The 144,179-nt window shown below is 36.2% G+C and overlaps 4 protein-coding genes, 4 long non-coding RNA genes and 1 pseudogene across 30 annotated transcripts; 3 read left to right on the top strand and 6 right to left on the bottom strand.

Moving 5' to 3' along the window:
* Positions 1-5,990: 5,990 nt before the first annotated feature.
* LOC147410606 (uncharacterized) lies at positions 5,991-9,476 on the top strand. Its single transcript, XR_015177103.1, has 3 exons — positions 5,991-6,222; positions 7,123-7,244; positions 8,489-9,476. It is a non-coding gene; the product is annotated as an uncharacterized LOC147410606 (long non-coding RNA).
* A 23,827-nt stretch (positions 9,477-33,303) lies between these two features.
* Positions 33,304-73,384, bottom strand: LOC147410605 (lysine--tRNA ligase-like; annotated as a pseudogene). The gene is made up of 9 exons (XR_015177098.1): positions 72,983-73,384; positions 37,323-37,448; positions 36,950-37,238; positions 36,771-36,867; positions 36,497-36,653; positions 35,074-35,216; positions 34,931-34,999; positions 34,696-34,839; positions 33,304-34,567 (listed from the first exon to the last, which is right to left on the bottom strand). The product of XR_015177098.1 is annotated as a lysine--tRNA ligase-like (transcript).
* Positions 73,385-79,837: 6,453 nt separating this feature from the next.
* On the bottom strand, positions 79,838-81,305 carry LOC147410604 (cysteine-rich receptor-like protein kinase 2). Its single transcript, XM_086437464.1, has 3 exons — positions 81,294-81,305; positions 80,812-80,962; positions 79,838-80,329 (listed from the first exon to the last, which is right to left on the bottom strand). The coding sequence occupies exons 2-3, from the start codon at positions 80,953-80,955 to the stop codon at positions 80,222-80,224; spliced, it is 252 nt and encodes an 83-aa protein (XP_086293590.1). The 5' UTR covers positions 80,956-80,962; positions 81,294-81,305; the 3' UTR covers positions 79,838-80,221.
* Positions 81,306-81,704: 399 nt separating this feature from the next.
* Positions 81,705-94,371, bottom strand: LOC147410602 (uncharacterized). 11 transcript variants are annotated; one of them, XM_086437413.1, is made up of 7 exons: positions 91,974-94,371; positions 91,630-91,797; positions 90,304-91,555; positions 90,127-90,224; positions 89,984-90,042; positions 82,948-83,070; positions 81,705-82,179 (listed from the first exon to the last, which is right to left on the bottom strand). In XM_086437413.1, the coding sequence occupies exons 4-7, from the start codon at positions 90,185-90,187 to the stop codon at positions 82,105-82,107; spliced, it is 318 nt and encodes a 105-aa protein (XP_086293539.1). In that variant the 5' UTR covers positions 90,188-90,224; positions 90,304-91,555; positions 91,630-91,797; positions 91,974-94,371; the 3' UTR covers positions 81,705-82,104. The 11 variants fall into 11 exon arrangements, with proteins under 11 accessions (XP_086293539.1, XP_086293557.1, XP_086293573.1 ...); XM_086437431.1 differs by adding an exon at positions 82,569-82,645 and having other exon boundaries at positions 81,705-82,463; positions 90,127-91,555; positions 91,974-94,365; XM_086437447.1 differs by adding an exon at positions 82,569-82,618 and having other exon boundaries at positions 81,705-82,463; positions 90,127-91,555; positions 91,974-94,365.
* Positions 83,088-89,968, bottom strand: LOC147410603 (cytochrome b561 and DOMON domain-containing protein At4g17280-like). 8 transcript variants are annotated; one of them, XM_086437352.1, is made up of 7 exons: positions 89,377-89,968; positions 85,454-85,595; positions 84,877-84,911; positions 84,727-84,786; positions 84,067-84,246; positions 83,713-83,841; positions 83,088-83,616 (listed from the first exon to the last, which is right to left on the bottom strand). In XM_086437352.1, the coding sequence occupies exons 5-7, from the start codon at positions 84,127-84,129 to the stop codon at positions 83,491-83,493; spliced, it is 318 nt and encodes a 105-aa protein (XP_086293478.1). In that variant the 5' UTR covers positions 84,130-84,246; positions 84,727-84,786; positions 84,877-84,911; positions 85,454-85,595; positions 89,377-89,968; the 3' UTR covers positions 83,088-83,490. The 8 variants fall into 8 exon arrangements, 6 of the variants coding, with proteins under 6 accessions (XP_086293478.1, XP_086293469.1, XP_086293460.1 ...); XM_086437343.1 differs by lacking the exon at positions 89,377-89,968 and having other exon boundaries at positions 83,405-83,616; positions 84,877-86,294; XM_086437334.1 differs by lacking the exon at positions 89,377-89,968 and having other exon boundaries at positions 83,406-83,616; positions 84,658-84,786; positions 84,877-86,291.
* Positions 94,372-95,921: 1,550 nt separating the features above from the next.
* Positions 95,922-107,133, bottom strand: LOC147410601 (uncharacterized). Of its 2 annotated transcripts, none has more exons than XR_015177067.1 (4): positions 106,630-107,133; positions 97,404-97,464; positions 96,603-96,730; positions 95,922-96,251 (listed from the first exon to the last, which is right to left on the bottom strand). It is a non-coding gene; the product is annotated as an uncharacterized LOC147410601 (long non-coding RNA). The 2 variants fall into 2 exon arrangements; XR_015177070.1 differs by lacking the exons at positions 95,922-96,251; positions 96,603-96,730; positions 97,404-97,464 and adding exons at positions 99,101-99,321; positions 99,407-99,576; positions 99,664-99,720.
* Positions 107,134-110,314: 3,181 nt separating this feature from the next.
* Positions 110,315-116,292, top strand: LOC147410600 (uncharacterized). Of its 2 annotated transcripts, XR_015177063.1 has the most exons (7): positions 110,315-110,982; positions 112,785-112,952; positions 113,655-113,772; positions 115,388-115,479; positions 115,572-115,659; positions 115,744-115,887; positions 116,064-116,292. It is a non-coding gene; the product is annotated as an uncharacterized LOC147410600 (long non-coding RNA). The 2 variants fall into 2 exon arrangements; XR_015177062.1 differs by having other exon boundaries at positions 115,388-115,659.
* A 6,166-nt stretch (positions 116,293-122,458) lies between these two features.
* Positions 122,459-124,830, bottom strand: LOC147410599 (uncharacterized). Of its 3 annotated transcripts, none has more exons than XM_086437264.1 (4): positions 124,673-124,830; positions 123,683-124,129; positions 122,866-123,036; positions 122,459-122,749 (listed from the first exon to the last, which is right to left on the bottom strand). In XM_086437264.1, exons 2-4 carry the CDS (start codon positions 123,911-123,913, stop codon positions 122,717-122,719), a joined length of 435 nt encoding a protein of 144 aa, XP_086293390.1. In that variant the 5' UTR covers positions 123,914-124,129; positions 124,673-124,830; the 3' UTR covers positions 122,459-122,716. The 3 variants fall into 3 exon arrangements, with proteins under 3 accessions (XP_086293390.1, XP_086293406.1, XP_086293397.1); XM_086437280.1 differs by having other exon boundaries at positions 123,683-124,051; XM_086437271.1 differs by lacking the exon at positions 124,673-124,830 and having other exon boundaries at positions 123,683-124,632.
* Positions 124,831-134,436: 9,606 nt separating this feature from the next.
* LOC147410598 (uncharacterized) lies at positions 134,437-141,631 on the top strand. The gene is made up of 3 exons (XR_015177052.1): positions 134,437-134,598; positions 136,261-136,346; positions 137,470-141,631. It is a non-coding gene; the product is annotated as an uncharacterized LOC147410598 (long non-coding RNA).
* Positions 141,632-144,179: the final 2,548 nt, after the last annotated feature.

Genomic DNA, 144,179 nt, shown 5'->3' with positions numbered 1-144,179 from the left:
GTTTGAGCTTAGGATAAGATAGTGGTTTTGGGTTAGGGGTTGGGTTGGATTTGATTAGGTTAAGGTATATATAGGATTGGGTTGAGTTGAGAGGTAAGATGGTGATGGCTAAAGGGGGAGGAGGGGGGGGGGGGGGGAGTTCTTAGCCTATGTGCCAAGCAAAAGGGGCCTTAGGCTATTTATTGAAATAAAATAAGCTATTTTTGAGGATTTGGGCTTTTAAGCCCATTCTGATTTTTTAATTTACTTTTGGATACTTTGCATGGGGTCCATTTAAATTGGGGTGTCTACACATCCATCTATCAATCAATCATATCTGTCATTGCTTAGCCATTGAGAATGCTAGAGTCATTGGCCCATCTAATAATGGAGAACATATGTTATCTTTATCCATCCATCTATCAATCAATCAATCAATTATTTATTTTTCTAGGTATTTATTAATGTATATCTTTTTAGAAATATTTGTGATTTTATATTATTAGCCAAATCCATATGGTGGTCATGGTTGAGTAGAAAAAACTTAAAAAGTACAAGAAAAAAATAGTTTAAGTTGTGAAAATTTGGCTAAGTGTAAAAAATGTGATTTTTCAAAGTTTTTCAAACATAAAACGAATTTATGGAAATGAAAGTCTTAATTATGATATTTGACATCATATAAATTTTTTAACGTAATTCGAAGGGAGGTCAGAGATAGTGGGGATTGAAAATCTGACTAAAATGTTGAAGTCCGCATTTTGTTTTTAAACCTAAAAATTTGATTTTGATTTATTTAGATTTTGATTTTTAAACCATTTCTATTATTTCCAAATAGGGGGCACTCTTTTATTTTGTTAGATGTACCTGACACAATGTTAAATTTGTTGACATTGTACTGAAAATGTGTCTGACACAAAAACACTAGCGATTTTGGCACAAAAACAAATAAAGATTTTTGACAAAAAATAGTGATTCTAAATTCACAAGTATATAGTTTTTTAGATCGTTATAATAGGGCTGAAACATGCACTCTTCGGGTTCTTGAGTCTTTTCCAAAAACTTTAACGAAACTTATTTTATCTTATTTTCTTCTCCAAAACTTCTTAGGTAATGTAAAAAATAATTCATTTAATTTGAATATAAGCAATTTTATGGAATCAAACATCTAAACATGCATGACTTAAAGTGAATGAATCCTAAATAAGAAACCATAACAAAATACCTTTGATAAATCTACATTTCTTAAAAAGTTAACAACTAAAAGATAGAATGAAAGGTTTCCTACTTGTTTTTCGTATTTTACAATGTAACTTCGCTAAGAATGGATCCCAAAAATATTTTTTGCTTGAAACCCTAACTTTGCTCTTCGTCCCAACACAAACTCTTCAGCTTAGAGTGAAGAACTCAACAAGGCACAATTTTTTCTCTTCTTCATGGACTCTCGGTTCTTGCTCTAAGATGTTTGAATCGTTGGTTGGAGGTTCAAGATTCGGGTGTTCTTCACTAGAGAAGTAAGATAGAGAAAAAAGAGAAATTTGACCATCTCTCTTAAGTTTGGTATTTATATAATATTAGGGACGTGATGATAATTTATGTAATTTTTTTTAATAACTTAATACTTAAGATTCTAATTTACATAAAGTTATAGTCAATTTTGGATAATTTTTCAATGCGAATCTAATGGTGTACATAAATTTTTTTGAAATCTCTTTTATCAAAAGCTCATATTTTGATTGACTACTTGTGCACTCTTATCGAGATATGTGCTAATTTTTCTTCTCTCTCCTCTATAAATATTTTTATAAAATCGATTCTAAATATTTTCCTAGAGATACACATATTATAACAATCAACGACCTTGAGATATGAAATAAATTTCTAAGACATTACACTATACCACAACCCTTTGTGAGCCAAACCATGATGGAAGGTAAGCGTACTTGTTCTCAAGTCATGGTTTCACGGATTGTAAGCAGAGATATCTTTGAAATCTGTGCTCTACATATTTGAAAATGTGTTTTCACTAGACAGTTTTAACTCAACCACTGTTTACACGTCTACCTATGTACCCTGTAGATTTATCTAGTGGGTTTTCTTTTTTTCTTTTTTTAAATAAAAAAACTAGAACATTGCCTCATCAAATTTGCTACTCAACAAACCTTAATGTCCCAACGTGTTGTAGTATGTGGGTCATATTGACTGGAACACGTATATAAAGAAAGATGGTAGATGCCGGAGTGCTCGGAATGCAACACTCCCCTCTTTCCACTCTGGCATCTATTTTTGAGATTGTTGGGGACAAGTAATAGGTTGGGGGTGTGGGGGCAACGCCCACACAGTACGGTACAGGGGTATTATTAGAATTTTCTAATACCTATTATACGGCTAGAGTTTATTATAAATACATGTGTGTTTTTATTTCTTTTTTGTTTTTCTCTTCCGTATTATTCATCATAATTGCCGTAGCACAACACAACGACATTTCAATAAATTAAATACCTGCAATCCCATCTATTCCTAAACTAATACCTATTATATCCCCCCTCTTGTTTCAAACATCAATTCTTTCTCCAATACCATTGGTGGCCCCATATAGCCAAACTGGCAATGAAACACCACAATTTTCATGCTTTAATGGTAAAACTCAGATTTGAAGGAAAAAAAAAAACAAAAAATTATTTTGTTATTATCCCTCAAGCTTTTTGTTCCTCATTGTCAATAATAATAACAATAATCAAGTTGATTAATTATCTAATCCATCCATTTCTTCTATAATTACTCAATGAGATGGCCTGCATTTGAAAGTTCTCTTAAGTGGAAGAAAATTAGTGAAGTTCTAATTAGAATTAATATCACAAACATAAATTTTTTATACACGCATTTTAATAAACTTTATATATATAACATGCTTTCAAGATGCTCCCGACTGAGGATATTTATGAATTGGACGTCTCACTTCAATAAGGTACCCATTCCTAGTGGAAAAATACTGACCCCAAAGGTTAACATTACAGACCTTGAAGGCTAGGGTAATATAGTGGATTCCAAACGACAACATAGTGAATCACAAAAGGTTATTGTCGACAATAAATTTCAACGGATCTACTCGAGATTCGTGAAATATAATCACAAATGATTTTATTAATTTTTGATGAAAAGGAGATAGAGATCTCAGTATTTTCTCTGATTAATAGTCAAATACAAAATAGTGACGATGCATGTAGCTTTTCTTCTCTCCGAGTTTTGCGTTTTATCGACTGAGAATGATGCTTTGACGTTGGCTTTGCTTTATGCTTGATCTTCTGTAGAGGCTTCTGTAGATCTTCTTCTCTCCGGGCTTCGCGCTTTATCGGTTGAGAAGGTTTTCTTGGCTTCCGGAGAAGAGCTTTACGCTTGATCTTCTCTTTAGTCGGAGTCCGAATCTTTGAAGAACTTTTGCTTTATCTCTGAAGGAGAGTTTGAGAGCTTCTTCTTCTCTAGAGGGAGAGTTTTTGTCTTCTGAGAGAAAGTGATCCAGATCCCCTTCTCAATGAGATAGGCTCTTGTATTTATAGACTTAAGGTAATTTAGCTTTTTAATTATACCCCAACTTAAAGAGGTTTAATTGATTTATTTAAAAGGTGAAATTTGTCCAAATCAAATTTTAAGGATTTAATGGATCATTATTGAGGCGAACTTATTTGTTTGGGTGTAAGGCCCAATATTTAATGTGCAGATCACTTAATTTTTATTTAGATCATGGGCTTTATCTACGAAAGCCCAAATCCAAACCATATGTGGCCTGTCCCAATCAATGGCCCTAATTTGGACCTATGGGTCCCATTTTGATTTAAGGGCCTTTTTATTAACTTAAAATGCTATGGGGGTCCGTTTAAATTTTGCTGCCTACAAATGCCCCCTCAAGGATGAGTTGATAGCAACGTAGTTGAAGGTGATGTATCCTTGATCTTGTTTGTAAGCAGATGAATGCTTGAATTTAGAGACATTGGCCACGTGATTTCACCTTGCGAACCCTTCAATTATCTACAAACAAACATCAAATTTTTTTAAGAACTTATTTGGCAGATTGTAAGAACGTGAGTTTGGGATAGTTAACTACAACGCAAACTACAGCCTACGTCACTTCTCCAAAATAGAGGTCGATAAATTTTAACAATTCAAGAAAATATTTTCTTGAATTTGCAAATATTTTCCAAAAGCTTTTTCTAGAAAATATCTTAAGAGAAATCAAACCCATAAAAAAAAAATCTTTGAGGCCAATTACATCAACACAAAGTTGGATGTGCATGGAATCAAAACTAGCCAAATATCCTAACTTATATTTAACTGTACCTAATGTATAATATCAAGTTCCAAAACATCCCAACTCAAAACTAATTGTACTTGAGATGCATGGGATAAAGACCTCATTTCTATGCTTTGTCATTCATGCAATTGGCAGGAAGCTTTTGACTTTAGAAAAATTGAAGTTATCCATCAGATTTCCGGTTTAGATGTTAGAAAAACATTTGTTTCAATTAGCTACTATAATCTTGTACAGTGGATGCTTTAACAATGATGATGTGGCCTCATATCTTCTCTCATTATTTCATGGACTTGGGCTTTAAATGTAATGGGTCATTAGGTGAACCCAATGACTTAAGTAAGATTTGATTCTTACTAAGGTAGTAAGCTTAGCTTACTACCCCTTTTCTTTTTGTTTTTACCCATTTTTTTTAATGGTTTTGTGCAAAACTTTTGAAGTTTAACAATTAATAATTGGGGTGTCAATAGAAGTTTTAACAAAACTAAAATCCAAATCCCTCTTTCTCACTATTTTCTTCAAATTGTTCTTGAGAGTTTGATGAAGAACCGACTCTCTCTCTCTTACTCTTGGCTGAACAACTTAAATCGCAGCACTGCGATCTACTCTTTTACCATCTTCGTCGATTTCGGCGATCCTTAGGGGCTGTTTGTTAAACTGAAAAAAATAAGTGCTGAATAGCATTAAGCCCTGAAACTTATAAGCGCTGAATTTAAGTGCTGAAAAAGTTGTTTGTTTAGATGCTGAATCATATTTGTTACACATTACTGAAATTGATAAATTGTCTTTGTTACCCTTACAATCATATTATACATTGTTTACATGTTTCAAATGCTTATTTATTATCAAACACAATAAAATATATTATTTCTTATAAAATTAAAATACAATTTATTTTTAAATAATAAATAATACTCAAATCTTCAATTTATAAATAATAATTTCTATTTATAAAAACCCACAAATTTCAAATTAAAAATAATAATGTCATACAAGTCACCAAAATTTGAAATCAACTTTAAAAGAACTTAATTTTGGATGAATAATTTTCAATGGAAATGAAGGATATGTAATTATAAAAGCACCCTATGAATTAATAAGGGCAACCCACACTATAGCCATTTTTTATTTTGTTTTATATTGGTTAAAGTTTTTGGAATGAACAAATTTTTAGTGAGGATAATCTATATGGTCTAGAGATCATCCTCACCAAAAATCAGTCTATTTTGAAACTTCTAACTCATTAAAAATAGTTTTCAAAAAAAAAAAAATGGACAATTTACGGTTCTTGAACTTGTTTTGATAGGGTTAGAAGTTTCAAGATGTGCTGATTTTTTGTGAGGATGATCTCCTCATTGTAGAGATCATCCTCACCAAAAATCAACTCATTCCAAAACTTTTAACCCATATACGATAAAATAATTTAGCTATGGTGTGGGTTTATTAATTTGTGGAGTGTTTATATACTTATCCATGAGATATAAGAGGTAATATCCTTTTAAGAATAAGGGCATACTTGTCCGTGTTGAAAAAAGCGAAGTACTTACCGCTTCAGCACTTTTTTTCAGCATCAAAATAGTGCTGAATTTTTTCACTTATTTTCAGCAATAAGCACGAGTAAACAAACGCGTTATTTTGACAAAAGTGCTAAATTTAATTTTTTTCAGCAATAAGCACTGAAAAATAGCGCAAACAAACACCGCCTTAGTCGTCTATTTCATTTCAACTTTCTTTTCTTCTCTTTTTCTTCACGTTTCTACCCCCAAAATCGTGTCCAAGAAGAACTTTTTATTCTACAAATAGATCCAACGAGATTTGCTGATTTCAAGAAGGATTCCTCTCCTATAAGTAGAGCATACGTCTGCTACCGGCGATGGTTGATTCTTGAAGAGATTTGCAGCGACTTGGAGTGTTGATTCTTGAACGCTACATGCTTATAGGTGACCTCTCTTCCTTCTCCCTTCTTCTTTCACATCTATTTAATCAACACCCCATGAAGCTGTGAAGAATTTACTTCCTGAATCGATGAAGCTTTGGAAACTTAGATACGATGTCGTTAAAGCGATCAAGAAGAGAGCCCATAAAAACATAGTGCTTGTATAAGCGAAACATACGTAAAATTGGCGATTTAACATGTTTGTTATCTCAATTTTTAACTTTTCCGGGTGTTGATGGGAAGAGGTCATCTTCAAGAAATCTCATACTGTTAGGGGTTTTATTTGATTTTGATTTTGACTAAAAGAATAAGAACACTCCTCTCTCTGTTGAGAATATTCTTCAAAAAGGAAGAAAGAAAAACTCGTCTTCTTTATTTTGAAAAAAAAAAAAATTCAGAAATTTAACCGTTCTTTACGATTTTAGAACCATGCGATTTCTTCTTCGACATCTTTAAAACTCGGTCGGGCTGCGATTGTTTTCAAAAGAACCATCTCAACTTATCAATTTCAGGCGATTTAGAGGTAAGAATTTAAAAGTAAATTGGATTTTATTGCTGGATATGTGCAGCCTCGTCCTATTTAAATCGAATCTGTTCATCTGATAAACAAACGATTGAACGCCTACTTCCCTTCACTTTTTATTAAAAGCTCCAATAGGTCAAACAACATCATCTTTTGATGATTGCGATGATTCGAGATTTTACCCAAATCATTGATCGAAGAAGATGAGTGAAATTTGTAAATTCTTCGACGTAGGTTTTTTTAGAAGTTATGTTAACACACCAACCTTTATTTGTAACATACCAAAAGGGATGTTTATTTGCACACCGACTTTTGCTTGCAACAAACCAAAGAATTTTGTTTTTCAAAATTCTTCATTGAATTTTTTTTTGCTTGATTCAGGTTCTCTATTGATTTTCGGAACGTGGGAGGCAATTAAGAGTTTTGGTCTTTGTTATTGCTTCTCAGTCACTTAGAGTTTTTCGACAACTTAAAGTTTCAGTCTCTATCATTACCAAAACAGAGTAATCTTCCCAACTTGAAATTTTTAATACCTCTTGTTCTTTTATACAATGATTTGCAACAGGGTGCATTGATCAAGATATTATGAACTATTCTTGTCTGCTAAATTTTATGATGACTATATTTGTTGATCATGCTTGGGACGAATACCTTTGACTTGTCAAAAGAATTTCATAATGAGATACGTACTCGTAGAAGAACCATGCGATGAGAAATTTGTCCAGCTAGTTGGCCAATCTCTAAAGCAACTGTTCATCAGTAATGCTTAGGAGTGGACAATGTCAACTGGCTGATAAACGTCAATTGGCTTGCAGAATCATGAGACTCAAGATTTGTATATGCAGAAGATCCATGCGATGACCTATTTGTCCAGCTAGTTGGCCAATCTCTAAAATAGCTGTTCATCAGTAGTGCTTAAGAATGGACAACATCAACTGGTTGACAAACATCAATTGACTAGAATAATCACTTGACGTAAGATTTGTTCACACAAAATAACCATGCGAGAGCCATTTTTCTAGTTGGTTGGTCAATCTCTAAAGCAACTGTTTATCAGTAATGTTTAGGAGTGGACAATGTCAACTGACTGACAAACGTTAATTGGCTTACAGAATCACAAGACTCAAGATTTGTATGCGTAGAAGATCTATGCGACGATCTATTTGTCTAGCTAGTTGGCTAATCTCTAAAGCAGCTGTTCATCAGTAGTGCTTAAGAATGGACAACGTCAACTGGCTGACAAACGCCAATTGACTAGAATAATCACTTGATGTAAGATTTGTTCACATAAAATAACCATACAACGAGTCATTTGTCCAATTTGTTGGCCAATCTCTAAAGTAACTGTTTATCAGTAATGCTTAGGAGTGGACAACGTCAACTGATTAACAAACGTTAATTGGCTTACAAAATCACGAGACTCAAGATTTGTATACGCAGAACAACTATGCGATGATTTATTTGTCTAGCTAGTTGACCAATCTCTAAAGCAACTATTCATCAGTAATGCTTAGGAGTGGACGACGTCAACTAGTTGACAAACATCAATTGGCTAGAAGAATTACTTGACACAAAATTTGTTCATGCAGAAGTACCATGCGAGGAACCATTTGTACATGCCAGTTAGCTAATCTCTAGCACCATAACATTATTGAACATGATGGATCTTTTATTCATACTCTTATATACTTTTAGTCAATGTGACACTGGTACTTAGTGAGACATTTGTTTTATTGAAATTTTGTAGAGATGGCTAGGGACACTCTTTCCAAAGGTTCAAGGAATAAAAATCATTTCAAGCGAAGTTTACCGTGTGAAGGTTGGGTAGATGACCATGCAGATCTTTCTCAGAAGGGAAAATGACTTTGTTTTCCCCATATTATGATATCTAGTTATTCAAGAGGAGGAAACATTTCATCTGTGGAGCTGAAGCTTGCAATGCACACACTGATGATTGGTTCTTTGAAGGCACATGATATATAAAGGGACACATCACTTGATTTGACAGCTTTGAGTGAATATCCTTCAACGGTTGACCTATTCCCTGGAGATGAGATTGATACGGAGTGTCAACCATCTTTATGTCATTCTTCACATCATGATTAAACTCACAATTGTCCATAGGCTGTTTTGACGTAGAAAATCATGCAACGTTTCACTCGATGGGATTCGAATAGTGAACCTCGAGGCGACATTCGATATCTCAATAGTTTTTGGGATTGGAGCTTGGACATGAGCCATAAACTACAAAGTAGAAAGTCGACAGTTTCCCTTGGTAAAGCTATATTTACAGCTAGTGAGGGGTATAGTCGTCCTAATGGTATGTACCGAGCTTTGTGTGAGTTTCGGTGTCCCGAGACCAATACTTTTGTGATAGGTCATGGGGAAGTTGGCATTTATTTATGGGAAATGCAGAAGATTTCTGGGCTTTCTATCATAGGTGAGTATTATGAAGAAGTGGTTGATCGATTGTAAAAACTTGCTGTGTACATTGCAAAAAGAGATTAAAATATAAACTTTAGGTAAGTCGAATTCGTTCCATAGGGACAGTTGGGATTCAAAAGTTCATTCGGATAAAAACAAAAATAGAGTTTAAAAACAAAAACATATTGGTTTTAAAAACAAAACAAAGTTGTAATAGAAACTAAAATGGAAATCAACTTGTAATTTGAAATCAAAACAGAAAATAGAGATTGAAAATCTGAGAGAAAGGGCTTAGAGAAATCAATCAAACCTTTGCAAATAATTCATAATGTAAATTAATTCCAAAAATAACTCAATCCATGGAGCAAGTCATTGCTCATGGATTAGAAGGTGGAGCAATTAAATCATCGAAAGTAATCGAAAGTTATTCATGAAAATCCTAATTTGATTGAGATTACCTAACTTATATTCTGATTCTTCACAGAGCATAGTCGTTCTTGAACTTATCTAAGTAATGGCTATCAAAGTTGAATCAGAAATATAAGCTAGATTACCTTAATCAAAGGAGAGTTTTTAGAATAATTAACATGTAAGCAAAGTAAGAAATTAAAACTACATTAGAGGGATGAATCTGCTCTTGCATTCTTGAGCTCTCTAAGAAGAGTCTAGCCACTCATTCCAGGGTTCATAGTTGTAGTAATAAGAAAATACAGAAAATGACAGATGAAGAAGATGATGTAAAATAGAGATGTAACTTGATTCCTTTTTGAATGGTTCTCCAAAAGAGTTACAATAAGAACTAAATGATGAAATCACTCTTGTTGTTCTCACTACAATCAAAAGTTCTCTCAAAGAAGAAGACTACAGAGAGAAAATGAAAAATTACAGATCAAGAGAAGGATATCTTTATTTGAAATCAACCCTCCAATTTATAACATTCGTATTCGAGTTATCGGGTTGATTTGGCGGATGATTTGATTCGAGAGAAGTAGTTAGTTACAACAGCTGAAGCATTTGGAAACTGTTGTACAAATCTCGGGGAAAAATTCCTCGAGATCACCACGGTGCACGAAGGCCTAGCCGTGATGCGGTGACGTGGTAGCTTTTTCAGCTAAGCTTTGGTTGGTTGCTTCATTTTTGCTCACAAGCTGTAACTATAGTTGTTACAAATTTTGTTGGCTTTCGAATGTACCATTTTTCACCTGAAATTAGTAACAAATTTTTATTAGCTACATTATTTAAGATTTTAATATAATTCACTATTATTTAAAGGAACTAACATTTATACGATGATAATCTTAGTGTCATTACGATTTCAAAACCGACTTGTTGGGACCTTATCACACCCCCAAGCCTAAATTTTTTGTTAGTCCCGTGCAAAACTTAAATCTAAATAATTTCTCTTTCGTGAGGTTCCCGACTGCATTTAACTTATGTCGTAAGCTTTTAAACCCCTAGGTTACCCATAGTGGACGAGTTTGACTTGTGAAGGTTTATAGTAAAAGAATATACTCACAAAATTCTAACATTTTTAAAAGATATCAACTTCAAAATTATTGCATATAATGCCATCACACCAATTTTCAAAAATCCAATCATAGGTCTATTTGAGTAGAAATTCTTTTTATTCCTTATTTTCAGAAATATCTTGAGTGTGTGCACAAATTTTTCTAACTGTAAAATAGATTTTTCGGAACAAGGTTTCCTTTCTTAACTGCTAATATGGTTGGGTCTGCCTAAATTCTAACTCGAAACTAAGCCTCCTATCTGGGATTGTGAGAAGTATGGATGTTCACTTTAATACCTCTAAGGGACTTTATCTATGATATTCCAGTGTACTCACGTTTTTACCATTGATGACTTTCACCCTACTGAATTATTTGGTCCAATTGGACTTTTTTCACTTTTGTATTTTTTTCAGCTCTAACCTTTTTGTTTTGATTTGATCTTATTCACATCTTTCTGCTTTTCTTTTCAACTTTTTCATACTTCATCATTTTTTCGATATTTTTTTTCAAAAAGTAGGTAGTCCTTTTCAAGGTACCCAGTCTAATCGTATGGTTGTTGTCCCAAAGATATCAACTTCAGTTCTATTTTTATTCTATCCAGCCAACCAAAGGACAAGGAGGTCAAAGTTCAGTATTTTCAAGCTTTCCCTCTCATTCTAGACAGCGAAGAAGACAACTCTTAATCCAAAGTAACTTTTTCATTACAATAAGAAGTGACGTGAATTTTATTTTTCAAAATATCTTATTTTTGAGGAATAAGAATTTATAAACAAATTGGACATGAGCCTGGTTTTAAAAATTCGTATGATGATAGTACATATAAAAATTTTGATAAAGGTATTTTTTTCTAAAATGTACCCACAAAAATTGAAATATGTTATCCCCTACCCCAAAACCTAAATTTAGCATTGTCCTCAATGATTAAAGAATATGAGTTTAGAGTACACCTGAAAACAGATTTCATTATGTCGCAACAGTTGGGGTACAACTAAAATAAGTGGTCCGCACAGGATGTAAAAGCTAAAAGCACACCACATAGAGTTTAAGTATAGAAAATATGACAACCAACATACTGAAATAACCAAAACACACCAACACACATGGTCCTGCTTAACACACACCAGCACACACAACCTAACACCAAACAGTCTACTTGGAATAAGAACTAGGTGTAGCCCTAGCTCGAGCACGTGCATGCTTCTCCTCGTTATATGCCAATATCTGACTCTACTGCTCAATGATGATATGCTGATCATCCTTAATGGCCTTCTTGAATTTCCTTGTAACGTGAGTTGACCTTTTTCAAACCTTTGAAAATTTTAGAAAAAGTCATACGATGGCCTTTTTGAGGTACTTGAATAAGCCAAGTGTCATCATCAAAGTCTGGACTTGGAGTACGAGTCTCCTCGTTTGCATGCTCCTCGAATTCTTCTACTGCTCTTCCATACCCATGTAGAGTGTCATGTTCTTGTTCCTGTAGAATGTCTGGGTTCCACAAACCTTGGACACAAGTTTTGAATGCTCGACCTCCCAAAAATTCTTTGATACAGATGAGGCGCCCTTATGGTGCTAAATCAGTAAGAGAAACGCCTAGATGGTGTTGGAGGAGGCGGTAAATTAGGTGAGGAAGGATTAAGGATCGGTGTTTGTTAGACAAGGTATTGATGAGAGATTCCAAAAGAAGACGGTACATGCAAAACGTGGGATCTCTTGTTTGGATGGCATGAAGGAAGTAAATGTGTTTGTTATACAATAAAGTAGAGTTCTGAGTGCCAAGGATATTATTGGTGAGCTAATGCTGACAGAGATATTGGTCTTCAAAAATGCTACTCGACTTAAGTGCACCATTTTCGATACGAATACTACTGAATGGAAGGCTTAAATGTGTAAAATAATAATCGAAAATGTAGAGTGGCATGCACGTACCCGACTCAACTAGAGGAATCCCAAGAACTACTTCAATGTCAGATCCGTCAATGGTAAATTTGATATCATTAAACTTGACTTTGATGGAAGGAATTGAAGGAGAGGTGGAGATGAAGGAACGGTAGAAGATCCGAATGGCCTCCTTGTTAAATTGTTCATTACCATTATAAAGGAGAGGGCTCCATCCACGCCGAACAATTTCATCACCGAACCAAGTTTTGGGAACACCTTCGTTAACATGGGCTATAGCAAGTGATAAGGTCCAAAATTTCCTAAGAAAATAAATTTTCCTCATGGAAAATTCTTTGAAAATAAAATTTCCAAGAAAATTTTAGAAAGAAAATAAATTTTCTAGGAAAATTTCTTGCAAGAAAGTTTAAACTTTTTACACTTTGTAAATCCTTTAAAAGTAAGAAAAATGGAGGGAAAGAAGGTGAGTGAAGAATTTACAAAATATTTACAAAAATCAAGGGTTGCCTCCCGACGTAGTGTTAAGTTTAATGTCTTCAGCCAGACATGGAACTGGAGCTAATCCTAGTACACAGGATTACTCAAAAATGAATATTTCTTTGGAGAATGTGGGAGATGCTGAAATTTTCTGTCTTTGGCTATAGACACCTCATTTTTGCACTCGCCTGATTAATCAACTCGTTAACCCGATCGCAACGGTTCCCTATGATGGATGTTTATTCCAATGCTTTATTTTGTTACCAGATATGTTTCAGAAATCTGGATGAGGTATCTCGAATTGACAAAACCTTAGAAACCATGCTGCGCTAGGAAAATATGACCCCAGAAACATATAAATCATCATCTTACAAACAAAAAGAAGCTTCACGATAAAAATCACTAAAAATGACCAAATTACCAAAATACCCCAAACATCAAAACAACCCTAAAGCCTACGTTACGCTTAGGAAAACTCATTCAAACACATAAAATAACAAATCGAAATCAAATAAATCATTTAGCAAATTTTCACAAAATTTGACAAAATTACGAAAATGCCCCTCATAAAGTTCACAACCATTTCATATAAAAAGCTTCATAAATGACAAAAATCAACATTCCCATTGAATTTCTTATGAAAAACTGATTCCAAAACATCCTGGAACATTGAAAAATGACTTAAAACCTAAAAAATCCTCTCCGAGGGCAAAACAGTAATTTTATAATTTTAATAATTAAAAATTTTGAAATTAATAAATAAACCATTAAATAATGTAAAGTGAAACATTAATAAAATTAATTTAAAATTTTGAACTAAAAAATCGATCAATTAGGCTTTCAGGCAAAATTGTTGATGGTTGCTAAGATATTTATTCAAGGACCCTTCCATCTGGGGGGCCAAAGAATTAAAGATATAATAAAAGGGGGTTCTCCAAAAATTAAAGTCAATCATGTAAGACTAAAGTCAATCAATTAAGACTAAAGTCAAGATATTAAAAGTCAACAAAGAAAGACTAAAGTCAAAGTATTAAAGTCAATCTCATAAGACTAAAGTCAAAACCCTAATTTAAACTAATCAAGTCAATCTCATAAAACTAAAGTCAAAATCCTAAAATTAAAACCCTAAATACTAAGTCAATCTCATAAGACTAAAGTCAAAATCCTAATTAAAACCCTAAAAGGAACCCTAATCAAACCCTAATTCTTCTAAAAAACTTTATAAATAGGAGCCTCCACACCTTATTTTCGTATCAAAGAAAAAATCCTACAAAAAGTAGGTCAAGAAGCCTCCACAACCTTCCCAAAACCCTAATTTTGAAGTCCCAACTCCTTACCTAACACCCATACTTCAATTTTATCTTAAAAAACACCCCAAAATCCATAATAAATTCGAAGAATCCAGATCTAAGAAGGAGATACCTTGCTTCGGAGATCAAAAATCAGATCCGGAAACAGAACGAAACAAGGAGTACGGTACAAGGAGCAGTTTCATTAGATCTGAGGGAATAGAACCTTTACGTATCGAAGGTAAAATTTTTATTATTTTTTATCTAGATTTTATCATTAGCGATGTAGTCTTATTTGAGATTAGTAGAGACCGACATTGGTCGGGCGGGGTTGGTGCCTAAAACCTTCCAACCCCGTAATGTGATCCCCGAATTCAGTTTTTCTACAGTAGATTAGTTTTTTATCCATTTAGAGTCAGTATTCGGTTCCTAGACCGTAATAACTAAGTGGCGACTCCCAAACCTCAAGGGTGAAAAACGGATCCACACACCCCGTGGATCGAGGGCTCTTTCATTGGCCATTTACTTGGAAAATATTTTCATTGATTGGATTGAGCAACTCAATGTTTCCATGAGGGTGAATATTGTGGACCAAAAAGGGTCCTGTCTAGCGAGACTTCAATTTCCCTGGGAATAAATGAAGGTGAGAGTTATAAAGTAGCACTCTCTGCCCTACGTGGAAAGATTTTCTCTGGATGTGCTTATCATGCCAGACTTTCGTTCGATCTTTGTATAGCTTTGCACTATCGTAAACATCATTCCGTAATTCTTCCAACTCAGTGAGTTGAAGCTTTCTGAGCTCTCCTACTTTCACTAGATCAAAATTCAAATGTTTGATTGCCCAATAAGCTCGATGCTCAAGCTTGACTGGCAAATGACAGGCTCTACCGAATATTAACCGATAATGGGACATTCCTATAGGGGTTTTGAAAGCCGTTTTGTAGGTCCACAAGGCATCAGATAATCGTAAAGACCAATCTTTTCGAGTAAGATTAACAGTTTTTTCAAGAATGGTTTTGATTTCACGATTAGAAATTTCGACTTGTCCACTGGCTTGTGGGCGATATGGAGTAGCTACCTTATGAGTGATAGAATACTTACGCATCAAACTTTCAAAAACTCGGTTATAGAAATATTTTCCTCCATCACTGATGATGGCACGAGAAGTTCCGAATCGGGCAAACATGGTATGTTTAAGGAATTGAACAACAACCTTATGATCATTGGTTTGACAAACTGTGGCTTCAACCCATTTTGACACGTAGTTGACTATGACTAAAATGTATTGGAATCCGTGTGAAATGGGGAAGGGACCCATGAAGTCAATGCCCCAAACATCGAAGATTTTGATGATTATAATTGGTTGTTGGGACATTTCATTTCTTCGACTGATTTTCCTTAGACGTTGACATCTATCATAAGATTTAGCAAAGAGATGGGCGTCACGAAAGCTTGTGGGCCAATAAAAATCACATTGTAAGATTTTGGCTACTGTTTTCTTCCCTCCAAAATGCCCACCACAGGCATGATTGTGGCAGAACTCGAGAATATCACTCTGTTCTCTCTCAGCAACATACTGACGAATTATCTGGTCTGAACAGTATTTAAATAAATATGGATCATCCCAGAAGAACCATTTGGCTTGGGCAAGGAAGCACATGCAATTTTGTTTACTCCAAGAAATGGGAGTTTGACTTGTCACTAGGTAGTTGACAATGTCAACATACCAAGGTGTGTCAGAATTAAAAATTGTCATGATTTGCTCATCAGGAAAATTTTCAGAAATTGGGACAGAGTCAGAGAGAGTTTCAATTACTATCCTAGATAGGTGGTCTGCAACCATATTCTCGCATCCCTTTTTGTCTCGAATTTTGAGATTAAACTCTTGAAGAAGAAGAATCCATCGTATCAACCTAGCTTTTGCATCCTTCTTAGCAAGAAGATATTTCACTGCTTCATGGTCAATGAAAATGACTACTTTGGACCCTATGAGGTAGGAGCAAAATTTATCTAAAGTAAAAACTACTGCTAGTAGTTCCTTCTCAATGGTGGAATAATTGAGCTGGGCATCATTTAGCGTCTTGCTGACATACTGGATGACATAAGAGAGTTTTTCAATTCGCTGCCCCAAGACAACACCTATAACATAATCGGATGCATTACACATCACCTCAAATGGGAGATCCCAATTGGGTGGTTGGATAATAGGTGCTGAGGTCAACTCAGTTTTCAACTTCTCAAAGACTGATAAGCAGGCGGTAGAAAATTCGAAAATAGTGTCTTTGGCTAACAGATCACACAAGGGTTTTGAAAAATTTTCAAAGTTTTTGATGAACCTTCTGTAAAACCCTGCTTGCCCTAGGAATGAACGAACTTCCTTCAGAGTTCTAGGCGGAGGTAAATTTGCGATAAGATCAACTTTGGCTTTATCTACCTCAATTCCTTTATGGGAAATAATATGCCCTAGAACTATCCCAATGGTAACCATGAAGTGACACTTCTCCCAATTTAGCATGAGGTGCCTCTCTCGACATCTTTTTAATACTAACTTCAAATGATTTAAGCAGTCGTCAAAACTCGACCCAAATATAGAAAAATTATCAATGAAGACTTCAAGAAAGCCTTCGACCATATTAGAGAATATATTCAACATGCACCTTTGAAAGGTGGCAGGAGCATTACATAGCCCAAACGGCATGTGTCGATAGGTGAAGGTCCTAAATGGATAGGTAAACGTAGTCTTTTCCTAGTCTTCAGGAGTAATTGGGACCTGATTGTATCCCGAATATCCATCAAGAAAATAATAATAAGTATGACCGACTAAAAATTTGAGTATCTGATTGATGAATGAGAGAGGGAAGTGATCCTTACGTGTCATCGTATTCAGTTTCTAGTAGTCTATACAAACTCTCTATCCAGTTTGGACATGAGTAGGTATAAGTTCATTATCTTGATTGGTCACAATTGTGACACCCGACTTCTTAGGGACAACTTGAACTAGACTAACCCATTTACTGTTAGAGATGGGATATATAATATCCGCATCTAAAAGTTTGATGACTTCTCCTCGGACTACTTCTTGTAACACCGGATTGAGTCGCCTTTGTGGTTCTCTCGATGGTTTGAAATTTTCCTCGAGATGGATTTGATGCATGACCACAGAAGGACTGATGCCTTTAATATCAGCTATGGTCCAACCAATAGCTTCTCGATTTTCGCACAGATTGTCAAGTAACCGATTTTCTTGTGATTTTTTCGGAATAAGGGAGATAATGACAGGGAAGGTCTCAATATTACTCAGAAATACGTATTTCAACGTATTAGGCAATTGCTTCAACTCTAGCTTTGGAATTTCTTTCACTATTGGGGATGATGAGAGAGTGGAAAGATTTTGGATTTTTGGTTGCCAATCCATCATAGGGACGGATTCAAGAAGAGAGTTCACCTCCCTAATATATTTCTCAGTATCGAACTCAAGGCCGAATTGGCCAGAATACTCTTCTAGTGGATCCTAATTTTCCGTTTCCTCAAAAGTGCTACTAATTAGGGTGTCGATCATGTTGACTTCTTCCAAATCATCCATGTCAGTAGATTGAAACTTATTTTGGAAGACATTCATTTTGACCTTCATGTCCCCAAATGCTAGGGTCATGATACCATTACGACACTTGATGACTACATCGGAAGTGGCTAAGAAAGGTCTTCCTAAGATGACTGGAATATGAGAATTTGGGTTAATAACAGGTTCAATGTCAAGAACTACGAAGTCAGCAGGAAAGTAGAAATCCTTCACTTTAATGATCACATCTTCTACTATCCCCTTGGGAATCTTCACCGATCTATCTGCTAGACTTAGAGTGATATCTGTAAGTTTAAGTTCACCTAAACCTAATTGCTGGTAGATTGAGAAAGGAAGAAGATTCACACTAGTCCCAAGATCTAATAGACATTTTTCAATAATCGTATCTCCGATATGCACAGAAATTGTAGGATAGCCTAGGTCCTTGAATTTTGGAACAATTGTTTGCTGAACTAGACAGGAAGACTTGACTGTCATCATAGCTTCTCTTGGCACAGGAGTCTTTCGCTTCACTATGGTAAGATCTTTGATAAATTTGGCATATGAGGGAATTTGACGAATTGCGTTAAGGAAGGGAATATTGATTTGAACATTTTTTAACACTTCTAGAATTCCTTCCAATTATTTTCCTTTTTTGTTGTCTATAAGTCTATGAGGGAACGGGACTTTGGGAATGATTACTTGACTCTCGAGAGGAGGAGGTGTTTCCTTGGATCGGTCTTCTTTTTTTGTGGAAGGTGCACTAGAGGTTGTTTTTTTGGTTAAAACATCCTCAGGCATTTCAACTTTATTGTCCACCAATTTACCAAATTGTAAGGTGTGGACGGCTTGATCAGAATTAGAGGGACCTGCCTAACTATTGATTTCATACTGTCCTCTTGTAACAGTTCTTGTTGGATTAGGCAATGTTTGAATGGAAAACTGGCCTTTATTTTTTTCTTCTATGGATGAAGCTAACTGACCTATTTGAACCTCTAAATTTTTAATTGCCTGGATAGTGACCTGGTTAGTCTGAGACTGGCTCTGGGTGGTCTGGATTTGTTGTTGTATGAGTTGCTGTTGTTACTTTAATATCTCAGCCATCATTAATTCTAATGCTGAGTTTCTTTGAGCAACAGGAGGAGAGTAATTGGTCATAGGGTCGACAACGATCGCCTGTTAATCAAAATTTTGAGGTGAAGAGTAGGATGGTTGCGGATCCAAAAATAGGTTCACACTGGCATGAGTTTGACGATTGAAATTTTTCTGAAATCCTGGAGGACCTCCCGGTTGGATAAGTTCACTCTGTCGATATGAAAAATTGGGGTGAAACCTATTATCGGGATGGTACGTATGATTATAGGAGTTAGGAGTATGTTTCCTATACGTGCTGTAATTTCCAACAGCATTGGCTTGCTCTGACTACGAAGTAGTCAATGTGGGATAATTCTCTGTAGAATGACTAAAGTTCTTATATAACTGACATGATGAAAATGTCTCTGTTACGACTTGTAAAATTGGAGTGGTTTCTTGGAAGTTGGATTTGACACTGAAAGCGTCGAACTTTTTATTGAGACTCTGTAAGTTACTCATAAGGCTAGTCATAACACTCTTGAAATCAGGATCGGACTTAACCTCATACATGCCCGACTTCTTGATTCCTAAATCTCCTCTATCGAAATCCCCTATGTTTGTGTTACAATTTCGAGCATTCTCAGCTAGTTCGACTAAGAATTCATATGCTTGATTAGGAGTCTGATTCATGAATTTATCCTAATACATAGACTCGAAAAGAATACGTTGGACTGTTGGGAGACTACGATAAAAGAAATTAACTAATTGGGCTTTTATCTATCCCATGATGTGGACACTTGACAAGAAGGTCATTGAACCTTTCCCAAGCTTGGGAGAACTCTTCATCCGGTCTTCCCTTGAAGTTCCATATGGCATTTTTGAATTGTTCCGTTTTCCCCATTGGGAAGAATTTGGCCATGAATTTTCTCGACAACTCATCCCACGTAGTGATAGAGTTGGAGGCCAAGGAGTTTAACCATACAGTAACATAGTCTTTGAGAGAGAGAGGGAATAAACTAAGCTTGACATTCTCATAATCGAGGTGACCATTTTTAAATGTCTGGCATAAGGTCAAGAATTTATTGAGGTGATTGTACGGTTGTTCACTCTCGAAATCGTTGAATTTGGACAACATATTGATGGTGGCTGCTCGTATTTCAAATTGTGCCACATTTGCTGTAGGTAAAGTTATGCATGAAGGAGGGTTGGCAGTAATAGGTGCGAACAACTCATTGAGCGTTCGTTGATCCTCATAGATGTGATGGGGTGGAAGTGGATATGGATCAATTTCTGGGACTGGTGGAGTGAGAACGGTATTGATTTCTCGTCTAACATTAGGTAGTGGGTGAGACCTTGTGATCTCCTACCTAACATACACTACAGAATTGCACACAATAAGGGGGAGAAATTCAGACGTGAGAACTGGGTGCCTATGACTAGACAACTCCTAATTGGTTCAAAGGATTAATCAAAGCCTCCAACCCAAATCTCTGAAATCGGAACATCCAATTTAATCCCCAAGGGAGAAGTGGCGCACAATGCTGAGCAAGGGCACTCTTAAGTCACCTCTTATCTAGAATAGACGTGTGTCTATCCCCCGAATACACGTAGTACTGCGGGGCAGGATTGCGCTTAGGCACTGTTCATGATCAAGAAGTGCAGTTGGTACAACTTTTGATTAGCTTTGCTTAATGAGCTCGATGGAACCTAGAGTCAAATCTAACCAAATTTTAATTAATTAAATGGCTGTGAATTCAATTTTCCTAGAAGGACAAGATATCGGTGATGAAATCTGATTCTTATCTTATGGTGTCATCCTCGTAAGGGTGCCCTTATTATTATGTGCGATCCAAGGTGTACAGATTAGCCACTCAAAATCAATACAGAAACTCACTAGTAAGAGATGCGTGAGTGTTTTGAAATTTTACCTCCCGTTCTAGATGAGGGATGATCGAGCTGAGTCGACTCGGGTCACCAACACCAAATTTGGTGTATGAACCCGATGGACTGAGATAGTTTTGTCCCACTATCGTCCGTCCCTAAATCTATAACAATCCAAGCCCTCTCGGATACAATTAAAAATTTAATACAAATTCAAGTTCCTAATACAAATTATTTTCTAAGAAAAATAAAATGCAAAGAAAATTCGAAGTTGCTGATCTTCTTGGTGAGGGAATCAATTTGGTGGATAAAAGTTTCATGTGTCACCTTTCGTTGAAATCCGTCGAGTCCTTCACCAGAAAATAATAAAACTATACAAATCAGAATGCTAAGGAAAAAAAACCAATATGTCTATTACAATGTTCATGATGTCAAAAACTTGCTCAACAAAAATCAACAAAAAATATTATCACGTCACCATGAAATAGTAGGAGGCTACCGCTGGGTAGTGAAATTTTGATGAAAATTAATTTTTCAAATTGGAATAGGTTTCTGATATCCTGAGGATTGTAATGAAAATATTTTGAATTTTTTTTTCTGTTCGTTTAGCTTCTGCTTCAAACAAAACAAGTTCGGTTCTATTTCGAAAACTATTTCGGACTCTTTTCGAATTGGAAAATGAATCAACTAGCTATCCCCGGCAGCAATGCCATTTTAATCGATTGTAAAAACTTGCTGTGTAGATTACAAAAAGAGATTAAAATATAGACTTTGGGTAAGTCGAATTCGTTCCACAGGGACAGTTGGGATTCAAAAGTTCATTCGGATTAAAACCAAAACAGAGTTTAAAAACAAAAATAGATTGATTTTAAAAACAAAATAGAGTTGTAACAGAAACTAAAATGAAAATCAACTTGTAATTTGAAATCAAAATAGAAAATAAAGATTAAAAATCTGAGAGAGAGGGCTTAGAGATGTCAATCAAACCTTTGCAAATCATCCATAATGTAGATTAATTCCAAAAATAACTCAATCCATGGAGCAAGTCATTGCTCATGAATCGGAAGGCGGAGCAATTAAATCATCAAAAGTAACCAAAAGTTATTCATGAAAATCCTAATTTGATTGAGATTACCTAACTTATATTCTGATTCTTCACAGAGCATAGCCGTTCTTGAACTTATCTAAGTAATGGCTATCAAAGTTGAATCAGAAATATAAGCTAGATTACCTTAATCAGAGGAGAGTTTTCAGAATAATTAACATGTAAACAAAGTAAGAAATTAAAACTACATTAGAGGGATGAATCTGCTCTGGCATTCTTGAGCTCTTTAAGGAAAGTATAGCCACTCATTGCAGGGTTCATAGTTGCAGCAATAAGAAAATACAAAAAATGACAGATGAAGAAGATGATGTACAATAGAGATGCAACTTGATTTCTTCTTGAATGGTTCTCCAAAGGAGTTACAATAAGAACTAAAGGATGAAATCATTCTTGTTGTTCTCACTACAATCAAAAGTTCTCTAAAAAAAGAAGACTATAGAGAATTACAGAGAGAAAATGAAAAATTACAGATTTAGAGAAGGACCCCTTTTTTTGAAATCAACCCTCCAATTTATAACATTCGTATTTGGGTTGATTTGACGGATGATTTGATTTAAGAAAACCAATTAGTTACAATGGTCGAAGCATTTGAAAACTTCTGTACAATTCTCGAGGAAAAATTCCTCAAGATCACTGCGGAACACCAAGGCCTAGTCGCGACGCGGTGACGTGGCAGCTTTTGAGCTAAGTTGTGGTTGGTTATTTCATTTTTGCTCGCACGTTGTAACAATAGTATTTACAAATTTTGTTGGCTTCCGAATGTACCTTTTTCACCTGAAATTAGTAATAAATTTTTATTAGCTACAGTAATTTGGGATTTTAATATAATTCACTATTATTTAAAGGACCTAACATTTATATGATGATAATCTTAGTGTAATTACGTTCCCAAAATTGACTTATTGGGACCTTATCAGTGGTGCCCAGTTTCGATGAACTCATGGGTTGCCACGGTGTTTCAGGACTTCCTATTTCTTGTCAGTATCTATTCAAGGCATATGCTTTACTGATTCTTGAAAAGGGGAGTGATTGTATTAGCCACAGTGAGTGACTTGATTTTTGGTACACTAAAGCTGAACGAATTTTTAATCTTCGTCTAATAGTAGGGTATAAAGAAAGGGCAAAATCATTCTACATTAATCATAATGGCCGTCAATATTTTAGAACAAAATTACAAAGACCCTTTTTTTTTCGAGTTACTTTGGCTAAGGGGGGTCGTAAAGAGGGAGAGAATCCATTTATTAGACTTAGTATTCCTACGAATTAGAATGTCGAAGATGAAGTTATGATATTTGCGTATATCTCATTGTGGTTGTGTCGTTTTGTTTTTCATTGTGAGGATGGTAATGTTGTTCGTCCATGCACTTTTAAGGTAGCAACATTGATGGCCCGAGGTACTATATTCAGCTTGGTACCTATACTTCTGTGTTGTTTATACAAAGGTTTAACTCAGACTTATTGGGGTATGAAAACACAGAAAGTTGTAGGTGCTTCCACGAGTTATTGCCCCCTTCATTATTTATTTGGGTGGGTTGGACTTCATTTTCCTCGAGAAGTATTTAGTAATCTTGATACTGACTTTGGACCTCCGTATTTGATTCGCACAGCTAGTGTTTCCAACTCATACTTTTGTTAGGAAGATAGTGCCAATGATGCAAGGGATCTAATCATCACCATGAATTCTAATGATTTTAAATTGCATCCTAATGAGGTTTGGCAGCCAAAAGGTCATAGAAGGCTACGGACTGATAATGGTGATGACCTTTCTGAGGTTCAAGCTTTGATGATAAGTTGTTATCCTGGATTTGTCGTGTTTCAGTATGGTAATGTTTGCGAGGTGGAAATTTATAGTCCTCACAGGTTTGCTCATCAACAAGGCTTTCGTCAACATATACCTGGAACTCCGATTCCTTTTACAAGATTCGTGGATGTGATAGAGTTACACAGTTTGTGGTTATCTTTGACCAAGACTAAGAGTCAAGTTAACTTTTTTATTCCTCCAAAAGTGTAAGACATGAGTCGACAATTTGATTAGAGTTATAGGGATTGGTGGGTTCAAGACATAGTGCCTTACTTGGATGCCCTTGATTTTGGTCTTCGTGAGGATAGCGTCTCCGATCCGAACTTTAATTTTGATGAAAGAAAAAGAGTTGAAGATCGTGAGGCACGTCGTACTTTTCTTGCCACAAAAAATCTTCTCGAAAAAGAAGAATATAACACACACGAATTGATGATACGCAGAATGTCATTACGGAGTCTAAATCAAAAAAATACTGTCGACTCCAACGACTACTCAAACAGAGTAGGCCAACATTGTTGGGGTAAATGTAGAGCAAGCTGTTCATAGATCAAGTCCTGTGGATTCTTCGAAGCCTGTTGCTCAGATTGAGCCTAAAGATACGAGTGTGACTCTAGATGGACAAGAAGCTGAAGCTGAGAATGATGTGTCTCATAGGAGAGGTAATTTTATACACTTTTTTTTTTCTTAGAAATTTTACATTTTTTATGTATATATATGTATATACATAATCCTTTATGATTTAATTATTCTCGTAGAATCATTAACCAATATACACTTCATTGCTTATTTGTTCGCCTCAGAGGATTTTGTAGTCCTCCCTGGCTTCTTGGGTATGGGAGATGTTTGGAATGTTAGTCATCAGTTAGGGGGAGGCTCTACTTACTGTTGAAGTGGAGTGCACTCACCTATCTAATGCTCTAATCATTGATGATGATGAAGTAGCTGCTTGCGAAGTAGAGAGAGATAGTCTTTGAAGAAGAAGTTTTTGAACCTTACTTCTTTATATTAAGCTTTATTTATTTATTTATTTATTCATTTTTTCACTATATAGGACTTAGGAAATTATAACATTGTCTATTTCGTTTGAAATTAATAAAATTCCCTTATTTCCTTATACAAGTATATTTTTTTTTGATGTGGTTGAACCAGAAGTAACTTTACAGGTTGTCTATGTACCCAAAATAGGATCAAACCATAACGTAGTTCAGATGGAAAATGCTCTAAGTTTTGCCTAGACTGCCCTCTTGGGTTTTCAATTTAGCGAGCTCAATTTTTTTTTGAACCGTTCACAGTTTTAACTCATGCAGGTTAGGAATATCATGTAGTTTAAACTCGTACGATAATGAGTATTGTCAAATAGTTTAGACTCGTGTTGGGGAGCATTATCAAACAGTTTAGGCTCGTGCCCAGGAGCATTATCAAACAGTTTAGGCTCTTACCGAGGAGCATAAATTTTTTCAGCATAGTGTCAGTTTGAGAAATTTGCCGTTGATTGGACTAAGACGTAATCCTTTCGGTGTAACAAGAAGGTATGCACCATTAGTGTATACATCTTTCACTACGTGAGGTCCATCCCATTTCGGATCAAACTTCTTTCCAGAACAGTGTGAGGGGATGATTGGTCGTTGTAAGGCAATAATAAATTACCAACTTGAAAATAATGTGGTCGAACTTTCTTATTGAATGCACGTGACAGACGGGCTTGGTAACAGTCTAGTCGTTGTTGTGCTTCCAATCTCTTTTCGTCCAATGCTTCGAATCTCATCGTAGGTTGGACCTTCTTGGATCGCAATCCTTAGGAAAGGTATCTGACATTCCAAAGGAAGAACAGCTTCAACTCCATAAACCAATAAGTAAGGTGTGGCTTGCGTGGGGGTACGGTATGAAGTTCTTTATGCCCATAGTGCTTATCCAATTCGTTTATGCTAATCTTTTTTCAATTTTGAGACAACCTTCTCAAGAAGCTTGTAGAGAGTTTTGTTGAAGGCTTCGGTGAGTCCATTTGTCATAGCGTTGTACATTGTAGAACATCTCTGTTTAATGTTAAACTTAATGCAGAATTGATCTATCAGCGTATTGCTAAAATATTTCCCATTATCTGTCATGATATATCATGGAATGTCTTAGCGAAATATGATATTATTTTTGATGAAGTCAACTACCGTTTCATTCTTGACCTCTTGAAGGGGAACTACTTCAGTCCATTTAGAAAAGTAATCTGTTGCGGCGAGGATATAGAGATGTTTCCTTGAAGATTTTGGAAGTGGTCCAACGACATTAAGTCCCCATCAAAGGGCTAAGATGCGATTGTAGGATGTAATGGCTTTAGTGGTTAGCGAATCTAATCCCCATGAAATTGGCAAGCTTTACACCTCCTTACGTGGTCTAATGAATCTTTCACCATAGTAGGCCAATAGAATCTCATCCTCTTCAGACTATAATGAAGTTTCGACCATGACTGATGTGAACCGCACACTCCAGAGTGTGCTTCTTCTAAAGCATCTCGGATTTCATTATCTCCGAGACATCTCATTAAGATGTCGTCCAAAGAACAACGATATAACTTATCGTTGAAATATAAAAATCGAGGTGCCCTACGACTTATTTCGATTATGTATTTTAGGTCGTCTGGTAGCTTCCCATGCTGTAGATAATCAATAAGTGGCTGTCTCCAATCTTTGACTTCGACTATTTCGACGATGTTTGCTTCGTGCGACTTGTAATTTTCATCTATCAAAAGAGATAGTACCCACTTATGGCAGATAGGGATATTCATTGTCTCTCCCTCTGGCATAGTCAAATTTGTAACAAGACTAGCTAAAGCGTCAGTTTACTTGTTTTCAGCTCTCGGCATATGCCTGACGATGACGTCTTCAAACTGACTTATAAGTTGTATATCATAGTGGTGATAAGGCAGTAACTCATGTTTTCGAATGTCATACTCTGTTGAGAGTTGGTTAATGACAAGTTACGAATCCCCATACATATAGAGTTGGTGTAGCTTCATCTCTAACCTGAGTTTTAAACCAATGATTAGAGATTGGTATTCTGTAACATTGTTTGAACATAATTTTGTCAAAGCAAATGAGAACGGTAATACCTCATTTTGTGGGGTGATAAAAATTACACCTGCCCCGGCTCCATCTTTTCTAACTACACAATCAAAGAACATTCTCCAAGCTGGAAGCACATTAATAGAGAATACTTCTTCATCAGGCAAATCGTGAGACAATTCCCATTCGGCTGGAATGGGATGGTCAGCAAGAAAATCGGCTAATGCTTGTCCTTTTATAGCCTTTTGAGGGATGTAAATAATCTCAAATTCTGATAAGAAAAGGGCCCATTTGGCTAGTCTTCCTGACAAGACTGGTCTTGTTATGATGTACTTGAGCGGATCGGCTCGCGCAGTGAGTCAGATTGTGTGTGATAACATGTAATGCCGCAACTTCTTTATAGCAAAGATGAATGCTAAACATATCTTTTCGATGGGTGAATAATTTACTTCTGCTCCAACAAAAGTTCGACTCAAATAGTAAAGTGCACCTTCTTTTCCTTCGGTATTTTCTTGAGCCAACAATGCTCCTAGTGACATTTCTTGCGCACTAATATAGAAAATCAGTGGCTTCTTGGGAATTGGTGCAGAAAGAACAGGAGGCTGGAGAAGATACTTCTTGATATTTTTCAGAGTATTCTCACAAGCTTCATCCTATTTAAATGATGTATCTTTCTTCATCAATCGACTGAAGGGATGACAACGCCCAACTAAGTTTGAGATGAATCTACGAATGTAGGCAAGTCGACCTTGTAAACTTTTGAGTTCATGAATGTTTTTTGATGCCGGAATTTTTGGGATGGCTTCAATCTTGTTTCGATCAAATTCAATACCGCGATGCTGAACCACGAATCTCAAAAATTTGCCCGAGATAACTCCAAAAGTACATTTTAATGGATTCATCTTGAGTTGATACCGTCGCAATCTGTCGAAGGTATCACATAGATGTTGTAAGTGATCTTTCCTTTTCTTGGACTTTACTACTAGGCCGTCAATGTAACATTCGACTTTGTCATGTAGCATGTTATCAAAGATCTTTTGCATAGCTCACTAGTAAGTGACACCTCCAAAAGGCAAATTTTGTAATAATATATACCTTTTGGGGTACGAAAAGCTGTAAGCTCATTGTCTTTTGGCGACATTCGAATTTGATTATAACTAGAAAATCCATCCATGAAAGATAAAGTTTCATGTCCTGTAGTCGCATCCGCCATAAGTTCTATGATTGGAAGTGGAAAATCATATTTTGGACATGCATTATTCAAGTTACGAAAATTGACACATACTTGAATCTGTCCATTCTTTTTTCTTACCGGAACTATGTTGAAAATCCAAGTTGGATACTTTACTTCTCGGATGAAGCTAGCTTCTATCAACTTGTTGACCTCTGTTTCAATCTATGGTACCAATTCTGGTCGAAAACGACGTTGTGCTTGTTTTATTGGGTGAACTTCGTGTTTAACTGTGAGTTGATGAACAACGATCTTCGTGTCAAATCCTGACATTTCTTTGTAAGTCCAAGTAAAGACATCTTTGTATTTATGTAGCAACTTGAAATACTCGACTTCTTCATTCTGATTTAGAAGGGTGCTGACGAACGTGGGTCGTGGCTCTATAATTGTCCCAAGATTTATTTCTTTCAAGTCGTCGATAGTGCTTGTTCGCCTTCTTCAAAGATCGGTGAAGCATTTTCGAGTTCTTCGTTTGACGTCGTAGAAATTTCTTCAGGAAAATTTTCAATTGTAATGTGATTTACATAAACAATATCTTCAGAATTGTCCATACCCATAGTTGAAGCTTGACTGTCGCTTTTTTGATTTGTGAGAACAATGGTACATCGTTTTACAACTAACACATTTGATATCGAGACTTCTAAAGTTGTTTATCATTTCATGCGAGATGGAATAATCCTATGCAAGCTACTACTATCTTTATGCTCGATATGTTTATTTCTTTACTTAAGTCAGCGTCGTGATTCCCTTCATATTTTTACTCCAACATTCTGACCGAGTCTAGATAATGCAGATGCATGAGATTTATAAACTTGTACATTATGATGATCATCTAAAGCACCTAATCGGTCAAATATCGACGTGGTCGAAATGTGGCTACCAATTCGATCAAAGACCGATGTGCGTGGAACTAGTGCTTCTTTAATAGACTCATCGATGATTTCTACTGTGATATGTTGTGAAGAGGCCGTCTTCATCTTAGAAATTTTGATTGGAGCCTCTAGTGTATATCCTAGCCCTACTCAGGTGAATGAAACATTTTCTCCAGCTCGAACAAGTTTGACTTGTGTTGCGGTTAAACTATGAATTTGATCAGTTTGTGGTAGTTCACCCAATCGCATAGGTTCACCTTTCCCATAATCGACAATCTCGAATAACTTTGAAGTTTTAGGACCAAACCAACTTTTGGAGTTTACTTTTATGAGATTGTTTTCACGACTTTTCGTGATTGATGTAGCTGTGAACATTTTTCACGAGTGTTCTTACTATATAAGATTTTTGGAAAGGTGTAACTGGAAGGGTTAACTCTTTTTTCAGCATCTCCAATTCGACTTTAGAGACTAAAGGCTTGGTCTTTGAAGAAACCTCTTCAAAAGGTGATTGTCCTAACTTCCGTCTCGATTGCGGCACATAACGAAGCATCAGGGTTGGCAACACAATTGTGGATGATGCGTCCACCTTTGATTGACTCACCTTGGTATGTTAAGTTTTTGATTCTTGTTTCTTTATTTGTTCTTTTTGAAGTTTAGGACGAAGAGAAATCTTTTCTGCATCATTCATAGTATGCTTTCCTCTATCAGATTTTTACTTATTAGATGGAGGTAACGAAATTGGAAGTGCTTCTTGAATGATATCACCTCCAAAATAAAATTTTGCATTTGCAAAATATGTTTCTACCTCGTCAAACGGTTGATCTTTGGCTACTATACGTTTTTGTACACCATCTTGGTAATATTTGAAGTATTGATGTAATGTGGATGGTACTACTCCAGTTTCATTTAGCCACGGTTGACCGAGAAGCAAGTGATATGAAGTTTACAATCAATCACGTAAAAAAGTATTGTTGACTCTAAATCTACGATATAAAGCTTGACTCTTATCATGTCGATAGCTCTCTGACCACCCAAGTTGAAGTCTTGGATCATCAACTTACTGCGAGTAAGTTGATCCGACGAGATCCCAACTTGTTTCATGATACGAATTGACATGATGTTGACCGTAGAACCACAATCTAAGATGATTCTTTGAACCTTATTCTCCCTCACATAACTTGTGACGTAAAGAGGCCTATTGTGAGGTCGAGACCCCAATTGGAGGTCTTCATCAGTGAAGGTAATTGTGGCCATACACATATTTTCTTGTTGTGGATTTATGTCAAGTTGAACTTCCTGTTTTGAATCAGTTGAGTTTTGCTTTGAAGTAAGCAGAACTTTTTAGAATTCACTGGACAAATCCAAGTCGACCTGCGAATCTTCTATTTCCGAGATGCCATTGTCTTTCTCAAGTCATTGATCTCCATCATTGGAAGTAGTAGGATGTTCTTTGGACCTATCATTAATATTATCTTCTAGCACTTCCGCTTCCACTTGATGATATGACACCGTGCAAACTTCTTTCAAGAACTTCTTGGGTAAGAATTTTAGAAGAGTAACTAGCACACAAGACAGTTGTTGAAGGATGTTTTCGGGGTCTGCGGGCGGAACTCGGAAAGCCTTCTTCTTTGTTGCTCTCTTTAGTTTCGTTGACTATGTACTTGATTTTGAATTTCTTCTCTTTCTTTTTGGCTTCGAAATAGAAGGAGTTGGCACATATGTAGGGCGTCTTTTTCGAAGAGTGACAACTATCAACCCTTCGTCATCAACTGAACCAGACTCTGAGATGTCTGACTTTGAATTTGAAGCCAAATGAGATTGTGGTCCTTGTTGAAGTGAAGTGGGAAATGTGATGATTTTTCTTTGATTTGGCCTTGTCCCCAGTGTGGGATGGGCCTTTCCAACATCGGAATGTACGGATATGAGTTGTGATGGTTTAGGTAAAACTTTGGTGATCTGAGGAGATGGAATCTGCGTAACTGACTGACTTGCCAAGAGTATTGGATCAAAAGATCCAAAAGTGACAGAGGTCATGTTGGAAGTAGCAACATTTTCAACACAATTAAGTTCAATTTTCCCTTGAAGTGCCAAATCCATAATCTTCTCTTTGAAGACGAAGCATTTTTCAATCGGGTGACTAATCACCCTATGATAGCGACAATATTTTGGATCATTGTCGTGACCTCTTTCCTCGGGTCGTTTGGGCATTGGAAGTTCAATGATCTTTAATTTCAGCAACTCTTCGAACATGCCCAAGACATCAGCATTAGGAAAATGGTACTATTTTGTCTTAAGTTCTTTGAGAGTTTTCCAAGCTTTTCCTTTTTCTTGTTTTAAATCAGCTCGTAGCTGATCTTCTCTTCTTTTACCTGTGATTTTGACAGGTTTGCTGGTAGTGGTAGACAAGTCTTCTTTAGTTTTGAAGGACTTGCCATCCTTCTTTTCCTGTCTTCGAGGCTTGCTTGGTCGTGGAGTCTGATGCACAACTATACTCTGCTCCATGTCGTGGGCTCGAGTAGCTAGCTCTTCGAAAGTATGTGGTTTAATTCCTTTCAAGATGTAAAGGAGTTGCCAGTGCATCCCTTGAACACACATCTCGATAATAGAAGATAGAGAAAGTCGATCCATACAGTTGAGGGAAAGATTTCTCCAGCGTTCAATGTATTCGATGACCGGTTCATCTTTCCTTTGTTTGACGGCAGCGAGCTCCAACATACTCACCGTTCTTCTGGTGCTGTAGAAACGGCCAAGGTACACTCTTTCAAGTTGATCCCAACTGTCTATTGAGTTGGATTCTAAGTCGGTGTACCAATCGAACGCATTGCCGCGGAGGGAACGGACAAATTGTTTCACCATGAACACCGAATGTATCGACGTTGTTCCAAGTTTCAATGAAGTGGGCAATATGCTGCTTTGGATTGCCTTTTCCCTCGAACTGTTGGAATTTTGACGGTTGATATCCCGTTGGAAGACGCATTTGTTCGATGCGTTGAGTGTAAGGTTTGGCATATACCAATGAAGACTGTGGTATGCCCCCATACTGAGCACGAATGGTGTCAGTAATCATTGCTTGTAACTGCTGAATGGAAAGTGAGGCAACGGACCCCTGTGGTGGGTCTCATGTAGCTTTACGTGAGCCAGCATAGTCTTCTCGTTCTTCTTCACGCGGAGTCGTGTACGCTTCAGGAGTGAATCCTGGAGGATGCGAAGGTCCAGCACTGGATTCATTCTCCTTGTCTTTATGCTCCAAACGACTAACAAGAGTTGTAATCTAGATGTCTTTGTCCTCCATTGCCTTTATTAATTTGTTGATGGTGTCTACCATCTTGGCAACTTGTTCCTCCATTGTTAGCGCTCTAGTTATCATCACTGCTCTGATAGAGGTGTGAGTTTGCAACGGAGAAGTGATCGATAGAAATCTAGATGATCCCTCGCTTGACTTCGAATCAGATCCAGAATCTGACAAGTCATTTTCTACAACGTCCACCCATGATGCTTTCGTTGTGAGTACTGTTTTTGTGGCACATTTCTTGGAGTGATGCTGAAGAGGCTCTACTAGCTTAGATTCACCAGTTTTCGTCATTGTTCGCGTTATATGATGATTGCGTTTGATAACCTGAGTAGATTCAAGATTTGAAGAACTAATTTTCTTACCTTTCTCAACAGTAGCTGATGCGACAGTGTTGACATTGCGAGATGCCATCGATGCTTTGTTGATGCTTTTGAATTTGACTTAAAGATGAGAGGTTGAGATAGTCCCACCGGGCGTGCTAGAAATTTGTCAATAATAAATTTCAACGGCTCTACCTCGAGATTTGTGAAATATAATCGTAAATGATTTTATTGATTTTTTATGAAAAAGAGATACAGATCTCAGTATTTCCTCTGATTAACAGTCAAATACAAAATAGTGACGATGTATGTAGCTTTTTTTCTCTCCGAGCTTCGCGCTTTATCGACTGAGAATGATGCTTTGACGTTGGCTTTGCTTTGTGCTTGATCTTCTGTAGAGGCTTCTGTAGATCTTATTCTCTCCGAGCTTCGCGCTTTATCGGTTGAGAAGGTTTTCTTGACTTTCGGAGAAGAGCTTTACACTTGATCTTCTCTTTAGTCAGAGTCCGAATCTCTAAAGAACTTTTGCTTTGTCTTTGGATGAGAGCTTCTGTCTTTTGAGAGAAATTGATCCAGATCCCCTTCTCAATGAGAGAGGCTCTTGTATTTATAGACTTAAGGTAATTTAGCTTTCCAATAATACCCCAAGTTAAAGAGGTTAATTGATTTATTTAAAAGGCTAAATATGTCCAAATCCAATTTTAAGGATTTAATGGATCATTATTAGGCCGAACTCATTTGTTTGGGTGTAGGGCCCAATATTTAATATGTGGATCACTTAATTTTTATTTAGATCATAGGCTTAATCTGCGCAAGCCAAAATTCAAACCATATGTGGCCTGTCCCAATCAATGGCCTTAATTTGGACCTGTGGGTCCCATTTTGATTTAAGGGCCTTTTTATTAACTTAGAATGCTATGGGGGCCGTTTAAATTTTGATGCCTACAGCTATATAACAGATAACATTTTAAGAAGATAAATTCACTAAAAAAAACATGGAAAGAAAACCTAGTGTATTGATTTTTTATTGAACCTAGGAAAATGTTAGGTCCAAAATAATTTTCCACCGTACAAAGAAGTTAAGTTCTTTTGGAATATAATATTTTTTTTCTCAAGTAATCATAGCCATAAATCTGCAAATCACATTTTCCTAGAAAAAACCATTTTATTCCCTCCTTCTTCTGACCTATGTTATATAGGAATAAATGATCAATAGAAAGACCCTTGAACCATTCATTTACTTTAGAATATAGTTATTACCTTTAATGAAAAGAAAAAAAAATACAAGAACTACTGAAGAATCAATGTACCCAAATAATTAAGTTGTAACCAGAGAATGATCCATGAAATGAACTAAGGAAGAGACCACCAACAATGTTACTTATTCAAGATTGAACTAAGTGCATTACTAAGCCATCCATTCCCAGCTTCGAACAATCTTAAAACCTCTTAGCTGTTTAAGTAGCAAGAAGAAAATGGAATTTAGTTAGTCCAATGTTGATCTTAGATCTAAAATATCTTTTTACACGGATCAATTATTTGACAAAAATTATTGAACACCACTTATATTAACAATGGTTTGGTTCCACAGTCAAAGTTTTGTCTTACATGGATTAAAAGTTTTGGAATGGGCTGATTTTTTGTGAGGAGGGTCTCTATGGTAAAGAGATCATTCAGACAAAAAAATCAGGTCATTCCGAAACTTCTAACCCCAGTCAAATGTGTTTTATAAACTAATGGTAAAAATTAGCTGTTCACTATTTTTCAACTTATAAACCGTGGCTAGTAAGTTTTAGAAATGACTGATTTTTTGTGAGGATGATCTCCTCACCATAGAGATTATTCTCACAAAAAATCATCTCATACGGAAACTTTTTACCCATATAGAACAAAACACTTTGAATAGGACTTCGGCAACAAAATGCTACCCATTAAGTAATTATTTGGCGAAATTACATTGAACACTGCATATGTTAAATCTGTACCTTTGGAAGAGGGCCCATGGTCTGGCTTAAGGCATCATGGCTGGAAACAGAATAACTTCCTGCACCACATAATACCACACAAGGTTATTCATGATGGATATTCTAAAAGGAAAAATTCATCTAGAAATCAACAATTCGGAACCAGTATTAATGGGATATAACTTATATGAAATGACCTAAATCGAACCTCGATATTCTGTGAATCTGTCAATAGCATTGTAATCTGATCAATTCTCATACCCCATGCAGCGGTCTGGGGTGAGCCATATTCCATAACTGTCCATAATGTATGATTTTCAGCCATTGCCTCATCCTCATCTGGTTGTATGAGCTGCAACAACATCACCACTTTAATCAAGCAAATTTCTCGTTGAATATTTCTTATGACTGGTCCATTACTTAACATATAATTATATAGATACCGGGAGTCCATCAAGAGATCGCTCATATAAGACATCTCGATCATTCACTGCTGTATATGCATTGCAAACCTGACCAATCCAAATTAGTGATACAAGAATCATGTATTAAAACATCAAGCTGCCATGATTAAATGGTATCATACTTCATTCTGGTTGATGAACAATTGAAAACGCTCAGTCAGGCCTGGTTTTGATTTATGCCACATTGCCAAAGGGCTTATTATTTCTGGATGGTTAATGATGAAGGTAGGATTTGTACAGTCACCTCCAAGTAGTACCCCACAAGCTGCAAATTGAAAATAAAAAAGTAAAAAAATATAACTACATTGAACCTAATATAAACAGAAGAACTCAGATGTAACAAAAGTAATGAAAACATTGAGGTTCGAGCATCAACATATTCACTTTTGTTTACTGGTTTTTTTACACGAAAAGTCTTTACCAGATATCCACTTTTAAGTTTTTCTCAGAGTACAGTACAAATTACATAATTTCAAGTCAACCATTTTCTAAAGAGCTACATCTGATTTTTTCTGTTAATCTCTTTTTTTTTTTTTTCTTCTCTTTTTGGTTATCTTTGGTGTACTCAAACATAAAGCATCGAACGAATTAATTGTTGTACATTAACCATTGTTTGTCTTTCAAGGATTAAGGGCATAAATTACAATTGTTGTATATATGAAAAAAGTCTTGTTTGATGTATTACGAAACAACATTATCTCCTAGTCCTTATATCATCTAGTAAATCTTTTTTGCATAGGCATGTACCCATATTGAGCAATCATCAAGCAGTCTATCTCAAAAAGACATGCACCTGGGCCCTTTGCATGTGGAAGATTCATTTGCCTAAATTAGAATGTGATCTTACTCTTGCTTGGAAAAATAACTATCATGATGAATCGTGATAGTCTGACGCTTTTCTTTTGTACGCTCTTTGTATGCTCTCTGACCTAGGGATGGCAATTTTGCCCCGCACCATATTAAAAATGAAAACCAGTCTCAGGTTCTGGGCAGGTACGGATTTGATGCACTCCACCACGGCCCACCCCGATTACATATATTATATATAGAAATACATACATTGTAAACAACAATTACAACCTAGTGTAGTTGTAAGACGCATGTACTCAGGTTCAAATCTCCTTGCCAACACTATTTTTACTTACAATGGAGTTGGTTTGAAAGACAATTGGGGCAGGGCGGGTCGGGGAAAACCCATTAGAGGCACTTTCGATGGGGTTGGTTTCTAGGAAAACCCATTAGAGGCAGAGGCGGGGTTGGGGCAAACAATTAAGAACTTTGCCATCCCTACTCTGACCTGGCAGATCACAAAACCATAAATATTTGTCCTTGTGTATCCCAAAGCTAAGGATCTACGGTTTTGTGAAGGTGATCGGGGCAGGGGTGGGTTCGGGGTGTCCTAATATAATCAGGGTCGTGTTTAGTTAAACCTGTCCGTTGCTATCCCTACTCTGACCTGGTGGTTCACAAATCCATAAATCTTTGTCCTTGTGTATCCCGAAGCTAAGGATCTAAGGAAGCTAAGGATTTAAAAGAGAGTCAGACCTTCTCCAACAACTTTCCTGTTGGCTGAGGATGTGGGCGTTGGCCATCTAACTTCATGCATGCGTCTGACAAATACTCGCGGGCTACCTCACTTGATAGATCCTTGGGTATACTAAGGTTCGCCAACTTTTCCAACTCTTCTATCATGTCGATCCTTCTGCAAAGTTGAGACAATAAAATTTATCTATTCAAGAAATTAGTACTTTGAAGATTATATAGGCTTGACTAACAAGTAAATTTGACTTCATATCATAAAAATAATTATTACACACACCTGAAAGGAGGACTAAAGTCAATCTCGATTGGATCCTTGTCATACCCATTTGCATGGTATTTAATTTTATAACCACCTGTCAGGTCCTTGACCATACCTGTTTAAATTGAATTACAATATTATGAAAATCTAATAAAGTCATCCGAAATTTGTAATAATAAGAGAATGCACCCCCTCACCACTTAACATTTGCTCAGTTAACACCATCATGTCATTGTAATCAGCAAAAGCCATATAAAAGTCACATGTAGTGAACTCGAGATTATGAGTCAAACCAATCCCTTCATTTTTGAATTGTTTTCCAATCTCGTAGACACGTTTCCATTGACCAAGAGCTACAACTAGCTGCTTGAGATAAAACTTAGGGGAAATGCGCATGCAAAACTTTGTTTGCAGTTCGTCGTGAGAAGCAGCAAATTGCCAAGCTATTCTGTCTATCTCTTCATTGGTCAGCATGGCTATTTCAACCTAATGAGGATAATTAAATTAGTAGAAGAAGGAAAAGAAATTAAATAAGCTTTCAAAACAATGCAACGAGTACTTGAGACAAACCTCCAAGAAATCGAGATTGTTAAGGAAACTTCTTATATAAGAAATAATCTTAGATCGGGTTTTGAATATTTCTCCAACCTCCGGATTACATATTAAATCCAAATAACGCTGACGATATCGAGTTCCCTACTACCAAAAAAAAAAAAAAATTAACAATTTAAGTTTCCATATAAATTAAGGGGGGGGGGGGATGATGGATGATGAAATGAAATTCTGAAACATATATGCTGCACCATTCCACATGCAGTTGGGACTTGGGATAACTCCCTTGTAAAAGGGATATAAACAGATGCATTGGTATCCAAACTTGTGGCCTAGTGTCACGGCCCTATTCTTTCAAAGCGGGGTCGTGCGGCACAAGGGGGTCAAATCCACTTGCAAGCTTGTAAAATGATCGTACACCACACACACGTAGCTAGCAAACAAGTAAACGAGGCAACACGAGGCAAAGCCCGGAGGCAAATTTGTTGATATAATATTGAATTACACGGTGCAACGCGTTACAAAAGCAATAGATGCGTTACAAGCAAATGATGATCCTATGACACACGGGACTTCCACGGAGCTGGGCTTCAAGGGCTTCAACAACGTGGGTGTAGGCCGGGGATTGGGATAGCACTGACACCCTTCCTACAAGGTAGATATCTTTCCCTTTCTAGGTTTCCAAAAGGAAACATCAAAAGTGGAGGCCGATCATACTCCCTTATTACGAAAATGCCACTAAGCTAACGAGGATGCCCTGGCACGGGGCTGACACGTACCCTAAGCTAACAGATATGCCCTGGTACGGGGGCTGACATGGCTTCATAACGAGCCTTACATAGTATTACATGGGGGCTCCCGGGTGACTCCGGGGTGAGCTACACCTAAACTCTAGGTGTCAGAGTACATGGCCGTTACAGTCTCCCCCACCTATTCTACAGACGTCCTCGTCGCATTGTCCCTGACAAACTCTTTAATCTTCTGCTTGAATGGTTGTAGGTTCACTGCTCTCTCCTAGGTGGCTTCGCATTCTGGTAAGTTCTTCCATTTGACAAAGTACTCCATGTGTTGCTGCTTACTTGAACTACTGCTGACTTGACGTTCGGTGAGAACTTGGTTGACAACACGTTCTGGATGGATTGTTGAACGAGAGGGTGAACGTGTTGGAATGCTGCGTGCTGGATCTGCATGGAATGGCTTGAGACAGCTGGCATGGAAGACAGGGTGGATGTTGCGTAACCAGTGCGGTAACTTCAGCTTGTAGGAGACCTTGCCAACTTGAGAGAGGATGAGCATTGGACCTTCATAACGCTGTAGTAGTCCCCTGTGTGCTCGCTGTACTCGGTTGAACCTTCTCAACTGATCTGTCTTGAGTAGAACTAAGTCACCAACTTTAAAACGATTTGGTCGACGATGTTTATCAGCCCATTTCTTCATCCGCGTAGACGTTTTTTCAATGTAAGATCTGGCAATTTCATTGTTGTCCTGTCAAAACTTAGCAAACTTGTACGCCCTTGGACACTGTCCCTGATATCCTGAAACAATAGTATGAGGAGTTAAAGGTTGTTGGCCAGTAATAAGTTCAAAAGGACTCTTGTTGGAGGAAGAGCTCTTCTAAAGGTTGAAACAGAACTGTGCGACATCAAGTAGATTCGCCCAATCCTTTGGGTTGGCAGTGACAAAATGCCTGAGATACTCCTCCAACATGGCATTAAATCTTTCAGTCTGCCCATCTATTTGAGGATGTTCGCTGGTCAAAAAGTCAAGCTAAAACCCAAGTAATCTGAAAAATTCAGTCTAGAATCTCCCTGTAAATCTTGAATCTCTATCGTTGACAATGTTTTTGGGCACCACCCAATACTTGATGACATGCTTGAGGAACAAGTGCGCTGTTTCTTCTGCTGAGCAATATGTCGAGGTTGGTATAAATGTAGCATATTTGGAGAAACGGTCCACAACCACAAGGATGGATCCATACTCTACAACCTTCGGCAAACTTGTGACAAAGTCCATAGAAACACTTTCCCAAGGCCTTTGGGGGACTGGAAGCGGTTCCAGTGGCCCGATTGGTTTGTCGCGCTCGTTCTTGTCTTGCTGGCAAATGAGGCAGGTCCTCACATAATCTAACACATCATCACGGATGTTCGGCCAGTAGTATCCTCGCTCCAAGAGAGCTAATGTGCGGCGCCAGCCCGGATGGCCAGCTCATGGAGTGTCGTGACACTCTCTCATTAGTTCTCGTCTTAGCCCGTCCGCACGTGGAACAAACATGCAGCTCTTAGTGGTATATAACAATCCATCACGAATCCAGAAACAGCATGCTTTCCCCTTCTGCACCATATCCAATATGGCCTTCGCCTGGGGATCACTATTCAAACCATCATGAATTCTCTGCTGTAAAGTGCTGGTAACCTGAGAAACTTGTCGCTGAAGTGCTGCTAGCTCTGCTTTGCAATTCAAGGCATCGGCCAGGCTGTTGTTTTTTCCTAGCTTGTAATCCAAGGCCAAGTCAAACTCTGCGAGGAATTCTTGCCAACGAGCCTGTTTCGGTGTCAACTTATTCTGAGTCAGGAAATGGCTCATGGCCACATTATCGGTCTTCACATGAACTTGTGACCCCAACAGATAATGTCTCCAAACTCTCAAACAGTGGATGACAGCTAACAACTCTTTCTCCTGTGTGGTATAGCGTCTCTCAGCATCATTGAGCTTTCGATTTTCATAAGCAAGCGGATGCCCATCCTGTAACAACACTCCTCCAATAGCAAAGTCAGATGCATTTGTCTGAACTTCAAACGGCTTTGTGATGTCGGGTAGAGCTAAGACTGGGTCTTGCATAACAGCAAGCTTGAGGTCTTCAAACGCCTCATGACACTTGTCCGACCAGGACCAAGTGTGATCTTTCTTCAACAGGTCAGTGAAAGGTGCGGCTCTTTTGAAATAACCTTGGACGAAACGTCTATAATAGTTCACAAGACCGAGGAATGACCCAAGTTCTATGACTGTAGAAGGGGTTTTCCATTCATCAATAGCTCGCACTTTCTCCATGTCCATCGGAATCTGTCCATTACCCACAACGTGGCCAAGAAACATAATCTGTTCTTGAGCGAATGAACACTTCTCTAGCTTGACATACAACTGATTGTCGCGAAGCACTTGGAATACCTTGCGTAAGTGTTGAACGTGTTCTTCTAAGGTAGAACTGTATACTACGATATCATCAAGATATACCACAACAAACTTGTCGAGGTATGGTCTGAAGAGGTCGTTCATCAAGGTGCAGAATGTCGCAGGTACGTTCGTAAGGCCGAAGGGCATGACTAAGAACTCATAAGCACCATACCTGGTAGAACAGGTTATTTTCGGCTCATCTCCATCTGCAACCCGTACTTGATAGTACCCTGATCTCAAATCCAACTTGGAAAAGTACTTAGCTGCCCCAAGTTGATCAAACAAATCGACAATCAGCGGAATCGGATACTTATTCTTGACGGTAACCTTGTTCAACGCTCGGTAGTCCATACAAAGTCGCAATGACCTATCATGCTTCTTCTGGAATAAAACAGGTGCCCCATAAGGTGCCTTCGAAGGTCTGATAAATCCAGACTCCAGAAGTCTATCAAGTTGCTTGCGTAGCTCAGCTAGTTCCGGAGGACTCATCCTGTATGGCCCCTTTGCAGGAGGCTTGGCACTAGGTATTAGTTCGATTTGATGATCAATCGGCCTACGTGGTGGTAGGGTCTTCAGAAGCTCTTCCGGCATAACATCATCAAATTCAGTCAAAACCTATTTTACCAATGGGGGAGTTGAACTATGGTCCTGATCATCAAGTTCAACTCGCAAGGTAGGAAGAAATGTTTGCTCACCTTTCTTCAACCCTTTCTTCAGCTGAAGGGCTGAGATCATCTTTCCCTCTTCTTTACCTGTAGAGAGAGGAATGAAGCTTGGCCTTTCCCCTAGCAAGCCCAAAGTGTTGGCAAATGGCATCGGAACGGCCATGTTCTGTCACAGAAAGTCCATCCCAATGATAACTCGAAACTCATCGAGTGGAACTGCGAGAAGATCTAGCTTACCCTTCCATGGACCTATCTTGATGGCCACGGACTTGGCCGACCCTTGTATAGGAGTGGCCTCGGAGTTAACAGCTTTCATACGGCTTGAATCCTTTTCGAGCCAGATATTGAGGTGTTTCGCCTCTACAGGGGCAATAAAGCTATGTGTAGCTTCTGTATCAACCATTGCCTGGGTGGTCTTACCACCAATCTCCATATCAACATACATGAGACCCTTACGCTGACGGATCTTCTGAGTTTCAGAGGTCTGTTTCATTGCATTCAACAGATGCATAGCTCCCATGTGAGAAGATTTATCCTCATCTTTCTCACTTGAATTCTCGTGACTAGGGTCACTCTGGGAAGCTAACAATACGTTCAACTTGCTTTTTTACGGGCAATTGAACATCTTATGAGGACCACCACACAAGTAATACTGAATCTTGTTGCGGTGATTGTTGGACTGGGTACCTGTGTTCTTCGAAGAGGAGGAATCTCGGTGGGATCTCCTACTTGGACTATGTCTAGATCCTCCATTTTTACCTTTGGAAGACCCATGGGTGCGTTCACTCTGCGAAGAGTACCCTTTCGACTGATTGGATACCTTTTTTCTATTCCTATCCACGGGAGAATAGTCTGTCAACCGCTCAACTGCGGCGATAGCAGTCGTGAGGTCTTGCACACGTTGCCTCTGTAGTTCTGTCTGAACCCAAGACTTAAGCCCTTCTGTAAACGAGAACAGCTTGTCTTTCTCTGACATGTCACGGATATCAAGCATCAAGGCGGAAAACTACTTGACATAGTCGTGTACGGTACCAGTATTTTGGAGTTGCCTCAACTTCCTACGGGCAATGAACTCCACATTCTCGGGTAGGAACTGATTCTTCAGCTCCCTTTTGAGGTCCTCCCATGTATCGATGGAGCATTGGCCACTCTCCATCTCGGTGTACTTTGTTCGCCACCATAGCTTAGCGTCACCTGCAAGATACATAGAAGCAGTTGTGACTTTTACCTCTTCTGAATCCGGTCGAGCTGCACGGAAGTACTGTTCCATATCAAATAGGAAATTCTCGAGCTCTTTCGCATCGCGTGCACCACTGAAGGCGCGTGGCTCGGGAACTCGCAAGCGCGAGGGAGAAGCTTCACTACTGGTAGGCCGTTCGTTACCAACGACTCTTACCAGGAGGCCTACCTTAGTAGTGAGCTCCGTAATCTGTTCTTATAACGTGGCTATGGATCCTCGGGTATCTTCCTCGAGGTCAGTCATTCTGGCTCTGAATGTCTCAGATCTTTCCTCCAGCGTGCTCTGGCGATCATCTATTTGCGCAATACCATCAACAATACCGGATAGCATACCTATCATTTCCTCCAATACCTCAATGCGTTCCTTATTTGTATGTGATAGTGGTGTGTTTGGAGCGGGTTGGTCCGCGGTACTAGTAGTTCCTCTTGCCATCGTTCGCGTAAACTAAATGGAATCTCGAGGGAATAGTTAGGGGGAATACCAATTGTGCTCAAACAACTGCTGCTCTGATACCAACTGTCACGGCCCTATTCTTTCAAAGTGGGTTCGTGCGGCGCAATGGGGTCAAATCCATTTGCAAGCTTGTAAAATGATCGTACACCACATACACGTAGCTAGCAAACAAGTAAACGAGGCAAAACCCGGAGGTAACTTTGTTGATATAATATTGAATTACATGGTGCAACGCGTTACAAAAGCAATAGATGCGTTACAAGCAAATGATGATCCTATGACACGCGAGACTTCCACGGAGCTGGGCTTCAAGGGCTTCAACAACGTGGGTGTAGGCCAGGGATTGGGATAGCACTGACACCCTTCCTACAAGGTAGATATCTTTCCCTTTCCAGGTTTTCAGAAGGAAACATCAAAAGTGGAGGCCGATCATACTCCCTTATTACGAAAATACCACTAAGCTAACAAGGATGCCCTGGCACGGGACTGACACGTACCCTAAGCTAACAGATATGCCCTAGTACTGGGACTGACATGACTTCATAACGAGCCTTACATAGTATTACATGGGGGCTCCCAGGTGACTCCGGGGCGAGCTACACCTAAACTCTAGGTGTCAGAGTACATGGCCGTTACACCTAGGCATAACCTCCTTAGTAGGCACTAATGCAATTTGTGTACTGTCCCAAACAAAACTACAAGTATTATGTCAGCCATCATGATGCACACTTCCATCACACTACAAAGGCCTCCCCAATAAGTGAGAGGTATCCATGGAAACAATATCACATTACACCTTATTTCTATATTTAAGCCCAATAGAAAAATTCACTTAACATTGTTGAAAGATGTTACCTTATTCCCATTCTTGAGCTATAACTTGTTAGGGCATGGTGTGTTGTTTGAGCTTCTGAATGACCACCTCTAAAACCAAGTTCTCATTGTTCCCAGTGCCAATCACCAGTCATCAAAATTTTCAACCCATGGTGCAGGTGGAGTAAAAAATATTATTCCACAGCCATGTGGTACTGATTGAACTGTGGTTCAATTCACAAACTATGAACTCAATATTAATTGGAATTAGTGAAAAATATTATTCGCATATTAATTGGACCATTTGGTTTGGGTTTTGATCCGACCCCTTTTCAGCTCTTTGTAACCTTAAGTATGTAAAACAGAGAGCTGTGAAAGAGAGAGAGAGTGATAATGGGTGTAACAGGGGACTAGGGTTTCTGATGAATTTTTTAAAATCTCATTGAAGATAGTTGATTGATCATTGCTGCCTGTAGACGTAGGCATGTTGCTGAACCACGTAAATCGAGTCTTCTATTTCTTGTTTTTCCTCTATTTTGTTTGCAATTAATTTCTTTCTCATTGTTTGTTCTATTTGTTGCAAGCTTTCACACAACAAATTGGTATCAGAGCTTTAGGTTTTGACCTAGTTATTGATTGATTTCGAGATTCTAATCACTACCAAGAACTATGGTTTCGAGTGGAAAATTTGAAATGGAGAAATTTGATGGAACAAACAACTTCGGCATGTAGCAATGCAAAGTTTTGGATGTTCTGGTCCAACAAGAGTTGAATATTACTCTAGAGAATAAACCTAAAATTATGGAAGAGAAGGATGGGAAGAAGCTCAATCATCAAGCTTGCGGCACCATCAAACTTTGCCTTTCCAAGGATCCAAAATATTTTACAATGAAAGAGACTTTGGCTAAAGATTTATGAAACAAATTAGAAGACAAGTACATGACAAAGAGCACTGAAAATAGGCTCTATCTGAAGAAGAAAATCTTTCATTTTCAGTATAAATCAAGTACTTCTATATTTGAACATTTAAATAGTTATAATAAAATCCTTGCTAATTTACAAACCCTTGAAGTAAGAAAAGAAAATGAGAATAAAGCGTTATTACGTGATAGTTATGAACATTTGTCTAGTACTTTACTATATGGAAAAAAGTGAAATCAAATATGATGATGTATCAAATGACTTGATGAATCCGAAGAAGGACCAACAAGTCCATCAAGACTGAATATTGATTTTGATAGTAAGGGGCAGAATAGATGATAGAAAGCCTGGTTGGCGGGGTAAGTCTCTTCGAGGACAAGAGGAGAATCGTCTGAAAGAAAAATTCCAGCAAAAGAGGAGTGTGCCTTTTGTCACAAGAAAGGCCACTGGAAGAAATGTTGTCCCAAATTGAAAAACAAGAAATAAGGATTCGAACTTGAATGTTGCACAGATTGAAGGTGATGATTCGGAATTTGCTTTGCTGGTTTCACCATCACTTGGTCATTTTAATGAGTGGCTTCTGAACTCACATGTGTCCTCATAAGGGTTGGTTTTCAACTTTTCAAGAGATGGATGGAGGAATTATTCTAATGGGAAATGATATTGCTTGTAAATTAAAAGGGATAGGAAAAAATTCATTTGAAGATGCATGATGAAGTAGTTAGAATTTTAACTGATGTTTAGTATGTGCTAGATTTAAAGAAAAACCTCATCTCATTAGGAACTCTAGACTCAAAGGGTTTCAAAATTACTATGTGGAGTCCTAAAAGTGGTACTTGATGTAGTTGTTATAGTGAAGGGTACTCGACAAGGAAATCTAGATTTTCTACATGGGAATACAATCATAGGGAGACCAACAGTTTCTAAGAGCTTAGATGAGATTGTGACTGCTACTTCCAGAATGTGGCACATGCGCTTAGGACATGCGGGAGAGAAAGCTTTGCTAGGATTGGGAAAGCAGGATTTGTTAAATGGTACTAAGACTCGTAAATTCAGATTTTGTGAACATTGCATTATGGACAAGCAGACTGGAGCCAAGTTTCAGACCGCAGTTCTCATACTCATGGGACACTAGACTATGTTCATGCAGATATATGGGGACCTACCAAAGTTGCATCTTTGGGAGGTAAACATTGGTTCGTTACTTTTATTGATGATTTGTCAAGACGAGTTTGAGTGTACACAATACTGCATAAAGATTTAGTTCTAGACATCTTTCTTTAGTGAAAGAAAATGATGGAGACCCAGACTGATAGGAAAATAAAAAGGCTCAGGTCAAGCAATGGTGGTGAATATAAGTCAAATCCATTTTTGCAAGTATGTTATGATGAGGGGATAGTCAAACACTTCACGGTTAGAAATATGTCACAACAGAATGGGGTGGTAGAACGAATGAATCGCACTTTAATGGAGAAGGTGTACTATATGTTTTCCAATATTGGATTGGAAAAGGTGTTTTGGGCTAAAGAAGAGACACATGCATGTCATCTCATCAATAGGTAGCCTACAACTGCAAATAATGGAAAAACTCCTATAGAGGTATGGCAAGGAAAACATGCTACACATTATGATTGTTTGCATATTTTTGGTTGTCTTGCATACTTTCATGTTAAAGAAACTAAATTGGACCCTAGAGCCACGAAGACTATAGTTTTGGACTTCAGCACAAGTGTAAAGGGATACATGCATTGGTGCCCCAAATCAAAGAAATTTATTTTAAGTAGGGATGTTACCTTTGTGAGTCTAATATGATAAATAAATGAAGCAGAAGGATTCTCAAAAGGAGAATGTGAAAAATGGTGCTACACAGTAGGTGGTGCTTGAGGTTTCTATAAAGAATGTTCAAACAACTAATTGTCCCATAAATGATTCAGATAATGAGAACTTAGGCTCAGATCAAGAGGATGTTCTAGCTCAAAAGCCTCTGCAATAACCAAACTCTATTGCAGTTAGTAGATCTAGAAGAGAGATTTGAAAACCTACAAGGTTTACTGACTTGGTGGCTTATGCACTCCTAGTAGTTGATGATGATGTTCTACTTACAAAGAAGCTTTGAAAAATTCAAAAAATGTAGAGTGGAAGAAGAATATGGATGAGGAGATAGAGTCACTTTACAAAAAGTAGACTTGGGTGTTAATACCACTTCCAAAAGGAAAGAAAGCAATTGATTGTAAGTAGGTATACAACAAGAAAAAAGGTTCTATGAGAAATGACAATGTGAGATTCAAGGTGAGATTGGTGACTAAAGGCTATGCACAGAAGGAAATGATCAATTACAATGAAGTTTTTTCTCTTGTTGTCAAGTACTCCGCTATTCAAATTTTATTATCTTTGGCTACTCAATTTAATCTCAAGTTAGCACAACTCAATGTCAAAATTGCCTTCTTGCATAATGATCTGGAAGAGGAAATATACATGCCACGACCAGATAGCTATCAGGTTGTTGGAAAAGAGGGCTTGTAAACTAAGAAAGTCATTGTATGATTTAAAACAATCTTTGAGGCAGTGGTACAAGTAATTTAATCGGTTTATAATGTACAAAAGTACACAAGAAGTCATTTTGATCATTGTGTGTATTTTCGTAAGCTTCATGATGGGTCCTTTATATATTTACCCTTATATGTTGATGACATGCTCATTGCATCTAAGAGTAGGGGAGAGATTGATAAGTTGAAGACTTAGTTGCAAAATGAATTTTAAATAAAGGACGTATACCCGGTATAGAAATTAAAAAGAATATCGTAAAAGGAACAATCTGCTTGACACAAACAGAGTATTTGAAGAAAGTGCTACAACAATTTGGTATAAACGACAAAACAAAGCCAGTTAGTACATCTTTGGCTCCTCATTTCATGCTTCGTACCTTGTTGTCTCCATGCACAAGTTAGGAACGTGGGTATATGGCTCAAATTACATATGCGAATGTAATTGGTGCACTAATATATGTTGTGATGTGTACCAGGTCGGATATTTGTCATGCCATCAGTATGGTGAGTGGGTATATGCATGGCTCACGTAAAGGACATTGGTTGGCAGCTCATTGGATCTTACGATACATTTACAACATAGTAGATGTTGGATTGATATTTGAAAGGAATGACATGGTTAGTCAGCACCTAGTTGGATATGTGGATTCAGACTATACTGGTGATTTACATAATCGTAGGTCAACTACAAGATACATCTTTACTTTTGCTAGAGGACCAGTGAGTTGGAGATCGACATTATAGTTAATAGTTGCTTTGTCTACTACTGAGGCAGAATACATAATAGTAACAGAGGCCCCTTAAAGAGGTCATTTGGCTATATGGGATGATTGAGGACTTGGAAATTATTCAGGAGTACGTTGAGGTCTACTACAACAGTTAGAGTGCAATTTGTTTAGCAAAGAACTAGGTTCATCATTCTCGAACAAAGCTTATCGATGTTCGATTCCATTTTAATGAAGAAGTTGTGAATGAAGGGGATATTCTTCTCCAGAAGATTGGGGCTGCAGAAAAACTTACAGATATGGTTACTAAGGTGGTAACTAGAATCAAGATCAAGCACTGTTTAGACTTGATCAACATCTCTCAAATTTGAGTACCTTTGGGTGCATAGCGCCTTAAGGCACATTTGGATGCATCTTTAAACTATTCATTTTTTACATGGTTTGGTGGAATTCAAGCCAATGTGAAGATTTGTTGGAGAATTGTCATGAATTCAATCTGGATTCTTGATGATCCACTAATGACCCTTTGGACCCGATTAATTGGTTATGTATGGGGTTTCCTCATTTGGTCCCATTTGGTTTGGGTTTTGATTCGACACATTTTCTACTCTTTGTAACCCTAAGTATATAAAGGGTATTTATAGGGTTTATTCTTAATGTGCAAGGGAGAGCCGCAAAAGAGATAGTGATAATGGGTATAACAGGGGACTAGGGTTTTTGATGAACTTCGTAAAATCTCATTGAAGATAGTTGATTGATCATCATTACTCTTGGACGTAGGCATCTTGCCAAACCACATAAATCATGTCTTCTATTTGTGTTTTCTATTTTTCCTCTATTTCTTTTGTATTTAATATCTTGTTCATTGTTTGTTCTAGTTCTTGCACGCTTTCGCACAATAATATATATCAAATAAGTTCAGTTGTCTTGGAATTGTTGTTGCATCCTACCATTATATATACCTTGCAATCATTTGTTACTTTGACTCGATCAAATCATTACGAACAACTAGATGACAAAACTCCTTAGTGTACTTATCTATAGTCCATGCCCCTTCCTGCAGGTTTTTGAGTCTTTTGTACAAGAACCATGAGTGCTTGTATGATAAAAATTCCTCCTGCATATGCTTCCTCAGATTCATACATGATTCTAGCTTTAGTTTACCCCAACGAATCCATGTTTGTTTAATGACTTGCAACCAAGCGACAACTCTTCCTCGAAATCTCATAGCCATTAGTGGAATCTATTTTTTTTTTCTCTAGAAGCTCCATGAATTCAAGGACATCCTCGACCATGTTTACCCAATCAAGGAACTCTTCTAGCTGCAAACTACCTTAGAACTCTAGGGTTTCAATCCTCAACCCAGATTCTCATCGTCTAAAGTCTCGATCAACTTTGGGGGCTTCAGCATCCGATGGTCTCTACTGATAACAACCAAATTCAAAGAAGGGATTGTCATACCCTGCATCTTCATCATCCTCCATAACGTTAATCCAGGGGTTGATTGCATTATCAGCTCCCAATCTATATCCCCATTGAGGCAAATTCCTATCACATAGCTTTCATCCGTTCTTCGAATTAGGCTAGTTGTTGTTGGACCTAATCCAATCCTCCGCTTCATATATATCTCATAGTGAAGTCTCGAATTGAACCAAATATATTCTTGGAGGGATCAAGATGAGAATGGCAAATTACATTATATACACAAGCTCTGGTACCAATTGGTGTAGGGAAATATAGATGAATCTAATATTGATCTCCAAAGGTGAATAGTCTTCCAATTAATTCATTGTTCCCCAGTAGAATGTTGAATATTGGTCATCAAAAGGTTGTTTATTCACATAAAATACCAAGCAATTGGAAATGAAGAAGAAGAAAGAGAAAATCGTCTCATATGGATTCAATTAAATAAAAACTACTTCTAAACTATTACAATTATCAATTTTTAAACCCAAAAGTTTCAAACTAACAATAATAATTTTTTTTTTCAAAAATAGTAAATTCCTAATTCAATCCACACAGTTCTAATAATTTTAAAACTACAAATAAAGACATTCTAAAAAAGAACGTAATCGAAAGACTCTAAAACACGAAATCGGAAATTTCCTAAAATGGATTGTTTTACAAAAAAATTCCATTTGACCAACTAAACGATTGAATTTGACGATCTACGTTTGCTTATGCAATAGTAGCGATTCTGAGCTTCAGTATTAAAGTTATGGCCATGTGAAGTTAGAATACACATTCACCTTTATTTTTGGTCTTCTTATGATGAATCCAATGCTCAGCCACTATGCATCACTCACTATTAACTCTACATGATTTAGGTTAGTTTAGAGTGATAGTTGAGATATGTACATACATCTTCAGTTAGGTTTTGAAGTCTAATTTTGTTATAATTAGATGTTATAAATGAACTTTTTATTTTCTATAAAGCATATTTAGTTTAGTATCTCCTGAACTCTTGGGATTGCTTAGGTTAGCAATTGCATGAGGATTTTCCCAAATTTCCCTATAAACTCTCAATTTTTATGGGTGATCAAATTTTATCATTTAATTGTTTACCATTCCTGAAACTACCTAGTGCAATAACTAGCTACATTTCTTTCGCTAAATGAGCAAAGAAGTATATTAAAAATAGAAAACAAAAGGAAAAGCCTCCCTAGTTTACAAGCCTGAAATGAGGCAAATCAAGGATATCTCCCATAAAAAAATTTCTAACTATTAACGAAAGGGAATAAAAATCATAAAACATGGAAGTAGATTTTTATCCTCTACTCTGTTTACCTCCCTCCAGGAGTGTTGGATCACCCATCTTGAATTCCTCAATAATTCTTTTACCTTTTGTGTTAAAGGTACTAGCTCCCAAGGAAAATTTCTTCCACGCTAGCCTTGAAAAATAATTTCGAGTCCATTTCGAGAATGACATTCAACTTGGAAATTTCAAATGACTCTAAGGCCGCCAAGGTTTGTCACTCAGCTTGATTGCTTATAGCATCTCCAAAATATCAACAGCCAGCTACTATCAACTTACCCTCCCAATGGGCATGGGTTACTTCTATATGTTCTATCTATGTTGAGCTTTAACCAACCTACGAGATGTTTAAGCTACCAGATAAGAACCTTTTTCCTCAGAGGAATGAGAAGAGGGTCTTGGACATTTCTTGGTTTCCACTACTATGTCAGTCTCCTTCAGTCATCTTCCTACCTCATATATAATTGAATGCGCGGAGGTATTCTTAGACTCAAAAATGGATTTATTTCTTTCCAATTATGTACACCAAAATATTAGCAATGGAACCGAACCAAACAAACTAGCAAATTGAGAATAGTTTACTTGTTTCCAATTCCTTATCCAATCATTTTCAATTGTAGATTCGTCCCTTGTTGAGGAGAAATTAGAGGATACTACAGAGGAGTACCATCTTGTAGGTCATATTGATGACTAGATTAGTTCAGTTTAGATTTTAGGACTTTCTATTTTAATTGTTGAGAGTTAGGATTTTATGTTAGAGTGAGGATTTGTGTTAGATTTTGTTTAATGGCATATTTTTGAGTTTTAGCTTAAAGTTTAGTTATTTGTGAATACTTTCACGCTTATATTTTAATTTTATTATAATTTTCGCTGCAATACTTTATATTATCACCACATTATCTATTTATTTATTATTATTTGTTGGGAGTATATTGGGTGCCTGGGATTCTAGTATGGGGTCATAACGATTCGTGTTCGAATTTGGGGATGCCACAAAGTGGTATCATAGTACAATATTATGTCTGTTTAGCACTTGGGTAGTTCTATTGTAAGGGTATAATTGATGCCACAAAGATATCAAAAAGTCTAGAAGTCTGTTAGAATCTAGGCAAGAGTCAAAATAGGATCACGATGAGTCAGGTTTGTGTAGACACCCCATTTTTGCATCCACCTGATTAATCAACTCGTCAACCCGATCGCAATGATTCCCAATGATGGATGTTATTTCCATTACTTTGTTTTGTTACCAGATGTGTTTTAGAAATCTGGATGAGGTATCTCGAACTACAAAACATTAGAAACCACGCTACGCTAGGAAAATACGATTCCAAAAACATAGAAATCATCATTTTTCAGACAAAAAGAAGTTTCACGATAAAAATCACTAAAAATGACCAAATTACCAAAATACCCCTAACATCAAAACAACCCTAGAGCCTACGTTACGATTAGGAAAACTCATTAAAACACATAAAATAACAAATTGAAACCAAATAAATCATTTCGCCAATTTTCACAGAATTCGATAAAATTACGAAAATACCCCTCATAAAGTTCACAACCATTTCACACAAAAAAATTTTCATAAATGACACAAACTAATATTTCCATTGAATTCCTTACAAATAATCGATTCTAAAACATCCTAGAACATTAAAAACCGACTTGAAACGTGAAAAGTCCTCTCTAGGGACAAAACAGTAATTTCATAATTTTCATAATAAAAAAATTCGAAATTAATAAATAAAATCTTAAATAATTAAAGTGAAATATTAATGAAATTAATTTAAAATTTTGAACTAAAGAAATCGATCAATCGGGTTTTCAAGTAAAATTATTGAGGGTTCGTGAGATATTTCTTTAAGGACCCCTCCATTTGGGGGTCCAAAGAATTAAAGATATTTTAGAGGGGGGTTCTCCAAAAATTTAAAGTAAATCAAGCAAGACTAAGGTCAAGGTATTAAAGTCAATCAAGTGAGACTAAAGTCAAAATTAAAGTCAATTAAGCAAAACTGAAGTCAAAATATTAAAAGTCAATCAATTACGACTAAAGTCAAAATATTAAAAGTCAATCAAATAAGACCAAAAGTCAAAATCATAATAGAGTTCTAATTAAATAATAACTCTATCTAATAGAGTTCTAACTAAAAAATAATTCTACCTAAAACAATTCTAATTAAAACACAATTCTACCTAAAATAATTCTAACTAAAACACAACTCTAATTAAAAGAACTCTAATTAAATGCTAACTCTATCCAAATCAACCCTTAAAAATTCTATAAATAGAGATGCTCACACCCTATTTTCGTATCAAAGAAAAAACCCTAGGAAAAGTAGGTGAAGAAGCCTTCACAACCTCTCCAAAACCCTAATTTTGGAGCCTCAACTCCTTACCTAACCTAACACCCCTGCTCTAATTTTAGCTTAAAAAACACCCAAAAACCTCTCAAAAACATCCCAAAAATCCACAACTAATTTGAAGCACCTAGATCCAAGAAGGAGATACCTTACCTCGGAGATCAGAAATCAGATCCGGAGATAGAACGAAGTAAGGAATACGGTACAAGACGTCGTTTTCACCATATCTGAGGGAATAGCACTTTTGCAGATCGAAGGTAAGCTTTTTTTTTATTATTTTTTAATCTAGGTTTGTCATTAGCGATGTAGATTTATTTGGGATAAGTAGAGACCGGCAATGGCCGGGCGGGGTTGGTGCCTAACACCTTCCAACCCCGTAACATGATCCCCGGATTCAGATTTTCTGTAGTAGATTAGTTTTTATCCATTTTAGAGTCAGTTTGGTTCCTAGACCATAATAATTAGGTGGCGACTCCCAAACTTCAAGGGTCAAAAGTAGATCCGCGTACCCCGCGGATCGAGGGCGCTTTCAGTGGTGACTCCACTGGGGACTTTTGAGGATCAAACTTGAAAAATCCCAAGTATGGAAACATTGCTAGAACGACTTAGTTTATTATTTTTTTAGTTTGTTTTTTTATATTTTTTTATTTTTATTTGTTTGTTTATTGATATTTTTACTTTTATTATTCTCGTTGGCTCAATTAGTACTTATCGGTTTGGACTTTGAATATTTGCTTTTGGCATGTTATTTTATATGGTTCAATCAAGAGTCATTTGGAATGATTCTAAATAATGCAAGGTTTCAATGAGTTAATTAAGGATGGCATGATAATCATTGAATCATGAAATTTTTTATTGGGCATGGTCGATCTACCCTTAGGCAATATTAATTTCTTGTTCAAAATTTTCGTCTTTTTTATTAAAATTTTCTGGATTTATTAGATGTCAGTCTATTTTTCGATAGATTTTGTTAGGTGTGACAATAATTCTTTTTAAATTTTTTTTATTTATTATTATTTTGGGCGTGTGACAGCAAGTAACTAAAAGAAAAAACGAAAAAACGAAAGTTTTTGGGGGTGTTGTGGGCAACAGCAACACATGTTCATTCTAAATCGATTTTTTTATAAAGGGTGTGTTCAGTAAAAAATCTGTTTTAATTGTTAAACCCTTAATATTTTAACTTTATGGATGGTGTGTCTTCAACAAAAAATGTTGTTACTCTTTTAACCCTTAATACAATTCATTTTATACCCTTCTGTCATCGTCTTCAAGAGAGAGAGTTCATCGTTCCAATTCGGTTTCTACCCCAAACTGGTTTCAACAAAAATCTCACGTTCCAATCAATTTTGGAACGGGGAATCGTCGGTTTCTCCTAATAAAGAGACACAGAACCCAAGAACCAATCGATCCTTCCCCCACGAACAGGATGTCGGATTCTTCCTTTGGAAGCTTGGAGTCGTCAACCAACTCTAGCGATGGTTTTGTCGGATTTTCTTTTTCGTTTTCATCTGTCAAAGAACTTCTAAAATTTTCATTCGATGGAGAAACCTTGATTTGAAGCGAGAGATGAAGATCTCGATCGGAAAAGGGCTGTTTTTTTTTCGTTTCTTCTCTGTTCTCTTAAAGAGTTGACGTTGGGTTTCGAACTTGAATCGAAAGCCCTTTGGTATTTTGTTTTCAACCAGCTTGTAACTTGAAGATCTCACGATCATGGAGTCTGTGGGGACAGCTTCCACTATGATCTTGAGCTAAACAAGCCGTTAATGGCAGCGGGTTTCTTTTGCTTAAATCTGGGTTTTGAAATCGCAGGAAATTAGTGATCAGCGAGGAACTGTAATCGATCAAACTAACCTCAAATCGATTGGGTTGAGAGGCTAAAGCATTCTCTGTTTTTTTTTTTTTTTTAATTTGATGAACTTGGTTGAAAATCGTTTGAGAAGATGGTGCGGAAATTAAATAAAAATTCTCATTTTTACTAAAGCCACACCCGTTTATTAAAGCCGATGATCAGTATGGCTAAACAGCGTTTTATCACATTGCCAATGGTTTTGTTTTTTAGTTTCTTTTTCAGTTTTTTTTTTTTCTTCTTCTCTACTGTTTTTGCTTTTTATCTTTTTAATGGTTTTTCTAAAAAAAATGTGTTCCTTGTAAATTTGTTTATAAAAAGAAAAAAAATCGATTTGCTTTTTAAAATGTCTCATTTTTTTCTCTCTCTCTCAATTTGTTTAAAGATCATCATAATTTTTCATCTCGATGATTGATATTTCATTCTTGATCCAATATGCTTGGAAATATCAATTTGGTTAGGGTCACCCCAAAATTAATCTTGATTGGACTATATAAACTTTTTGTGAGACTTAGAACCATGAGTTTATTCGGACCATATTATTAATTCATGTTAATTGCCTATATAATATGCCATAATATTATTTGGAATACATGTTTGATGTTGGTCGTAATGTTGATCGTGATTAAATATTTATGTGATTGGGATAGTGTTTATTTCGATTAAATATTCATGCAACTCATGTTATAATGATTGGATTGATTGGGTTTGTGGGCCCATTTTGTTTGAAAAATGTCCTGGGCATACCCCACCCTGCTTTGCACACACCACATGCACGTTTATTGTTTTACTCACTTACACGTCCCATATAGCCAACGTGGCATTAGTGCATGGTCCGGTCTCTTCGGAGATGCGAAGTCATTCATGAAAACCACAACTCCAGTCACGTACCTTAGGGTATATCAAACTGGGGGCATTAATACCGTCTAATCAGGTGATTCTGAGAGATATATTGATGCACCCAGGCTGGAGCGACCTGAGCCTTTTACCTATTGTGAGCCACACAGTCATATGTCCCGATTGCCAACGTAGTACTAGTACGTGGTCGGTCCCCTCGTGGGATGCCAAACCATTTATGAAAGCTACAACTCTTGACTCGTACCCATAGGTATAAAAGATAATCTAAGTATATCAATTGCACTTCTTGGTCAAAACTGGTGCCTAAGCAAGATCTTGCCCCGCTGTACCCTACTGTACGAGGGGGATAGACTACGTCTATTCTAGATGAGAGGTATTTAAGTGGGCTCTTTCTCAGCATTATGCGCCACCTCTCAACTGGAGATCAAACTGGCTATTTTTGACTTCAGAGAAGTGAATTGAGGTTTTAGATTATCACCTATACGGTATATCAAACCAAGTCACCACGTATCGAAAGGTATATAGGTGTGCTTGGGCAAGGGTGGTCAGATAAAAATTCATTGCACGTAGTAAGCTTAGAGTCTAGAAACCTTCCCTGTAAGTCACGACTCGAACTTATCGTGAGTGTTCCCGGGTTGTTTATTGAATGGAACCTTTTGATTGGTAAATGTATGCGAATGATGTGAAGGATGTAGATCAAAGTGCATGATTGTACTCAAGGATCAAAAATGTCATTTTTGAAAATTAAAATGGGTGCACTGACCCAATAAAAAATCCATTCTTTTACAACAATGACCCAGTCCATCTCGATCCAACAATCATGATGGACCAGGCCATTTAAATTAAAAGGGAAATCGAATTTTCAAAGAAGAAAAAGAAAATATTTTCTAGAAAAGAAAGTTTTCCAAAAAAAAAGAGTGTTATCTAGAAAAAATGATTTCCAAGAAAAAATATTTTCCAGAAAATATTTTCATAAGAACAAGATTTTTCAAAAGAAAATAAAATATTGACATGGACCATTGGAAGAGTACTAAAATACCCTTTTGTGTCAAACCAGGATGCTAGTTGCAGGCGATAACCCAATCGACCAGTTAGTCAAAACAATCGTCGTAGGGATGCACCCTGTAGAGAAGATCAATTTTGGGAGATTCATGTTAAGGAGTGCTCTCTACTTCCATGAGTTTGAGATAGACTGGAACCTTTTATATACTATGGCTAAGCGGTGGAACCCCTATCTTCACATATTCCATATGGGGTATATGCACTTGTGTCCCACTCACGAGGATTATTGTGGCATCATGAGGATATCCACTTCAGGACCTCTAGTCAGACCCTCATTGAAGACCGGATATTCTGTGAACTCGCCACAGAACTAAACATTTCCAAGGAAGAAGCCAAGGCCTTAGTCCATGACGGGAGCTTGAACTTAGTACCTCTACTGGGCCCGTATCGCTCCCGCAGTCACCCTATCAATGTAAAACCCGAAGCCTGGCGAGCTACTAGAGATTATCGATTGTGCCTAGGAATCCTAACCCAATACATACTGACCTCCAATAGTGATGGCCAAACTATCCCTGAGTCCTTCATAGATATAGCCTCTCAGCTCTCAAGGAAAGTCAACTCAGTACTTCTCATCCTAGCTGAAACTTTCTCAGGTTTAGATGCCATAAAAAATGGTGAGCGGGAAAGCTTCAAAGGAAGCCCCTACTTACTCTATATGTGGCTTTGTGACCGTCTCAAAATCGTAGAGGTCCCGTCAAACCTCAAATATGGGCCAGAACACTTTTCCAAGAGAAACCTGTTAGTGCGTCACAACTCAGTCAAAGCTTGGAGCAAATGGTTAGACTCTCGCCTCGCCTGTCATATCGATTTTAGGTGCCCTTGGTGGATGACTGATCCCCCTGTTCTAGGAACCAAAGGATCCTACTATGTCCGTCTGATTGGTTTAGAAAAACATCTTTTTACCATCCTAATCTGATCCCAGAACAGTACGATGTACCTACAAAGTTATCCTTACCTCAGCACAAAGCTTTCTTTTCCCCCGAGCCTTTGACTGAAAAGTTAGTACACCTCATTGAGAAAGCTTGGAACAAGCGCACCTTAGGGTATCCAGACGGACCAACAGAATTCAGAGAGCCAGTTATTAGAGCCAAGAGGGTCAAGCCTGACAGTAATCCTGATGACCATCAAGACAAAGCCAAGCATCCATGTAAAAATAGTTCAAATCAAATTTGTTGAAAGATGTTTTAATAAGAACATATTGTTTGTCAATCATTTTCAATAAAACTATCTTTCTTTTTGAATAAATATTTATTTTCTTTTCGAATACTCATTGTGTGAATGGATTAATAAATGGATTGGTGCACAAACCTCAATAAAATGATTCTTAAAATGTTATCAAGGGGGTAATATTGAAATTGACTAAATCTACCTTTGATGGGGTCATATAGGATTATCATTGCGCCCAAACTCAAGCGTCCACCTCCTAGTTGGAGTCGTAAGTCCAGTCGGTTAGAACGAACTACAGCACCAAGTCAACAAGTAGAGATGGCGTCAGAATCTGAGCTCACAGAGATCCGTAAGATCTTGGCAGCCTCTGCCAATGATATCAGCAATATAAAAGGCAAGGTAGAAATGTTAGAACAGACCTCGGAATCAACGGGTAATCCTCTAGATGACCCAAAAGGAAAAAAGGTAGAAGAGAAACGTCCACGTGAAGTCTTCGAACTCGACGAAGACAAAGAGTATGTTGATGAAAATCCGGCGTTATCTAACAGAATGTCTCAATTGGAGTCAGCTATGAAGAGTATAAAGGGTATTGATGAAATTGCAGCATGCATTGAAGTTCTAAACCGAATCCCTAGAATCCATTTGCCAGAGAAGTTTGTGATGCCTGAGATGGACAAGTTCAGTGGGACAGGTTGTGCGAAAACACATCTTAAGGTGTATGTTACCAACATGCGCACTATGGGGCTCAGCGACGAACAGATGACCTTATTGTTCCAAAGGACTTTATCTGGATCAGCACTACGTTGGCTAATGTCTTAAGATCCAGTTACTGTGGGTACATGGGAAAACATGTCAAAGGCCTTCTGGCATCAGTATACATATAGTATTGAAATTGAGACCTTAAGAAGGGATTTGGATGCAACTAAATAGAAAAATGGGAAGACATTCACTGATTTCATTGGTCGCTGGAGGGCCAAGGCTTCTCAAATGTGGGATAGACCTTCGGAGAAGGAACAAGTAGCGATTATCCTAAAGAATCTCTCTCAAGGATATGCTCAGCATTTAGTGGCCCAATACCTCCCTACTTTTGAATCATTGTTACAAGCCGGAAGCCAACTCGAGGATGCATTTTCCTCTGGAATTCTTTCTAACCCCTCAGATAACAAGCCTAAGAAACCATATGTTCCCAAACCTAATATCAACCATACTTACATCGCCAATACCTCAGTTACCCCAGCTCAACCCCCAGTCCGGACTAATAACCAGGTTCACCCAAGTCAACCTCGAACTCAGCGTCAGTTCACCAGTCTAGGGATGAGTCTTACGGTAGCACTTCACAAATTAATGAAAAAAGGGCTTCTTACCCCTATCCAACCCCGACCTTTACCTAATCCCTTACCAACTGGACACAATGCTAACTTGTTCTACGAGTTCCATCAAAACCCTGGCCATCACACAGATCGATGTATCACCTTACGCCATGCCATTTAAAACCTTATTGACAACAAAAAGGTCACCATCCCTAACCCACCAAATGTCACCACTAATCCACTACCTCTTTATCAACCTCCACCAACCCTGAACATGGTTTCTCACACCCCATTACTATTCGACCTTGTTTCTCTCATCCATCCAATCCAAGTTAAACCGCCCAGTTACCCCCTTGCCGGGATAGCCTTCACTGATGAGGTTTTCACCACAAACTATGAACCATTTGATTTAACCTTAGATGATACCTATCGTTTATCCCCGCCTCGTTACGATAGTCCCGCGTTCACTAGTTACCTGTTGGCCCAAATGAATCTGAAAACCTTGAACCTTTGACAGCCGAAGATCCATACTTGTTGACTGAAGAAGATGAGCCTTTCTCCCTTTCCTGTGATGAAGTTAGACATATGACTCGAGGGGGAAGAGTTTTTAAGCCACAAGAACTCTGTGTTGATAATCCTGCAGTCCTGGCAAGAAAAGAAGGAGATGATCCCACCAAGGAAAGCATCGAAGAGGATAACTCCGTGATCAAACAGTTGAAAAAATTAGGGGCCAATATCTCAGTATGGGGTTTACTCATGGCTTCCACTGCTCATAGGGAGGCTGTTCTCAAAGCACTAAACACAGCCCAAGTCTCTCTTGAAACTTCTCCAGATCAGTTGGCTAGTATAGTAGGGGCAACTTACGTGGAGAATATCATATCCTTCTCGGACTCGGATCTCCCAAAAGAAGGGGCAAGCCACACTAAGCCGTTGCACATTACAGTTGACTGTAATGGGATGAGGGTACCTTTGGTTTTGATCGATAACGGGAGTACACTGAACGTTTGCCCTCTAAAAACTGCTACTTGTCTCGGGTTTAAGACTGAAGATCTCAAACTTACTAATCAAGGTGTTAGAGCCTATGATAACACCAAGAGGGATGTACTGGGAATTTTGCACCTTCGACTGTCCACTGGCATAGTCAAATTTCCTGTGGAATTTCAGGTTATTGACATCCAGTCTTATTTCAATTTATTGTTAGGGAGACCATGGTTACACAAAATCAAAGCCATCCCTTCTACGCTACACCAGAAGGTCAAGTTTATCAAGGATGGGCTAGTGATTACTCTCCATGGAGATACTGAAATTGTAGGGATTATGAACAGTACTGAAGCTAAGGATGAGCCGTTGCTTGAAATTCAACCAGAACAATAGGGAGTAGAGCTCAGTGGGTTCGAGTTTGAAAAGATATGCTCAATCCAATGGGATCAAGCCTTGAAAGAATATTTTCCAATGGAAAATACCTCTAATTGCTACATGGCCAATATATTCAAGAAAATGAGATTCTTCACTGGTATGGGCTTAGGTCGCAAACAGCAAGGTATTAAGGAGGCACCAGTGATTAAAGAGGTCATCGGCACATTCGGACTAAGATATAAACCTACTAAGGAGGATTGGGCCCAATATTGGAAGACAAAACGGGATAAGGCCATTGCTAAAAGGCAAAGGCGTACCACAGATCTCATTAAAATGAAGCCCTATCGAAAGACCCTCAATGGTTATTTTGTGAAAGAAGGAGAAGACTTCCGCTACTGTGGGTTCCCAGAGCCGTTCATTGATCACATCACAGGTACTCGTCTGCCGGGGTTTGAAATCTTTTTTGGCATGGAATGGCCCGAAAAGGAAGCAAGCATAGAAGTTAAGGAGAAGAAAGTTGAAGACTGGCAGCTCGATCTAGACTCCCTCAACATAGATCATCTATTCATTGAAGATCATGGTATCTTAGTGTTGTTAGTTGAGAAAGGAATCCCAAATCTTCAGTCTGTAATCAAACCCGCTGTTGGGTCTCTATCAAATTATCATGTAATCAGTCCTGTATTGCATGTCAAGGCTGGGTCTGTCGGTCCCATTAGTCCTGTTCAGTTTGACATGCCAGTTGAGTCATTTATTAAGTTAGTTGTTTCTGCTGAGTCTGTTGCTTCTAGGAAGTCTGTTTTTCCTACTGAGTCGAGTGAATCTGTCAAGTCTGCAATGAGTCCTGTTACCCCATCTCTTTTTAATGAAATGAAAGAAATTTTTGATTATCCTGAGCGTAATAATAATTTAACTAATAATCTGGCTTCGGAGGGAGAGTCTTCTGACGAAGAACCTCCCCCTGAAATAATCAAATTACTTGAACAAGAAGAAGAACGTCAGGCTCAATCTCTAATAGAGGAAGTAGAGGTTATCAACCTCGGAACAAAAGAAAGTCCTCAAGAAATTCGGATAGGGGTCACTTTATCTCCCGATGAACGCAAAAGGATAGTAGATTTACTCAGAAAGTTCATAGACGTATTTGCGTGGTCTTACGAGGATATGCCGGAGGTAAGCACAGATATTGTCCAACATCAGATTCCGTTATATCCTGATGCTCGACCAATCAAACAGAAACTTCGACGTATGAAGCCGGAATGGACTTTGAAAATCAAAGAAGAAGTTACGAAGCAGATTAACGCTGGATTTTTGGAAGTAGTAGAATACCCTGAGTGGATTGCTAATATCGTCCCAGTACCGAAAAAGGATGGAAAAGTCAGGATGTGTGTGGATTTTATAGACCTGAACAAAGCAAGCCCAAAGGATAGTTTCCCTTTACCACACATAGATGTTCTAGTGGACAATACAGCAGGACACGCGTTGTTGTCCTTCATGGATGGATTTTCAGGGTACAATCAGATAAAAATGGATCCTCGAGATATGCAAAAAACTTCATTCATCATACAGTGGGGAACCTTCTGCTACAAGGTCATGCCTTTTGGTTTGAAGAACGCTGGAGCTACCTATCAAAGAGCAGCCACAACTTTACTACATGACATGATACACAAAGAGGTCAAAGTCTATGTAGATGATATGATAGTCAAATCCAAAGAATGACTAGGGCATGTTACTGCGTTAGAAAAATTTCTCACAAGGATTCAAAAGTACCAACTCCGCCTCAACCCACAGAAATGTGTATTTGGAGTAACTTCTGGAAAACTGTTGGGACTTGTGGTCAGTCAAAGAGAGATCGAAGTAGACCTTGTGAAGATTAAAGCTATCCAAGATATGCCGCCTCCTGAGACTGAAAAGCAGATTCAAGGTTTTCTTGGCAGAATCCAGTATGTTAGTAGATTCATTGCTCAACTCACCAACGTCTGCGAACCTATTTTCAAGCTTCTAAAAAAGAATGAACCAACAGTTTGGAATGAGCAATGTCAAAAGGCTTTCGACCAAGTCAAGGAGTATCTTTCAAACCCACCTGTTTTGGTCCCACCTACACCGGGTGAACCACTTCTTCTTTATTTGTCAATCACAGAAGAAGCTATGGGATGCATGCTTGCACAATATGACAAAGATACTCGTAAAGAAAGGGCCATCTACTACATCAACAAGAAGATGTTAGAGTATGAACGAAAGTATTCGTCTCTCGAGAAAACTTGCTTAGCACTGGTATGGGCTACTCAGAGACTCCGGCACTATATGCTGTCTCATTCAATTATCCTGTTATCTCGGATGGATCCTCTCAAGTACCTTTTCGAGAAGCCGGCGTTGACAGGGAGAACCGCGCGATGGTTATTGTTGCTATCAGAGTTTGACATCACGCATGTTACACAGAAGTCTATCAAAGGGAGAGCTGTAGCAGAATACTTGGCAGATCACCCTGTAGTAGAAGGAATAAGGCCTATCGATCAATTCCCAGATGAGAACATCTTGCACGTTAAAGAAGAACGGCAGAACCAAACATGGCAGTTGTACTTTGATGGAGCCACCAATCAAAATGGGTATGGAATAGGGGCAGTCTTGTTTTCTCCGGAAGGATGCCACATTCCTATCGCTATTAAGTTAGCCTTTTCGAACACTAATAACACGGCTGAATATGAGGCGTGCATCGCGGGGCTCGAAACTGCTTTGAACCTAGGCATTACAGAAATTGAGGTTTTTGGGGATTCAGCCTTGGTCATACATCAGTCATTGAAAGAATGGAAGACTAGGGATGAAAAGTTGAAACCTTACCATGAGTATTTGTTAAACTTAGTCAGTAAGTTTAAAACTATCCGGTTCCAACACTTGTCAAGGGAAGATAACAGATTTGCTGACTCCTTAGCAACTTTATCTTCAATGATCCATTTGCCTCCTAGCATGGAATTAAGGCCGATTACGGTTGAAGTCAAAGACAAATCCGCATACTGTCATCAGATCAATATTGCTACTCGATTACCCGATGGAAAGCCATGGTACACAAACATAAAGAAAGTGTTGGAAAACAAGAACTCCCGGAATAAACATCGAGGAAAGAACGATAGACCCTACTAAGATTAGCATCTCAATTTATCCTGTGCACAGGAAGTTTATACAAAAGGTCTTATGATGGGATTCACTTGTCGTGTGTTGATGAAAACCAAGCTGAACAGATAATGATTAAACTACATTCAGGAGAATGTGGCCCTCACATGAGCGGGAAAATGTTAGCTAAGAAGATTATGAGACAGTGATACTATTGACCCACGATGGAAACAGATTGTCATCACATGGTCAAAACCTGTCATAAGTGCCAAATACATGCGAACCTTATACATGTGCCACCATCTCAATTAGTGGGTCTGACTTCACCATGGCCATTTTCAGTCTAGGGAATTGACATTATTGGTAAAATATCGCCTAAGGCATCAAATGGGCATGAATACATTCTAGTTGCCATCGATTATTTTACCAAATGGGTCAAAGCTGCCACTTATGCTGTCCTCACTGCGTCTCGAGTTGCAAAGTTCATTCAAACAAACATCATCAGTCGATACGGGGTACCTTCAGAGTTGATCTCTGATAACGGGTTGCACTTCAATGCTGAGGTTATCAAATTGTGTTCAAAGTTCAAAATCTCACACCATAAATCATCTCCTTACCGCTCTCAGACTAACGGAGCAGTCGAAGCAGCTAATAAGAATATTAAGACTATCCTTAGAAAAATGTGTCAATCACATCGAGATTGGTCAAAAAAACTGCCATTTGCATTATGGGCATAGCGAAACTCAATTCGATCCTCCACCGGAGCTATTCCTTACTCCTTAATGTATGGCATGGAAGCAGTCTTGCTAGTTGAAATGGAGATTCCGTCTCTCAGGGTTCTGTTAGAAAGTCAGTTGTCAGAAGCAGACTGGGTTCGTCAACGGTATGAAGAGTTGAATTTGATCGAGGAAAAACGACTGAGAGCGTTGTATCACATGCAAGCTTATCAAAGAAGAGTCGCTCGTGCGTTTGATAAGAAAATCAAGGCCCGTCACTTACAAGTCGGGGATTTAGTACTCAAAGAGAACAGGGCACCTATTTTTGATCCCAAGGGGAAGTTCAAACCAAATTAGGGAGGTCCGTTCATCGTCAAGGAAATATTACCAGGAAAAGCTGTCAGACTTCAAGATCATGATGGAGTCAAATTACCAGAACCAACCAACCTTGACCAAATCAAACGGTACTACATTTAAGGAGGTCATCTTTGGTCGAATCAATCCTCATATTACCCAGTTACCCAGTCCAACATATCCTTTCTCAACCCCTTTGCAGTCCTTTCAAAAAGAAAAATTATGCCTTTTTCTTTCTTAGCCCGATCACCTAACTTAGGGGAGGGAAGCTTCGAACTACGTTTTGGTCTAATCCCAAAATTCTGGGGTACGTAGGTAACCTGAGAAGTTACTTCAGGCCCGACCACATCAAAATAAAAAATATATTTCCCATACAATAAAAAAAATCAAGAAAAAATTCAAAAGAAATATCATCCAAAATGGGGAAGAAAATTTTTTTAAAAAAAGAAAGAAATTAAAAGGAAATGCCACACAAGGGGAATTTGGGTTTTTGAGCCTCAAAATTCTTTTCTTTTTATACCCAGTCTTAAGCTTACCCATGAAAGTCCTCCTAAGTACCGTGCGAAAAGTCAAGGGAGATAGCAAAGCATGATCAAACAGCAACTCCAGAAGTTCAGAGGAGAAGAAAAAGATAAAAAATGATGAAACCTGTTAAATTGAAAACCCGAAAAGGGCGACTTAGGTAAAAATTAAGGCAAGCTCGCAAGGTTGAAAATCTGAAAGGACAATTTTGGCAGCAATCAGAGCAAAGAAAAAAAGAGAAGAGCTCGCTAGATCGAAAACCTGAAAAGGCGATCTAGGCAAAAGCTAGAGCAAGCTTGCTACATTGAAAACCTGAAAAGGCAATCTAGGCAAAAGTTAGAGCAACAAAGAAAAACAGAAGAAAATCCCAAGCTAAGAGCGGTCCGAGCTGAAACATCAGAAGTCCGAATAGTCAAGGCTAATACTTAGCTTAAACCAGGCATAGACTCAAAAGCCACAAGTATCTTGTCTACGATCGATCTGAAAATTCTTACTTTCCCGAGTAAACCAATGGAGAAAAAGGGTGAAATGAGTCCCAAAAGGAAATATTTTGTTCTCTTGAGCCTGACTCAAAATCTTTAATAAAATTAATTAAAATTAAAAGTTGGATCTTTATTGCGCTTGTGGTAATCAAATATTTCAAACCTTCATACAATGGGCATTTTCTTTCTTGTAACTTTTCCCCCTTATACTAGGGGCATTTTTTAATTTTTGCATGATGTGTTCAATTATCTTCAATGCCACGTACATTGTCAAACTAGGGGCATTTTGTCTTTGAGCAATATTAATCCTAAAAAATAATAGGAACCCCAAACTTAAGGTTACCCTCTTGATAACAGTTTTTTCGAAAAACTTTTGAAGTTCAAAAGAAATAAAAACTCAGGTTTTAAATTCATAAAAATTTTTGATAAATCCTGGAGGTTCAAACAAAAGCATTTTGGATCTATCATAGGAAATATGGCATTCTTTCGTCCTCCAGATTATTTTCTAGATCCAATCATTCTTGGAATCGATCATTTCTCTTCCAGATTCATTATCTTCCAGATTTATTCGTTCTCCGATTCGTTCTAATCAGTTTTATCCAAATTTGTTCATTCTTTCCCAAAATTCATTCATTCCTCTGCCAGTTTTGCTCAGTTACTACCAAGGGTTATCTTGAATTTTGCTCAGTTTCCGCCAAGGGTTATCTTGGATTTTGCTCAGATGCCGCCGAGGGTTTTCTCGGAACTATGCTCAGATGCCGCCGGGGTTTTCTCGGAACTATGCTCAGATGCTGCCGAGGGTTTTCTCGGAACTATGCTCAGTTACCGCCGAGGGTTTTCTCGGAACTATGATCAGATGCCGCCGAGGGTTTTCTCGGAACTATGCTCAGTTACCGCCGAGGGTTTTCTCGGAACTATGCTCAGATGCCATCGAGGGTTTTCTCGGAACTATGCTTAGATGCCGCCGAGGGTTTTCTCGGAGTTATGCTTAGATGCCGCCGAGGGTTTTCTCGGAATAATGCTTAGTTTATGCTCAGATTATATTCAAATTATGCTCAGATTATGTTCAAATTATGCTCGGATTTTACTTAGTTCCAACTTAATCTCTTAGATTTTAAGTCACACACTTGCACAGTTGTTACATCAGTCAAGGAGAATTTTCTAAAATTCAAGGATCTGACACTGTCAGTGAGAGTTTGCACTCAAAGACCTGACAACCTTTTAATTCGGGGAGAGCTTTACCCTAAAGGATCCGAACACCCTGACAAATTGCTAAATCAGGCTGCAAAATGAACTGTCACTAGCTTTAGTATTCGGATATCGTACTATCTACCAAAATAGATTTACTATCTAGTTTGCTTCAACCCTCTGCCAAAGAGGGGCATCTGTAGACACCCCATTTTTGCATCCATCTGATTAATCAACTCGTCAACCCGATCGCAATGATTCCCAATGATGGATGTTATTTCCATTGCTTTATTTTGTTACCAGATGTGTTTCAGAAATCCGGATGAGGTATCTCGAACTACAAAACATTAGAAACCACGATACACTAGGAAAATACGATTCCAGAAACATAGAAATCATCATTTTTCAGACAAAAAGAAGCTTCACGATAAAAATCACTAAACATGACCAAATTATCAAAATACCCCTAACATTAAAACAATCCTAGAGCCTACGTTACGATTAGGAAAACTCATTAAAACACATAAAATAACAAATCGAAACCAAATAAATCATTTCGCCAATTTTCACAGAATTCGACAAAATTACGAAAATACCCCTCATAAAGTTCACAATCATTTCACACAAAAAATTTCATAAATGACACAAAATAATATTTCCATTGAATTCCTTATGAAAAATCGATTCTAAAACATCCTAGAACATTAAAAACCGACTTGAAACGTGAAAAGTCCTCTTTGGGGGCAAAACGGTAATTTCATAATTTTCATAATAAAAAATTTTAAAATTAATAAATAAAACATTAAATAATTAAAGTGAAATATTAATGAAATTAATTTAAAATTTTGAACCAAAGAAATCGATCAATCGGGTTTTCAAGTAAAATTGTTGAGGGTTCGTGAGATATTTCTTTAAGGACCCCTCCATTTGGGGGTCCAAAGAATTAAAGATATTTTAGAGGGGGGTTCTCCAAAAATTTAAAGTATATCAAGCAAGACTAAGGTCAATGTATTAAAGTCAATCAAGTGAGACTAAAGTCAAAATTAAAGTCAATTAAGCAAGACTGAAGTCAAAATATTAAAAGTCAATCAATTATGACTAAAGTCAAAATATTAAAAGTCAATCAAATAAGACCAAAATTCAAAATCATAATAGAGTTCTAATTAAATAATAAGTCTATCTAATAGAGTTCTAACTAAAAAATAATTCTACCTAAAACAATTCTAATTAAAACACAATTCTACCTAAAACAATTCTAACTAAAACACAACTCTAATTAAAAGAACTCTAATTAAATGCTAACTCTATCCAAATCAACCCTTAAAAATTCTATAAATAGAGGTGCTCACACCCTATTTTCGTATCAAAGAAAAAATCCTAGGAAAAGTAGGTGAAGAAGCCTTCACAACCTCTCCAAAACCCTAATTTTGGAGCCTCAACTCCTTACCTAATACTCCTACTCTGATTTTAGCCTAAAAAACACCCAAAAACCTCTCAAAAACATCCCAAAAATCCACAACAAATTCGAAGCACCCAGATACAAGAAGGAGATACTTTACCTCGGAGATCAGAAATCAGATCCGGAGATAGAACGAAGTAAGGAATACGATACAAGGTGTCGTTTTCACCATATCTGAGGGAATAGCACTTTTGCAGATCGAAGGTAAGCTTTTTTTTTATTTTTTAATTTAGGTTTGTCATTAGCGATGTAGATTTATTTTGGATAAGTAGAGACCGGCAATGGCCAGGCGGGGTTGGTACCTAACACCTTCCAACCCCGTAACACGATCCCCGGATTCAGATTTTCTGTAATAGATTAGTTTTTATCCATTTTAGAGTCAGTTTGGTTCCTAGACCATAATAACTAGGTGGCGACTCCCAAACTTCAAGGGTCAAAAGTAGATCCGCGCACCCCGCGGATCGAGGGCGCTTTCAGTTTGGAAAAGATTAAAATCTTTAAAAATCTTTAAGAAACTCTGAACCTTAGAATCACAAAAAACCTAACACCAAAGACTCAACACAAATCTAGGATATAGAGCCTCCTCTGAAGTTGGGTAGCCATTGAGAGAGTAAATTTGTAGAAAAGAGAAAAAAAGAAAAGATGATTACTTCAGTCTAAAAGAGGTAAGAGTAGTAGTGAAGCATAAAGACAAAAATAGAGAATTTTTCATAGAATGCAGAGAGACGAAATCACAAAGAACAATAGCACAATAAGAGGGAAAATGAGTACTAAGGCTTCCATTTATAAGAAAAAATAAAGAAGTACATATGCCTTAGAGGAAATCTTAAATCCAACCTAAACACCGTAGATTAGGGGTAGTGCTAATGATAGTAGGGCACGTGAACGGACACAAATAAAGATCGATTCGTCTTAACCATCAAAGATGATTTGAAACGACGTTACATTAAATACGTCGATTCGTAAAGAGTAAAAGTAATTATGGAGAATCAAGGTAGCCAATAAGAAAGAGATTACGTGTTTCGAAAAGACGGAGAGACTTCGCGTCTCCTCTAGAGGGGGTAATTGTAGAGGGAAATAACAGTGCAATTATCTGAGTCGTACACATGTCCAGGCTGGTTAAGTGGTACCATGCTTAGATCAGCTCACAGGCACTCCTAACAATTTTTGAAAACTCCTAAGGTTCAAAGAAAGTAAAAATGTTGACCTGACCTTCATAAAATCCAACTCTTTATTTTTTTTAAAAATAAAAATAAAATCTAGTATGATGTTAATCCCCCATTTGTTTTCCAAAAAATAAAAATAAAAAATTAGTTCATTACTTTTTCACCATGGGCAGGTAAAGTAGGACTCCCAAAAAAATTAGTTCAATACTCTTTTACCCTAGGTAGGTAGAGTAGGATCCAAAAAAAAAATTAGTTCGTTACTTTTTCACCCTATTTCACCCTAGGCAGGTAGAGTACGACTCCCAAAAAAATTGATTCATTACTCTCTCACCTGGGCAGGTAGAGTAGAACTTTAAAAAAATTAGGGTATGTTTGATTGCATGGAAAGTCACTTTCCATGGAATTTGAAATCCATGAAAAATTAGTTGTAGAAAATAGGTAGGGTTGGAAAATCAAATTCCATTGTTTGATTTCACTTGGATAAAATCATGGAAAAAATATGAGAAAAAAGAAGAAGAGGAAAAGGAGGAAGAAGATGAGAGGAGGGGGACAGGAAGAAGAAGATGACGAGGAAGAGGGAGGGGGGAGGATGTGGCGACGGTGGTGGCGGCGACGGCGATGGTGGCGGCGGCGACGGCGACGATGACGATGGCAGCGGTGACGGTGGCGGCGACGGAGGTAAGTGAGGAAGATGGGGGGAGAACGTGGTGGTGGTGGTAGCGGAGAAGGTGAGGGATGGAGAAGAAGGAGAAGAAGAAAAAGAAGAAGAGAGAGAGAGAGAAGGTGGTCGGCAACGGAGCTGACGGCGACGGTGATGGTGATGACGGCGATGACGACGACAGCGAGGTTAGTGTAATGGTGGTGGTGGTGGTGGTGGTGGTAGTGGTGGTGGTGGTAGGGAAGAATTGAGGATGAAAAATATGGGTGGATTTCATTTTCCCACTCATATGGGTGGGAAAGTGAAATCCATGATTTAGTGGACTTTTTGAATGGGGTGGAAAATGAATTTCCATTTCCATGTGCAATCAAACACTTGAAAAATGTCATTTTCCATGGAAATTGATTTTCCACCCTATTTTCCATGTGCAATCAAACATACCCTTAGTTCATTACTCTTTCACCCTGGGCAAGTAGAGCAGGACTCCCCAAAAAATTAAAAATTTGTTTATTACTCTTGTACCCTATGCAGGTAGAGTAGGATTCCAAAAAAAAATTAGATCATTACTCTTTCACCCTAAGTAAGTATAGTAGGACTCCCAAAAAATTAGTTCATTACTCTTTCACCCAGGGTAGGTAGAGTAGGACATTCAAATTTTATTTTAATTTTTCGTAGATTTTGCTTAGATTATGCTTAGACCTTATGACTAGATTATGTTCAATTTATGCTCAAATTTTATTAAGTTTCACACAATTTTAATTCATAATTTTCTCAAGTTTTGCTCAGATTTTATGTAGATTTTACGCAGCTTTTCATCGTTATGTTTGTTATCCTCTCAACTTGAGTGTGTAAAATGGAGGTACGCCTTTTCATAATCATCATCACGTTGTTGCACACAAGTGCACTCTCATTGCATTTGCATTTGTCAAGGAGAATTTTTCAAAATTCAAGGATTTGACATTTTTAGTTCGAGAAGAGCTTACCCTCAAGGATCTGGACATCTTGACAAATTGCTGAATCAGGTTGCAAAATGAACTGTCACTGGCTTTAGCATTCGCATGTCGCACTATCTACCACAATAGATTGACCATTTAGTTTGCTTCCACCCTCTCCAAAAAGGGGCATCTATAGACACCCCATTTTTTGCATCTACCTAATACTACAATTTGTCACTTGATTGCGATGAAGTCCTAATGATGAACGTAAAGAATTCGAAGGCTTGAGAGTACTGTCCTTGATTTCTCCTGTTTCTAGTCATTTCGTCTCCCTTACTCGTTACAACTCGACATAGAAATTTACGCACGCTTAGGATTACTAAATCTTACACCCAATTTAGCAAGCACGTACGCTTAGGTTCGCTACACAGTTCGATAATTTAGAGGCCTTGTTACGCTAGGAAAATACGACCTTGAAACTTAGAAATAATCACGTTGGGATTGAAAGAAACCTCACACCAAAATTCGTAAAAATCTGTAAAAATTAACAAAATGACAAAAATACCCCTCATGAATTTCGGACCTCCGAAAAATCTCGAAAGTATCTCCATTGCCTTCAGAATATGATTTTGAGTATAGTGAGACTCAAAACGATGAAAACAAAGAAATTTATGAGAAGTCACAGACATGATTGAAATGCTCCTCAATATCCAACTTTTACCTAGAGACCTCATTCTTAGGAAAACATGATAAATTTTTAAAAAGTTGAAAATTTCTCAACGAATCAAAATGAAATCAAACTAAAAAATTTATCGACCAATTGAGATTCGAAATCAAATTAAAATCCAAAATCAAAATCACATTAAAATTAATTGAACAATTCAAATTAAAATTTTATTAAAATCAAATTAAAAATCCAAATTAAAAATTAATTGATCAATTAAAATCAAATTGAAATTCAAAATCAAATTAAAAACTCAAATAAAAATTTATCAATCAATAAAATAAAAATTAAAAATTCAATCAACTAATTAAACAAAAATTAAAGTCAATCAATCAAAAATTAAATTAAAATTTAATCGACCAATCTAATCAAATTCGAAGTAAAACACAAACGCTGAAAATTGAAACTAAAATTTAGTCAATTAATAAAAATTTCAAATTACAAATCAACTAACTTACAAAATTAGAAATTAAAATTGAAGCGATCATTTAAAATTAAAAAAAAAAAAAAGAATATAAATATTGATCAATCACAACTCATCGATGGAGGATTATCATGGTATTAGTAACGTGGGATCATCACCCCAATTCTCATAAAAAGAAATGTGTAAAAAGGGAGTGAAATAAAAAAATAAAAATTAGAAGGACAAAAATAGAAACACGGCTACTATAAAACAGGGTGAATGTCTCTAATTGGAGAAGGGGCTCTTCTTCACATCTGGATGACTCTCTCTCTCTCTCTCTACACTCTCCTTCTCTCCGACTAAAAGTTGTCTCTCACGTCCTCTCTCTCTCTAATGGCTCTCTCTCAGGTCTTCTGCTCTCTCTAATGGCTCTCCCTCAGGTCTTCTGCTCTCTCTAATGGCTCTCCCTCAGATCCTTTTTTCTATACGTTCCTAGTGGCAGCTCTAAATCTCTGAACGTTTCTAACTGGCTGAAGGACTCTCTCTCTCTCTGCTAGCCTTTCTTTGAGCTCTCTCTCTGCTGGCCTTGCTCTGATCTCTCTCTGCCAGCCTTTCTCTTCCTCTCCCCCACGTTGTCTCTCTCTATCCCCTTTGACAGCTGGTAGCTAGAAGCAAAGAAAAGAAAAAGAAAAAGAAAAAAGAAAAAAAGAAACAGACTTACCTGGGCAGCAACCATGTTCCCCTCCTTCTCTTAAATGCCCCCACACAGCCGTTGCCATGATTTTTCTCTTCTCTTAAACACCCTCATACAACCATTACCATGACCTTTCTTTTCTCTTGAACGCCCCAGCACACCCACTTTCAACTCTCATTCTTCTTTTAAATACAGAGTCAATTTTTTTTTTCTCTTTCCTTGATCGACAACACAGCAGCAATGTCTGCAAATTTTTCTTCCTCTCTCTATCGCCCGAGCACAACAGCAACATCTACAAGTTTTTTTTCTTTTCTCTTTCACCTCAGCATAGCAGCAACAACTGCAGGTCTTTTTCTTCTCTCAATCCACCAAGCGGCAACGTTTTCAACCTCCCAATAGTAGCCATCATCTTGTCGTTTTCTTACATTCTCTGACGTCTCCCAGTATTTTGAGTGGAATCACAGAAGCCCCCTTTCCGTCATCAAGGTAAGTTTGTTAGAGTTATATTATTTATTTATTTTTCTCTTTTTCCTCATGTTTTGTTCTTTGTTCTTGTTTATTTGTTCTTTTTTTCATGCCAAATTTACCAAAACATGCACCACATTTCGATTATTTATTAAAATGATAAACTGTAGCAATTAATTCCGAAAATGGTAATTTTACCATTTTCGAAATTAATATTTTTTACCAAAATGGTAAAAACAGTAAAATGTAATTTTTTTTTACCGAAAATACCTTTTTTTATTTTTTGACAAAAATTCAAAAAAACAATCCTCTCCTCTTTCATATTTCTATTTAGTGTTGGGAAGATTAAAAAGAAGAGAACGATTTACTTGGATTTTAATTTATTTCTAAGGTTAAAATGGTAAATACATATGTAAAACAAAAAAGGGTATTTTTGGTAAAAAAAAAATACATTTTACTATTTTTACCGTTTTAGTAAAAAATATTAATTCCAAAAATGGTAAAATTACCTTTTTCGGAATTAATTGCTATAGTTTACCGTTTTGGTAATTAATTATGAAAACTGTACCGTTTTGGTAAATTTCTCTTTTTTCATTGTATTAGTGTTTTTCTATTATTTTTAAATTATATTAATTAGGTGGTTTGAGGTATAGAGTTTTTTTTTTTTTTTTTTTCTTTCATCCTTCCTCGTGATTCATTATTTTATAAGGATTTGTTTTTTTTTATTATGAAATTCATGATTACTATGCTTATGTTGATATGATGAAATTGAGGTTTAAATTCTTTTGGTGAATAGAGCAATCCGAACTACTTTTGCAATTATTCATGTTTAGGATTAAATAACGTTCAATTCAATAGGTCCTAACATATGATATATTTGTGGGTGATTTGTGAATTATTCTAAGTGATGTTATATTTATCACATTGGAAAATATTCATGATTTAATTATCAAACTGGGGATTAATTTGTATGTTAGGATATTTTTCACTAATTCAAAATTTCCAACATGTAATATATTTATCAATTTAACGAATATTGTTGCTTGGACAGAAAATAAATCATTCTGATAACTTTTATGTTTGCAATAAGTTATTGGATAATTTAGTAACTATGCATGCTTTAGATGATGACTATTTCGAAAATTTGCAAATTATATGCATATCCTCATATTCTTAATTTAGAAGTTGGATGCATATGGAAACCTTCAAATGTGAAAATTTTGCATCTATTCATATGTTATCGAATTGGAAAGTTGCTATGCTCATATATTACCAGTTTGACAGTTATACATGATTTAAATTCTCTTGATTTAAAAGGTTTACTACTAGTCATATGTTAGCAATTTGGAAAGTTTTCGTGGTTTATATTCTCTTGATTTGAGAATTTTACTGATTTGAAAAATTCATGTTCAAGGAAATTTGTAGCTTTCTAATTCAAAAATTTCATGTTTTTTCGTAATTTTCTATCTTGAAGAATTTATCATTGTAAATTTCTAATTTGGGAAGTTTCATATTTCTAATTTAGAAACCTCATAAGTTACCAATTTAGAAATTTCACATTTCTAACTTTTTTTTAATTTAGAAAATTTTTGCAAACTCTCATTGTTATTGATTTGAAAAACATTTGCATGGGATTTTGTAGTTGGCTTTATATCATGGGATATAGAAGGCTTTTTCGTAAATTCTCCCTTATTATGTAAAATTCGAGGAATAATCTAAATAATTGAATAATCTTAGTCATAAGATTCGTTTAGCAAATCCGATATAGATTGATGATGATTGGACCCTAGTTTGACTTTAGTTTTTGTATGTTGACCATAAGACATTTTTTAATCGTAATAGAAATCGATCACCTCGATTGGGCGGGTTCGGTACCTAACACCTTTTGAAACCCGTAATCTGACCCCTTACTCATTTCTCTTATCTGTGGACCGATTCAGATATATTTGGAATTATTTTTGGTTCCTAGACCTAAACTAGGTGGCAACTCCCATTTCTTAGAAAATCTCCCATTTACTAATCAGAAAACCTCTTCATTATTTAGTGAAAAATGGTCGAGGCAATTTTAAGTAAATAGTTGGGTGATTAGGTAGAAATCTTGTGAATGAGGAGACACTTATTTGGCTAGTGTTCATTTACCACTTCATGTAACTAGGCCTTTGATTCAAGTGGATTGACTCTATACAAGAAAGGAAAGACCCAATCTATCAACATGAAAAGCTTTTTTAACTAACATGGGAAGTCTTCCAAAGAAGAAAAAATTATAGAAGATCGGCAACATAATCTAAAATCTACAAGAGCATCTGCAACTCCATTGCATTCGTCCAAACTGGTCGAATACTCCATCAAAGCTTGGATAAGATCAATTTTGTTTTATGCGTCACTGAACTCACTTTCCATGGGAAAGAATGACCCTTTAATGCTTTCACCACTAGGAGCAAATCCAGCTCTAAAAGATCTGAATGTGATGAAAATTCAACATTTGTTTTATTGGAAGTGTTTCCATAGAACCAACAGCTTCCTCTGTTGAAAATTCCTTCATCTTTTAAGATATAACTACCTCTGGACCTCCTTGGATTCAACTTAATTTTATCCAACCTCTTGGAGGAGATGCACTATGCAAAAAGGCTCATATTTGATGGCCTTAGCCTGTTAAATTTGGAGAAATTTGACAGACCAGCCCATCAAATATTTTCTTGTAAAATTTTTCTTTCGACAGCCTTGAACTGTCAAATTATTGGAGGATTTACTTCAGAAAATAAAATAAAATAAATCCATGGTCTATCGTCGTCGAATATGGAGGTTTAACAAATAATAGGACTGTTCTCTAATTCACCAATCACAACAAACGAAACAGTAATAAAAACATAAAAAAAAAAAAAAAATATTCATGAAACAAAGATCACTCATAGAAACCAAATCTTAACCATCCAAGAAACTCAATTCACATTAAATTCAATTAAAAACTAAACAAATAACGTATCATTGCAATATCGACTAATTTAAAAACAACATAGTAAAACAAATTGTTCAACTAAAATTAAGAATGAGAAACAAAAACACAGGTTCAAAATTCAAAACTACTTCTCACTAAAGATGCGAAGTTGTCAATCGTTGATGCACCATCCCAAGCCCAATTATCATATCGCCAACCTTAGACTTTCTTTGCTGGGTTTTAATTTCCCGTATCATCATATTGTCTTGTCATCTTAAAAATATTGGATCTGCAAGATCGTCGACAAGACACATTTTGTTATAGAACAAGAGAAACATTTAAAGGAATGGAAGCAAAAAAAACAAAAAAAATTAGAAAAAAGAATTCATGGGATTTTTTAGCGAATCCATAAACGAGAAATAGAAAGCTTAATTGCCCAAAATCATTTGTAGGTGAAAAAAAAAATTGTTTGAAAAGAAAAAAAAAAAAAACAAAAACAAAAAAAGCAATCAAACCCATGTACCATTAAAACCCTAACATAAAATAAAAAAACTAGCATCAGCAAAAAAATTGATACATAAATACTATCAATCAAGATATAACTCACATAAATGAAATTCTGGATATTTGGAAGATTTTGAAAAGTGAAAACTACCTTCTTTACAATCTAAAGCAGAAAAATTCAATACAAACCGAGCTAAAGAAATAGGTAAGTAAAAAAGAGACCAATACTATCTGTTTTCATCTCTAGTTAAGTTAGGACCATCAAACACTATGACTAATACTTGGATGAAGAAAACATAGAAACTATATGAAAGCGCCCTCGATCCGTGGTGTGTGTGGATCCGCTTTTAACCTTTGAGGTTTGGGAGTCGCCACCTAGTTATTATGGTCTAGGAACCGAATATAGACTCGAAACGGATAAAAACAACTAATCTACTAAAAAAAATACTGAGTCTGGGGATCACATTACGGGGTTGGAAGGTGTTAGGCACCAACCCCGCCCGGCCAATGCCGATCTCTACTTATTCCTAAATAGAACTACATTGCTAAAAGGACCTAATCAATAAAAAAAATTTAAATCTTTACCTTTACAAAGACAACGGTCTTGTTCCCTCAGATCTGGTAGAATAGTTCTTCGTACAGCACTCCTCGCTTCGTTCTGTCACTGGATTTGTTTCGGATCTCCAAAATAAAGTATCTCCTTATGATTTTTTCTAATTTTTTATGAATTTTTGGGGTGTTTTGGAAGGGTTTCTAAGTGTTTTTTGAGCTAATGTTGGGGTATGGATGTTAGGCAAAGAGTTGGGGCTTCAAAATCAAGGTTTATGGGAGGCTAGGGAAGCTTTTTGACCTTCTTTTCTTAGGGTTTATTTTTTCATACGAAAATAGGTTGTAAGATCCCTTATTTATATATTTTTTTAAGTGCTTGTTTAGATAGAGTTAGTGTTTAATTATAATTCTTTTAGAGAAAGTTATTGTTTAATTATAATTGTAGAGTTATATTTTAATTAGAATTGTTTTAAATAGAGTTATTATTTAATAGGATTGTTTTAAATAGAGTTATTATTTAATTAGAATTCTATTAAGGTTTTGACTTTTAATCTCACTTGATTGACTTTAAGATTTTGACTTTAGTCTTACTTGATTGATTTTAAGATTTTGACTTTAATCTTACTTGATTGGCTTTAAGATTGACTTTAGTCTTAATTGATGGACTTTAAGATCTTAACTTTAGTCTTACTTGATTGACTTTAAGATTTTAATTAAGATTTCACTTTACATTAAGTAATGTTTTAATTATTAATTTCAGAATTTTTAATTATTAAAATTGTAAAATTACCGTTTTGCCCTCGGAGAAGACTTTTTGTGTTTTAAGTCAGTTTTTGATGTTCTAGGATGTTTTGGAATCGATTTTTCATAAGGAATTCAATAGAAATATTGGTTTGTGTCATTTATGAAATTTCTTGTGCGAAATAATCGTGAACTTTATAAGGGGCATTTTCGTAATTTTATCAAATTTTGTGAAAATTGGCAAAATGGTTTATTTGGTTTCGATTTGTTGTTTTATGTATTTGAAAGGATTTTCCTAAGCGTTATGTAGGCTATAGGGATGTTTTGATGTTAGGGGTATTTTGGTAATTTAGTCATTTTTTAGTGATTTTTACCGTGAAGCTTCTGTTTGTCTGTAGTATGATGATTTCTATGTTTTTGGGGTCATTTTATCCTAGCGTAGCGTAGTTTTCTAGAGTTTTGTTTGCTTGAGATACATCATCTGAATTTCTGAAATACATCTAGTAACAAATAAAACATTGGAATGATCATTCATCATTAGGAACCGTCGCGTGATTAACCAGGCGAATGCAAAAATGAGGTGTCTACACTATAGAAAGTGGAAACCTTGAATTTAGTGTCAATGTCAATCTTTAGAATTCCTATTTGTATCTCTTGAACCACCTTAGCAAAATATAGAAAAACAAATATACTTTTTAGTCTCTATCATCTAAATAGACTAGAACCAGAACTAGGAAACATAAAACCAAAATCTAAGAAAAACCAGAATTGTGAGACTTATGGTAATAATGGTTATATGAAGTGTCAAACTCAAACCAAGCAGCATAGCACCAGGACCCATCCAGACACTTTATTGATGGTATGTGGAAAATTTCCTCTCTATAAAATACTAAATTTAAGAATAGCAAATATGGAAAAATATTAAAAAAAAAGAAAGAAGTATCACAGAGGCATACATTGATATGTATATAATTAATTTTTCTCAAGCACCTAAATCAAACTAAATAAATACTCAGTGCAAACTAAGAAATTAGTATATGTATAGGGACCAGAACTTACTTCAGAGTCAACTCTGTGTTGAAGCCTATAATAGAACACTACAAGAGACCATAACTCTTCGTTGTATCTCGATGGTCAAGTCCTAGTTCTCTCTCATTGATATCCAAAGCCTTTCGTTGATAAATTGTGGCCTGTGAATAATGTAACTTTTAGAAGTAAAAGTAAAAACATAATAGAAGGCAAACTTGAATACCTAAAGAAGCCATCACTATGTTAGATGAGGAAGCCAAGACACTTAGATGTATTTTCTACAAGTAATTTGATAGAAGTTTGTAATGTGGTAGGCTTTGTATTGATCTATGTCATAGAAGATGCATCAATTAGCAAGAATTAAGATGTACACTACGTCATAATGCGTCAAAACCGACTGTCCAAGACAGTCGTTTTTGAAAAAAATGACTGCCCCTGCAGTCGGAAAAAAAGTCGTTTAAAAAGGAGTGGTTTTTAAAAAACGACTGTCCCTGACAGTCGGAAAAAACGACGGTAAAAAAGACTGTCTTTGACAGTCGGCAAAAACGACGGTATAAATAACTGTCTTTGACAGTCGGCAAAAACGACGATCTTTAACCGTTGTTTTTTTTACAATACGAGCTTTTTTTTTTTTTTAATTAAAAAATTATTCAATATCTAAAAAGTGCAAATTGAGGCTGCATCATCATTTCTATTATCCATTTCAATGTAATAATTTTTTTATTAAAAAGAATGTGAGATCCAATAGAAGACCCTACAATGTCACAACAAATTAAGGGGATACGACAATGACTTCCCCTCGATTGTAATAGTTTGGGTATCACTTAATGAAAGTGGTTCCATAATAGGTTGAGTTCAGATTCCTATGGAAGAAATTAGGGAGATAATGCTCTCTGCACTTGTTATCTAATCTCTATCCAACTGCACCCATTATTTCTTCTCAACCTCCTCTTCATCATCTTCTTCAACCTTTCAACGTCTCCCCAATCGCCATTATCCGCATATAAGTTCGACAACAACAAGCAGCTCCCTGCACTCTCAAGTCATGTAAATATCACTAGTGCCATCACGTACTCATAGCCCCTCGCTAGAGCTTTGACAGAACTCCACAACCCTATGGTCTTCATCACTGGCCTGCATGCTTGCGATATCTGTTCACCAGACACCCATAATTGAATTTAAGATAAAGTGATGAATCTCAATATCATATATATATGACAAATCGTGTTTGCCAAATAGTTGGCACACCAACTATTTTTATAACATGCCAAACAAACAATTAGAGACAAAAGGGATAAAAACAAAGAGGAAGAACAGAGCAGTGGCAACATTTAGAGCTCAAAAACCCAAACTGAAGAGCCTCTTGAGAGAAGTAAATGACAAGGTGGAGCAGTCATTAAAACAATATAATAGTTATCCGCACCTCTGATGACATATTTATTTCCATTGTTGGGTGTGTTATAAGTAAGAATCAGGATCAGGTAAGGTGTTCCGTTCTAGAAACGGTGTCCACATGGCATATAATAAAAAAAGTCAATTGAGATGGTTTGGTTATGTATAACAAATACAAGTGTGAGAACTTTGGTGCAGGGCATTGTAAATGATGTCAATGAAATATAAGTGTAGAATTTACATCTGTTAAGAGACAGTCCGAGTAATTAGAGGTTTTGTTCCTGTTGTTCTGTCTCCCGGCTACAATCTCTATCAAAAGTACCCCAAAGCTGTACACATCTGCCTTTTCTGTTAGCTGACCGTGGGCTAGATATTCGGGAGCCATATATCCACTGTAAATTAAATAAATAAAAAACCATATAGTCATCATAAACATAGTCCATTATATACACACATCAGACCTAAACACCTTCATGTAGATAGATTAGTTGTGGGCAGTTCTTGTCTAGGGGCATAAATATGTTATACGTGCATGTGTGCACATAGACCAAATGTTTGTGGAGAAAGAAATTTATCATCCCCCCAGGAGGTTGCATAGTTGCATGATGCTTTCTATGGAAGATGAATCACAAGGATGTTAAAGTTAGGAGTAGTTATAGAGCTCAAATCATTCTAACAAACGAAAATTCACTTTACAACTATTCTAAAGGTATACATACTTACAGTGTTCCTGCAATTACACTAGACCAAACCTATGAATGATTCTGATCTTTGAGTTCTCGTGCAAGTAGACCAAACCTTCTGTTGTGCCAATAATTATCTCAAATCCACAATGTGAAAAAAGCCCATATTTGACGGTCTTAGCCCGTCAAATTTTGAGAAATTTGATGGACCCTCCCGTCAAATATGCCCGTCAAATATTCTCTTGTAGAATTTTTTTTTTGACGGCCCTGGACTATCAAATTATTGGAGAATGGATTTTAAAAAAAAAAAAAAACAAAAAAACAATCCATAAAGTATGACCGTCGAATTTGGAGGTTTAACAAACAATAGCACGGCCCTCTAATTCACCAATCACAATGAACGAAATAATAATAAAAAAAATCAGAAAAATAAAAAACAAAAGAAAAATCATTAAACAAGAATATGATGGGCATACATATTGACTGAAGAACAAAGAGAAAATTGAATCAATATTCATCAATTAATATCTTGAAATTGAAATAGACCCAACTTCACATTAAATCGAAGAAAAAATAAGAGAAAATTGAATAACAAAATCTGAGTACGAAGAGAACTACATCCTTGCTTGATCTGTTGTATTTCATGTGGCTATTAACAAGCTAGCCTGCTGCGATGGCAGACATGAGAGAGAGCTCCCCAGCAAGAACTGAACCAGCAACTATGCTGGCCAAGAGCATTGAATTTGATCCTGGTGAATCTCTGCTTGCACCCTTCACACCAAGTAGATTCAAACAAGCTGACTGAGATGCAAGTTGGGTCCCACCACCTACTGTTTTCCTACTCAAATCGCCTAAATTTTCTGATTTTGTTGACTTATCTGCCACGTCATTACCTTCTTCCCCCTCTCGAACAACAATGGCTGAATCTGCAACACACGGTCCTCCATTAGCACGATTCAATTCCTCGCCCATATCTGCAGCTACTTCAACCACAACAGCATCATTTTGAGCCTCCTTACTACCTTCATTCACAATTGGCTTTGCAGCCCAGGTTGAAACCATAACCACAATTTTTTTTTTAAACTCGTTCTCAGACATTGCTCTTGACTATGATCGAATGTTGCATAAACCTTATACGGCTTTGGTTTCCATTCATAAACCACTTTATGTTTAAACTTAGTCCCATTCTCCCTCTCCAGGATTAAACAATCTGAAAAATTACAAAGAGAATCAATCTCTAAACAGATCCGTGCAAATCCAAATCGAGATCTATTAGCAGTGGCTTCACCAGAATGCAGAGGAATTCCAATCTTACTTCCTATACGACCCAAGCAAAGTATTTCTCTCATTGGCTCAGAATTCAGACTGTAGAGTTGAGAACCATGTTGTAAGCTGTAACACCAAAAACATGTGCCACACAGACATCTTATTTTCCTATAGGAACGGTGTCTACTTGGCGGATTTTAGTAGGAATTGAAATCAGATTGGGCTTCGATCACATGCCGATGTGGCATTTTCTTTCCACAAATTTTCTAAAGAACAGGAGGACTATATTTTAATTTTAGAAATCAAAAAACATTTCAAATTGAGTAATTTCAACCGTCCAAGCAAAGAGTCTTTGATGAGATCGTGTTGATCTCATCACCAAAACATATATATATAGGCCTTACTTCTAACTCATAAACGTTCCTCACCTGATCTCCTAATTCGCCAGTTGCCTGCGACGCCTTCTCTTTGGCATCCACCTCCTCTTGTTTCGGATCTTTATCCTTACCACCGCTCATCGCATCTTTCATAGCTTCTTTTGCCTCTCCAGCACTATGTGAAAAAGGCTCATATTTGACGGTCTTAGCCCGTCAAATTTTGAGAAATTTGACGGACCCTCCCGTCAAATATGCTCGTCAAATATTCTCTTGTAGAATTTTTTTTTTTGACGGCCTTGGACTATCAAATTATTGGAGAATGGACTTAAAAAAAACAAAAAAAAATCCATAGAGTATGACTGTCAAATTTGGAGGTTTAACAAACAATAACACGGTCCTCTAATTCACCAATCACAATGAACGAAATAATATATAAAAAAAAAATCAGAAAAAGAAAAAATAAAAGATCGAAAATTAATATACATGTAAACCTCTTTATTAAGATCGAAAATTCTGTCGAAGCTACAAATAACTGACAATAAAGCAGTATATGATATATATATACAGCTATTTATGTTACAATCCTTATTTAATTTAGAACACAAAACACAAACAATTGACGATACCAACAACAAGGATGGAGTATCCAACAATATGGTGGTAAAAATTCCAGTAAATCCTGTACTTGTGCTCCTTTAACCTTAGGAACAATGCGAAAATCTGCACAACACAAAGAATGATAAACTCGTTATGATTGATTAAGAAAATATGCCTAAAATAAGAAACAATGAACAAATTAGGAACAATTATAATTACCTGCAATGTTGCGAAACAAAAGAGAGTGATCCCAATATTCCGATGAGATTTGTATACCAAACCCTTCGAATTGGCCCCGAGCTGAAGACCAGTAGCCCATCCGGCAACTCCAATAACATAGGAAGAACTCTGACAAAAGATATGAAGATAAAACCAAGCTGGATCTGCTGACTATATGACGCTGGTTTCATGTTTCCAGTATAGGGGTAGATGATGGAATCTTTGATATTTTTGGAACGTCTCATTAAAGCAAATGTATGTGCCACAGTAAATCTAGTTTTTTATTTAGCTATAGGACCGAGGTGGGTCCACTTTACAGGTACAGGTCTCTGTCCTGAAGATAAGGGTATCTACCTGATGATGATTGCCTCCAACATTATAAAGCAATGTTGATTCAACAAAGCTTAGCATCTCCATTGTTATTCTCACAAAGGAAACCCCCCAAGAGCTAAGACCATTTTCTTTATTTCTTCAAAAAAATGCAGGCACCAACATTACTCACTCAGAAAGACAGCATGTTGGCTAATTATGTCCCTGTATTTGTCATGTTACCAGTAAGTATCATTTAAACTTTGGAACATAAGCATTTAATATTTACTATATGCTAAGGTTGGTCATGAACATATATCATCAAATACTAATGTTGTCATGTTTTTTTGTTTTTGTTTTTGTTTTGTTTTGGTTATGTAATTGGGTGTTGTGGAATAGTTGGGTGTGGTGACAGTTGATAATGTTTTTGAAAACAAAGATGAAATTGAGAAACAACTCAAGCATCTTAGAGGGGTAGATGTTGATGGGGTCATGGTGGATGTGTGGTGGGGTGTAATAGAAGCTAAGGGTCCTAAGCAATATGATTGGAGTGCTTACAGGGACTTATTTCGAGTAGTTCAAGAATGTGGGCTGAAATTACAAGTGATGGACATGCAGAGAAGTGGAACCCATTACCAAAAAGAGTAAAACAAAAGGATCTTCCAGAGTAAAAGTGATAGCTTATATTTGGAGGGGAAAGCTCACTTCAACACAATCTCCTGCCTTGGCTACAATTCTTTTGATCAACACATCAAAACCATTTTCCTGCACAAAGTAACTAAATGATGTCATTTCGAAGGGTTTTATCACATATATCGCACGAATAAGGCTGCATAGTAAAGTTGCATATTGTACCTGCAGGCCTGGGGGAGCCTTGAAGATCACTATATCTGTAACATCACAGTCTTTGTTCAGCTTTTCATAGATATAATCTTTGCCAGTTGGGTATTTCATGGGTTGGGCAGTTAACCTTTCGAGCAATATGAATGTAAAAAATATACCTAAACTACACACTTAATTTCAGATTTTATTATACTACCAATCCATATTTGGTTTTAATTGAATACAACGTACAATGACAACAAAATTTTGAAAATGAGAAATCTAATGTTACTAAAAGGTTGATCTTAAGGAGCATCTCTACCATCTTAAGCGGCAAAATACACACAAGTACAACACCAAATAATTTGATGGATACCACCTAAGAGATCTCCAACAAAAATTGTTGCAATATATGATTATCAAAACCATCCAATTTACCACATACTTATCAAAAGAAATATATGTTCATTTTCATCCGATCAAGTCTTCCATTTAGCATAGAAAATCTCATAAGTGAGACCCATCCAATTATGATTCCCCATTTACCGAAGGTACTCACACATTGAAAACAATGTTAATCATGAATCGAAATAAATGTTAAAGAGGGTACCCAGGAAGTGTAATAAGATTTATTTCTGATGGAGCCCATTGCTTGAAAACCTCAAGTGAAAAACCGCCACTGATCATCCCAGGAGTGGCAAAGAGAACACAAGGTCCGGGAGCATTTATAAGAGAACGGTCAAAACTGCAAACTGCATCATCCATGCCCATGTAAGTGATGAATAATGAAGCCACTTGATCAATAATCATTAGCAATTCCACTATTTTCCTTGTTTATAGATACTAGAATTAAATAAAGGCACTTTAGCACTTATATAATGCTAGGTCTCTGCCTATCGTACAAAACCCTAGTGCTTTTTGGTGGGTACCATTTAACAGAGTTTGGATAGGATAGTCACTGATGTATTAAGTTTGATGCCATAATGCCATACCAAGCCACACATGTGCTAATTTTTCTCTTACTGTATTGAACAATTTACAATCTAGTGCCCCTTAGAAAAAATTATAATATGAAAGGCCACAGTTATTTTTAATTAAAAAATAATAATAATCCAACCAACCACTTCCAGGGATGAGGTTTGGGCGTGGGCATGGGTGTTGGTGTTGGCCAATACATTAGGAAGAAGAAGAATTAACATAGCACATCTACAAGAGAGAAAATATAAAGGAAGTAGTGTCTAAATACTTGGTGGGATGATCACAACCTTCTGTACGTAGGAGGTAAAAATTCTACAAACAAAAGTAGGTACAGATTGACAAAGCACAAGTGAATGCCCTCTATATCTCACTAAGAAAAAGAGAATCATCACACGAATAATTTGTAAACCACTTTTGATGGACTTACAAGTTTCAGATTGAGCTGATTTTTTGTGAGGATAATCTTCTCATCATAGAGAACATCCTCACAAAAAATCAGCTCAATCCAAAACCTCTAACCCATATTTTGAACAACCATTGTTTTTACATATGTCCCTTGATCCGCCCCCATATATATATGTACTTCTTTATGGATAAATTGGAAAGAAAATTCATAAACTAAACAGTTTTTCTTTTAAAACTAAACATTCTTCTTCTATGCATATGAGTTTGCATTATTAAGTCTTTGTCTCTGAAAATGTTTAAAAACCCAACCTCACGGATGTGGAAAACTATAATGCACCTCACACTTTTGACATCCCATAAGTTTTCCATCAGATTGGCTCAATAAGATTTTCATTTAGAAGAATAAGATCACAAGTCCCTAGCTTATATTAAAAAAAAACACTTCAGCTCTGTAAAGTGGGCTCCTCTCACAAGGTTCACTTTTATTTAATCTAAAAGACTTGCAGAGGTCTTTTCAAACCATCTCAATTGTTTGGTGAAGCTTATTAAACTAAAGAAACAATGAATAAGATCTTAATTATGAGACCAAGGCAATATTCCTGACTTCTTTACCCCATTATGTTTAGTTTTCCAAACCTCATTTCTTAAAAATTCCCCACTTGCACCTCATCTCAATACCCATATTCATTTTGAAGCATCTTTCTCCATAAACGATATAGTTCCCAACATCCATAACCAACACGCATAAAACCATCAATTGCACCTGATCTGAATTCGAAATAGATTTTCCAACATAGTTAATCGTAGTAAAGCTTAAATAGGGTTTTCCAAAAGGTTAATAGTCTCTTGAATCTCTCCCAGGTCAGAACCCCCCCTCCCACTTTGCAATAGATCAACCCACAATAAGGAAAAAATTCTTACAAGTCAAGACACAAAATGAGATGAAGCATTTGAATCGAACTCTCACCAACAGGATGTCACCTTTTTTTTTTTTTTGTGCATAATATTCTCCAAACAAGAAAACAACCAACACCTAGTCAGCAAATTTAAGCCTCGGTGCTAAATATGATTACTGGCAAGAAAATCATCTATTGTTGTGGTCCAAATAGGAAACATAAATGATCCTAAACAATCCCCAATAAGGAACCTTTCCTAACCAATATCAACAAAATGACCAATGCTTATTCTCTCTAATATTAAGAATGATAATGTTATAGTATAAGTTGTAGTAAACCCAATTGCAACTTACAGCTAAAGAACACCAGGGAAACCAATCAACATTAACCATTATAAAATTTCAAAATTGTGGAAAATATACCAATGAAAATAACATAAAAAAAAAAAGTGCAAGATTAGTGGTTTACTTACAAATTAAAAATAAAAGTTAACTCCATTGGCACTCAACCAAACATCAATGATTTAAAAAAATAAATGAAAATGACATAGCCCGAGTGAGACTGAATCAATCCAACACATACTAATGGTCAATTAATCAATCAATATCGGTATGAGATTTTGACAAATAGAAAATGTCCCTCAGCTCTGCAATGCCAAGAATGCATCTCAAAAGATTGTTCAAGCGCACTAAACATAGACAAACAAATGCCCGATTGCGATGCATTAGACTATTTATAGCCTTACACTTAAACAACTAAGAATATAAATCATGAGAATCTATATATTAGGTAGAAAAAGAATATCTACTTGTCCCATATAGGACTAAATGATAGAGAGAAAAATATGTCTAGAAAAATATCAGAATGATCTTAAATCTGATTTTTTTTGTGAGGATGATTTCCTCTTCACCAAAAGAAAAAATCCAGTCCTCGACTTATCCCCATGTGGGCCCCATGAGTATGTGTCCTTTAAGTGCTCATGTATGTTGTACTAGCGATTTACCCACATTTCATTGTGACTATATTGGTTCAGGTGTGTACGGAGGTGAGACCTGCAGCAGATGAGGAGCTTTCATCTATGTATATTGAGGAATTTCGATATGTTTGTGTGCCCTTAACCTTGATATATTCTTAGCTATGATCATCTTGGAATTCCTTTTATACTGATCTGGACAACAGAACAATAAAATGTAAGGTTCTTTGCAAGGAATTGTAGGATGGCAAAGAAACTATGTAAGCTCTGAGGTACTTAAATCATATTTGGAGTTGCACTGGGAAGGGTGGGGTAGAGAAGAAAAGAATTCCTTTTTTATGGGATTGATATTTTAACATTTCCTAAAGAAAATCTTTATAATTTCTATTAAAATTGTAGGGTTAGCATGTATTGGATGGGGTCTGCCAGATAGCCAATTGAGTATCCCCTACTCCTATCCTACATTTGCAATGTGGAAGCTGGTGGTGGACTAGCTTTACTGGATATATGGAATTGGGATATTTCCTCCTATTTTAATATTCTACCAGGAAACCCTCAAAGAACTTCTATTATTGTTGATATACATGGATATGGAATGAGGGATTTGAATATTGATGGGAGAAATAACAATGTGGAAAACAAGACTAGCATACTATACAATAAGAGAGTAGACTGATTGAAAGGGATGTGTACAATTTAGCTTAGTAGCTTGTATTTGTAACTGTTTGTATCAGCAGCAGCATACTTATCTACATCGAAGCTTTATCACAAATACTTATACATGTCTGTATATGGTCGAGAAGGAGGGGTTACAATAAGATGATGGCCATTGTTAAGGCTTGAGTTATTTTTATATGTTCTGTTTGTAGTGACCGGATTCCCTCCCTGCTAGGGGTGTAGATGGATTGGATTGGACCTGAAATCTAATATGATCCAATCTAATAATCCATTAGAGTTTAGATCTAGGATTTGATATTCAATAAGATAATGGATCGATTCTGGATCAACCATGTCTCATTACAACAGGGATATGAAGATCACATAATATGCGGGGAAATATTAAAATTATATCAAAATCTAAAATTACAATAGATTGTATCACTGCAACTCCATTCTAGGTATCGAGATTGATACGAAATACATCGGATAAAAAACCTAAATCTTCTATCAAAATCTAAATACATCGGATAAAAAACCTAAATCTTCAATCCAAATCTAAATATATCGGATGAAAAATCTTAATACAGTCTATATAAAGAAAAGAGGGATTAGAGAGAATACCTAATCCAAAGTCGTAATGATTCCTAGCTTGTTGCGTGAGGTGATGCAGCAGGTGAGAGTCTCTTTGTGACCAACCAGGTCAATTCGAGCTATCTCTGACCAATCTAGATCGAGATCGATCGATCAAATAGAGTGGGAGATGAGATCTATCGAGGGAGATAGATCGAAAAAGAGATCGATCGAGAAAGAGACTGCGAGAGAAAGATGGAGAGGTCGATCGATCGAGAGAATGAAAAAGAGAGGTCGATCGATCGAGATAGCGACTGTGAGAAAGTGATGGATACGTCGATCGATCGATCCAGAGAGATAAAAGGCGAGGTCGACCGAGACAGAGACTGTGAGCGGTCGATCGATCGATGTCTATGAGAGAGGCAGAGAGAAAGAGAAACCGTAACAGAGTGAGAGATAAAGGGCGAGTTCGATCGATCGATCGATGTCTGTGAGAGGCAGAGAAAGAGAAACAGTAACAGTAACAGAGAGAGAGAGAGAGAGAGAGAGAAACAGTAAAATGCGTGGTCCACAGGCCGCCGAGTTTGGGTTTTAAAACTCGACGGGCCAGGCCCAACAATTTTTTTTATGGAAATTTGCGTTTTTCACATAGTGCAGCCTTCTCATAAGCCATGTTTGATACTTTACCAGCCTTATCTGCTGCCAATTCCGCCGCTTCTATAACACCAAATCACATCACCAATTAATTAAGATAAGATCCTGTTTAATTTAATTAAGTTAAAAAATGATGATAAATCAGACCAGAGGCAGTGTTGATCATAGTTTCTTTGGTCTTGAAGGCAGCATCCGTTGCCATGTCCATTATATTATGAGCCGTCTCCTGTTGATTTGCAAATCCCCTAAATGAGCATATCGAATATCAATAAATTATCTGAAAAAGGAAGAAAAATTAATTAATGGATGGGAGGATGAATTAACACTGTTTTCTTTTCTGGCAAGCATTTCGTGCTGCTCTAAAATAGAGTTTCCCATAAAAAGACCATTATCCTTATTAGACATCCCGTACTTAACAAGCGTCTCCATTCAAGTTGTCAAGTCATGATCCAACACTAAATCTTCCGTACCAATTTCAGAACTGTTATCCTTCCCTTGCCTTGCTGTCCCAAGCTCAGATGTCTCATATGCTTATCACTACCATAGTTTAGTGTTTTGGAAGAACCGTCACCAACCACAGAAACTATTGAACTTTGTTGAAAAGAAACTGCACTGTTTCCAGAAGGCTTTGCCTCTAAAGTTTGCTGATTTATATCATGAAATGCTGGAAAGAAAAATAAGTGGAACCAACATGTTAATCGGAAGTCATACTTATTAATATATATATATATGTGTGTGTGTGTGTGTGTGTGTGTGCGCGTGTGAAAGTTCAAAGAAAAAAAACGAAGTACAGATGTTCCAAGCACAAATGATGCATTAAGGACAGTAGGAGACACCTACAAGACCTAGCAGCAGCCTCTAGCTCAAGGAACTCCTTGTATTCTTCCATCAATTTATTATTAGAAAATCCAAAGCGCCACCTATTTGAAGTTGGTTAATTATTGTAGAAATAAGAACTACTTAGGGGTACTTTGTCCCAGTCTCATGGAATTCTAAAAACATTCCCACCCAATTTAATAACTAAAACAAGATTTTTATTTTTATTTTTCTTGTGGGGGAGGGGAGGAGGGGGGATATATGTGTTTGGAGAAACAGAACAACCCCTAACACTAATAAAAACATCTCGAACTTAAAGCAATAGATATTACATTAATAGGGTATGAGATAGCTTTGATGAATAGCAACCACTTCAAAATTACTGCAGACACCTCCCTCCATAACCTGCATTTCTGAATAATGCTTGCTTTATCTCTTCAGAACTAAGTAGTGTTCTTTGCTGCAACTACTATCGCACATTACAAGAATATATAAAAGGAAACATTAAAGTGATCAATAGCCTTGAAAAAAAAAACACCAATTTAAGACATTTAAAGTGAACAAAAATATAATTAATTTTAAAAATTAATACCTCTGAGCAAGAAGCTTGCATTGAAAAATCATTGAAACAGCTTATAACACATTGTTGAATCTCTAGGCCTACTGCTTCAAGGGTGTTTACGGTCGAGAACAACAAGCCCGGCTTCCCCGTGCAGCAAATCTCGATCCGGGTATCCATATTCCTCCTTTCCACATCAAACTGCACATAAATTGGGTATAAATCGATTCCACATTCACCGAAGGGGTCTTTAATATTTAGATCAGAAATCATACCTTGGGGGAATTCCTGATGAGGATTTCATTTGGTTTTAAATCCTTCAAGATGCCCATTAGGTTCAATTGATTTGAACCCACTTCAATTTCATCTTGTAAATTCTTGATTCTCTCTAGTAGTTCTTTCACGTAATCTATGGTATCTCCAAGTATAGATGTTCTGTCCATCTGATTAAAGTCCATTTTGATCAACAATCTAACTTATAATAATGTGTATATTTTCAATAAAATGAGCATGAATAACTAGGCCAAATTCAAGAACAAAATAAGTAGTCCAACATAATTGGAAACAAAGATAAATCTAAATAATTGATGAATCAACAAATACCCCATTGATTGATTACCTTGCTTATCTTCGGAACAACTGATCAAAGCATCGAGAGGCGATCGTGCAATCACTTTCTTCTCCGTCTCTCCGCCATTAAATTCTTCGATGGCTGTCCCTCCACCTTCTTAACTCCGTTCTTTCTCTCGAGAGACATACCCATGTCGAAAACTGGAATTTCGGTAGATTGGACTGGTTCCACTTTACAATTATTAGTCTCTCTCCAAATTCTTGACATCACTGTTGAGTAAAATGGGTTCTTCATCCTCCATCATTAATGGGATATCTTCTTGAATTGGAAATAGAAGTGTGTTGTGCTTTTGACCTGATGAATTGATCTCTGGTATTGAGAATCCATCTGGAAATGGGCAGTAAACTTCATTGAAGGAAAAATCGAAACCAGGTTCTGTCGAAATGTCAAATTCTTGGATCGATGAATTGGGTAGAACCATAGTTTGGTTTTCTTTGAAAAAATCTAAGTTCCACCCATTAGAGAAGAACTCATTCAGTCCATTAGGGGAAGTCTCCCATGTCTCTCTTCTTAGAGCTAGTAATTCTTCTATGAAATCATGTTAATTGAGCTCCATCTCTCTATCTTTCCCTCACAAACACACACTAACTCATACACTCACTGCTCACTCCCTAGTGAAAGGAGGAGCATTGATGATATGTAGTTGCACCAAGTTGAAGCATTATATATATAAATGTGTTCAAATTTCAAGACAAGATTTAACTCCCTCTCATTAGTGTGTGAATGAATTACAAACCAACCATATTTGAAGTTTAATACATATAATTGATGAAAAACTAGAGACAACAATGATACCACGTACCATCCCCAATGTTGCTCTCTGCCATTACAGCCAAAAGTTGGAACATGAGAGCGGCTAGACAGGCCTGGGTTGTTCAACCCATTGGAAAAAGAAAATAAACATGAGAGCGAGCAAAGACCTTAAAGTTGGTCTCTGCCATGTGTTGTAACGCTGCTGTTCTTCAACACATACTTGTTAATATCAAGATTTTCCCACCGAAGACATACTTCCCCATGTCCTGGCTGATTTCCTTAAAGTATTTCCCAATTAAGCGTTTCTCTTGGACGAAAGCGCGTATCTATTACAATACTAACTTAAACAAAAGGAAAATCTTCTAATAGAGAACCAGAATTGGAAGAGTCCATCTCCAAATAATACTACATGCAGTATGACTAATCAGGAAAAGGAAAAAAGTAAAGCTCATTGCCCATGTGAAATCTCTGTATTGGCAGTTTATGGGATTTCAATGAGAATGAAAACTAATGGAAATCTGTGTTTCAGCCATTAGATTTAAATTAAGTGGCAAGTTGCAGCCTCATTAAGAAACTAGAGAGTTGAGATTAAATCAATATGACTCAATGATCATCGTGAAATCTCATTCTAGTAAGGTAACCGGATTATACATAAGGGTACTTATCATCACGTATCAGATGGTCTTATGGTAGATGACTTGAACCTTGCCAGTAAAGACAATCTTGGACCTATTGTGATAATCTATTATCACATGGGGTGCGGTGTGCTTGCTTCTTTCTTGAAACTCGTTTAAGATAACATTGTTTAGTTCCATTCATCAAAGATTAAAACAGTGTGAAGTGCTTGAATTGGAGAAACTATCCTAAACAAGTTGGATTCAATTCTTTGAAGGCTCGACTCAAGAATGCAGTCCTGGTAGCAGGCACATTGCAACTACACAATTAAATAGGCCTAGCATGCACATAGTTCTTAGTCTAGAAAAGCTAGTACATGCAGTGTGATGCAAAGGGTTGCTATCTGATAAGTTAAATGTGTTTTGAAACTTTAAGAAGTGAAATATTAAGGAAGGCTATAATATGCACTGTAATAGGGAAACAAAGACAACAAATTTTGGTACCAAGTCATGTGCACTATTTAAGATCAAAGGAGAGAAGATTGACTGTGGAAGGCTATAATATGCACTGTAAAAAGATTCAATTATCACATATATCCTCACACTGTTGGGTGGCGTGCACATTAGACTGTTTTTTTTATTTTTTCTTTCATTGAGTGTGATAGGATTATTAATAGATCCAATCAAACTTAAAATCCAATCCAATAACTTTAGGTCTAGATCAAGGATTTGGATTTCGACAAATATATGATACAATGAGGTTCCAACCCAACATTGATTCTAGGTCAACTATGTCTCAAAAATCGTCACAAAGTTGGATTATAGGTTTAAATCGACAAAGGAAAACTTCCAAAATTGTTGAAAACAATAAAAAAAATATATATGAAAAATTATGAAATATATATAATGAAAATTCATAAAATCTAACTAAAACATAAAATTCTTAAGTTGAAATTTATCAATTCTAAATTCTAAATTCTAAATTCTAAATTAACAAAAAACATTAAAATCCAAAAAAAGCTAAAATCCAAAATCTGTACTGTTTCAGATCGTGCAACAAAGATCTTCCCCACGCTGTTCTCTATCTCACATGCTTCCTGCAACATAAAAACGTAAAGAAAATTCAGAGATTGAAGAGTTCTAAAGCCGCTAAACAAAGAAAATTTTCCCTCCATTTATAATCGGATTAAACAAACCATAACTTCTCAAAATCTCACCGTAGAATATCTACTTGAATCCAAGGAGAAAGAAAAAAAATGGTAAAAAAATTCAGATCTAATCATATCAAAACACTCAGATCTATGAAATCATTTGGATCCTTAATCAAATTTTTATTTGTTTTTAGGTTTTTTTCGTGTAAAATTAACACATTTGGGAAACAGAAAATCAAACTTAATATATTTTGTGGAATCCAAAACCCTAGATCTCATCCTCATCAATCTGAACAACGCTATGGATCCATCAACTTGAGAGAGAGAGAGAGAGTCACCTTAAAAACAACAGATCACTCCATCGTTTCCAATCTTGAGAGATCGAGAGATCACTTCGAGCGATCAAATAGAGAGCGATTGAGCGATGACATCGATCCAGAGATGAGAAAGAAATGGAGAGAAATCGATCGACAGTGAGAAAGCAATGGAGAGGTCGATCGATTGATTGAGATAGAGAGAGCGGCAGAGAGTGAGAGGTCGATCGATCGACAGTGAGAAAGCAATGGAGAGAAATCGATCGACAGTGAAAAAGCAATGGAGAGGTCGATCGATTGAGTGAGATAGAGAGAGAGAGGCAGAGAGTGAGGTCGATCGATCGACTGTGAGAGAGAGAGAGAGAGAGAGAGGGAAAGAAACAGTAGATACGACTATGAGAGAGGAAAGAGGAGCAGAGATTTCGGGTTTAAAATTCGACCGAAAATGTGGTCCATGGGCCGCGGAATTTCGGGTTTAAAATTCGACGGGCCAGGCCCAACAAATTTTTTTAGAAAAAATTGTGATTTTCACGTAGTGATCTCTTCTCCCAGTTCAGTACTCTTCTTTTGTTTGGATCTATTGTAATTATGATAAAAAATTGAAAAGTTTCATTAGTCCTTCCATGCAAGAAACATTAATAATAATTTTTATTTACTTAAGAATCTAGCATAATAAGTAGACTCGGAGATGGGAAACGATAATCGTCCTTGTAGACTAGTAGATTGAGAGTACCCATGAAATTAGTAACTAGAGTTGCAGATTTGGAGGTTGAAATATGCAAAGTTCCAACTAAATAAGTCACCAAATTCATCGAAATTCCATTAACGCAAATCCTCTCAGATAATCGTCCTTGTAGACTAGTAGATTGAGAGTACCCATGAAATTAGTAACTAGAGTTGCAGATTTGGAGGTTGAAATATGCAAAGTTCCAACTAAATAAGTCACCAAATTCATCGAAATTCCATTAACGCAAATCCTCTCAGCAAGTTCAGTACCTGTTCTAACAAAAAACAGACAAAATTGTTAACTTTTTATGTGAAAAAAAAAAAAAACAAAAACAAGAAGAGTGACACATTAATTAATATTTATAAACTAAAGAAAGCTACACATAAGCTGCAATGCAGGATTCAATATGAACAGTCTAATTCAGTTGTAGAGATCATCAAACAAGAAAGAAAAAGAAGCAAAAGCTGTTCAACTATTTGAGCAATCGTAACTGCCTGTTTTTAAAATTTTCTATGCTAACATAATAAACTAAGAGAGAATATTACTGTAAGTAAGACAGTATTTTGATATTTTCCTTTGAACTAAGAGAGAATATTACTGTTGACAGCAAGCCATTCATTTGCATCCTCTCCTGGAGGAAGTCTTACGGCTTCTCTTAGGTTTCCACTACCAAGGGTGGCATCGATGTGCTTTCTTAGCTGTGCACCCTGCACATGTCAAAAGCACAACAGATATGAAAACAAAGAAATCGTGCACATTAATTGCAAGAAGACATGTTTTAACGAGGATTTAGAAAAGAAAGACATTGAAAAGTGTCAGGGCGTCTGACACAGATAATAAGTGTCAAACACAGTGGCTCCTACAAACCTAACGTGCATACCAAGTGCATACAATTGATTCTATATCTTGAGAGAAATATCTTTTAAAATAGCAGTCATCTTATGTACACAAAATAGAAAACATGCACCTGATGAGACAAATTGATGAAATACATTGAAATCACAAGACCTATTGAATGCACTTGGCCTCCCTCATTGAATGCACTATACAATGTTTACCTCGGCTAAGAAGCTGAACTCAATATTTTTCTTCCAATTTCTTCACTCTGGTTACTATGCCTTTACTTACTTCAGCATTGCCATAATAGAACACGTTGTCCCATAAGACCTATTCTTCCTTCCTAAACCTCCATAATGTTTTGCCCAAGAGATTATTTGCAACCTCTAAATTTGAAACCCACTAAACTTCTAAGGCAGACACATATACAATTCACTAATTGAAATTTCTCACCCATTCCATAACATGTAAAAACCCTTTATATTTATAAAAAAAAAAAATGATAGGATAGCCCAATGGGCTCTTGAAAATAAAATGCAATGGACTTCCTATATTTAAAAAAAAGGATAAATTTTCTCCCAAGCAACAATCTTTTAGTTACCAAGCCCAAATACTGTTGGCTTGAGACCTAACTCCAAAAGGGATACCAAGATACAAAAAAGGAAATCTACCAAAAGACATTCCAACAATCTACCAAAAGACATTATTAATAGAAATGAAACAAAATGTTAATAACATTAAATTAGCAGTGTTGTTCATATAAACAATCCTTTTTCAATTAGTTCACCATTTCATTGGCTCTTCACAAAGTGAAGTTTCCCTTGTCTATTATTCTATATGGTCAGCTTTAAAACTGGATATGATAGCAAACGATGAACAGCCTATCCAATTCATAAGAATAAACAACCTAATGATGCTTTTGTTGAAAATGCTCATCTTGGAAAGAGAGATGGTGAACAAGGTGATGCAATAGGCCAAGGAAACGGAGCTTCACGCATACGACCTCCAATGGTATGTCTTACCTCTTCAGTTTCAAGTTTCTCTGGAGTTACCTTTCAAACACAATTCCTCATTTTAAACCCACTGTCATGCATTCACTAAAAAGTAAGTTTCATCTAGCAAGAATAGCAAATTCAGAATTTATTGAATTGGAACAAAACAAATACCTTCGAAAGAGGAGAAAGGGAGAAGCGGTCGTTTCAAACAAATACCTCCAACAGTCATCCGAACTTGGGACCATCCCTTTCCCTCCTCCTTTATCCGAGCTTGGGACCGGCAATGTAAAACATATAATTTTACATTGGCGGAGTTAAAAAGGGGTTAATTAACAACAACAAAAATAGTTATAAAAGAAATCATAAAACATACGTAGGTAAAAAGTCTATGTAGTGAGATTAAATGTACCAAAAACTAAATGTATCGAGATGATATTGGATTTACACCTAACTCTTGACTTGATATTGGATCTTTCTGCATCTGCATTTACATCATCACGACATTTAAGTATAGCTTCTTAGTAAGGAATAATGCAACTGCATATATGAAATTAAATTACCTTTTTCCATTTCTTCATCAATAAAATTGTGTCCTAAATTTGGGCCATTCAGTGACATCTCCGATCGTCAAATCTTCAAAAGTTCCTTCCCCACTTTGTAGTTCCACGCTCCCAACAAGGATATCGTCAATAATGACATTGTAGCAATCTGGATCAGTAGCAGACACACATGACACTCTCCCTATGGCAATAGGATCACACGACTTTCGTATACGAAACAGCTTACAACGGCCCCTAGCTGTTTGCGCAATTGATCGATCTGATTGTGCCTCCTGATGTGTTGAATCGTGTCTCGCCTAGAAAGTTGCAAAACAATAGATGCAACATAAATATTTTATAAATTCAAACATTTAATATGAATGAAATCTACTATTTAATTAAATTAAAATTTATACTTGAGAAGAACTTCCAATATTAAAGGAAGGTTGCATCAGTGTTCCAGTTTGAGCATAAAAAAGTAATTTCTCTTCTAATAATTTGCGTGTTCTAGACTCCTCAAGTAGTTGTTCTGTCAACTCCTCAAACTTGGCATTAAACTTAACCTCCAAATTAGCCTCGAATGTTTGATGTGATGCTTGTTGATCTCTTAAGGCTTTCTTTAATGGAGCTGTATAATGCATGGAGGTTTTAGAAACACCGAGACCCATACCTCGTACAAGACCTCGACTATCATGACCATAAATCTATGCAAAAAATAATAATAATAAATAAGTAATGTTAATACTTTCAAGAAACATTATGTAGATCAATTAAGAGTTTAAATAATGCATACTGTTACAACTGGATCATGGTCCAAATCCCTATGTACACTAGAGGGATCAATATCAATCATCCTGTCAATCGCTTACTACAAATTAAATGAATATTTAATTTAATAATTTCTTGGTACAATTAATATCAAATAAATAAATTAATTAATTATTCTTACAAGTTGTTGTTTATCAAGCCCATCCTTCTTAGTATGAGTCGCAAGAAAGACATCTGTCCTTGTGACCTCCCCAGTAGGATTTTTTTTTCTCTGTAAGATAGTAAATACATTAGAAATAATTAATATGTCTACTAATTTCATATTTATAATATAAACTTACCAACTCTTCGGCAATCCTTGCTTATCCTTTTCGGCCTGAAGTGTGTGTAGTCTTTTGTGCTTTCCTAGCTTTCTTTCCATTATGCCTTAATGTTTGCACGTCGGGTCTCGAACACTCATCAACGAATATTTCCCAATCTTCTTTCTTCACGTATGGAGGTATATGAACTTTTCTTTCTGCATCCGTATTATATTTATCATATACCTCACAACGAAGGTTACTTTTCCAATCTTTCCATAAGAGATTGGCCTTTTTAAGGACCCATTCTCTATTCTCATCTGAAACAGTATATATATTCTGCAAGGAAGACAAATTATTTTAAATTAATAGTTAAAATATACATAACAAATAAATAACAGAACAAATAGACAAAAGAACTCACTTTTATAACTTCCCATATTTGATTTTTAAGATCATTGGGCACATTGCTCCACTTGATATAAATCGGCGATACATAAGTCTTCAGAACACGTCCTATGGATGTACACAATTTGTTTGAATTCTCCCCAATAGGTTATCCATCTATACTAAATCTCACAGGAATACCTGCACCTATTACAAATAGTCGATAATTTATAAAATCAGACATCTAATAAGAAATATAAAATATGTTAATATCATAAATCAATAATAACATACTCTGAGAAGTAAACCCATAAGAAGTGGATGCAGATGATCTATCGCTTGACATAGTATCTGTCAAACAAATACAACAATTATAACAAACTATATACACTTATAATTAAGATTAACATGCCTATAAAATTGATTTTTTAGAATTAAAAATAAATAAAATGTCTAACCAGGAAACAAAATGTCTTACAAGCATTGTCAATCATCATTTTCTATATTATCGTCTTCTATGATATCATCTCGTAATGTTGTAGTTAAAACATCTTCATTCATTCTTTTCTCAAATACAAAGGGATCTTCATAAGAGTCCACGTCTCGATTCAATCTCTTCGGAACTTCCAAGACAACATGCCAATCATCCATAGGTCTACTATGATCTTTGCAATAGAATATTTGAGTTGCTTGAGAAGCAAGAATAAATGGCTCATCAGTTTCTCTTGTATTTTTCATCAATCTTTTCAAATTAACATAAATCAAATTTGTTTCTAGATCAACTGTATATCCATTTGCATCTTCTATGCGCACCCAGTCACAATAGAATACTGTAACTCTAAAGTCATGATAATCGAGATCTAGAATCTATTTCACAATGCCATAGTAAGTGACTTCTTCATTCACCATATTAGTATCCCTGACACTTGACCTAAAACTAGTTATGGCTTTCATAGAAATCCCACTGTTTTGTGTTGTTTTATTCATTTTTGAATCTGCTGTACAAAAAATATATCCATTTACTGAATATGCACTATATGAAATAGCTTCAAACTTCGGCCCATCAACAAGTCTTTTTAAGGGACAACTTGGTTCATTTTGTAATTTTTGTCTAAGCCAAGAAATGTAATCCATTGACTTTTCTTATCGTAAATTTCCTCTCCGAATTTGACTGTCGAATGTGTGGCTCTGAATATAAGTAGCATATTTCCTATACACGAAAGTAACGTGAATGTGTTATATAATCTTTAACATAATGCTCAAGTGTATAGGAAAATCAAATTTACATACCTTTCCCACTCAGCATTTTCAGGTGACTAGCGGAGTACCCATTTACGTGCTTGTTGGTATTGAACATTTTCAAAAATGCAAACCTTCCCTTTTTTATCAATAGGATATGGTCCTTCACTACCAGCATCCATTACTATCATTGGGCATCATTTTCTATCATTGGGCATATAATTCATGGCGTACATCATTGCCTCGTCCATGAGAAAACATTCAGTAATAGATCCCTCTGGATATGTATGATTTAGTACATATCGTTTGCATGTTTTCATCATCCTGAGATGCGTGTGTCGTTGAATATTAGATCTTGGTATTAAACTTATTAATACAATATAGAAACAAATACATAATATAAAATTTTTTATTTACCTTTCAAAGGGATACATCCATCGATATCTAACAGATCCACAAACTTGGACTTCTTCTGTCAAATGCACAATAAGGTGTGTCATAGAAACAAAAAACGACGGCGAAAAATACTTTTTGAACACACATAATGTTTCTACAATGCGTTCTTTCATATTCGAAAGTTCTTCACGGATGATCTCTTTCGAACACAAGACATTAAAGAATACCGATAACTACCGAATAGCAATGCGCAAAACTTTATGTGTCTTGAATGCATGCATCAGCAACACTAGTAATAGTTGTTGCATAAGAATGTGATAATCATGAGACTTCAAATTTTTTAACTCGTTATCCTCTAAGCTCACGTTATGTTTCCAGTTTGCACTATACCCCATAGGAACCTTCAAATTATACAAAGTCTTACAAATTAACTCTTTTTCCCGTCGAGATAGTACGTAAGGAGCTTCCGGATATGTCAACTTGCCATTCTTTTCTACTGGTCACAATTTTTTTCTTATTCTTATATCCTTAAGATCTTGACGAACTTGAAGACCATCCTTAGTCTTATCCTTCGTGTTCATAATTGTTGCAAAAAGATTTTCTGTCACATTTTTCTCCACGTGCATTACATCCAAATTATGACGAATAGGTAGATCCTATGAGAATGAAATAATATATGTTAGTTGCAACAATCATTATATAGTATAAATCATTAATAGTTTAAAAAAATTATAACGTACCTTCCAATATGGTAAATCAAAAAAGATCGATCTCTTAGACCATGCAGATGATTCATTTTCATCTACAGACCTTTTTCGCTTATTGCCTGGTATTTTTCCAAATTTTGTTTGTATATTTTCTATATTTCTTAATACTTCAAAACCACTCAAACGCCGATGATGTTTTCTATGTTCTTCATTTCCATTAAATTGTGATTTTTGACTCCTGAAAATATGTCTTGAATTTGTTAGAAATCTTCTATGTCCCATATAAGCAAATTTTTTTCCATGTTTTAGCCACAATGCCTCTGTCCCTTCGCTACAAACAGGACAACCATACTTTCCTGCAGTCCTACAACCCGACAAATGACCATACGCAGGAAAATCATGTATTGCCCATAACAAAATTGCTTTCATTGTAAAATTACTCTTTTTATGAGAGTCATATATTATTGTTCCACTAGACCACAATTCATTCAACTCTGCAACCAATGGCTGTAAGTAAACGTCAATATCGTACCTAGGACCCTTTTTTCCAGGAATCAATAATGTTAACATTGTAAACTCCTTTCGCATGCATAGGGATGGAGGAAGATTGTACGGGACAATCATAGCAGGCCAACAACTATAAGAATTGTTATTATTCCCAAAAGGATTGAATCCATCTGTTGCAAGTCCTAATCGAACATTACGTGCTTCAGTAGCAAATGTCTCCCACTTACGATTTACTTGTTGCCAATAGGAAGAATCCCTTGGATGACGCATACTTAATTCATTCGGTACTGAACCCACATCTTCATGCCATGTCATATTCTCTGCAATCCACGGTATATTGTACATTCTTTGTAGTCTTGGTGTTAATGGAAAATATCTTAATTTTTTCCACGGTAAACGTGAACTTCTCGGTTTCAAATCGTTTATCGGTTTCCATCTACTTTCACCACACGTGGGACAACTATCCTTATTTTCATGTTCTCTCCAGTATAATATGCAATCGTTACGACATGCATGGATAATCTCGCACTTCATACGCAAAGATTTGACCATCTTCTTAGCAGTGAAAGTATTATCTGACAAAGTATTCTCATCAGGTAAAATCTGTTTAATTAATTGTAGCAACTCTGAGAAGCTCTTATTAGACTATTGATGTCTAGCCTTCATGCTCAACAAATCAATTGTCACGGATAATTTTGTATTCTCAATTTGACAAGATAGATATAAAGGTTGCATCGAATCCTCTATCAATTTCTTATATTGAATATCCTCTTATGAATCATCATGAACTTGAACATCTTCTTCGTCATTAACTTCATCCACATATGCAGGAGTACCAGCCCCTATATGATCTTGAGCATTATCCTCATCATGAATACGTTCAAATGTGTCATTTACCATATCAACCATTCTTGGGAATGCATCTTCATTACGATTACTAGTAGAAGAACCAATACCGATATTGACATCACTTATGGGGATTTCTCCATGATAGATCAATGTCGTGTAGGAAGTATCTATACCATCACATATTAAATGTGTATGAATATCTTTAAGTGTTTTCTTTCCTCCTACAAGATTACGACATTTAACACAAGGACAACAATACCAATCATCACTCCCCAGTTTATGTGTATTATCTTTTATAAATCTAAAAAACGAATTAACTCCTTCTAAGTATTCAACAGATAGTCTTGGTGGTGTCATCCATTCTTTGCTTGGGGGCGTAAACGAGGAAGACATTTTCTGCGAATGAAAATACAAATGAAATTATTATTGATGAAAAAAAGTGAATAAAAATCTAAAATAAAGGTAAAATGTGAATGAAATATGGATTTATTAAGATGGGAAAAAAGTTGGACGAGGGGAGTGGAAAAGAGAGGACGAATCCCATGCCACACCGCACCACACCAATGTATTATCATCATCATTCTTTAGGTTTAGGCATGCATATCTAAAAAGCTTGTTGCCTTTTTCATGATAAAGCAGTCCCAAAAAGAATGAACAAAATGGTGTTTAACCTCCTCACCACTATTCGAGTGTGTGGGCCTTCAACTTCCATTATTATCATATGACATATTAGAGCACATAAAAAGTAATCAATACAGAATAAATGGTATAAGTTGCTAATTAAAATAGTGTGGTACAATGTATCCCAAGTTTTTAGAGATAGAAAAGTGAACATTAGAACATCATTAACTATCTATCATGTGGTACTACGTATCCCAATGAATTAAGGGTTATTGTTGTAGTCCTTGTAGTGTTGTTTGTGAATTTTCTCTTACTATTTTGCATTGTCCAAGTTCTGAGTGATTTATGCAATTGTTTGGACTTTCGGACTATATGAAACATTTCCTTTGAAGAGTCTTTTTTCTGACCTCTAGAAACTTTGTGTTTGTGTGTGTGGAAAACTCACAAATAAGGGACTATTCGGTACATTGGTGGATCAATGAATAAATCATTAGTATCATCTTCTTCAATATTCAATTAAGAGAATAAGCAATCAATTAAGAGAATGGTTAAGAAATAGATGACAATAAAAATTATAATGAAATAAGAAGCTATAATATAGGAAGTAATGAAATAAATGAATCCGAGTTTGATGCAAGCAAAGAATACAACTATATGAAGCATGCTTTAAACAACGCGTCACTTGAAATACAAGTTTGCTGTTTCGTTTAATATAAAAGCTTGATGACAACCTCTACATGAGTCACTTTCGGGGCCCACCAACTCTGCTATCAGATCGTTTAATATAAAAGCTTTCTTGTCTTCACTGATTAGTATTTAGTTTGGCCTAAGATTATCTTCTACATTTTCTCTGATGGAAACCTACTTTCTTGATGAGTAATTCTAGTACCTATCTGCATTATGATTGGCTCTGCTTGGGAAATCTAGACATTCAACTGCGATAGTTAAGTAATAGCCTTTGTAATATTACATTACATTTTCTATTCAAAACTAATTTTAAATATAAATTCGAATTTCTTTTTGAAACACACATTTGGGGTGTTATTTAGTATCATCTATGGGTCCCACTCTTATATCATAAAGACATAACATTACTGTTTTAACGGTTGCAACGGTAATGCAAGGAATCTTACACTGCTATAATGGTCCCCTTCAAACCTTGATTTCATCTATAGCATTTTGCTGGATTATTTGGTTGCATGGTTTCCATATGATAGTGGCTTACATGCAGTGTGTGTCTAATGTGACTTAATAAAATCCCACAAAAATGTTGTATCCATCAACCTATTAGCCCTTTTGTGGGGCTGTATCTCTCCCCCTTGGTGCCTTTAAATTCACATAAACAAACCCCACATGTAAATTAGGATAATAATGTACCTAATTTGATACCTAATCACATCTACTTGCACCATCTATGGGTTCAAGTCTCATTATTAGACAGAGGTGAGTAGTATATGTAGGATGAGGGGTGCAAATTTTGGTGGGTGGGTATGGTTGGAAGTTGGAACTAAACCAAATCCAAACCAAGCTTTAAAATACTTAACCCAAATCCAGCTTGGGCTGGTCTAGTTGTAGGTTAAGATTTGCCACTCATATTATTAAATATCATATGTATAATTTAACTTTATTTTTAGTAATCCCTCTCAATTATTTTGCAAAATATTAATCCTACGTTGCATAAATGATAAGAAGTTATCTTCACTTTCTTGGTAGATTCTTACTGACCAACACTGTTACTTTGCCATACTATACTAGCAACATCAGCAACTGTTGACCACAAGCATTTATTCCCCAACCATCAGTTGAATGGGGCTTCATCAATCTAATCAATCCAATTGTTTCATTAATTGAAGAGAATCAATGTAAACCCCAAGATCAGAGGGTTATTTTTAGCATGATCTAAACAGACTTATTTAAATAAAATTTCCTAAAAATGAATGAGACTAAATTCATAAGAAATAAATAATTTCATAAAGTAACCCATTTCATGCCTAATACAGTGGCCATTTTATACATTTCACTAAAAAACAAGGCTCTATAAATAAGAAATAAATAATTTAAAGATAATACAATGGCTTATTATGGTTCCCCTTTAATATATATAGCAATGACGAAAACAAAAAGTCTTAGGACCGGATGGTATTCCTATAGAAGCATGAAAATGCATAGAAGTTTTAGAATATCCTAGCTAACTAAGCCATTCAATAATATTTTAAAGACTAAAAATTGTCAGATGAATGGAGCAAATAGTAACAACTATTTAGACAAAAACGAATATATCAGAAAATAACTTTGATTTTTTGTTGGGTAGATCAACCATCGAGGCAATCTTTCTACTTAGAGAAATGGTAGAGAAGTATAGAAAAAAGAGAAAGAGTATTCATACAGTTTTTATTAACTTAGAGCAAGCATAAGACGAAGTACCTAGAAAACCAATTTGGGGGGTATTGGGAAAGAAGGGAATCCTGATTACTATTGATCTGCATAAGGGATCAACTTTGAGTCTGTATTTGTTTGTTTTAGTTATAAATTGAATAATTTGGCAATGTGGAAATACTAGATTAAACAAGTAATTTCGACTAATAATTTCAACAAGAGTAGATCATCTACCTACTGCTTAAATTGGATACTTCCCCAACTAGTCTCATTTTACAAGTTTTCCAAAACATTCCCCCAGAAATGAACACATTAGAACTACTAAATTCTTTCAAATATTAGTTTTAGATTAACTTCTAGTTGTTTAGTTACAATAGTGATAAAAAACTCAATCGTGGCTAGGGATTTGTTGGTGGATCTTAGTTCTGTGAACATGATATGAATTGCTACAATTAGAAATCAGGAAGAGACGATTCAAATAAGGGTATTTTCCAACAAAATATCAATTAAAAAACCTTTAATGCCTTCAAACGTAAGAAATAATTTGAGATCGGCGAATCCGTACCTCTTTCTTCTTCAAATCTGCTAAAGATGACCTTGGTAATTTCAGAGAATCGAGTGAGAGATCGAAGTCTTAGATCAATGATTTTGAAATCTAATTGCGTCTGGAAACCCTAGTTATTTTTCTTCAAAAGCCGAGATTTTGTGAGTGAGATCGAGCGAAGAATTAATGTTCAAAATAAGATCAATTCTGTGAGTGAAAGAGAGTCGATCGAACGAAATCTAGAGTCAGTGAAAGAGAGAGAATCGATCGAACGAAAACAAGTGTGAGTGAAAGAGAGAGAGTAGATCGAACGAAAACCAGTGAGTGGAAGAGAGAGATTCGATCGAACAAAATCGATGAGTGAGAGAGAGAGAGATTCGATCGAAGAAAAACAGGTGAGTGAGAGTGAGATTCGATCGAAGAAAACCAGTGCGTGAAACAGAGAGACAGAGAGAGTCGAGAAAGAGAGAGACGATCGAACGAAATAGAGTGTGTGAGTCGAGTTTGAGTCGATAATAACGATACGAGTTGAGTCAAACGTAAAAGTGTCTGAGTTGAGTCGATTTTAAGGCGGAAAAAGGGATTAGCAACTGTGGTAATCCGTCGCTTAAAACGACGGCTGAAAGCTGTCATTTTTTCTGAAAAAGTCGCGTCGCTTTTTTCCTATTATGACGTAGCGGTACCTAATTAAAGTATAAAAAAAAGGCTATCAAAGAGGAGCCAAAAATACCTAAGAACTTGAACCATTGCAAAGATTACTTCCTCATAAACCATCTACAAGCTCCATATATAATTGTTAGGATATCGATTAGCAGACATTCCTATTGAGGATAGCCATAAGTTGAGCCAAAGTGAGGGTAGTTGTCACAAATAGAAATGTAGAAAATAGCTTCATGTTTCTAATGTTTTCAAAGACAATAGAGTAAGAGAAGCATTGAAACTTATAATTTAAGAGAGAAGCCCATATGGATAGAATCATGTGCAATATAAAGAATATCATAAGAACACTCCTTTCAATGATTTGAAAGAGGGTCGTGAAACCCATTCTAGTGATTTTGAACAATGAAATAATGCGGAACTATGACAAAATTGATAAAACCCAAGTAGGAAAACATATGGAACTTTGACAAAGCTGATAAAACTTTGAAAACATCCGTCTCATTCTCCATTCCATAGTCAATTTCTTTTAATATCAACAACCCTCTAAATATGGTGGCTATACTCCATACTGAAACAATGAGAATTTGAGTCAAAACCATCATCGACATTGACCATTTATAGTCAGAAACTCCACGCCGAAACTCTAACTTCTTAAGAGCAAATGATTGAAGCGCAACCTATAATACAAGTAGTGCAGAAAGTGTAGAAAGCACGCACATAGTTAAGAACATTAGATAAGCAATGAGGACCAATTCAGAGCTTTGTTTACAACTAGGTAGATAAAATGACTTCAATGTATGTAGCATACTCTTATTCTCTGAATTTTGAGATACTTTTTTTATAAGTTCATCAGCAGGTTTAGAAGAGTGGGAAATTTTGACGTTGGCAAAATCCAAAGCAGACCATAACACTACTTATGTGACACGACTTTATATGTCATAGAGATCTCAAGTTGGTAGTATTTTGTAATGTGTTTGTCAAGATGCTAATCATCTGACACTTGAAGATCGTGATTAGCTTGAATGGAAACTCATATAAATATGAATTAACACAACTATTAAGGTCACTCAAAAGCTTTACTAGGCCATGGTTGCTTAATCTTTACTTGTTCCCTCAAGAATCCACACTTGTAATGCACGTTTTTATTTATTTATTTAATCCTTTAATTTTTAGCAATAGATTTACCGGTCGGGCCCTAACACCAAGATGTGATAAGTGAGGCAGTTCTTTTAGAAGCGCTACCCTCACAATGTTACTCCTAGCTGCTATTACCTGCAAAATGTTGTAATTACACTCTTCATAGTTTTATATACTAAACATACAGGCCTTTTAAAAGTTAGAGGATAAGGACAAATAACAAAATCAGTAACAATTACAACCTCCTCATCCCCTTCAACTTTATTGACCAAAAGAATAGCAGGTCCTATAACAGAAGATGGGGGAGATCTAGGAACAATGCTCTCAACCTGAATGCCACATTAAATCCAAAATTTATACCGTTCCAAAAGAAACAAACAAATTGAAATATTTATGGAAAATCAATTCGAAACTAATAATTCATCTAAAGCTTACTGAAACTCAATTATTCTATAATCAAATTGAATATAATATGTGAAAAGAAAGCTGATCTGATCCTCGAACTAATGATTCCAATTAGAGATTTGTTCTTTGCAACTCTATCTTCAAATAGAGAAAAAAAAATCCTTAAAAATTTTAGGTTTTCTATTTGTTAAGCTTAAAGCCATGAATATCAATCTATTGGGTCTCACCCAAATAAAATTATTTAATTTCATTCATTTTTTAGATAATGTGGGATTTATGCTATTGCAGTCATGCTTAGAGACCCCAATAGCAAGCTATTGCAAAGGACCCTTTCCCGAAACACTGAGAAATGTATATGTTTGTTTAGGGTTATAAAGGTAATTTTGCCATAATCAGAATCAGAAATTGACTACAAGAAATGCCATTTTTGGGGCAATTTTAAAATTTCAAAATTCATGGACTAATGTAAATAAGGATCGATGGACTAATGTAACAAAGCAAAAGTGTTTAATTCTTAAAAGGAAAGTGAATTCCTTATGGTGTAAAATATTGCACTAATTACGGTGCACAAAATTAAGACCCTAACAATGATTTGATGAACCATCCACGTTGATTTTGAATCATCTAAAATCACTTTTTTCCTTAATGCTCCTTATTAAAGAATGAATGTCATCACTAAATGGTCAGACTTTTTCCAACGAGTGAATTTCTAACTACAAGCCTACTTTTATGGTCTGTATACTGTTTTCCTTTGCACTTGCAGTCTTCTAATTTGAGTTAAAGAATTGCCCAAGACCAATGTGGTATATTTGAGTGGTTCCTGCCTAAACTCAAGATTTCTCTCTCTGTCTCTCTTTCTCAATACGATTGAGAGGTGTTGCATACGTAATTCAATTAGATCATTGAATTTAATGAAATAAGAAGAATATAAACAACATCATCTAGAGCGTGGCTCTAATAGCACATGCAAACACTAATGGAAGTTTGAGGATCACCCCCTGCCATAGTTGTTCAAACATTTATATGTTATTCTTGTCTCCTAACGAAGTGTTGTGGAAAAGATATTATTCTATTCAAAACTCTAGGTTAGTTTGAGATTTGATGGAGAATCAAAAGCTACAAAATTCACCTTTAAAAATCAGACTTCAGAAGTTTTATCTCCGTTTGTTTCGTTTCAGATTCCAGGCTTCAGAATTGAAATTCCGAAGTTTGAACCAGCTATAGAGGATGCTGGATGAAACTTTTGAAGTCTGATTTCTATTTTCCAGAGTGCAGACTTTAGAAGTGTTTCCAAACATCACTTGAAAAACCTCTGAATTGGTTATTGTCACAATGTGAAAAAGGCTCAAATTTTATGGCCTTCACTACGTGAAAATCTCTAATTTTAACGAAAAAAAATGTTGGGCCTAGCCCGTCGAATTTTATTACCCAAATTCCGCGGCCAATGGACCACAAATTTCGGGTCCATAAAAAACATTCTGCGGTTCCCACTCTCCGTCTCTCTCACTCACTCACTCTATCTTTCTCTCTGATCTCTCTCGAATGGCTCTCTCTCTCTCTCTCAGTCGCTCCCTCGATCGCTCTCTCAATCTTATCAATCTCTCAGTCGCTCTCTCGATCCCATCAATCTCTCAGTCGCTCTCTCGATCGAACTCTAGATTGAGCCATTATCATGCAAGTCTCTCTCTCAGTCTCTCTCAGTCACTTGCTCGATCAACCTCTTGATCTCATCTCTCTCGCTCAGTCGCTCCCTCAATTGATGATGTATGTCCTAATTGATGAAGCTACCTCTCCAACGAAGCTTGAAATGATGTGTTGTACATTTCTGGGGTTTCTGATCTCACGAAGAGAAATTGGGGTTTTAGAGTTTCTTTCTTGCATTTCGATTTCTCCATATTTAGTTCCGGTTCTGTATTAGGTTGAAGGATGACGTACGAAAATGATTATGTGATTTCGGAGTCGAATCTGAGTATGGGGGATGAAAAAGGGGATTATATGAGGCTGAAAAGCTCAAACAATATTGAGATCAAAGAATTTGGAAGAGATGAGTCTCAATCTCCTCAAAATGAGAGATCTTTTTGGTGGTGGTTGAAGATGGGTTTATTATGCATCTGTGCGATTGCCATGGCTACAGTTTTTATAATCTGGGTCGGACCTTTCCTCTTGAATAAAGTAAATCATCTCAATTTTGATTTCTAAATACTTATGGGGTCTATAGTTTATGGAATTATACTATATTTCTGACAATAATGTGGTTATTAAATTTTTTTTTTTTTTTTTTTTGGATTAGCTTTTCAAGGATTTTATGATCAAAGGATGTGTTTGCTTTATATCGATTTTATGGTATTTTTGTTTAAATTGTTGTTAGTTAATATTAGTTCTTTACTATTTTTATCATCTGAGCTGCTCCTTTCCTCTTGAATAAGGTTATTATCTGTAAGTCATCTCAATTTTGATTTCAAAATACTTTAGGGGTTTTTAGTTTGTGGAATTATACTATATTTTTGACAATAATATAATGTGAATATTAAATTTATTTGGAATTAGCTTTTTCAAGGATTTTATGATCAAAGGATGTGTAATTGGCTTGATATCGATTTTATTGTATTTTTGTTTAAATTGTTTTTAGTTGATAATAGTTCTTTTATTGTTTTTATCATCTGGGCTAGACCTTTCCTCTTGAGTAAACTTGTTATCTGTAAATCATCTCAATTTTGATTCAGAAACAACTTATGGGGTTTGTAAACTTTGTAGTTTATGGTTTGTTTCACAGAGTATAAATCTCATGGAATTATACCATATCTCTGAATGCCATGCGGCTATTGATTTTATTTGGTAGTTTATGGAATTATACTATATTTTTGATAGTAATGTGGTGATTATTTCTATTTGGAATTTGCTTTTCAATGATTTTATGATCAAAGAATGTGTTTGCTTGATATCAATTTTTGGGTTTTTATTTTTATTTTTTAAATTGCTATTAGTTGATAATAGTTCTTTTGATGTACTTGGTTCAAACAAGTTGGGTATTTATATGAGTTGTCCTTTTTTTAAGACTACTTTGTATATGTTGTCAACTTTGTGAAATTATGTTTTACTTAGTCTGCCTCTTATATACTCACTATCACTTATTGATCACACAATTGGAAACATATGCAAACCCCATGTTAGGTTCCACCATCTTCGTGCTTTTATCTTTAGAAGACTTGTGCTTAGAATGCAAATGTTCTCTAGAATTGTAAGACTGAAACAACCATATGGTTCATTCAACACCAACAAAGCCTTATCCCAAAGATTTGGGGTCAGCTGTGTTGGGATTTTACCCTTGAAACCACCAATAGATCTACAATATCTAGAGTTTTACTTAAATCAAATTGAAACAATATTAAATCGATTAGATGATCCGACAAGTATTCTGTTATTGTACACGGAAATTAAATACCCATACATCTTAGTTGCAAACAATAATCCAACAATCGATGAGATGATCCTTTTTTATGCTTCCAATGCCCCAATCTAATAACAATCACCAAAACCACGAAACTAAATCTCCATACATCTTAGATGCAAACTATAATCCAACAATCGATGAGACGATCCTTTTTTATGCTTCCAACGCCCAATCTGATAACAATCACCAAAAACACAAAACAGTGGAGAGGCATCTTAGTTGCAAACTGTAAGACACTTGAAATTGATATTTATCTTTACTTCAAAGAGGATGTTATGGGTATTTTATATATGGTTAGCTGGCTTACGGTTGGCATATTAATCAGTCCTTGTTTGAATGAATTCCACTAGGTAGTGATTGGTTCTTTTTGAATTAGAGTTGTTTTTTTTTTTTAAATACATGGGGGTATCTAGACTTAGTCTGACTATTCCCACGGACACATGAATCACCCCTTCCAACACATAGAGTTGCTTATTCTCCTTTTATGTATTTTGGCTGTGATATGTGGCTTATTCTTTGTCAGGGAGTTATCCCAATCTTGGACTGGGAGATGGCAACATTCAGCCCTAAGGAGCTCGTGGTTTTACTCTTAGCTTCTTTGACATTATTTCCAATTGGTTCTTCGAGTGTTGATGTTCCATGTAGTGGCATTCTCTGCTAGATATTGGATAGCCAAAATCCCATATTTTAGGTAATTTTTTTTATAATGTCTACCCTCATTCTCTGTACTTTATTGAGGAATACTTACTGTCAAGATGATGTGGATCAGAGGTTTAGGCTCGAGGTTTATAATAATGTCTTGGGCTAGAGACAAACCAAGGCTGTCTCAGCCGGGACATTCCAAAACTTTCAATGTTTAGACTTATCTGTTTGAATCAAACTTTAGTCAAAGAGATCTTTCAGGTATAACCCATTTGAATTTTCCTTGCATGTGTCATTATGGCACACTCAAGGAGGAGATACTCTTCCCATCTTCCTATTCTGATTTAAATGTTCCTCATGTTTTATCACCTCTTATTGTTTGTTGACTGAGTGAAAAGTAAAGCCAAGATTGATATGACGATGTTCTGACTCAAGGCTTTTTTCCTTCGAAGATGCAATTGTTTATTTCTTTCCATAATCCCTAATAAACTGCAAATGGAAGCAAACCCTACTAAATGCACTTAGGTTTTGAAAACAAACTTCCCCAAGCCAACCAAGTCTCAAAGAGCGTTTGGTCTAGTTCTTTTGTTTTACTGATTGCTTATTGAAAAAAAAAATGAGGATGTGCTTTATCTCTATACATGCAGATTGGCCAATTTTTTCTATTCTTATGTGAAATATATGGATTATACAATGTCTAGTTTGTAACCTGTGAAGTTTAGTTTGTAACTTGTGAAGTTCATTCTTGTAGCATTCTTTCGGTAGAGTTCATGCGCACATCTATACATGATGCAAAAGATGTGGATTCAGTAATTTTGTTGAGATTTAAAGCAAGGGATACCAATCTCGCTAGTGGGAAAGATGATGAAGTAAGTATTATTATTATCATGGTTCGTATTTCAAACTGAATGATTTTGGTTTTGCTCCGAACTATGAGCCTTCTTTGTCTCTCGTTTATGTGAAATATTCTCTTAAGTATGACGGATTTAACAGTATGTTTAGAAAATGATCAATTAATAAAATAATAAATAAGAAACTTGCTAGATTGGGCCTTGAAGTTCCATGTTGTACCCTTTTTATTATTATCTCTACCTTAGCACATTGATATGGTCAATGTCCTTAACATTAATAAGCACATAAATGTTAAATTTACATGCTTAAAAATCTTTATGATAATTCTAGTACAGTTCCATATACTCAAGTCCCCAATTGGAGATTTTCACACACTACATACAAAACTAGGATTTCAAATGGTACTTCAACTTTGTCCTATCTGTTGAAAAATACCAACAATTTAGTTTTCAAGGTTCATTGTCAATTTGGCTGTTTTTAGCCAAGGTGAACATTGGTTATAGGATAGGCAAGTAGGACATCTACTTCTGATGCTTATTCTAGCATTAGTTCATTTCTTTCCGAAGGGATCTAGCTATTATTTAAATTTCCCCCTTTTCAATGTTTGGATATTGATTCAAATTTCTAACCTTGTTTCACTGAGCAAGGGATTCATACCTTGTTGCCAGTATAGACGGTGTTGGAACTAAACTTAAGCTTGCATTTTGAAACTGGAATCCATGACACTATTGGTATTGACCATTCACTATACCTTTAGAATTAAGGGTAGGCGTTATGATGTCTCTTTTCTTCAAGTTGGCATGAGTGTTGATGATATTGTTACTTCTAGAGCAAAGCCATTGTTTTTCTTTGATTACTTTGCTACAAGCCATCTTGGTGTTGATCTTGCTGAAAAAATAGATGTCTCTTTGCTTTTTTTTTGGATAAGTAAGTTGGATGCATTGTTATTTTCTCGTACATGCAATGCCCCTATCACTTTGGATGAATGGTAAGATGTTTTTCATTTTGATAGGGAATATAATTCTCAATAATTTGTGAGGAATCTCCATTTATTGTATGGGTCTTATTGTAAATTATGGCAGTGTGGTATTTAAAATTTTAAGTACTTCCTTGATAGCTCTTAGAAAATAAAATTATAAGTTTTTTTCTTCTTTTGTATAAAAGATTCAAGGCTTGCCTTTGAAGTGAACTTGAATGATTTTCGTATGTTGATTTGATCTTGGTTTGAGAGTTTTCAATTTATTTTTGAATGCTAGTGTTGCAAATTGTTAGTCTTGCTTGGTAGTGCTTGGAATGCATGCCGTTTGTAAGTTGTAATCGACGAATGCAGGGAAGTCGTTGAATTTGTCAAACAGTTTGCATGTATTTAACTTGAACTGTTTATTTAGAGTGCTATGTTTTTGTTTATTACTACCACTTTTTGAGTTCTTTGTAGAACATAAACTTGTGCTAAACTCCAAGGTGTAACTATGGAGAATCTTTTGAACCCATCAGTTCTGGATTCTTCCCATTCAATTAGTTGTAATCATTATTGTTCGTTAAGCTAGTAGGATTTATTCAAGTTCAACTATATATGAGTTTTCACGTTAGTAAAATTATTCAACTCAAAATTCAATCTGGTTTTATTTTCAGGGCCTCAGAGACCTCCAAAGCTAATTTCAGAGTACAAAACCAACAATGAGACAAGGCTTCAGCAGAAACTACCATTATCTAATCAATAAGACGTAAGTACAATAATTTTGAATCTCTTAACATAGTTTTTAAATTCAATATAAAGTAGCAATCTAATGATTTCCACAAGCTGGACTACAAGAAGTCAAAGGGCTCAGAGGATGTTTTGGTACAACTAAAACTTGAAGCTTCAAAGAGGAAACTTCATGAAGGATACCAACAAGCCGAGAATGGTTTGTCCCTCCCTTGAGTCTTCAAATGGTTTCTTTGTTCTCTTACTTTTAAGTTATGTAACAAATTTTGTTTCTTAATAATAGCTAAGAAGTAGCGAACGATACAAGTGATGGAGTTGAGTGATCTTCCTAAGTAGGGCATGGTTCAGAAAAGTCCGCACATGCAAATTGGGAATCACCATTGACATTGGGTCCTAAATGGATGGCGATAATTGCTCCCATTTTTTTGTAAGTTACTTCTCATTTTTCAAAATCTTCTAAATATCCAGAATTTCATTTCTATAAGTTATGTGGCTTATGTATACATGTGAAATTTTGTTATTGTGATTACATGTTAGAATGTTAGATGAGGAATCATATTCATTTTCTATTTTTTTTTCATATTTTCATTGGTTTGCTTGCAGAGAGAGAGAAACAGAAAGCAAGTCCGAGGTTGATAATATGATGAATGGGCTTGGGAGGGTGCATTGACGATTGGCGTCTTGCATTTTCAGTGAGAAGTAGTTTTGTATTAATTTTAGTTGAACAATTTGTTTTACTATGTCGTTTGTGAATTGGTTGGTGGTGCTGCAATGATACGTTTTGTATTTTGTATCAAATTGGATTTGATGTGAATTGAGTTTTGGATGGTCAAGATTTGATTTATTTGAGTGATCTTTATATTATGATTTTTGTTGTTTTTCTGATTTTTTTACTGTTTTGTTTGTTGTGATTAGTGAATTAGAGGACTGTCCTATTGTTTGTTAAATCTCCATATTTGACGGCTGTAGACTATGGAATCCTTTTGTTTTTTTTTAAGCTTATTCTCAAATAATTTGATTGCTCAGGGCTGTCAAAAAAAAAATTCCACACGAAAATATTTGACGGGCGTATTTGATGGGATTGTCTGTCAAATTTCTCAAAATTTGACGGGCTGTGACCATCAAATATGGGCTTTTTTCACATAGTGCTTGGGCCGTCAAATTTCATAAAATTCGACGGACCAAGAGGTCGAATTTTTCATTGTCCAAGTTTTTTTTTTTCGACGGGCCGAAACTGTCAAATTAATGAAGGATGCGAGAAATTTGACAGCTTTAAGACATTAAATTTGGGAACACCAAGAAATTTGACGCTTCTAAACCGTTAAAATTATGTTTCTAAAATTCTTGGTCCTTGGCCCGTCAAAATTTTCTGTCGAATTTTCCAATTTTCACGATTTGATACCAGTGAGCCGGAATCATAAATTCACCAAAAGTTTATCAATTTTCGGTAAATATCTCAAAAAATTATAGTAGCAAAAACGAGCAACTAAATAGTGAGGTTCTAGCATGCAAATGTGATCCATGTCCGTCTCTTAAGGAAACGAGTCCCACATACCTGTATTGTTCTCTTGAGTCTCGTGGTCATGGGCAATTCTGCTATGTTCTCTTGAAGGATCTAAGCTGAGGTCGTTAATACTGTCACAGGAGAAAAATCCTCTATTAGCATCATGACTGACATTGATGTTGATCCTTGGAAGATCTTTGTCAACTACTTGTCTATTGGAGTTGGCGCAAAATTCATAGTTAGCCCTTGGACCATCTATGGGCTCTTCTAAGATAAGCAGAATAAGAGAAAAGATCGTGTAAAGAATAGAAAGAGAAGCAGGGTATCAAAATTGGTTTTATCTTCAGATTTTATTATTCAATTGAGAGTCTCAAAAACAGGGATTGATTGCTCTTTGAAATTTATGAAAAATATTCAAACAAATTTAGATCTTGGCTACTTCTTGGCTTTGAATTAATTGGCATGAAGCTAACAGAATTTTATTTTTTTTTAATTTTAAAAAATGATGCTTCTAGCATACCTCAGGATTCAAATTTAGATCTTGGCCACTTCTTGGCTTTTTTTATTTTGATTGAAGATTTATGTTGTAACTATTCTCGATGATGTTCTATAATTAGGGAAAGGCTCCATCAACCCTAGCTTATCGATCAAAGATAAAAGAGAGATAAAGGGTAGCAGGTATCTACTTCAGAGGTTCCTTTTGTAACGCACCAGGGGTGTATGTTTGGAATTTCAAGACCTCCATTTTCAACACATTGGATCAAGTCTAAAATTCCACTCAAATAAAATGTATATGGCTTATGGGTCACTTTCATAACTCGTTTTCTCCCGAGATATGAGTAAAATGCATCTACGGATATGTACGAGACACCACATCAAGGTGTCCCCCATTGAGGTCACTCTAGCGCGACTCATTGAATAAATAAATAGAAAAGTGTGTATCATATGCACCCAGGGTGAAGGCTAGAAACCCTCCTCCCACACCTCAAAACATTGCCACATAAACCACAATCCAAAGAAATCACCTTGGGTGCATACAATCTGACCTCATTAAAGAAAAAAAAAAAGAAAAAGAATAATGATTTTCTAACTACAAAGTCTTCATTTGGTCAATACTTGCCTGATGTGGCACGAATACTGAACCATAGATCTTATTTCTCGGGATACACAAGTGCACATCTTTTATGGGGATGTGCAATTCTATATCCCGAGGAAAGTGATTTACATTACAGGCTGGTTGGAAGCTGACTGATTCATGCACTTTATTTTTTCAAAGTCAACTGAGGAAAATGAAATTATATACTCCAACTTCTTGAAAAAAATTTATTTTTTGAAAGCCAACCGAAGAAAATGTACATTTCGTAGTTCGGAGCTGACTGAATCATACACTTTATTTTTTCAAAGTCAACTAATGAAAATGAAAATATATAACTCCAACTTGTCGGAGAAAATTTATTTGTCAAAAACCAACCGAAGAAAATGAATACGGAGTTCTTCGAAGCAACGGAGAATGTAATTTAGGTCAATTAGGAATTGGAAGAAGACCTACTCATTCTGGGTCAAGTAAATAATAATCAAATAAGATCAATGTTGGAGTGACTTTAGTGGAGGACACATGTGGGACATCTTGACATGGTTGTATGCATGCCCATAGATGCATTTTCTCCAAGATATTAGTAAAACGCATATACGGACATGCCTGAGCCTCCACGTCAAGGTGTCCCTCACTAAGGTCACTCTAGCATGACTTATTAAATAAATAATTAAAAAAGAGTGTGTATCGTATGCACCGGAGGCGAGAAACCCTCCTCCCACACCTCAAACATTGCAACGTAAGCCACAATCCAAAGAAATTACCTTGGGTGCACATGATCCGATCTCATTAAAAAAAAAAAAGAATAATGATTTCTAAGTCTTTGTTTGGTCAATACTTGCCTGATGTGGCTCGTACACGGAACCATAGATCTTTTTCCTCGGCATACACAACTGCACTTTTTTATGGGGATGCACAATTGTGGACCCAAGGAAAAAGATCTACATTAAGGGGGGCGGGGGCGGGGGCGGGGGCGGGGGCGGGGGCGGGGGGGGGGGGGGGGGTTGAAGCTAACTGACTCATACACTTTATTTTTGAAATGTATAACTCCAACTTGAAATTATATAACTCCAACTAGTTGGAAAAATTTATATTTTGAAAGCCAACCAAAGAAAAATGTATAAGGAGTTCTTTGAAGCTACGAAGAAGGTGCTTGGTCGATTAGGACTTGGGAGAAGACCTATTTATTCTAGGTCAAGTAAAGAATAATTAAATAAGATTAATATTGGAGTGACCTCAGTGGGGGACACACGGGGACATCTTGACGTGGTGGTGCTCATGCCCATATATGCGTTTACCCCGAGATATGAGTAAAACACATCTATAGACATGCACGCACCACCACATCAAGGTGTCTCCCATATGTCCCCCGTGAGGTCACTCCACAACTAATAAAATAAATTAATAAAAAGAGTGTGTATCGTATGCAACCAGGTAGGAGGCTAGAAACCCTCCTCCCACACCTCACACATTTCCACGTAAGCCACAATCCAAGGAATTTCCTTGGATTACATGGCAATGTTTGTGGTGTGGAAGGATGTTTTCCAACCTCCACCTTGGGTGCATACGATCCGATCTCATTAAAAAATTAATAATGATTTTCTAACTAGAAAGTCTTCGTTTGGTCAATACTTGCCTGACATGGCACAAACACGGAACCATAGATCTTTTCCTTGAGATACACAACTACACATCTTTTATGGGGATGTGCAATTGTGTATCGTGAGGAAGGAGACCTACATTACGGGGTAGTTGGGAGCTGACTGACTTATGCACTTTATTTTTTCAAAGTCAACGGAGGAAAATGAAATTATAAAACTCCAACTTGTTGAAGAAAATTTAGTTTTTGAAAGCCAACGAAAATGTATACAGAGTTCTTCGAAGCCACGAAGAATTTGCTTTGGGTCAATTAGGACTTGGGAGAAGACTGACTTATTCCAAGTCAAGCAAAGAATAATTAAATAAATATATAAAAAAAAGTATGTATCTTTAGCACCCAAGGTGGAGGCAAGAAACCCTCCTCCCACACCTCAAATATTGTCGCATAAGCCACAATCCAAGGAATTTTCATGGCAGGGCTTAGAATTGTTAAAATATGAGTAAATGATGATTTGAATTTAAGATCTCTCCATTTTGAAGAGAGGTTAGAACTCTACACACAACTATTGTTTGTTGATGAAAGATAACTTAAAAAATATAATAATACAATTTGCAAAGTAATATATCATGTGGATCTTGGTGGATATAGGGATGGAACAGTATCCAACCCGGATCCGAATCGGGTCAAGGGACATCAACCCATATCCGAACCATATTTTAATTTGGATATACTTGATGAAACCAAACCCACTAAATTCATATTCCGATCACTCAGATTTCCGATAAAATCCATACCATTTTATTCCCTATTCTTTAGACAGTCTCAAAAAAAAAAAAAAAAAAGAATAATGATTTTCCAACTAGAAAGTTTTCACTCAGTCAATACTTTGCTGACGTGGCATGGATATGGAACCATAGATCTTTTTCTCGGGATACACAGTTTTACATCTTTTATGATAATTGCAGTTGTGTATCCCGAGGAAAATATCGATGGTCACGTGTGCCACGTCAGCCGATCGAAGGTTTTCTAGATAGAAAACCAGCACTCATAAAGAGAAACATTTTGAACCATGCGATGCAATATTTATGAGTAATGATTTTCTTACTCTCCCACGTGTCATACTCAATATACTCTTCTTTGTCCTGATGTGGCAAGTGGTAGAATAAAAATATTCCACCGTCACCCACTCTTTCCAAGAGGTAGGTGCAGCCACCCCTTGATTGCTACCTGCTGTGCTGTTCTTATGGTTTTACAAAACCCTCACAGATCGTGTGATTGAAGAACACGAAGTTGAGTTGACTGGTCCTAAAGCCCATGCCCATTAGTTTTAAGGGTAAAAGACCTGAGTTCTGTCTTGTGTGACATTTTGGGTTAACAGCCCATTGCACCTAAAGTCTGGCCAGTACTCTTTGTTTATGATTATGGTCAATGGAACTAGACCGGTTGGCATTAGCTAATGGACTTCAAGCATTAAAATTCTTTAGGTTCACGGCAATAACAAAAATGGCCAGTCTTTTTTTAATACTCAAAATAGGATCACTTGCCAAAACGTGTCACACATACACACCCCACCAACAATTTTTTAGTAATCCCTTGAAAAGTATTTTTCTAAATTGTAACTTACTCCCTCCTACCCAATTTTTTATGTCATCCAAATAGAAAAAGATACCATCATTCTCTCTACCAAAACCTATCAAATAGCCATTGAAGCTAATAACCAATGATGTTCTGATTTTGAGGAGCGATAGTGAATCTTGTAGATCTATCCATTCTTGTGTTCAATTTTGACTAATTGGAGCTTTCCGCCAAATGTTATCACTCTCTCCTTCTTTCTTTCATTTATTTTAAAATCGTTTATATATTCTTATCAACTTTAATATATTGCTCCTCCATGGTTTTATAAATGAAAATTGGTAGTTAAAAACTCAATGATTTCATGGAATTTTCAAGGTATAGTTCATAAACTATACCCAGTGTTGAACCTTGATGTTATAATGAATGTATTATAACATTGAGGCTCAACGTTACCTATCATCGAACCTCAACACTGGGATACATTATAACATTTTGTTATAGTTATTCGTCAAGGTTTGTTAATAGGTAACATTGAACCTCAACACTAAATTGGCATCGTTGCCAAGGATAAGTATACAGTTTCAATTCAAAGAAGAGAGTTTCTATCCAATTTTTCTTCATTTCTATGTGTTCGGCTGGGGAAAAAAATTAAGAACCAAAATTCAACCTTCTGGTTACAATCATTGGGCAAATCTAAGCATGCTTTCTTTCATTATGTTTTGTTTTCGTTCAACTTCATAGAGTTAGGCTTTTCTTTTGCCCCCTTATTTGATGCACTTAAATGGTTTGTTAGAAGTCCCAAAAGAGATGAATTTGTTATAGGTAGTACCACTATGTGAATATCCCACTCCCGTCCTGAATGAATTTGAATACCACATGAAAATGGATATTGGGCTTGATGAAATTCCATATTACTGTACATTATAAATACCATGAGTCATAATCTGCTCAGTGCCTTGTAGTATTTGATGTATCTTACGATGAGATGTCTTCCTTAAATTGTTTGTCCATCTTAAGCATACTCAAGGAACTTTATATTTCTAAGACTAATTGATCAAGATGGAGGTTGATACATCAAAACTCACACATTTCTTTTTTTAAATTATTTCCTATTATCTTAACCACCCTTGAGCTGGCCCAAAGTTTTGTGATAAGGCTTTGTTGAGGATTATCTAACCCCATGGAATAAAAGCTGGGAGACCAAACTATTGATTTCCATTCATAATGTCAATATGACATCCATTCATAATTTTGGCTATGCAAATACTAAAATATGATAAGAGACAATAAGAAACATATGCACCCAAAATATTAACACCTAAGCAAAGCAAAATATTGTAAAAGAACTAGAAAAATTAAGGGACATGGGATTTATTCTTACAATAAGCACACAAGTTGGACAAAAAGATCACATTTCTAAGAGTAACTATATAGGCAACCTTCACAGCTCTATATCCATGACCCATCCACAGGCATACAGACGGTTATTTTTTGCCCCATGAAAAGCAGAAACACATCTGAATCAAACAAAAAAAATGATGGAGAATAATAAGTAAAGCTCTGACCATCTAAAACTAAAGAAGCATGCAAGCACTAGATGGACATCAAATCAAAAGGATTGAGACCAACATACCGTGGAGTTTCCACTGCTATCTAGCTCGTCATCATCAGAGTAAGATGAATCTGTCGGCATGACTGGTATCTTTGTGGATCCACCCTGCATCTCCCCTCTCTGTTTTTTCAATCTTTCCTCCCTCACTTTGTTGAATATTTTAGTATAGCTATCAGGTGACGAAGGGTTGTCCTAGAAAAATTGGTTCCAGAATAACTTTTATTAAGACAAAGTGGCCCCTTTTCATATCCAAGATTTTCTAGATAGACCAAACTTATTCTATGATAACATAAATTGAGGCTTAATGGATTTTGTCTCTTTGTTAGCACCTTATCAAGCATGTTGTTATGTCGCTTAGGGAGGAGCAGCAATTATTATCATAAATTTTTTGTGCATCTTCTAAAGAAATAGTTTTAACTGATTTTTTGTGCCTGTCCATGATGTGAAAAATATTGAAGAAACTACTAAATTGATTAATTGTTAGATCGGATGGTTGGCAACGGTTCAACTCCAAGTCACTACCTTGGAGCTATTTGGAATGTCATACAGCCTGCATATGCATGGCACGTTCAAGGCCCACTAGGTTTCTTAAATATAAGACATATAGCTCAGGAAACTTTTAATCAGAATCTGAATTCTTTAATTAACTCATTCAATATCTAACTTGATTCATAAATCTGCCCGATTCATGTTTGTATGCTAAATCAGCTAAAAATTCCTTCAAGTCGAGTCTACTCTACTGATTTTCCATTGAGGTTGAGTTGAAGAATTATGAATTAATTCTATCAATCTACATAGGATTTGTAAAAATTATAAGGTGAGGGTGTAATGTGCTTACGTGTGGAACATCCATCCTTGGTTCCACAATATAGTGATTGCTGATAAACGGAGTGTCAGCCGATGGAGAATATGTGCTGCGCTCCTGAATATAGTGATTGCTGATAAATGGAGTGTCAGCCGATGGAGTATATGTGCGGCGCTCCTGAATATAGTGATTGCTGATGAATGGAGTGTCGGCCGTTTGACATTCTCGAAGACCAGATCTACTACTGTCTGTTGGATGATCCATATTGCGGTAGAAGTGAAATCGACTCTTAGGGTTGAGGAAATATCTACAATTCGTTTGCCGATAATAAGACTTAAAAGCCACGAAATGAGGCCATTGGGAGCATCGTGTCAGCAATGATTCAACGTCAAGTGCGGCACCCTATTTCAGTACCATATTTTTATAATTAAAAGGCTTACTAAAAAATTTTGGTAGAATTTTTCTTTCTAAAGAAGCAACCTGCGAAGAAGAGAACGAAACCGCAACAAAGGGACTGAGTCAAACAAAAATAATATTCAAGTACTAATCTGAATTTCTATAATGAAACCACAATTGAAATACAAATATTTGAAATACTCGAAAGAGCACAATGATCAGAGCCCAACAATTAGTAGTTTAAGTAAATAAACCAAAAATTCCCTTTATTATACCCTTTAAGGGCTTTAGAAATCATAGAAGCATATCCAAGTATAAGAACTCAAACAGGAGAATTTTCCCAAATCGGGCTCGACTTTTGACGAAATTCCAATTCTGGATGACTGTTCATTTTAATTCCCAAAACATGAACAGCGAGATCTCAGGTTCGTAACTTTTAGCAAGATTGTCACTTTAGAAACCTGCGATCTTGTTGTTCACGTTTTGTTTTGGGAATTAAAAGAACTGTTATCGAAAATCGAAATTTCGTCATATTCAGCTCATGAAAAGGTAATTTACCCTAAAAAAATATATTTGAACTTAAAACACAGCAATTTAAAGATACAGTTAGATTGAATTGTAACTTACAAAAGGTGTAGAAGGAGAAGATATCGTTACAATAGGCGAGAGACCAAGGGTAACACATGCAACTACGTGGGAGATGCCTCCTTCAGTATAAATCCCAAATTGCGTGATAAAATTATCTTCTAAAAGTCAACTGAGGAAAATGAATGCGTAGAATGTGCTTTGGTCGATTGCGACTTGGGAAGCTGACCAACTCATTCCGGGAAAGTAAGGGTATTTTCCGTCAACTAACACTCTAAGGTCCAGATTAATCTATAGTAATAGAGATTTGTGTAAATGAATCTCAATAATAATAATAATAAATCAGCATTTTGAACCATGGGATAGGGTCGGTGGAATATCGTGCGAGAGAGTATAGATTTGTCATTATCGAATTTGAGTTCCAGTTATCCATTAAAAATGTTTGGGTTTCCCCCCCCCCCCCCCCCCTAGTGGGTGCTAGCGGTTAACAGCTAACGTATTAGTATAAGATTGGATTTGAACCTAAGAAACAACTTAAACAAGGTCTTACCACTTAGCTAAGTGGTCCTTCTTATTAAAAAATGCTAGTTGTTTATAGAATCAAAGATCACATATGTGTGATTGTTTGCTTAGTGAGCAAATTTGCTCACAGTCCAACACCATTTTGACATGTGGAATTGATGACACAAGTAATAATAGGAGATTTTTTTCTCTCCTGCCCATATTTAAAAATCGAAGTTTCCTGATAAGATCACCTTGTGGCATTCAAAAATATGATCCAATACAACAGTGTTATAGAGGATGAAATTCTATGAATTTCAAAAAAAAAAAATTAAATTTAAGTTATTTCTCACCATTCTATTTTTATTTTAAATTTGAATGCTTAGTAGCCATCCATTTTCAACACTATTGATCAACCTTGAAAATCGTTATATTTTTTTAATATCAGTTTTTTCATGAAATCTAGAAGGTTGTGGTGTTCTATTGCCAATATCCATGTGGATCCCACTATACGTTTTAAGATTTTAAATCTAAAAATTAAGATATCTAGGCAATGGATGTGCGGGTACGAGAGAGAAACTTCTTTCTTATCACTTATGCCATCAGTGCCACATGTCAAAATGGTGTTGGGTTGTGAGCAAACAATTACTCGATCACATATTGTATCCCGTTCTTATAGTCTAGGAACGGTGTTTATGTGGCATGTGTTTGGTTGGAGTTTAAAAAACATCGGGCTCCAAATCAAATTGGTTTATAATCGCAGGCAGCCCGATATGTTTATTCTCCAATAAATATGTGATACATAGAGACCATAGGGTTTTATAGGAACAAATATCGTTCTTGATTACGACTCTTGCTTATTTGAGAATCTTTTATCCATTTAATAGCTTAGTTAGGATTTATATAGTATAGATTTTTTTTTCTAAAAGTCAAGGAAAAGAATCCTCTATAGGAAAAGTACCAGCCGACCAAGCACACATCTTTTGTAATGGACTACTTGATGATTGGTGATCAGGGATTAGAAAGTCGTTTCTAGAGCCCTAATTATATAAACTTTAACAGAAAATCATACACTAAATTCCCTCATTAGACATAATGCATGGTAAGTCCATAATAATTCTTGTTTTTAATTTAATTATGTAATTCAAAACTAATTACCGTTATTTAAGTGTAACAAGAATTATTCGCGAAGTTTCAAGGCGAATCGGAAAATCCGAAGTTACCACTATAATCTAGGATCCAAAACAAGACCGTGGACCAAAAGTCAAGTCAATTAACCAAAATTTTACCGCGGTGGCGTGGTCAACAAAGAAAGTCAAGTCTCGAATTTTGTACTGAAGCTTGGTGACTGAATACCATTCGTAATAGACTATTTTTAGTATTTTTTGTAAACACGGAATGTCTCTGAAACTTTAATTTTCACAAAAAATCCTAATCTGGTCTCTTTATAAATAGAAGACCAGACCAAGAGTTGAGGGAGATTTTAGAGAATTAGTTTAATTTTTATTTTCTATTTTTCTTAGTTTTATGAAAGTTGTAAGGAGGTTTTGTCGGTTTCAAGTCAAGAAGCAATAAAGATAATTTCTTTCTTTTATCTCTTTTTCTTTTCATGCTTTCTTATTTTATTTTTGCTTTATTATTCTTGCGATGACTATTGGCTAAACCTCCGATAGATTGGTTGAGGAAGCCTGAACAAGATTCGTCAGTGTTTTACTATTCTCGTAATGATTTAATAATTTTATTGTGATAGTGTAGGTATTTATTATTAGGTTGAATATTAAATATTTTTAAAGTTTTGATGGTTTTTTTTGTTTGTTGATAAATTCAAGAAGAATTATGCTCTACAGAGAATAGTTAATGTTTACATAATAATCTCAACTTAAATTGTTACATACTTTTGATCTCATTTATATTTTAATTGCTTGATTTTTTTATCAAAAAACATTAACTTTGTTTAGTGGATCGAGATAAATAAAGAACCAGAATTCACTGATAAAACTTGTGAAGGTGGATTCAATTAATCTACACTTCTCTTTCGTATTCCTAAGTTTTTATTTTAGTAATTTATTTTAGATAAATCCTCTCTTGCAAATTATTTTAAAATCATTTGTTAAAGTTGAATTCGATTGGAAGTAAAAAAAGATACTTTGGATTAATGTTATCTTGTGGTTCGACCCTTATTTATCAATATTTTCTTTTATTCATTATTTTATTATCATCTACAGCATCTAACAAATTGGCACCATTACCGAGGACAATAGTGTAATCCAATATTATTTTTTTATCCAAAAATTTGATTTGATTTAAAGTAGAACTTAGTAGGATTTTCTTTTAGAAGTTTTTAATTTATTTTCAGAATTTAATTATAATTATTCCGAGAAGACTTAGATTGTAATAGAATTAAGGGACGACAATGGGACGTAACTGTCTCGACTCTTCAGGTTCGTACACCGAGTTTGGTGTCGGTGGCCCAACTCGACTCAACTTGATCAACGCTCGTCTAGAACGATAGGTAAAATTCACAACCCCCACGCATCCCTTGCAAGTGGGTTTCTGTATTGAATTTGAGTGAATTAACTGTACACTTCTGATTGCACATTAGTAAAAAAGGGTACCTTATGAGGATGGCACAAGCAACATAAGAATCGGATTTCATCACTGTATTCTTGTCCTATTAGGAAATTAATTCACACAAGCTTAAATTTAATTAAAATCTAATTAGACTTGACCATAGGTCCTATCGAGTATAATAGGTAAAGTTAACCTGAGTTGCACCAATTGTATTTCTTGATCGAAGTTAGTACCTAAGTGAAATCCTACCCCGTTGTACCTTACTGTACTAGGGGGATAGACTACATCTATGACAGACGAAGAGGTGATTTAAAAATGCCCTTGCTCAGCATCGTGCACCACCTCTCTTTTGGGGATTAGATTGGCTGATTTCGATTTTAGATAATTGAGTTGGAGGCTCAAGCTATCCCTTTGAAATTGTTAGAAGTTGTTTAGTTTAATAGGAACTCATCAAACACGTGTGAAATTCCTCCCTACTACCTGTGTTCATCCTTAGTCCATGTTAGGTAGTAGATCTTAAAAAAATCCACTTGAACCATTCGATCCTGAGATCACAAAATCTCATCCACTTCAAGGTATTAGAAGAAAATTTGATTCCTCACCTATCTCTTGGCCACCTAAGATGGCTCAACTAATTGCCCCACCTCAGATGGTCCAAGAAGATCAACGAACTCTTAACGAGTTATTCACACCCACTACAGCCACTCCCCCTTCACGTATTGCCTTGCTAGCAACCAATGTGGCACAATTCGAAATTACGGCAGTCACCATCAATATACTCCCTATGTTTCATGGTTTGGAGAGTGAACAACCCTATAACTATTTGAACAAATTTCTAACTATATGTCAAACCTTTCGAAATGGTCACCTCGATGATGAAAATGTCAAGTTGATATTGTTCCCTTTATCTTTAAAAGATCATGCCGCAGCATAGTTGAACTCAATGCCTTCTAACTTGATCACCACTTGGGACAAGTTATCTCGTAAATTCATGGCCAAATTTTTTCCAATGGTAAAAATAGAAGAAATCAAAAATGTCATTATGAACTTCAGGGGCAAACCCGATGAAGAATTTTTCCAAACTTGGGAAAGATTTAATGACCTGATTGTAAAATGACCACATTATGGGATTGATAAAGCCAACTGGTTAATTTCTTCTATTGTGGTCTTACGATAGCCCAACGTATCCTTTTGGAGTCTATGCATAAAAGAAAATTCATGAATCAGATTCAAAATCAAGCTTACGAGTTTCTTGTAGAACTTACTGAAAATGCTCGAAACTAGTGCACCAATTTAGGAGACTTTGATAGGAGTGACTTTGGAACAAATAAACCAGGAATGTACGAGATCAAAAGTGATCATGATCTCAGAAATGTAATGATTACTCTGGTTAGTACTATGCAAAACTTAAGTAAGAAATTTGATGCTTTCATCATCAAAATTAACCAACAAGAGGTACATACTGCACTTCAAGTCAATTCAGAGATATCTTTCACATGTAACATATGTGAAACTTTTGACCACCTCATAGAGAACTGTCTTATGGCCACTACAGAGTAAGTCAATGCCATTGGGTCATATAGCACTTTTAGGAAACCCACTCCAAACTCGTATAATCAAACTTACCACCCTGACAATAGGTTTCACCCCAACTTCTCCTATCTTCAAAATGAACTTATCCAACAGGGTGGTGCTCCTAGTTTTCAAAAAGACTATAATAGGCAGTCTCAATCCAATGCAAACATTTCTTTGGTTCCACAAGCATCTTACTCTTCACCTCATACATCTGATCAAAAGGCGATTGTTGTTGACCCTATGACCAACTATTCTCCTCCAGTTGCATAAACAAACTTTGCATTAGAAACAATGGTAACAGAGATGTTCAAGCAATAACAGCAATTTCAACTTGTAGCTCAATAAATACAGAAATTCATGTGGGACCAAGATCAAATGAATCAGAGCTAGGCACAATCAATTAAAAATCTTGAGGTTCAGCTAGGACAATTATCTCTCTCTCTTAGGAAGAGAAACAAAAGACAATTTCCAAGTCAAACTGTGCCTAACCCAAGAGGAACTACCCCAAAAGGAAAGTATGAAATAGCAAGTCAACCTGGTTCCTCTAATGACTCTATTCAAACAGTCCAAACACTACGTTCTGGTAAGCTAATGGATAACCAAGTGCACATGCCCAATGAGGTCCCAATACAAGAGGATACCCAAAGCGCACCTTCAACAGAGGACGAGAAGCAACAAAAAGAAACTCCTCCAATGGAAAAAGAAATTACTATTCCCAAGGCCCTGTTTCCACATAGATTAGCAGAAAATAAAAAAGGAAAGGAATTAGAAGGTATTCTTGAAGTTTTCATGAATGTTCAGATTAACATCCATTTTCTGAATGTTATTTGTCAAATCCCTTCATATGCTAAGTTCCTTAAAAATCTCACTAAGGTAAAAAGAAAAACCCTTGTGCCTAAAGAGGCTACAATGACAGTCCAATCATTTTGTCTGATTCAACAGACAATTATACCTAAATTTAAGGATCCAGGCCGTCCAATAATATCTATGTAAATAGGGAAAATAATGATTGAGAAATGTCTACTAGATCTAGGGGCTAGTGTAAATCTCCTGCCCTTTTCTGCCTACAAACAACCAGGGTTAAAGGACTCAAACCTACAAATATCACTCTCAGTTTAGTAGGTAAATCAATTAAGATTCCCAAAGGGATAGTAGAGAATGTAATAATCAAGGTTAAAGACTTCTATTTCCCCATTGATTTTGTGGTACTTGACACTGAACCTGTCATGAACTCAGACAATCATGTTCCAATCATCTTAGGTCGACCATTCTTAGCCACATTTGATGTTGTTATCAGATGTAGAAATGAGATCATGACCTTAGCCTTTGGAAATATGAAAGTAAAATGGAATGTCTTCCATAACAAGTGTCAATCCACTGACATGGATGATATGAAGGAGGTCAATATGATTGTCTAGACACCTCATTTTTGCACTCGCCTAATTAATCAACTCGTCAACTCGATCGTGACGATTTCCAATGATGGATGATTATTCTAATACTATATCTGTTACTAGATATGTTTTAGAAATTCAGATGAGGTATCTCAAGCAAACAAACTCTAGAAACCACGCTATGCTAGGAAAATACAACTCAAAACATAGAAATCATCATTTTTCAGATAAAAAGAAGTTTTACGATAAAAATCACTAAAAATGACTAAATTACCAAAATACCGCTAACATCAAAACATCCCTAGAGCCTACATTACGCTTAGGAAAACTCATTTGGACACATAAAACAACAAAATGAAATCAAATAAATCATTCCGTCAATTTTTATCAAATTCGACAAAATTACGGAAATACCCCTCATAAGGGTTCACAATCATTTAACGCCAAACCTAAGTTCGAATCCAAGAAATAAGACTCCAACTTTTTGAATCATAGAATGAGTAGGTTTTTTGAAGTACCTACAAATATAAGTTCGAGTCCGAGAAAAGAGACTCCAACTTTTTAAATCATAGAATGAGTAGGTTTTTTGAAGTACCTACAAACCTAAGTTCGAGTCCGAGAAACGAGACTTTAACTTTTTGGAATCATAAAATGAGTAGGTTTTTTGAAGTACCTACAAACCTAAGTTCGAGTCTGCGAAACAAGACTCTAACTTTTTGAATCATAAATGAGTAGGTTTTTTGAAGTACTTACAAACCTAAGTTTGAGTCTGAGAAATTAGACTCCAACTTTTTGAATCATAGAATGAGTAGGTTTTCTGAAGTACATACAAACCTAAGTTCGAGTCCGAGAAACGAGACTCCAACTTTTTGAATCATAGAATGAGTAGGTTTTTTGAAATACCTACAAACCTAAGTTCGAGTCCTTGAAACGAGACTCCAACTTTTTGAATCATAGAATGAGTAGGTTTTTCGAAATACTTACAAACCTAAGTTCTAGTCCGAGAAACGAGACTCGAACTTTTTGAATCATAGAATGAGTAGGTTTTTTGAAGTACCTACAAACCTAAGTTCGAGTCCAAGAAACAAGACTCCAACTTTTTGAATCAAAGAATGAGTAGGTTTTTTAAAGTACCTACAAACCTAAGTTCGAGTCTGAGAAACGAGACTCTAACTTTTTGAATCATAGAATAAGTAGGTTTTTTGAAGTACCTACAAACCTAAGTTCGAGTTCGAAAAGGAGAATGAATTAACAGGATTGTTTAAGTTCCTGTAAACCTTAGCTAGAATCTGATAAATGAGACTCAAATTTTTTCGACCTCTAAAATAAAATTCAGATAGGATTTAATAGAGTTTCTACATCACCTATCTCATGTGATTGTCTTCATTGCATATGTGCATTTTAATTTGAATCATCATTGTCGATAATAAATTTCAACAGATCTACCTCGATATTCGTAAAATATAATCGCAAATGATTTTTATTGATTTCGATGAAAAGGAAATATAGATCTCAGTGTTTCCTCTGATTAACAGTCAAGTACAAAAATAGTGACAATGTATGTAGCTTTTCTTCTCTCCGGGCTTTGCGCTTTATCGACTAAGAAAGTTGCTTGGACGGTGGCTTTGCTTTGTGTTTGATCTTCTGTAGAGGCTTCTGTAGATTTTCTTCTTTTCGGGCTTCACGCTTTATCGGCTGAGAAGGTTTTCTTGACTTCCGGAGAAGAGCTTTATGCTTGATCTTCTCTTTAGCCGGAGCCCGAATCTCTGAAGAACTTTTGCTTTGTCTCTAAATGAGGGCTTGAAAGCTTCTTCTTCTCTAGAGGGAGAGCTTCTGTCTTCTGAGAGAAAGTGATCCAGCTCTCCTCTCAATGAAAGAGGCTCTTGCATTTATGGACTTAAAATAATTTAGATTTCTAATTATACTCCAACTTAAAGAGGTTTAATTGATTTGTTTAAGAGGTTAAATTTGTCCAAATCCCATTTTAAGGATTTTCTGGATTATTATTGGGCCAAATTTATTTATTTGGGTATAAGGCCCAATAATTAATATGGATCACTTGGATTTGTTGGATCATGGACTTTATTTGCGAAAACCTAAAACCCAGGCTTGTAAGAGCCACATTCCCATTTAATGGACTCAATTTTGATTTGAGGCCCACTAATAAAAAACTAATAAAATTAGGGATATTTGTTTATAACAATTTGTAAATGCCTCTTTGAAATTTTGATACCTACAAATGCCCCCTCAAGGATGAGTTGACGGCAACATAGTTGAAGGCGATGCATCATTGATCTTGTTTGTGAGCGGATGAATGCTTGAATTGAAAGATATTGGTCACATGATTTCTCCTTGCGACTCTTCAATTATCAAAAAACAAACACCAATATATATATATGAGTAGCGTTCAATGGCCAACAGTTTGGCAAACATTTTGGCAAACACATTTTTCAAAACATGGGTTAGAGGTCTTGGAATTGGCTGATTTTTGGTGAGGATGATCTCTATGGTGAGGAGATCATCATCACCAAAAATCAGCCCATTCCAAAACTTCTAACCTCATCAAAAATGGTTTACAAAAAATGGACGGTTCACGATTTTTCAACTTGTAAAATGGGGCTAGAAGTTTTGGAATGAGCTGATTTTTGGTGAGGATGATCTCCTCACCGTAGAGATCATCCTCACAAAAAATCAGCCCATTCCAAGACCTCTAACCCATGTTTTGAAAAAGTGTTTGCCAAAATGTTTGCCAAATTGTTGGCCACGGATAGGGACCCTATATATATTATTTTTTTTGGGAACTTATCTGGTGGATTGTAACAACATGAGTTTGAAGTAGTTAACAATGCAGAACTTCAACCTACGTCGCTTCCACAAATTAGAGGTCCACAGATTTTAACAATTCAAGAAAATATTTTCTTGAGTTTGCAAAAAAATTTTTTTTTAGAAAGCCTCTTGAGAGAAACCAGGCCCATAAAAAAAAATCTTTGAGACCAATTACTCCAACCCCAAAGTTGGATGTGCACTTGGGATGCATGGAATCAAATCTAACCAAATATCCCAACTCATATTTAGCTGTACCTGAGATGTATAATATCAAGCTTCAAAATATCTCAACTCAAAATTAATTGTACTCGAGATGCATGGGATAAAGACCTCGTTTCTATGCCTTCTCATTCATGCAATTGACAGGAGGCTTTTAACTTTAGAAAGATTGGGGTTATCTATCAAATATACGGTTGAGATGTTAGGAAAACAGTAATCTCAATTGGCTACTAAAATCTTGTACAATGGATGCTTTAACAATGATGACGTGGCCTCATATCTTCTCCCATTATTTCATGGACTTGGGCTTTAAAAATAATGGGCCATAAGGTGAGCTCAACGCCTTAAGTAAGATTTGAATCCTACTAAGTTAGTAAGATTTGAATCTTTTGCCAAGCCAAATTCTCTTGGTCTTACTGCAGTACAGAAACGTACCAAACTAGCTCATTGGCCCCCCTTTTTTTTTTAACTTGATGCTCTTATGCTTTATTGTTATTAGGCCCAATAGCCATGGATCAAGCCTTAAAATAGTTACATTGGTCTTGGGCTTTTGCTGTAGCAAATAATGATGAATATAGGTTGGGCTTCAACAATTAATATTTGGGGTGTCAATATAGAGTTGGAGTTTAAAAAGTAAAACGTTGGAGTGCCGATATAAGATTTAACAAAACTAAAACCCAAAACCTCTTCTTTGATGTAGAACGTTCTTGAGAGCTTGATAGAAGCTTCTCTCTCTCTCAGATTTCAGCCATGGAAGGGAGAGTTTCGTAGGTTTTGAAACACAAACTCAGTTTTGATCCCTTCTTCCTTTTATGTTATTTTTCGTTGGAGCAATCTTCACCACGGTGCATCTACTCACGTTCTAATTGCAGCCACTTGTAGGTATTCTTCTCTCTCTCTCTCTCTCTTGCTTTTCGACGAACCGTGAAGCATTTCTATGAGCTCTCTCAGCATCTCCACGGCTTTCGGCAACTCTCGGTCGTTCATTATTCAAGTTTTTTTTTTCTTGATTCAAGATTTGGTTCAAATCTGGAATTGAAGAAACGTTTGATGGAATGTTTTTTTTTTTTTCAATCATTCTTGTTTGAGTTTGACTGATTCAGATTTTGGGGCTGATCTTGAGAAGCTCCCAAGATTTTGGGACTTATACAGATTTTGGGGCTGATCTTGATTGAGTCACCTCAATGTTAATCGGGTCCAGTTGAGCGGACTCACAATGGGCCGCAAATCATTATTATTACTTTTTTTGAAACTTCATCTGATCAGTAGATTTATTCCATTAGAAATCTTTAAGGTCGATTCCTAATTTAGATAAATCTTCTTGGATTTGAAATTCTTCATCGATCTGGAATCGGAATCTTCGATTAGACTTTTCTTCCGATTAAAACTCTAACTTTTGTAAAATTGGGTTCGTAGCTCTTTTCCATTTTTTTTTAATATATTTTTTTTTACTCTAAACAGAGTTTTAGTTTCATACAAACTCGACAACGAGTTTGAAAGAGATTTGGACTTCAATTTCCTTATTGATAGAACGCACCAACGAGAGTTTTTTTTTTTCGAAAGATTTAATTCGACATATCACATCTCATCGAGTAGGGTTTTATTTTCTTATAAATAGAACACAAGTTGCTGTAGAAGGTTTGTCTTCTCTTATTTCTGTTTTTTTTTTTTTTTTAGCACACAGATTTATCCTTTCTTAGAGAATCACGTAGTGGAGGCTGCCCATAGACCCTTTCACCAACATATTTTGGATGCGATCTTTTACACTAGCACTCCTTAAAGATGTGGTCGATATTGTCATTAATATGAAAGCAGCAAAATTCACTATTGATCTTCTAAGTTGTGTACAAGGCAATTTCTTTATTCTGTAATTTCCCATCTTTGGATAGATTTATAATGACATTCACAATGTTGTTCACATACATTGTTTCTTCAATTACAATCTCTACCGCAGTTAATACCCTTTGATAATTAGAATAATACTGGACAACTTTTACTTGTTCTAAAAATCAATATTTAGAAGATCCAACTTCAGAATGGAATTCTACACTTAGTTTGTCAATCCAAACTACTAGCTCACATGGTTCAAAGATCTAACTTCATTCACCAACCGATGAATAGACAATCTTCCCAAAACATCATAGAATAACTTGAAAATCTATCCTCACCAACACCATATGAAGTTGGTGTTTCAGATGAGCTGTTGGTATTACAACCAGCACTACCTCTATCTCGGCTAAGTACATTGACCTTTCCCTTTTTTTCGAGAAAAAAAAATTTCAATGAAAATAAAATTTGACCTCCATGACACAGTAATTTCCCCCAAAGTATAACAAAATCATTTTCCTATTTTTTTTAGAACAACTTGTTGGAGGATATGAATAGAGTTATATGAGCATATAAAATAATCTTCTTGAATTGATTGTAATTTGAACTCCTTTTTTATTACTTTGTTATACTTTGTCTCTTCTCCTTATTGGGCCTTCCCCATTTTTTTTCAAAACTTGTGAATGAATTTCATTGGAGTTTCTCTTTTTCTTACAGATCTAGGATTACCAATAATATTGATATAAAGATCTAATTCTTTTGGGTCGATTGTAGCTCGACTACAGCTTCAAAACCACAGGAAGGTATGGATCTTAGACATTCTTCCTATATATTTTCTTTGAACTTTGTCATCCTCGTATTTCCTTTCTTATGAATTATAACCAGAATTACAAATTGAGAACTTATAACCCTTATCAGTCAACTTTTAGAACATTTATCTGTTAGTTTGCTTAGCGGTGGTCAATGTTGAATTGTTAAAAGTATTGCGTGATAAATGATGTACATGTAGAAGAACCATGTGACAAACCATTTGTCCAGCCAATTGGCCATTAAAGCAATTGTTTATCAGTAATGCTTAAGAGTGGACAACATCAATTGGCTGACAAACGTCAACTGGCTAACAGAATCACAGGATGCAAGATTTATACATGTAGAAGATCCATACGATGAACTATTTGTCCAACTGGTTGGCTAACCTCTAAAGCAACTATTTATCAGTAATGCTTAGGAGTGGATGATGTCAACTAGCTAAAAGAATCGCGGTACGCAAGCTTTATGTACGTAGAAGATCCATTCAACGAACTATTTGTCCAGCTGGTTGGCTAACCTCTAAAGCAACTGTTTATCAGTAATGCTTAGAAGTGGATGACGTCAACTAGTTGACAAACGTCAACTGACTAAAAGAATTGCGGTACGCAAGCTCTATGCACGTAAAAGATCCATGCGACGAACTATTTGTCCAGCTAGTTGGCTAACCTTTAAAACAACTATTTATCAATATTACTTAGGAGTAGACAACGTCAATTAGCAGAAAAACGTCAACTGTTTAGCAGCATCACAATGTCAATTGGCTGACAAATGTCAACTGGTTAGAAAAATCATACGACGAATCATTTGTCCAGTCGATTGGCCAATCTTTAAAGCAGTTGTTCATCAGTAATGCTTAAGAGTGCACAACATCAACTGGCTAGCAGCATCATAACGTCAATTGACTGACAAACGTCAACTGGTTAGAAAAACGATGCGACGAATCATTTGTCCAGTCAGGTGGGCAAACTCTAGTGCCAGAGCATTATTGAGTATGATAATTTTTTTATTCATATTCTTCTATATCTCTAATCAATATGAACCTAGTACTTAATGAGACATGTGATTTTTTTTTAATAAGTGTATTTGGTCTCTTTTTTTTTCTTTTTTTTTTCACAGAGATGGCTAGAGACATTTTTTCCAAAGGTTCAAGGAATAAGAATCGTTCCAAATGAAACTTACCGCATGAAGGTTGGGTAGATGATCCTATAGATCCTTCTCAAAAGGGAAAATGGCTTTGTTTTCCTCATGTTATGATAGCTGATTGTTCAAGAAGAGGGAACTTTTCATCTGTGGAGCTGAAGCTTGTTGTGCACACACCGATGACCGGTCCTTTAAGGCACAAGATACAGAAAGGGACACATCACTTGATATGACAACTTTAAGTGAATATCCTCCAACAGCTAACTTACTCCCTGGAGATGAGATTGATACGGAGTGTCAGCCATTTTTATGTCATCCTCCACATCATGACCAAACTCGCAATTGTTCACAGGTCGTTTTGACGCAGAAGATCATGCAATGTTTTACTCAATGGGGTTCAGATATTGAACCTCGAGGCGATATTCGATATCTCAGTGATTTTTGGGATTGGAGTTTGGATGTGAGCCATAAACTACAGAGCAAAAAAGTCAACAGTTTCCCTTGATGAAGCTACATTTGCTGCTAGTAAGAAGTACAATCGTCTGAACGGCATGTATCGGGCTTTATGTGAGTTTTGGTATCCTGAGATTAACACTTTTATGACGGGACGTAGGGAAGTTGGCATTTCTTCATGGGAAATGCAGAAGATTTCTGGACTTTCTATCACGGGTGAGTATTATGGAGAAGTGGTGCCTAGTTTTGATGAACTCATTGGTCGCAATGGTGTTCTAGGTCTTCCTCTTTCTTGCCAATATTTGTTCAAGGCATATGCTTTACTGATTTTTGAAAAAGGGAGCGACTGTGTTAGCCATAGTGAATGACTTGATTTCTGGTACACCAAAGCTGAATGGATTTCTAATCCTCGTTTGACGATAGAGTATAAGGAAAGCGTAAAATCGTTTTACTTTGATCGTAGTGGCCGTCAGCATCCCAGAATAAAATTACGAATACCTTTTTCTTCTCGAGTTACTTTGGCAAAGGGGGTCGCAAAGAGGGAGAAAATCCATTTATCAGGCTCGATTTTCCTAGGAATCAGAATGTTGATGATGAAGTTATGATAGTTACATATCTCTTATTGTGGTTGTGTCATTTTATTCTCCCTTGTGAGAATGGTGATGTTATTCGTCCAGGAAATTTCAAGGTAGCAACATTGATGGCTCAAGATACTACATTCAGCTTGATATCTCCACTTCTGTGTTGTTTGTACAAAGGTTTAACTCAGACCTATTGGGGTATGAAAACACAGAAAGTTGTAGGTGTTTCCACGAGTTATTGTCCCCTTCATTATTTATTTGGATGGGTTTGATTTCATTTTCCTCGGGGAGTATTTGGTAGCATTGATAGTGACTTTGGATTTTTGTATTTGGTTCGTACAACTGGTGTTTCCAACTCATATTTTTATTGGGAAGATAAAGATGTGAGGGATCTGATCATTACCATGGATTCTAGTGATTTTAAATGGCATCCTGAGGAGATTTTGCCACCAAAAGGTCATAGAAGGATACGGACTGATGATGGTGATGATCCTTTTGAAGTTCAAGCTTTCATGATAAGTTGTCGTCCTGGATTTGTTATATTTCGATATGGTGATGTTTACGAGGTGGAAATGTATAGCCCTCACAGGTTTGCTTGTCAACAAGGCTTTCGTCAACGTATCCCTGGAACTTTGATTCCTTTCACAAGATACGTGGATGGTTTTCTTTGACTCAGACCAAAAGTCGTGTCAACTTTTTTATTCCTCTAAAAGTGCAAGACATGAATCGACAATTTGATAAGAGTTATAGGGATTAGTGGGTTCAAGACGTAGTACCTCACTTGGATGCCCTTGATTTTCGTCTTCTTGAAGATAGCATCTCCGTTCCGAACTTTAATTTTGATGAAAAGAAAAGGGTTGAAGATCGTGAGGCACGTCATACTTTGCTTGCCACGCAAAAACCTTCTCGAAAAAGAAGAATAGAACACACACGCATTGATGATACGCAAAATGTCATTACGGAGCCTAGATTGAAATTGTGTTTCAAAAAAGTACTACCAACGCCAACGACTACTTAGACAGAACAGGCCGATATTGTTGGGGTAGATGTAGAACAAGCTGTTCATAAATCAAGTCCCGTGGATTCTTTGAAGCCTGTTGCTCATATTGAGCCTAAAGATACGAGTGTGTCTCTAGATGAGCAAGAAGCTGAAGCTGAGAATGATGTGTCTCTTAGGAAATGTAATTTTACATAATTTTTTCCTTTCTTAGAAATTTCATGTTTTTTTATGTATATATATATATATACATAATCTTTTGTGATTTAATTGTTTTCGCAGAATCATCAACTAATATACACTCCATTGCCGATTTGTTCGTCTCAGAAGATTTTGCAGTCCTCCCTGCCTTCTCAGGTATGGGAGATGTTTGGAATGTCAGTCATCTTAGTAGAGGGCTTTCGAAATTGGTTGATATTGAAGACCCTTCAAAGAGTGATTGGGACGAGGTTTCTTCATGTCCTTGTCAAAATTCTCGTGGCACTCCATCAACTTCAACTACACATACGGCTCCCACTGCATTGGCTTTACCTATTTCTAATAAGTTAGTTGATTCATCTGTGATTGTTCCGAAGTCACGTGGAATGCTTACTATTTCTACCCAAACTTGACAAGCTTCTTTGCATGATAGTGACATCGACTTATGCGTTCAAAAAATATTACATAGAGCTCGTGATGAATTCTTTCGATCTAGAGTTGAGTTGATGCTCAATATTGGCTTTTCCAACCTAAGAGAATGGCAATCACTTCATATGCCTGCCATCATCTCTTCTCTCAAGGATGCTTTCAGAACTGATCCTATGCCATTTGTGAATTTCTTCGAATCGCTTATAGTTGGAGTAGAGGCGTATCTTTCAAGACGAGAGAAGGCTTTATCATCTTTGTTAACAGATGATAGGAATCTTCAGCTATCTGTCTTAGATTAGGAAGTTTAGCTAAAACGTCAATCAGTAGATAGTTTATGTACACAACTGACTGAAGTTAAAGAGAAAGAAGTTGAATTGACTAAACGAGAAGTTGAGTTAGAAATCGAGTTGACTCAGATCAGAGAAATGCTACCACAAGTCACTACTTCTAGAGAATCTCTTAGTACTCAAGTTCAGGAAGAGGAAGAGGCTCTACTTACTGTTGAAGCAGAGTGTACTCGCCTATCTAATGCTCCAATCATTAATGATGATGATATCGGTGCTTGTAAAGTAGAGAGAGAATCTTTGAAGAAAAAGTTTTGGAACCTTAGTTCTTTATATTAAGCTTTTTTTCATTTATTTATTTTTTTTTACTGTATAGGACTTAGGAAATTATAACATTATTTATTTCGTTTGAAATTAATAAAATTCCCTTCTTTCCTTATACGAGTATCTTATTAACTTTTTTTTGTTGATGTGGTTGAATCTGAAGTAACTTTACAGGTTGCTTACGTACCCAAAAATGGGATCAAACCATAATGTAGTTCAGATGGATAATGCTCTAAGTTTTGCCTAGACCGCCCTCTCGGGTTTTCAATCTAGCGAGCTCAATTATTATTATTTTTTGGACCGTTCACAGTTTTAACTCATGCGGGTCAGGAGTATCATGTAGTTTAAGCTCATACGATAATGAGCATTGCTAAACAGTTTAGGCTCGTGCCGAGGAGCATTGTCAAACAATTTATACTCGTGCTGAGGAGTATTGTCAAACAGTTTAGGCTCGTGATGGGAGCATTGTCAACCAGTTTAGGCTCGTGTTGGGGAGCATTGTCAAACAGTTTAGGCTCGTGTTGGAGAGCATCATTCTTTTAAACATAGTATCTTTTGAGGAATTTTCCGTTAATTGGACCAAGACTTAATCCTTCTGGTGTTACAAGAAGATATGCACCATTAGTGTATAGTTATTTCACTATATAAGGCCCATCCCATTTTGGATCAAACTTCTTTCTAGAACGGTGTGAGAGGATGATTGGTCGCTGTACAGTGAGAACTAAATCGCCAAATTGAAAAGAACGTGGTCGAACTTTCTTATTGAATGCACGTGATAGACGGGCTTAGTAACATTCTAGCCGTTGTTGTGCTTCCAATCTTTTTTCGTCCAATGCTTCAAGTTCAGCCAAACGTAACTTAACATTCTTATCGCAGGTCAAACTTCTTGAATCGCAATCCTTAGTGAAGGTATTTGTCGTTCCAGTGGGAGAACAGCTTCAACTCCATAAACCAATGAGTAAAGTGTGGTTTGTGTGGAGGTGTGGTATGAGGTTCTGTATGCCCATAATGCTTCTCCGATTCGTTCATGCCTATCTTTTTTCTATTTTGAGACAACCTTCTTAAGAAGCTTACAGAGAGTTTTGTTGAAAGCTTCGGCGAGTCCATTTGCTGCAGCGTTGTACATTGTAGAACATCTTTGCTTAATGTTAAACTTCATGCAAGAATTGATCCATCAGCGTATTGCTAAAAGATTTCCTATTATCTATCATGATATATCGTGGAATGCCGTAACGGAAGATGATATTATTTTTTATGAAGTCGACTACTGTTTCTTTCTTGACCTCTCGAAGGGGAACTGCTTCAGCCCACTTAGAAAAGTAATCAGTTACGGCAAGGATATAAAGATGTTGTCTTGAGAATTTTGGGAGTGGTCCAACGACATCAAGTCCCCACCCATCAAAGGGCCAAGATGCGATTGTAGGATGCAATGGCTCCAGTGGTTGACGAATGTAATCTCTATGAAATTGGTAAGCTTTACACCTCTTTGCATGGTTTAAAGAATCTTTCACCATAGTAGGCCAGTAAAATCCCATCCTCTTCAGATTGTGATCGAGTTTCAGCCCTGACTGATGTGAACCGCACATTATAGAGTGTGCTTCTTCTAAAGCATCTCGGATTTCATCATCTCCGAGACATTTCATTAAGATATTGTTGAAAGAGTGACGATATAACTTATCGTTGAAATATAAAAATCGAGGTGCCCTACGACGTATTTCAATTTTGTGCTTTAGATCGTCTGGCAGTTTCCCATGCTGTAGATAGTTGATATGTGGCTGTATCCAATCTGTGACTTCGGCTATTTCGACGGTGTTTGCTTCGTGCAATTCACCATTTTCCTCTATCAAAGGAGGTAGTACCCACCTATGACAGATAGGGATACTCATTGTCTCTCCTTCTAGCATCGCCAAACTTGCAGCAAGACTAGCTAAAGAGTCAGCCTGCTTGTTTTTGGCTCTTGGTATGTGTTTGATGATGACATCTTCAAACTGAGTTAGAAGTTGTATAGCATACTGGTGATAAGGTACCAACTCATGTTTTCGAACGTCATACTCTGTTGAGAGTTGATTGATGACAAGCTGTGAGTCCCTATACACATAGAGTTGGTGTAACTTCATCTCTAGCCCGAGTTCTAAACCAATGATCAAAGATTGGTATTCTGCAACATTATTTGAACATAATTTTGCAAAGGTAAATGAAAATGACAATACCTCATTTTGTGGGGCGATAAAAATTACACCTATCCCCACTCCATCTCTTTTAGCTGCACCATCAAAGAACATTCTCCAAGCTAGAAGCACATCAATAGAGAATACTTCTTCATCAGGCAAGTCGTGAGACAATTCCCATTCAGCTGGAATAGGATGATCAGCAAGAAAGTCGGCTAATGCTTGTCCTTTTACAGTCTTTTGAGGGATGTAAATAATCCTGAATTCTGATAAGAGAAGGGCCCATTTAGCTAGTCTTCCCGACAAGACTGGCCTTATCATGATATATTTGAGTGGATCAGCTCGCGCAGTGAGTCGAATTGTGTGCGACAACATATAATGCCGAAGTTTCTTTGTGGCGAAGATGAGCGCTAAACATGTCTTTTCGATTGGTGAATAGTTTACTTCTACTCCAACAAGAGTTCGATTCAAGTAGTAGAGTGCACCTTTTTTTCCTTCGTCATTTTCTTGAGCCAACAATGTTCCTAATAACATTTCTTGTACATTAATATAGAGAATCAGTGACTTTTCAGGAATTGGTGCAGAAAGAACAAAAAGCTTGAGAAGATACTTCTTGATGCTTTTCAGAGCATTCTCACAAGCTTCATTCCATTCAAATGATGTATCTTTCTTCATCAATTAACTAAAGGGATGGCAACGTCCAGTTAAGTTTGAAATGAACCTACAAATGTAAGCAAGTCGGCCTTGTAGACTTTTGAGTTCATGAATGTTCTTTGGTACCGGCATCTTTTGAATGGCTTCAATCTTGTTTCAATCGATTTCAATACCGCAATGCCGAACCACGAATCCCAAAAATTTATCCGAGGTGACTCCAAAAGTACATTTTAATGGATTCAACTTGAGCTGGTACCGCCGTAATCTGTCAAAGGTATCACGTAGATGTTGTAAGTGATCTTCTCTTTTCTTGGACTTTACTACTAGGTCATCAACGTAACATTCCACCTTGTCATGTAGCATGTCATTAAAGATTTTCGACATAGCTCGCTGGTAAGTGGTACCAGCATTCTTAAGTCCAAAAGGCATAACTTTATAACAATATATACCTTTTGGGGTACGAAAGATTGTAAACTCCTCGTCTTTTGGTGACATTCGAATTTGATTGTAACCAGAAGATCTATTCATGAAAGACAATGCTTCATGTCCTGTAGTCGCATCAACCATAAGTTCTATGATTGGGAGCGAAAAATCGTCT

The sequence above is a fragment of the Akebia trifoliata genome, chromosome 1 (genome assembly GCF_017979445.1).
Source record: "Akebia trifoliata isolate Shusen 1 chromosome 1, ASM1797944v1, whole genome shotgun sequence".
Classification (NCBI taxonomy): domain Eukaryota; kingdom Viridiplantae; phylum Streptophyta; class Magnoliopsida; order Ranunculales; family Lardizabalaceae; genus Akebia; species Akebia trifoliata.
Note: the sequence above shows the minus strand (reverse complement) of the source record. Positions and strands in the feature narration are given on the sequence as shown.

What these genes read in the sequence shown, in the direction of transcription:
- LOC147410603 (XM_086437311.1), bottom strand. Translation starts at nt 85,653, where the DNA reads ATGATTATTGATCAAGTGGCTTCATTATTCATCACTTACATGGGCATG. An exon ending in AATCTTATTACACTTCCTGG is followed by an intron (nt 84,992 to 85,453) that starts GTACCCTCTTTA and finishes ATTGCTCGAAAG; the next exon opens with GTTAACTGCCCAACCCATGA.
- LOC147410602 (XM_086437377.1), bottom strand. Translation starts at nt 82,351, where the DNA reads ATGTCTGAGAACGAGTTTAAAAAAAAAATTGTGGTTATGGTTTCAACC.
- LOC147410604 (XM_086437464.1), bottom strand. Translation starts at nt 80,955, where the DNA reads ATGGCTCCCGAATATCTAGCCCACGGTCAGCTAACAGAAAAGGCAGAT. An exon ending in CGGACTGTCTCTTAACAGAT is followed by an intron (nt 80,330 to 80,811) that starts GTAAATTCTACA and finishes TCTGGTGAACAG; the next exon opens with ATATCGCAAGCATGCAGGCC.
- LOC147410599 (XM_086437264.1), bottom strand. Translation starts at nt 123,913, where the DNA reads ATGGATCATCCAACAGACAGTAGTAGATCTGGTCTTCGAGAATGTCAA. An exon ending in CAAGGATGGATGTTCCACAC is followed by an intron (nt 123,037 to 123,682) that starts GTAAGCACATTA and finishes CAATTTTTCTAG; the next exon opens with GACAACCCTTCGTCACCTGA. An exon ending in ATAGCAGTGGAAACTCCACG is followed by an intron (nt 122,750 to 122,865) that starts GTATGTTGGTCT and finishes TGTTTGATTCAG; the next exon opens with ATGTGTTTCTGCTTTTCATG.